The 144,179-nt window shown below is 36.2% G+C and overlaps 2 protein-coding genes across 8 annotated transcripts; both read left to right on the forward strand.

The window, feature by feature from the left end:
- The first annotated feature begins 14,373 nt into the window (after window positions 1-14,373).
- LOC137254645 (protein SCAI) lies at window positions 14,374-93,213 on the forward strand. 7 transcript variants are annotated; one of them, XM_067792485.1, is made up of 11 exons: window positions 14,374-15,111; window positions 18,268-18,778; window positions 76,757-76,900; window positions 76,973-77,155; window positions 80,244-80,474; window positions 82,302-82,424; window positions 85,012-85,155; window positions 85,223-85,536; window positions 89,690-89,944; window positions 90,013-90,216; window positions 92,845-93,213. In XM_067792485.1, exons 3-11 carry the CDS (start codon window positions 76,803-76,805, stop codon window positions 93,087-93,089), a joined length of 1,797 nt encoding a protein of 598 aa, XP_067648586.1. In that variant the 5' UTR covers window positions 14,374-15,111; window positions 18,268-18,778; window positions 76,757-76,802; the 3' UTR covers window positions 93,090-93,213. The 7 variants fall into 7 exon arrangements, with proteins under 7 accessions (XP_067648586.1, XP_067648588.1, XP_067648585.1 ...); XM_067792487.1 differs by lacking the exon at window positions 14,374-15,111 and adding an exon at window positions 15,143-15,180; XM_067792484.1 differs by lacking the exons at window positions 14,374-15,111; window positions 18,268-18,778 and adding an exon at window positions 76,471-76,569.
- A 16,663-nt stretch (window positions 93,214-109,876) lies between these two features.
- Window positions 109,877-113,711, forward strand: loj (logjam). The gene is made up of 4 exons (XM_067789603.1): window positions 109,877-110,197; window positions 110,278-110,541; window positions 112,962-113,129; window positions 113,197-113,711. The coding sequence occupies exons 1-4, from the start codon at window positions 109,982-109,984 to the stop codon at window positions 113,251-113,253; spliced, it is 705 nt and encodes a 234-aa protein (XP_067645704.1). The 5' UTR covers window positions 109,877-109,981; the 3' UTR covers window positions 113,254-113,711.
- The last annotated feature ends 30,468 nt before the right edge of the window (window positions 113,712-144,179 follow it).

Consider the following 144,179-nt stretch of genomic DNA (forward strand, 5'->3'; position numbering starts at 1 on the left):
TAATACGAGCCAAAATAAGTTTGAATAGTTTTTAACAAAAATAATAAACAAAAGTTATTAATAATTATATTTTTTATTACGTGCATATACATCTGCACCTAAACTTTGTATGGACTGCTAAGTGCACATCTTTATCCACACTTATGAAATATGTGTTTACAAAATCAGTACTTCCGAGTTTCATTATGTAGTTTTTATCGACTTTTTAAAATTTTTTATTGATCTATGCGCATTATCGATGAACGTTTATTTTAGTCGCAAATGTAGATGTATATACATGTAAAAAAATATGGCTAATATTTAAGAACTCGAAATGCTGGTACTTTAAGGTGCTGTTAAGTAATGTGGGGGACTAGATATTATCACAGCCTAATTAAAGGCTACAGAATAGTAAGGTTTTAAATGGCGCCTGTCCTCTAATGGAAGCTTCCTTTTTCTGATAATTTTTTATCTTTGATATTGTGACCATGTCTTTTCCTCCCGCTTAAATAGTTATCTGTAGCTACCATTAGCTCAGCTATTATAGTAAGTGATGGCCAAGTATTACTGCGGGGAGTTTACCGTTATATGACACCATATATACAGAGCGTTGCCATGGCAGTCATTTTGTTACCAGATATTCAATACCTGAAAACGTCGAATTTATATTTTTTAAATAACTTTCCACATCGGTAATGTTCCCCTAGATCTTCGGGACATATTTTTCTTATTACCATAGCAAAAAAAAGAAATAAGAATTAGGCTCACCGCAAATTCTGATTGCCTCATTCAACAGCATGCTTCTAGCGTTACGATGGTCTGTATGCGAAAACTTCTTCTTCTCTAGGGAAAGGAATAGTGATGGCATGTTTCTGTTGGAGATATTTTCTTAATTTCATGCCTTATCTGCTGCCACTCATTTCAGTTCGACAATGTTCGACACCTCGAGTTTCACTCAGTTGCTGCAAAAGAACAGATATCAACTTTAAGCTGTTCCAGTGAGCCTTTACTGTTCTGGAAACTCAATTCGGAAGAAAGGTTGAGCCAAGCTCTCAGGCGTCTTTCACTGCTCTGGTGGATCATATAAAAGAGCTGAACTTATAGCCACGGATCGTACGTTGTCTTTATGGGGTGGTAATCAAACCGATTCTTCTTTATGATTCGAAGGTTCGAGGGCTAAAGTCTAGCTAGAATCACAAAGTGCCAGTACCAAAGGGAAGGGATTCATATTCGCCAAGGGGCTGCTCATATACGATCTTCAAAACGTAAAACTGATTGCTCTTTCGCATACATAATGTGACCATAGTTTTGCTACGTACTGCATCCCTGCTCTAGTGAGTTGGGAAGGGTTTTTATGGTTAAAACAACAACAATACCCTTAATTGGATGGCCGTGCAATGGGTAGCGCTGGTCAGCAGATCTGTTCGAACTTCAACGGCTAGGTAAAAAGACAGGCCATAACGCCCACAGCTTAAAGACTTTCATATCCTCGTAAAATTAGAAAGGGAAGCTTTGCAGATTTCTATTCTTCCATTTCTAGCTGCCTCATCACTAAAACGATTAGAATCCTTTACATCTATTCGAATAGCCATTCGGCTATAAAAGCTTTGAACGAACCTCTATTGCGATCGGGGGTGGTCTGGAATTTTGCTACCGATTGAATGGGAATATTTTTAGCTTGGAAGTATTTGTGCTATAACAATTTATAAGGAAACCAACTATCATGCGGATCTCTTGGTTTGCGCGATTTCAACTTAATCAGACATGGTGGACCACTGAGAATTCGAAATTTTTTGCTGGTCCACACTTAACTTAAACAAAGAAATTTGGTATTAAAAAATTAATAAACACCCTAATGTGCATGCAGCTTCGAGTTGATATTAAACATAAGTCAACACTGATTTTATTAGCCAACAATTATAAACAAGTAATGAGTTCCAATACAACAACTGAAAAGTTCAAAAAAGCCAAATAATAATATAAATCTTGTACCAGTATTTGCCATATTAGCTTACGTATGGCGTAGGGAAGTGAGACCAGTTTTTTCATAGCTTAGATAAAAAAATTTGTATCAAAAACCAAAAATTTACGATTTTAATCATTGATTATAGTACATAAACACATAAGACTTAGTCATCCCTATAATGATTGTCGAAAATATTCTGCTAGGCCTTTTTCTAAAAACGACTTTAAGCAGGCAAGTTTAGTCTACTTTTAGTTGTCACGGTAAAAAGGGCATGATATTGTAACGAATTTACTGCAATTCCTCTTATTTGCAACCTTCTACTAACGTTCGAATCACTAAACTGTTGAATAAATAACTACAATATTTAATAATGCAAAATGGCCTTTATTAAAGTCCTTTCAAAAATAACACTGCTACTACTCGACAGATGGAACGCTTAAATCAAACTGATTCTCTCGCCTCTACTGTTGCTGCTTTTATACTGTGTGATTTCCTCGTTGCATCTTCTAGGCGCTTCCAGAATTTAATTAGTTACTGGTATATAATTATATATGTGTAGACATAATGACTGAGATAGTAATGTGCATCACAAGTCACTGCTTAGCATCGGTTTAGAGATGACATTACCCCTTAGTGTGGCTAATATTCGTAACAATATTAAAAAGATTTATTAATAATGTAGATCAGAGCATGGCGGAGCCATACAAGGTTGCCACACGGTGACATACATACAAACACAGATAAAAATTTCATGTACTTTCTTTTTGTAAATTGATGAACAGAAGTGTCAAATCTTCTTAAAAAAGTACCAATCAGCTGATTTTTGGTCGTCACCTGTTCCTGGTTCCGCCATGCTCAGAGAGAGAGTTTTTCAATAGATCAGTAACAAACGAACCACAAAGCTAGAATGGCCACCTCTCGTTTATGCGCATAATAATAATAAATCATTGCGCCAAACGAGCGGTCATCTGATATTTAGCCTGATTACATTGAGCATTACAACCGAAATAAAGCAAAGCTAGACGACTACCGTAGCCAGACATTGACTACTTGATTACTTTGACAAATTTAGAAACATATAAATTATATTCAGAAAATATGTACAAATGAATGATTTTTACTTATGTTATTTGTTAATTACTCCTGTTTTAGTTTAATAGAGAAAATAAAAAGGACGCCACTCTTTGTCAGTTTCCAAAAAATTGAACTAACTAGGTTTAATCTAGCGACAGCGGCGTGGTTTTTAACAGATTTTGATTATCCTCACGCAGTCTATACAATTTGGCAAGGATGGCGTCTCTGCCAAATTTTAATGTAATATCTTTAACGGCTTGTTATACTATTTTCACACAGATGGCTTATTGAATAATAAAGGCAATTTTCTACATTAAGACGCTTATTGAGCTCAATCTTCCCTACAAAATTCGAATCTATTATTATTTCATTAGTAGCTAATCGAATGCCTAATGAAGTCAAAAGCACAATGCAACTCTGTTAGCAGCGTTCCGCTCCCGTTTCCGCTTCTTAGTTTTTGGTGTGTTCAGTTCTTAAAAATGTCATTTGTCAAAGCAAATGTCATTGTCTGCATGGCGGACCGATACAAGGTGGCCGCATCGAACAGCTGATTATAACATTTTTTATTTGATTTGATACATCAACTACCGGCGCAGTACGATTTTGACATTGGTCCATCGAATTTACAAGTACATGGAATTTTTTTTGTTTGTAGGTATGTCACCATGCTCCCACCTTGTATCGTTCCGCCATGATTGTACTTCTGTGTGAAAGCAAAAAATTTTTGATTTCATTAGCAGGTGAAATGAGATCATTAAGTTTCTGTGTGAAAAAAGTATTAAAATTCCAAATTTTCTTCTTCTAAATGTGGGTGGTGCCATAAAACCAATTCACCTACAAAATTTCATTAGAAATAGAAGCTGTCGTGAATGTAATCAGGTCTACTGATTCATTTTCCAATTTTGTGTTATGTAGGTGAGACACAGCCATTCACGAGATAAATCGCGTACATGTGTGAGAATGTCGACCATTGTGAATGAAACTAAGAGTGATATCTTATCTATCAACTGCCTGACAGGATGTTCAATATGGCTACTTTTTAGCGTTTTGACAGGGTGTTCAATATGGCGGCACGTAGGCCTGTCTATCTTCAGCGGGTGATAGAAAGAGATACAGAATGAGAGAGCGATAGTCAATTACAAATCAGATGATCCAATCACTTTGGAATTTTGACGTCTATGCAGAAGATATCACACTTAGTTTCATTCACAATGATGTCGACCACTGATTTAGCATATAAGGGCTGATCACATTCAACACGGCGTCTACAGACCACAACCATAATAAAGTAAAGCTTGACCACAAACGTAGCCAAGCATTGGCTTCTTGATTACTTTGAAAGTGGCAGCCACCAATATAAATTACAGCAAGTAATAACGAAAAATTTAGAAAAAACATTAATTATGTTTAAAAAATGCCCAAAAGAATGATTTTGGCTTTTATTATCTGTTATTTACTTCTATTTTAGTTTTTATTGACAAAATAAAAAGGACGCCACTCACTGTCGCTTCTCAAAAATAGAATTAGGTTTAATCTGGCTACAACAGCTGTCGTGATTGATTGTCGGGCTGCTCTGTCGCGCCGAAAAAAGCGACGCTCATAAGAACATGTGTAAAAATAATATGACAGATGTGGCGGCTACACCGCCGTCGTGAATGTAGTCATCCCTATAGTCGGCACAATTATTGTTTTTCGATAATCATAATAGGGACAGGCAATTTTGATCACATTGTTGTCGCAATGCATGTTAAATTTCTATCGCGATCTGAAACACTGTCCATTGGAACGCGAGATTTGTATATTCAGCATTATGCATTTTGAAAATATTGTAATTAGATTTTATTTTAATAAAGACTGAATGGCACACCAAATGTTAGAATTAAAAATAAGCCAGCTTGAATTAAGTTACGAGCTGTTACTAATTAGAATTTTAAATAAATATATAAAATTTTGTTTTAGCAATGCATTGTGATATATCAAAGCACACAATTAGATATAATGTTTTTAAAATGATTTGCTTTGAATAAATATGTATGTAAATGAGAAAAATATTTAATGCGTAAATAATTGTTAAATCCGAATTTGAGCTTTAAGGGTCTGGCAAAGTTGACATAGTTATAACCATATTTTTACTTATCCATATCAATTGGCATCAGTTATTGGTGCCTTAACCTAAAAATCATGAAATTTTCATAAAAATTAAGAAAACGCAAAAAATTACAAACATTTAACACAAATAATAAATCTCTTAGTCAAAACGTATCCAAAACAATAACTAAAATCTACAAAAAGTTAATAAATTCACTAACTCATATATTTTTAAGTTATGGATATGGCGAAAAACCAAAAACCAATTGGTTGGCTATGATATGGTTATGGCTTTAGCGTTATGGTATGGCACCATTAATCGATTACATTGATTTCCATAAGGTTGGTATGGATATGGATACGTCAACTTTGCCAGTGCTTTTAAATTTTGAGCGTTTTGCTAAACGTGCCGTTTTTACTATGCTCAATGCAAGGGAGGAAAACGCTTAACGCTGAGATTAAAGGGCCTAGCAAACTGACCATATACACATCCATATAAAAAGCTGATCCAACCAACCGAATGGAAATGTGCCACAGCGAAACGCCGTATCCATAACCATACCATAGCTAACCAATTGGTTTTTGATTTTTCGCCATAACCTAAAAATATTTGAGCTGTTGAATTTATTAATCTTCGGGTATTTACTTTTTTGTTTTGAATGTTTAACGTTTTAGTTAGTTATAAATTGTGGAATATGTTTTGTATTTTCTTCTTTTTTATGAGATTATAAAATTTTTTAGGTTAAGGCATCAAAAACCAATACTAATAGATATGATTAACTAAAAATATGGTTATGACTAAGGCATTATGACTATGTCAATTTTACCAGGGTCTTTAGATTGGGCCTATTATGTTTGCAAATTTATACATACCATCGCTTTATGTCAATATACATGTTTTTATTTTATTTTTTATTTATTTAGCTAAATAATCTTTGTAAGCACAAAAAATAGCTACACTATATACTTAGGCCCAGATATGTGTACTCTTTTAAAAGAGTTTTGTAGAAAACACATTAATATAAAATCATATATATGTATGTGAAAAATTTAATATAGTGGTTTTCTATAAAATTGTGGATTAAAACATTAAATTAAAATAATGAATAAAAAAATTGCTTCGTATTCACTTAGAGGGTATGCATTACAAAATAAGATAAAACCGAGCCACAGCTCTCCTCGTATCGACTAATCAGCCTCAATCCGTTTCGCCTTAAGAGTATGAAGAAAGGGGATTCAAGGGGTTGATAAGCGCAATACAAAGCTTTATAGCTTCAAAGCTTCCGCAACTCAATTGTCATTCTCACCTACGCAAGGGGAATCCTGTTGCAAATGAATGTATCATACACATATTTAGCAGGCGACGCTCTGGCTACCCCAAGTCCCTCATGAAACTAGGGGCAGGGAGCGGAATAGCCTAGAAAATTTAATGTGGGCAAAAAAAAAGTTCCCGAGATGGTCGGGCTAGTACTATCGAAACGAGAGCAAAACTGTCCAGCTTTATTTGTCGGGAAAAATCGTGTAAAGGTTAAGTACGTAAGAAAGTACACTGTTACAAAGAATAAGCAAAATTTAAATAAACTTTGTTTGGTTCGATTTAATCGATTAAATCGATTTTTTCTAGAATCGAATCGAAAAATCTAATCGAATCCAGCTCTAATGTATACGCGCCACTACCCAAAAAAAGTAATTGAACAAACCAAATGTGTTACAATCATATATATTATTTGTAAATGCTGTTTTTATGTACGGGCCCCTTTTCGCTCTTATTTGGAATCCAAATCTATAAATAAAGTTTTGGTTGTAAAGATAGGGATTCGGGCTATTAGCGAAATTTGGGCAATTTTGGTCGCAGTGCTTTTGTTTAGCTATATTTTATTAAAATAATTTATTAAAAATAAACGATTGTGAGCACACAAAGAAATCTATTTGTACTGTGGCACTATTGCCAATATTTGCACATTACCGGTAATTGCTCTCATACGCCAGATGGCAGCGCAAGCTGTAAGTTGTAATTGATTGATAGAACAGCTGATTTCTGTTGATATTTGATAAGAGACTTTTAGATTGGTTGCGCAAGATGCACACGGGTACGGCTCGTGTTTATTTAATTAAAAAATATAGCTGTTCTTGAAACGCGACACAGTTGCATTTATAACCTATATTTATAAGGTAGGCACAGTTTCTAAGCTGTGGTCTGATAGATCACAACCTGGAAAAACGCATATTAAACACAAAGCGATGTTTTTTACACAAGAAATGCGACAAACGATATTGTTCTATACTGGAATAGAAACTCCTCATGGAACTTTATAAAGTCATAAAACAGTTTGTCGAAAAATATTGGGGAACCAAAATTTTTTTTAAATATTTTTTAAGATGATCTGTCAGACCACAACGCTAGTCTTAGGGTTAACAAAATTTAGCAAACTGCATCGACTAGTTTGTACTGACATAAGCCGTGCGATGAGAACGCCCCCTGCTGATGCACTTAGTGTCTTTCTTTTTATATTCTAATAGAGAAACAAGCAACACTTACTGCACTAAGACTTCAAAATATTTCTAAACTAAAGATCAGAAACATGACCTCATAGAAAACCACACATGCACTACATTGCAAGGACATGGAAATCAGGGAATCCATATACTGACCCCAGTTCAGAAGTCTTGTTCACGGATGAATCCAAATTTAATGAAGGCAAAACGGAAGCTGGCGCTTGTGAGCCGAACTTCAAGATATCGATACCAGTGGGAGGCTACCCCACTATTTTTCGGACAGAAATCCATGCAATAAAAGTTTTCGGTAGAGAGTGTTAACGGAGAGGCGTATCCTCATTATGTCAGGTTGCCAGGCAGTCTTGCGTGCCTTGCAGTCTAACACAACTACTTCCAAGCTAGCGAATGAATACATTCGAGTCCCAAATGATCTGGGATCTAAAAACAAGATTTTATAAGGTTATCCCGCGCATCAGGGACGAGAAGGTAATGAACAGGTAAACTACATAACCGATCAGGGTGCTAAAGCAGTCCTCTATGGTCCCAAGCCTTTCTGTGAACTCATAAGACCACATAATGGGGAAACCAGAAGTAACTGGGAAACAAAGCAGTTTAGACAACACTGGATTGAATGCCCAGAGCAAAACTAGGCCGAATTATTTATACTTCCGGAAACGGAGTATTAGCCAAACTCACTAATCTAAGTAAAGAGGGTCTGGCTACTAAACGGGACACTGTAGTCTACGATATCACCTATGTGAGGTAAATCCGTCCGATACACATATCTGTCGCTGGAGGATGAAACAACGGTTCAAATTCTCTGCGGATGCTACGCTTTGGCAAGGCAGATACTCTCCCATCTAGATGGCGTGACTCTAAATTGCCGCGTATTTGGAGTTGGATGTCTGAAGAGGTACTCAGATGCATTAAAAGCCTTCACGGTTCACGTTCTCTGCGAATACGTCGCTTTGACAAGGCAAATGCTTACCCTTAATCGCCTAGTGTTTTGGAGCAAAAAGCCTGAAGAGGTACTTAAATGCATTAAAAGCCCTCACATATAACTTCACGCCGTGCTGACCGTTTTATAGTTAAGCTAGTGTAAGTTGCTAGTGTTGAGTTAGCAAATACGTAAGCCTTTCGCTAAGTTCATGCAAACAGCGTATCGTATTTCAGCCCATTGTAGGCTTGCCTTTTCGTAAAAATTTTGTGGAATAAACGCTTAAACAAACTAGAGGAATTATCGCATATAAACATCTTTATTTCTCTTATTTTCCTTCTGATCTCTCCCTCTCTATCTTCATTCATCACATCCTCCATTCCTCTTCCCAAAAGGATATCTGAACTCATATGGACCATCTGGGAAGTAACTATAAGCGTTGCCCAAATTATAAAACGCATATAGAACGCCCACTTGTGGTGCAGCCCTTTAAAGGTTTAAGGCATCCTACAAAATATCAAACGAGTTTATAAAGCCTATACAGAAGCTGAAGAAAACGTAGTTTCTTTTCATTATTCGGAATAAAAATTTGGTTAATAAATTTGGAATCCGAAAATATATCGTGTAACGACTACGACTTTTTGTGCTCTGAGTACAATATATATTCCGCCGCTTTGCCTAATATATATATATATATTTATATATATATTTATATCTCGGTGCGTCCTCAGACTTCGTCACACATAGAATTTATGTGCTGCTTTTGGAATTTTGGAAAAACTTCCTGAAGTTATTTCAACGTGTTCATATTTTTCAGTCTTAATTCAACATAACTCCATTGTATCTGAGTATTGGTAGAAGCTTGTTTGGTTCGTCAAGCATTATTCTGAACGTAATATTAAGCAGCTTCTTTTCTTCAGATCTACAAGTCTGCCCATAGGTATTCCTGCGATCTATTATCGTCACAGTCAGGAAATGCTTCAACGCTCCGTTCATCTTCTTATGGATAACTCTGTGTTTTGCTTATTTTAGGATTTCACGGAACAGAAGTCTCTGTGTAACCTGAGTACCGCTTATCAATCATCTCGTAACAGTAGCGCCTTTTCTTGCTACAAGGCCAACATTACTCCACAAGGCAGCTCAGTGAAGGGAAGGCTCTGTTCAAATCCAGCGCAATTTGCGCGTCAAAGCGCCTAAGCAACTCAGCTACATAGTAGGGCTAACCCCATACACTTATCACTTCCTGTCCTAGAAAAGGCTCAATAATGGAACAGAAACAATAATACCTGTTTGCGGTTGCGCCTATTCCGAGATTTGGTTGATTTTTGGTCTTGAAATCAATACCTACCCGGAACAGCTTGTCAAACGACAAAAAATATACCAAAAAAATCACTCTTGTAGAGAGGTCCTAGGTCTTACGTAGTAACTTTTTTTATTCTTCACACATCGAATACATATTTGAGATGTTTTTAGCTTCATATCAAACAAGGAATGCAAGTAGAATCGTCAGCAGGAACTGGGGGTCTAAAACCAAAATTCGTGACGTAGTTATAAACGGCCATCGCCAGACCTATACTAACATATGGAGCTATAGCATGGTGGCAGGCCATGGACAAAGAGTACAATATTAAAAACAATTGAGTATAGCGCGCAGCTTTTGGAAGGGTAGCAGGTGCACTAAGCTCATGTTCAACTGACGCATCAAATGTGCTCCTAAACCAGCTACCTCTGGGGCTTTACACACGTGAAACTGCAACTTGTTCGCCAGTAAGACTTCGTGAGTCTATCTATTGAAAGTCGAGGCAGTATGCTACTGTAGTATCCTCAGAAGGGTTCCCGGTGTGGCTCTGCCATTAGATTATCATACGTCCACACTAAGTTTTGTTAGGTATCATAAGCCTAAATTCCCCTTGAGCGGGGACTGGATGTGCGACGGGTTCAAAGCAAGAACGCAACTCCATTCTGCACAGATGGTTCACGAAAGGGCTGCGGTATTGGAGTGGGTGTCTTCTGTGAACATCTAAAAGTGTCGATGTCAGTCGGTCTACCCAAATTCGTGGTATAGAGAGGACGTGTACGATGCTGTCGAAGGACTCGGCGAGAGATGCATAATCCACATACATCAATCAAAAGAAACATACATAGCAGATTCAGAGTGTTAATAGTCTCCAACTAGTACTCCTCGGATAACTGCAAGATTATCAAGCAAACCTCGCCGAAGAACGATAGTAGAAGAACAAAAGACCTACTGAATAGGTCAAGGAAAGAAGTCTTTAGAATCATTGCCAAAATAACGTGACACTGGCCGCTTGGCCGAGGGGATGGGGATCCCATTTAACAACATTTGCAGGAGCTGCGGCGAGGAGGGCAGCAAAAAGACAAACGCGCACTACCTCTGTGAATGTCCAGCTCTAGCATGCACTGGGTTGCTAACTATGGGCAGTTATACATATGCTGACGGCACTTAAAGAAGTCGCTAATAGCTCTATAAAAGATATCAGCAGGTTTATTATCCGCACTAAATGGTTCGAACGGAGTACTGACTAGCCATACTAAAACAGCAGCAATTGATTCCAGATGAACTGTCCATCAAAATGGCGCCCCGTGCGCTACTTGAACTTTGATCTTTGGTTTCCGGCCGGCACAGCAACCAAGCAATCAATGCGTTCCCGAGTTATTAAAAAAATCTACTAAAAAAATAAAACCTGGAAATTTTCACAAAATTATATCTTAACATTGGCTTGAAAAATAACAATAAAACCCCATTTAAAAGTACACGAAAGGAGGTTCAAACAACCAAATAAAATTTTTTTTTGCATTTATTCACGGTCTTTAAGACCTAGTTTAAATTAAAAAAGAAAAAGTTCATTACAAATTTAATTATTTACAGTACAAGAATAATTTTATTTTAAACTTATTAATATTCTTGCAGCCTTTTATCTCATTTCGTAATTCATTATACATTTTATAACCTATATATTCTAAAGTCTTTTTAGCGAACTCAGTTCTTACCCTAGGCAGTCTTATATTTTTAGTTTTCTAGTTCTAGTTTCATAGTTGTGAATTTCATCATTAAAATGTATTTTGTTTCTCAGATACTTCGGAAGTTTTCCTAATTTCACATGATGAATAAATTTGAATGTAAAGTAACTTATGGACTGTTTTATACTAAGCCAATTTAACATTTTTAACATTGTACTTCTAGGTGTTCTATTCGAACATTTTAAAATTAATCGCATTGCCTTGTTTTGCTGTATTTGAAGTTTTTTTTTATCTGTGTATCATTTGCTAATAGTATAATTGTAGGACAGTAGATGAAATGTGGTCCAATGATGGATCTGTATACTAATATTTTATGACGTTGGCTAATATATTTACATGTTCGGTACATGAATCCTATTTTCTTTGCAATTTTAACTTCTAAATTACTTATATGTTCTCTAAAGTTCAAGTTCATATCAATCAAGACTCCTAAATACTTCATTTTGTTGACTCTTTGAATTTCACTGTTCCTTATTTTCAAGTTAACATTGCTTGGATAATTGATAAGAGTAGTACTTATGTTTTTCGAAAATATCATAAACCACATTTACTTTCAACTTTCTTAGGCACAGCCATTTGTACAAGGTTTCCAAATACTCTTGCATCTTTCACATAGCACAATCCGTATTTCTTTCACTGATGGTAATCAATGCATCATCCGCAAATAGACGAACTTTGCAATGTTTTAAGCATGATTTAATATCGTTAATGTATATTGTAAACAATATTGGTGCCAGTACTGAGCCTTGCGGTAGGTAAATATTTACATCAACAACCGTTGATATTGAATTTCCAATTATCGTTCTTTGCTTCCTGTTGCTCAAGTAACTTCGGAACCATTCCAACTCTATTCCCCTTATACAAATTTTAAACATGACATTCAACAGAATATCTATCAATTGTTTCGAAAACCCGTTTTTAAGTCTAGGAAGACCGATAACACAACTTATTTGTTACTTACATATATCCTCTTTCCATTCTGCAATTACCATATTCAGTGCTGTTTCACAAGAATTACTTTTCCTAAATCCAGATGGTTCAGGTATAATTATATCAAGTATTTCTAAGTATGCTACTAGTTGATATTTAACAACTGTTTCCATTATTTTTTAATCTGCATGTAACGTATTGATTTAACGTAGCTCCTCCGGCTTCACTATATTTTTAACTTTTTCCACAGGTACTATTGTAGATATTTTCCAGAAATTAGGAACAATGCTGTTGTTTAATGAATCGTTTATAACTTCTTTGTAAAAGTGAGCAGTGTATTTCATGGCATCTTTAAATACACCTTCCGACAAAGGCTTTTTCCCGCCATATTTGTTTTTAAATTTCTTAGTGATATTTATTATATCATCTAATACTATGTATGTGAATTCAAATGCTTCAATATGGTTATTTACGCATATTTCGGCAGCATAAGGAATTATTTCAATACTTTCATTAATTTCGATTATGCTGTTAACACAAATGCTGTTCAGGGCATTGGCTATATCACATTCCTTCTCTATGCATTCATCATTAATTATTATTTTGGTTATGTGTATTTTTATTCCCTTCTCATACACCAATGCGTGCATGGCTTCATTTAAATTTTTTCAGAAAATAAAATTTTCAGTTATTTCAAGCCCCAATACCACCCTGTAACCAGTGTAGCCACACACACATTCCAAGTGTGTACCGTTAAGTACTCACTTCTCCGAAAGCAACTTGCTTCCCAATAAACATTTTTGTCAATTCTCAGTTTGAGATACATTTGAGAATCAGCCCATTTCTCACATTTCAAACATTAGTTCTCAAATGCATTTCAAATAACCGTTGATAGCATTCTCAAGCTAAAAGGCACATTTTTAATATGGAATTTTTCTTTATTTTCAAATTTAGAATTTTTGGATTCTCAACTTTTTCTCAAATGAGAATAAAGCGGAACGATATGGAATCCCACTGGTAAGCAAATTTATTATTTGCCTCACTTCACTATTAACTCGTTTAGATCTATGCATAATGTAGTACAATATCACTTAACATTATTAAAATATATAAATACTTCCTTATTTTTTCACTTTATGTACAATTTCACTCAACAAAATCGCTTGTTTACATTTCCAGCTAAAGTATGCAAATTAGAGATCGACGAATTATCAACGGCACTCTCGACGACACTACGATAGCATTGATGTAAAATAAGCATGTTGTACTATGTTTTATTTTATTTTTGAGTTTCATGAACACTTATTATGTACTTTAAAATTTATACACATTGGCGCAAAAAGTATTCACATTATTATTAACGAAACGGAACGATATGCAAGTATATATCACCCCATTCTCAAGTTGAAGAACAACGTTTGAGAAAAAGTTGAGAGGGTATTTAGCTTCAAATGATTAATAATGCTGAATATCAAACTGAGAATTAATGTTTTCTCAAACATTTGAGAGAAAAAAATGTTCAAGTATGTCTGAAATTATTCCCAACTTGAAGATCGACGTTTGAGAAAAAGTCGAGATAATATTTTATTTCAAAGGATAAATAATGTTGAATATCAAACTGAGAATCAATGTTTTTCTCAAACATTTGAGATTTTTGTTTTCAGTGTTTGTGGGGTTTGTACTCCCAATCAAAGCTAACTAAATTCACTTACAACAACAACACATAATATTAAAATTGTGAGAGAGATTGCAACACGCTACTGAGAACCCACATTCACCGCGCATGCGCACAATTATAGGTCGTGATTGTGAATGTATCGCTGTAAAAATCAATAAACCACCCTTCGTTAAAAATGTAAATCCGAAAAATATTCAATAACGAAACAATACTTAGACGTAAGTGAGCACAATTTTAAATAGGAAAAAATTTCGTAAAATAAAACGCTGGTAAATTAGTTTTAAAATTAATAAAAACTAAATAAAAACCTAGTGTAAACGTGTAGTAATTGAAAGCGATAGAAATTTCATACAAAAGTAATGTAAAAGAAGTGATTGATTGAAAATCATATGCCAAGTATTAAATTACACTTAGGCAGCAGCTAAAAAATATATAGTGACGAGCACATACCCACAAGAAAAAAAGCAAAGAAAAAAAAAAAGCGAAACACCGAACGAAAGAATACCACAGAACCGGCAAATCCGTGCTTATATACATACATACGTACGACGGACGAAGAGAACATATGTCAGAGATCAGAAAAGCGGCAGCAGCGGCACTCGCGCTAAGTTGGGCGTTAGGATGAAATTGTGATATATTATATTTCGGGATGGCGTTTAGGAATATGCTAGATGGAATTTTGGTTCTAGTGGACCCAATAGTGCGCAGAGTTTAACAAATGAAGGCGTATTAAAGACAGCATGACAATTTTAATACTAACTTCCTGTACGCGAAGTTAACGAAGGAACTATCTGGCTTGCAACTCATGCTTACATACATACGTACTTTACACGGGCTTGGAAACACATCAAGCTGCATTTTATTAAGTGACCAAGATTTAAACGGCCTGTCTCCTCAACTCTTAGTGGAGTAGAAAAGCAGGTTAAGAAAATACTTTCGTCAGCAAACGAAAAAAAGTGTGTGGGTGAATGCATATGTTCTAATGTCTATGTATGCATTAGACTGGGTCAGTTACTATACGCAAAAAAAAATGCAAAGGAGCGCCCCTAAATATGCTGCGTATGTTTTATTTTATTGGGGATCTTAAAAGTTACAACAGTTTTACGAATTTTTATTTATTCTTTTATTTATTCCACAAATTTAACAATTAATCAGACTAAATATAATTACGAATTGACTGTACATAAGTATGCAAAGTGAACGAAATTATTAAACAAGTTGTCGGGATGGACTCTGATGCAGAGCAAAGGGAATTATTTATTAATGCTGTCGGAATGGACGTGATTTTGAGCAGCTAATGTATCTTTGTCATACAATAATGAGGGCTGCATTTTCTGGGAGGTTGAAGTGATGTGATGTGTGATTATTGAAGCTGGCTACACGTGTAAAAGGTTGGAAAGGACGTGATTCCAAGCCACTCATTCAAATAATTACGTAGCTAAAGCAGTCAGTAGATATTTCTTTACCACGCGGAGTGAATCACACGTGTCAACATTTTGCAGTGCTTAGTGCAATCAGTACACAGGCAGTAAAGAGATTCGTTTCGAAAATCGATCTTCATGTTCTTATATGAAGTGGATGACAACATCCAGTTGGTCTAATGAGAATATAAAAAAAATTTCACCAATCAGAAGCGGGCTAGGTATTTAAAATCCATCTAATAAGTTTAACTAAAAATTACACATCCACCCTCTTTCTACGACTCTGTAACGTAGGAACTTCAATAAGTTTTAACCAGCGGGAGTAAGGAGGAAGAATCCTTCAGGGATCGCACGGTAAGCAGAAATTGCGTTTGAGCTGATTCTCATTTGCTGCTGATCAGGTTATCGAAGCATATTCAAATATTGTGCTCACAAACGATATATAGAGAGTTTTAGTAATATATGGATCATTGAATTCTTTAGATCATCGTTTGACGAACCCCAAAGTTCCTTTGGCTCTATTCACGCAACTTTCAAGTCGAGTTTTGGGTCAATCGTTAACACTTAGATCTACGAAAGTAATGACTTGCTTAATGGTATTATCATGAACCAATCATTTACTAGTGGGATCGGTAGGATATCCTTGCGAAGCATATGAACTTGCACTTCAGCAGGTTTAGTGACATAAAATTTACGTTACACCATTCAACTGGGTAATTCAGATCAAATTGAAGACCTTATCTATCCACCGTTAAGCGGAGGGGCATGTCAAGTTTGTCATCATTAGCATATATTAGGGGCTTGTAGTACTTGAAAACATTTGGAAGGTAATTAATGAACAGTAGAAACAACTGTGGACCACGGTGGCTGCTTTGACGAGCACCAAAATAGCATCGATAGATTCTGATGGACAATTATTAGATATAACCGTTTGTTTTCTTTCCTCTAAGTATGAAGATATCTAAGAAAGAAACAAAGGCGGGAAGCCCAATCGATCGAGTTTGTACGGAAGAAGTGAAGATGAAACTTTATCAAAAGCTTTACTTAAATCTGTATAAAAGATATCGACGATTTCGCTGTTAGCCCTAAATCTATTCAGTAGTTGAGTAGTGAACTCTAGCAAGTTATTCACGGTAGAAACCATGTTGAAACAAGGTAAATGGTTGAGCTAGTGACTTTGTGGCGATCGATTCAAAGAGCTTGGGAATAGCAATGAGCTTTGTTTTTTCTCGATAATTATAAGCACATAATCTTTCCCATTTTTCCTCTTCTTGGGAAATATCCCGCGCTTTAGGAATGCGTTAAAAAGACATGTAAGAAGTTGACAGAAGTCAGCATACGCTTTCAACAAAATAGATGGAATTTAATCAGGTCCGATGGAATAGGAAACTTTCAGGCTTAGCAGATGTTGGAACTACTGTTGGCGTAATCAGATTTAAAGAAGGTAGCGAGCATATTGAGGATTTCATTTACTTCATTTGAACTTGGATCATAAGACTTCATTACGGTTGGAAAACCCTTTACGAGTTGACGAAGAAATAAAACAACTTTTCTTAATTTTCTTATTTCTCTCAGAAAATATATTAATTTTTTGAGTTTTTCACTTCACTCGGAATTTAACAGTTATTTTTGTATTTTTCTCGGAAAGTAAAAGTTATTTTTTGATTTTTTTACTTTGCTCCGAAGAAAATAGTATCTCTTGATTTTTTTTTATTTTTCGCTAGAAAAAAAGTTCTAAAAATAACATACATTTATATTTTTTTTTTGATGCGAAATATAAAACTCGAGAAACTATATGAAAATGATTCCAGAGCTCAAAAGGGTGTAGGAAGGAATTATACAGGCCTGTTCTGGATTCCGATTCCGATCAATTTTTTCGGAATCGAAATGGATTGGTGTTCTCAATTTCGATTCCGACCAAAAATTATCGGTTTGAAAAGTATTGCCTCTGAGCAGTCGGAATGAAAATTAATTGGCAGATTATACACAAATGTTGCGATATTTGTCTTTCAAATAATTTTTTTTAAATTCTTCATTTTATTTGGAAGAGTTGTGTGTATTTTTTGTTTAAATTTGAGTTAAATTGGCATAATAAATCTTTCTTTAAAAACTTCTATCAAGAAATCTATTAGGCAAACAAATCGATGCTGATCGAAATGAAGTCGACCTGTTCTGAATACCGATCCAGCGCATTTTTACGATTGGCACGCACAATAGCTAGTATTCTTGCGTCTGCGCATCAAAAACCATATCTGCAGGCATTTTTTAATTAAAATAAATTTTTATGATACTTAAACCAAAACACATAAACAAAAACAGCTGATTAAACTGGTTACCGAATCGGAATGAAAACGATTCGAAATCGACTTCGAATCGATTTTTTACAATCGGTATTGAGAACACCAAATAGAAACCGAGTCGAAATCAATGTCGTTTTACTTTTCATTCCGAGTCGGAATTCAGAACCGGCCTGATAGAGTTTCTCAATGCCAAAATAATGGCATATGAACTTGAAATGTGTCATGTAATCAAACGTAAAAGTATTTGAAAGGATAAAAAACCTCCGAGTCCCTCAGCATAACCTTCAAATTAGGGCCCGTCGTTTAAAACTTTTTTTCTGACCCAGTCTAATGTTTATATGTGTATTTGCAATTAGTGATGACCAGTGCGAAAAATAACGCCTAAAATCATACCACCATCATACCAATTTTGTGTGGCGTGAATATGTGTGGTGGTGATAGAGGCGTAAGCACACACACATAAAATTACGCACACACGAGACAAAGAAAATAACAAAGAAGCGCGCGGTACAAAAAAGCAACGTCATGTTGAGTAAAAAATCAAACTCATACATACACATGTATGTATGTTTGTATGTGCGTATATAGATGTGCATAAAACAAAATTTAAGAATTCCAAGAAAATGCATATGCGAAATAATCAACAGACACAGCAAATATAAAAATCACGAAACAACAGTTAGTCAGTGTTAGACGGATTTAGCAGCAGCAGACTAATAAATATTGTGGGTGGCGGCGTGTAACGCGTGTAAAGCTAAAGTTAACGCTGGCAACGACGAATGACAGCGCGTAGGATAGCACGGCGGAAGAGGATAATGGCAAAGAGCAAAAGCAAGAGAACATAATGAGCTGCGGTTTCACAAAAAGGTATAATATACAATTCTTTATATATTTTTTGTATTGGTATATGTGCCTGGTTAGGCATGTGTGTGTGTGCATGTGAAATGCGTATGTGTGACTAGAATTGTGTGCGCATACACGCGCTGGACATAAGGACGCCAGAAGCCATGTGGTGGCATATGTGGTTTAGCGCAGTGATTAAATTAAGTGACTTTGGTCATAAAAGAGAGAAGCGGCAAAGCCAACTAATTGAAATACAAAGGCAATAAAAACTAAAAAGATCTAAAACGTTATAAAAATAAAAACAATTTTAAAAAAATTTCAGAAAACTTAATTGTAAAAAAGAGGAAAAATTTTGAAATGAAAATGTGCTAGAACAGGTAGAAGTTTGAAAAAAATCCGAATAATTTTTTAAAGTTTATAGGAGGACCAGGTGAAAGAAAATTGCAACGACAAATTCAAAAAATACACAAAAGTAAAACGAAAAGTAAGTTAAAAATTAGTGAAAATTTAACAAAAGAGAAGCATAAAAAAGACTTGAGCACCAATCACAAAGTTTTTAAGTTAACTAATGCTCGCCTAAAAGTGGAAGTGATCCCCCAACAGTGGCAACTTTACTAGAAACAAATAGTACCGAACTTTCGGAGAACCGCTTCGTTGTCTTCATATTGGTAAGAACCCATATGGTTTTATATTAGGCTTGTCATTGATAACGAATAGTCATCCTGGACTTATCGCTTTGTAATGGGCTTGTCATCGGCTGTTTTTTGGTTTCTTGTTGGCTTGTCATAGAACGTTTACAAATTTGTCATTGACGTATCATAAAAACCGATGAATTATCGTTACCCAATCGATAACATACCGACAACAAACTGCTTACACTCCGATAAGAAATCTCTTTATGAAATTTATTCAAACAAAATTAAAATAAAATAAATTTATAATTTATTAAATTTTGATGAGCTCGAGGCAGTTTAAAAAATTGAAACACAGTTTAAATGTTTATATTTCTATTTTGTTTGGTCGATATTTCGATCTCATTCTGAGATCATCCTCAGGAACTGTGGACAAAAACAACAATAAGTTAACATGTAAACAATTTTCAAACCCTAAACATAATACCACTTACACAATTGAATATGTTTTACCGACTAACAAGATGTACGAAAAAAGAAAGCGTAGAAGTCAAATAAATATGAAAATATAAACAATTTAAAACACCGTAAGTATAAACAAAAATCTGCAAAAACAACAATACATAGAATGACGAACAAAAAGACATAATCATTTTTAAAATAAAATAAATTTAATCAAACTGAATAAAATAAAATAAAATTAAATTAAAACAAAATACGTTAAATTAAACTAAATTCAATTTTATTTTTTTAGGTTTCTTCTTACTTCTACGTTTATTTTATTATATGTATGTATTATATATTATTTTATTTTTCTTTATTCTATTTTTTTTAATGCACTTTATTTAATTTCATTCTATTTTTTTAATTTTATATTTATCACTTTTTTTATTAATTTATTTTTTAATTTATTGTTTTTATTTTATTTTATTTCATTTCATTTCATTTAATTTCATTTAATTTAATTTTATTTTATTTAATTTGGTTTCATTTCATTTCATTTTTTTTATTTTATTTTATTTTATTTTATTTTATTTTATTTTATCTTATTATATTTTGTTTTATTTTAGTTTACTTTATTTTATTTATTTCATTTTATTTTATTTTATTTTATTTTATTCTATTTTATTTTTTTTAACTCACTTTGTTTTAGTTCATTATATTTTTTTTAATTTTATGTTTAGTAATTTTTTAAATTTTATTTTATTGTATTTTATTTTATTTTACTTTATTTTATTTCATTTTATTTTATTTTGTTTTATTTTATTTATTTTATTTAATTTAATTTCATTTATTTTATTTTATTTTATTTTATTTTATCTTATTATATTTTGTTTTATTTTATTTATTTTATTTTATTTTATTTTATTTTATTTTATTTTATTTTATACTATTTTATTTTATTCTATTTATTCTATTTTATCTCTTTGTTTTATTTCATTATATTTTTTTTTAATTTTATGTTTATTAATTTTTTAATTTTATTTTATTGTATTTTATTTTATTCTACTTTACTTTATTTTATTCCATTTTATTTTAATTTGTTTTGTTTTATTTTATTTTATTTTATTCTTTTTATTCTATTTTATTTTTTTTAACTCACTTTGTTTTATTTCATTATATTTTTTTTAATTTTATGCTTATTAATTTTTTAAATTTTATTTTATTGTATTTTATTTTATTTTACTTTATCTTATTTTATTTTATTTCATTTTATTTTATTTTGTTTTATTTTATTTCATTTTACTTCACTTTATGATCATTTATTTTATTTTATCTAATTAAATTTTTTAATTGTTTAAATTTTATTTTATTAACCTAAGTTTTTTTATTACATTTTGTTTTATTTTGTTTAATTTTTTTAAATTTTATTTGACTTTATTCTGTCCGATTCTATTTAATGCTATTTTTTGTTTGTATATTTTATTTTATTTCGTGTTATTTTAAAATATTTTTAATATAGTTTAATTTAATAAAATATTATATCATTTTTTTATTTTATTCAAAACAAGTTTATTTTATTTTAGTTACCTTAATTTTTTATTTTATTTTAATTCATTTCATTTTATTTTATATCATTTTACCTTATTCTATTTAATGCTATTTTATGTTTTTTCATTTTATTTTACTCTATGTTTTTTTTTTTTATTTTTTGAATTTTATTTTAATAATTTATTATTTTTTTCTTTGTTTTCACTTTATTTCATATATGTAAATCTCACCAAATAATGTACAAATAACAAAAACCTAAAAAGAAACTTATTTCATCTTAAACCTAAGAACCTAACCACGTGCTTTGTTTTTGTATACACTTTTTGTATCAGTAATAAAAATCACGCATTTACTCATGATTACCTTGGCTCGGAAAGACTACGCTTACACTTACATCTTTCGCATATATTCAGGACTCACCCATACAATGAGCAAAGATTTTTCGAAAAATATATGCCACACGGTCTATGAAAAGGTGGCTTATGACTCAAAAAAGAAATTGCGAGAAACAGCTGTTAACATCCGTTTTTTTGCGAGAAACCCCTGTTAACAGTCATAAGCCACCTTTTCATAGACCGGGTCACATATACATATGTATGTAGTTTTTAGTTCTGAAGTTGATATCCATTATTATTCTATATAACTTTTGAGAAATTTTGTAAAACTTACAGTTCTCGAGTTGATCTCCAACGTCATGCTTAAATTATTCTCAAGCCTTGGAGATATTTTGAGAAATGTATAGTTCTCAAATGAATATCCAGCACATTTTTCCAGTTGATATTCTACATTGGATATCGAGTTGAGTTAGAGTGGAAAAAAAATCTTCTCCAAGGGGGCACCACCAAAGCCAACAGCTGTTTATTGTGAGAAATATACAAGTGGTTTATAGCGTTATGCTTTATTTTACATTTATGAAAAATACTGCAGTATTCGAATCTACATATGTATTAAGTTCAAGCATAGTTTAACTGACAAACTGTGTCGAACTTTTACTGAAAATCTCATCCTTAATGTCCGCAAAAATCTGAGCCTGTCATCTCCTAAAATATACAAATAAAAAGAAAAAACTTCTTGGCACCCTAAAAGTAGGCCACAGCATTTATATTTCCGCATGTATAATTATAGGCGCATACAACTAAGTAAGTATGCATGTTTGTAAATAGCACTTGAGTGTGTGCGTGAAAGTGTGAAGCTTATTTGCTCATTATTTATGCTTGCTCATTCGTCTGGTATATATGTATGTATCTAAAAGTAGTAAGTTTTATTTGGCAATCGTCTAGTGAACTATGAAAATTGATATCGTACATACACATATACCTACATGCACACTAGACTGGGTCAGAAAAACAAAGTTGTAAGAAACCGCCCTTAAATTTGAACCTCATGTTGTTTATTATACTCAGTTGAGCAGAGCTCACAGAGTATATTAACTTTGATTGCATAACGGTTGGTTGTACAGGTATAAAGGAATCGAGATATATATAGACTTCCATATATCAAAATCATCAGTATCGAAAAAAAATTCGATTGAGCCATGTCCGTCCGTCCGTCCGTCTGTCCGTTAACACGATAACTTGAGTAAAATTAGAGGTATCTTGATGAAATTTGGCATGTAGGTTCCTGGGCACTCATCTCAGATCGCTGTTTAAAATGAACGATATCGGAAAATAAGCACACCCACTTTTTCGATATCGAAAATTTCGAAAAACCGAAAAAGTGCGATAATTCATTACCAAATACGCATTAAGCGATGAAACTAGGTAGGTGAGTTGAGCTTATGACGCAGAATAGAAAACTAGTAAAATTTTGGACAATGGGCGTGGCACCGCCCACTTTTAAATGAAGGTAATTTAGAAGTTTTGCAAACTGTAATTTGGCAGTCGTTGAAGATATCATGATGAAATTTGGCAGGAACGTTACTCTTATTACTTTATGTCTGCTTAATAAAAATTAGCAAAATCGAAGAACGACCAGGCCAACTTTTTAAAAAAAATTTTTTTTAAATTCAAATTTTAAAAGAAAAGTTAATATCTTTACAGCATATAAGTAAATTATGCCAACATTCAACTCCAGTAATGATATGGTGCAACAAAATGCAAAAATAAAAGAAAATTTCAAAATGGGCGTGGCTGCGCCCTTTTTCATTTAATTTGTCTAGGATGCTTTTAATGCCATAAGTCGAACAAAAATTAACCAATCCTTGTGAAATTTGGTAGAGGCTTAGCTCCGAGGACGATAACTGTTTTCTGTGAAAAAGGGCCAAATTGGTTTGAAGCCACGCCCAGTTTTTATACAAAATCGACCGTCTGTCCTTCCGCTCGGCCGTTAACACGATAACTTGAGCAAAAATCGATATATCTTTACTAAACTCAGTTCACGTACTTATCTGAACTCACTTTGTATTGGTGTAAAAAATGGCCGAAATCCGACTATGACCACGCCCACTTTTTCGATATCGAAAATTACGAAAAATGAAAAAAATGCCAATATTATATACCAAATACAAAAAAAGGAATGAAACATGGTAATTTTATTGGTCTATTGACGCAAAATATAATTTTAGAAAAAAAATTGGTAAAATGGGTGTGACACCTACCATATTAAGTAGAAGAAAATGAAAAAGTTTTGCAGGGCGAAATCAAAAGCCCTTGGAATCTTGGAAGGAATACTGTACGTGGTATTACATATATAAATAAATTAGCGGTACCCGACAGATGATGTTCTGGATCACCCTGGTCCACATTTTGGTAGATATCTCGAAAACGCCTTCACATATACAACTAAGGGCCACTCCCTTTTAAAACCCTCATTAATACCTTTAATTTGATACCCATATCGTACAAACACTTTCTAGAGTCACCCCTGGTCCACGTTTATGGCGATATCTCGAAAAGGCATCCACATATAGAACTAAGGCCCACTCCTTTTTAAGATACTCATTAGCACCTTTCATTTGATACCCATATCGTACAAACAAATTCTAGAGTCACCCCTGGTCCACCTTCATGTCGATATCTCGAAAAGGCGTCCACCTATAGAACTAAGGCCCACGCCTTTTTAAAATACTCATTAACACCTTTCATTTGATACCCATATCGTACACAAAAATTCTAGAGTCACCCCTGGCCCACCTTTATGGCGATATCTCGAAAGGGCATCCACCTATAGATCTAAGGCCCACTCCCTTTTATAATACTCATTAACACCTTTCATTTGATACCCATATCGTACAAACAAATTCTAAAGTCACCCTGGTCTACCTTTATGGATATATCTCGAAAAGGCGTCCACCTATAGAACTAAGACCCACGCCCTTTTAAAATACTCATTAACACCTTTCATTTGATACCCATATCGTACAAACAAATTCTAGAGTAACCCCTGGTCCACCTTTATGGCGATATCTCGAAAAGGCGCCAACCTATAGAACTAAGGCCCACACCCTTTTAAAATACTCATTAGCATCTTTCATTTGATACCCATATTGTACAAACGCATTCTAGAGTCAACCCAGGTCCACTTTTATAACGATATTCCGAAATGCGTCCACCTATAGAACTTAGGCCCACTCCCTTTTAAAATACTCATTAACACCTTTCATTTGATACCCATATAGTACAAACAAATTCTATAGTCACCCTTGGTCCACGTTTATGGCGATATCTCGAAAAGGCGTCCACATATAGAACTAAGGCCCACGCCCTCTTAAAATACTCATTAACACCTTTCATTTGATACTCATATCGTACAAACAAATTCTCGAGTCAGGCCTGGTCCACCTTTATGGCGATATCCCTAAATGGCGTCCATCTATGGATCTATGGCCGACTTCCTCTTAAAATACTCTTTAATACCTTCCATTTGATACACATGTCATAAAAACACATTCCAGGGTTACCCTAGGTTCCTTTTACAACATGGTGATTTCCCTTACTTTGTATGCACAGCTCTCAACTGAGTATGTAATGTTCGGTTACACCCGAACTTAGCCTTCCTTACTTGTTTTTTTTGGGTTTAGAGGATCTCGGAAAAATTCATCTTTATTTCTTGGTTATTTGAAATATGTTTTTAACAAAGCTATCTCTTTGTTTGGATCTTGAGAAGCTCAGTATTTACTTTTGAATGTTCTTTTTACCGCCGGAGTCGATTTCGCATAGTTTCGCTTGCTAAAAGAGTTGTAGCATCTTAAATTATGCTCCTGATTGCAATAAACAATGAAAAAAGTTACTATGTAAAAAAGACTACAGAACGAAGAAAGGAATTAATGATCTTTTCAAGGGCAAAACAATGGTAGGTTAGGTTGAACTGGCCGGTCCATGAGGACCTCACATAGACTGATTGAGTCCGTTGTGTTACCAGAAGTTTGTTTTAACGACAAAACTAAAAAACCCTATCAAAAACCAGGACCTATGTTATAAAATAACTCCGTCCTCTTGGCAAATACTAGAAGCTTTCTCGAACTTAAGCCATTTGCTGCAATGGTATGTCAATTCAAATATTTTTATAAAAAACCTATTTTGGCTGTTTTTCAAAGGATTGATTTTAAAAATATTCTAAAACCGATCAAATGCAGTTTGAAATTTTTTTCGACCCAGTCTAATGTACATACAATATCAAAAGAAGATAAGCCGGTGTGAAAGCAAGAACATTGATTTATCGTCTATAAAAAGAAAGGAAAAAGAAAACAATACTTTGGAAAATACAGCTCCAGTTTGTGCGAAGAAAAAACTTATGATGGCAGCGGATTTGCAAATATTAAAAAATACCGTTAAATATACTAGTTAGTGAAGGGGCAATTTTACTCCGCTAACTTGATTTGACTATAGTAAGCTGTAAAATTAAAAATAAAACGTTGGCTATGTGAGGCCTATCGAATAAGCTACGCCTAATGCTGATATGCTCAGAGAATCGTTCGTTCATGGTTTAGAATTTAAGTCCGAAAAGCTGAGCATAGATGGCGATATGCTCTGATCAGTTTTAACGTTAAATTTGACAGTTGTATATTTATTCCTTCGGGATCGTAGCTCTTAGCTGAAATTTTCAGTGGTCACTGGTCGGAGCATGGGCTATGAATAGTTTGGAAAAGGTGGCGGTACCAAAATCAGATTAACAAACAAAAATGAGATGATTGAGTTCGCGTTGGCTTGCTTTACTACCTATTTAAAAGTTCCGGAAATCCGGCAGGACTTTCCTACGAAGATAGAGCGTGAGACAGTATGACTCTGGCGACTCTCAAATCTGGAGCATAAACTTGGACATCCAACAGCTTGTGGAAAAAAATTCAAGCCGGCGAAAGAGGGTATCTTCTAACGAACTGTAACCTCATTGGAAGTGCTGGTAAGCTATAGTTAGCCCTTAGGTGCCTCTCAAATCCAATAAAGCGCAATAACAAAACATCCATCGCTTTTGAGGATAATGGGTGGACGACGTGCACATAAACATAAACACAAGGCGGCACCCATTACCTTCACCGAAAAAGAGGTTGAAAAAGGTTGGGTAACGCTAAAAACGCCTGCGAAACCAGTTAACGACGGAAAATAATATCACTCTATCTCATATCTCTTGTCGGCGGCAACCAAAACACTCGAAGCTGCCCTGTACGCTCCTTGCGACTTGGCAGACAAAAGCACGGCTTTCGAAAGCCTCATAGCAACGCCAGCAGCTAACGCCATCAACACACCAATAAGTAACGGATTGAACCTAGAACGCCACCATAGAACATTACGCGTAGCGCAAAACACAATCAATCACATCATGATACTGCAAGACTTTGAAGGGTTCACCCTTACGCCTTGTCTCGAAAGGTATACCGATAATTATTTTTGTAGCCGGAAGGCATCGGTCCAGTTCGGGAACATAACATCAAAACCTAGAAGAACTACAATAAGGCGGTGTAAAATTTGTTTAATTTTTACATATCGAAGTTTCTTTTCCCACCCGAAGGAGTCAACATAACTGGGTTAAAGCTCTTACATATCCAGAATTAATATCGACATACATATGTTCTGTACGTAATTTGCTCCCACACGAACCATATTTTCAATCCCAATGTGGAACCAACGCCTCTAAGACCTATGCATTTTTGGCCAACGCTATTTAAACTGCAAGTTTCCCCAACGGAACTCAGAGGATATGGATGACAATTTGTGAGTGATCGCACCTTTTTTGGATGGAGCAAAGCACTGCTACAAGAAGAAGAAAATACAGTATGTCAGTATCATATTTCTAGTGCCAGCTAGCCTTCAATTTCACTAATAGACCCATATAATGTTTGTGACCAAAAACGAAAGCGAAACCTTAAAGTTAATACCAACCTGAACTCAAATTTAGAGCCATACATACATACATGTAGCTGTAGCGATTGACATTCAAACAAAGGTTGCTTTGGCAGTCACTTGTTTTTGTAAGAAGCCAAGTGAAAATCAATGGCACAAAATAATAGGGGATTTGCTTTGTCTAGTAAAACGATGCACGAATTGCACGGCTTGCAAAGTCACAACAACAAAATATATGCAAAAATTATATGTAAACCGTACAATTTATATTATGCATGCTTTGCACACAGAGTGTGTGCGGTTGGTTGTACAAGTATGAAGGAATCGAGATAGATATAGACTTCCATATAACAAAATCATCAGTATCCAAAAAAAATTGGATTGCGCCATGTCCATCCGTCCGTCCGTCCGTCTGTCCGTTAACACGATAACTTGCGTAAATATTGAGATATCTTCACACGAGCTTATCTGGACCCAGAATAGATTGGTATTAAAAATGAGCGAAATCTGATGATACCACGCCCACATTTTATATATATAACATTTTGGAAAACACAAAAAACCTGATCATTTAGTAAATAATACACCTAGAATGTTGAAATTTGATGTGTGGACTGACATTGAGACTCTTGATAAAAATTTGAAAAATTTTTTAAAATGTGCAAGGCACCGCCCACTTCTGATAAAATAAATTTTACAAATATTATTAAACATAAATCAAAAATCGTTAAACCTATTGTAACAAAATTCGGCAGAGATGTTGCCTTTACTATAAGGAATGCTTTGAAGAAAAATTGACGAAATCGGTTAAGGACCACGCCCACATTTATATAAAAGATTTTTAAAAGGGTCGTGGACGAATCAAATACGCTATATCCTATCGAAAAAGAGCTTTGTATCAATGGTATTTCATTTCCCAAGTGGATTTATAACAATAAATAAGAAAAACTTCAAATTAAAAAAATGGGCGGGGCACCACCCCTTTTATGGCTAACCATAACTCGAAGAAAAATTAACGGATCGTAATAAAATTGGGTACACAGATTTTCCTATAGCAGGAAATTTTTCTAGAAAAAATGGACGATATCGGTTAAAGACCACGCCCACTTTTATATAAAAGATTCTTAAAGGGGTCGTAGACGAATCAAATAAGCTATATCTTAGCGAAAAAGAGCTTTGTATCAATAGAATTTTACTTTTTAAATTGGAAGACACTAAAATTTTTGAAAATGGGTGTGGCACCGCCCCTTTTATGACTAAGCAATTTTCTATGTTTCGGGAGCCATAACTAGAAGAAAAATTAATGGGTCGAAATAAAATTGGGCACACAAATTTTCCCTATAGTAGAAAATATTTCTAGTAAAAATGGACGGCATCGGTTAAAGACCACGCCCACTTAGACATAAAACAAGTTTAAAAGGGTCGTAGACTAGAATAATAAGCTATAACTTAGCAAAAAATAGTTTTGAATCAATTATATTCCACTTATCAAGTTTTATTGTAAGAGGAAATGGGGAGACATTTTTTAACACGCTTTTATTAGCTTGGCCTGTATGTAACGGAATCTTTGAGCTTAATTTTCAGCGGTTTCTAGAAGTCTGATTAATTTGAAACTTTGCATGCGTATCAAGGGACCGATGGCAATGCATTAATGTGATGGTGTGATGACATAAGGTCAACGACCATAAGGTCAATTGGCCTTATTACCACTTTGAGTGGCTATAAGTTTGATTGAAACTTTGCGCGCGTAACACGGCTGGATGACAATGTATTAATGTGATGATGTGGTGAGATAAGGTCAACGGCCATAAGGTCAATTGGCCTTATTACCACTTTGAGAGGCCATGAGTTTGATTGAAACTTTGCACACGTATCAAGGCTCGATCACAATGCATTAATGTGATGGTGTGGTGATATAAGGTCAACGGCCATAAGCTCAATTGGCCTTTTTACCAGTTTGAAAGGCCATAAGTTTGATTGAAACTTTGCACACGTATCAAAGCTTGATGACAATGCATTAGTGTGATGGTGTGGTGATATACAACAACGGTTACAACCGAACTTAGACACCTCTACTTGGTTTTAATATAATTTCGTCATATTTCGTTGTTTTGTGCGCCAATATTTTGAAGCTTCTTCTGATGAATGGATATAACTTTGTAATGGCACGCCCTCGTAATTTTGTATCTTTTGTTGTAGGATATAAACAATCCGTGTAATCCGTGCACCTTGCAAGACAAAGCGGGCTCTCCTAATAAGTTGAATTACGCTACATACGTATGTATATATGTATATGAATATGCGACTAAAGCCATTTTTAATCTCCTTATACGAGTGGGAATGATCCCTTTTGTGTGAGCATGTCCTATGGAGAGATCAATTGCAGGTATGTATTTATACCTGAACGGGTAGTGTCGGACAGATAATTTTTCCACTCTGCTTTATACCCTTACGGGTATTGTTCGACACATCCCCTTGTATCGCAACGGCTACAATCGGACAGATCCTTTCCGTTCCCTTACGGGCGCTGTCGGACAAGTCCTCTTTATTAGCATATGTATAGTGTCGGACTTTCGTTTTAACTCTTACACAATATTTTGAATTTTTGTTGCCAACTGGTATGACAGAAAAACAAAAACAAAACAAATAATTAAATAATACGTTTCAATGCCATTACATTTTTTTTACCCATTTCTTTACCGATTTTAATTGTTTCTTAACATTGGCAACATAAATCAATTGACTAGCCCCAACTGTACCCAAAAAAGACTAGAATGGAATCAATTATGCCCCACTGTAGGCAAAAGGGATCAATAGTAGGCAACTTTTTTTAGAGATGCGCCGCATATTTTTTGCAGGGTAGTTTATGGTAATTTTTACTAACAAGTGGTTATATAAGCGTGAAACCTCACACTACTGTAAATTGCATGAGTTGCGTGACTTATTTAATTTCTATTATTGATTTTGAATTAAACCATTATTGGTATCAATGCAAAATATTGGACAATAGTAACGGCTGTGGAACAGACCTTCCTTATATTTACATTTCAATTATTGAACAATTAAAAAAATAGTTTTCAAGAAAAAAGTAAGAAATTGGTTCAATTTACATATTTATTGAAGTACGTTGACCTTTTCATGGTTACGTACAGTGCTGGGCAAATAAAACGCAACAAACTCGATACACAAAAATAATGTGCTGTATTCCTGATATTGTTATATTATTGCAAACTGTTTTAGCGTAGGGTAGAGTCGTGTGCAGAAGTCCACGCAAGTGAGAAAAGTTTCTGGCCGCCATTCACCAGGGAATCGTCGGAGTGATTCTTTTGCATGCGGTTCAAGCAGCTCACTACTGTCGGTCGCTTGCGGCCAAGTATTCTCTGGGTTACCACGAAACATCAGTTTAAAGTGCCAATATCTGAATAGGATTGGTGCAGATGCCCGGCTGGTGGATGTCCTCATGAAAGTAAAAGCCGACATCCCCTCCAGCCAAAAAATGCAATGAAAGAAGCAAGAAGGGAAGAAAATAAAAGTTATGACATCTACTGGAGTGGCCATGCAAATAAGTCCAGCTTTAGCGTCGGATTCGTGGTGGAGACCTTTTCATCTAATACTGACGTTGACCGCTGTGAACGAACGTCCCACCGCTATCCGAATAAAAGCGAAATTACCTAATACATCATTCATCAGCGCCCATGCACCGATAGAGGATAAAGACGATGGGGTGAAAGACGCTTAATACGAATGCTTACAACGCATATACAAGCGCTGCACCTGTATGATATAAAAGTCGTGCTTTGCGAGTTTAACGGCGTGGTGGGAAAAGAAGGTATTTTCAGCCCCGCGATCGGAAAGTGTAGCCTAAACAATTTAACTTATCCTAATGGACCAAGTCTGATCGACTTCACCGGTTTTAGAAATATGGTCATATCTGGCATGAAATTATTGCATAAAAATATACTTCAATCTAAATGGTTGTCCCCCGATCGAAATATACGCAATCAGATCGACCACGCTGAGATAAATGGACGGCGTACCTCCAGAGCTTTAGATTTACCCATGATCCGAGGACCTAAAATCGACGGGGATCACTATCCCGTCACAGCCAAAATATGCGTTGTCCTCTGCGCGGCTAGAAGCAAGAAACAAAAAACATATGAAAAGCTAAGCCGACGGAATGCAGGAGATGTTGCCTACAGGCTATGTTTAAAAGCGGACGAAACTAGAAGATTATGTGAACGCTTCTGTGAGATGAAAATGCAAGAGGGACGCCTTTACAGGAAGATAAAAGCAGAAGCAGGAAGGCGTGAGTGTGAGGAGCTTGAACTGTTAGACGAAAGGCTTTAAGTCCGGGTGGGAAGAAGATTTAATGAGAGAGAATTAAAATATAGCGACTATGCTGGCTAGGCCAAGTTATGCGAAGAAATACGATGCTCCGTCTAAGAAAGTATTTTTTACGGAATAAGACGTATCTGTGAAAGTGCAATTGCAACCTCAAGTTTACATCATATCCTTGGCGAATTAATTTAATGAATGCTAATAATTTCCTATTATTCAAGAGAGCTGGTATTGCACTTTCCATTGCATACTAGGAAAATGCATTCCGCTTTATTAAATAGGAGGTAACTAAGCACTAGTAAATGCTATAATTTAAAAAATTCACTAACCTCCCAAAAAGACCATGCATGTTTATTGTATGCTAAAAGTTTCCACGCAATATTTTCTTAATGATTTTTCTTTACTTATGACCCATGGATCATTCCATGCCAACCCATCCTATCTATGGGTAGATATAGACACGGCACGTTCCGGTAACAAGCCCGCCTATCTCGGAAACGATTTAATATGATCACATTGAATCTTCTAGGCCATCCTGCCCCCCCCCCCCCCCCCCCCCCCCCCCCCCCACTTTCATAAGGAACTTGGTGGTTTAGCTCCTAAGGAAACAAGACTAACAGCGGCTACGTGAGATCGACATTGCTTCGAAGAAGTCATAAATTGCGCTGGCATCCCTTGTAAGGTTTGCGCTACACAATCATTCGAATCAATTGGGTATTTTGGTCACCTTTTATGACAGGCATACTTGCCGCAGGTGTAAGCCCCCTAATCCGCTGGAGGTATGGATTTCGCATCGCCAATCCAGCTGCAATTTTGACATATTTTTGTACCCCTCGAATATGGGTTCCTTGATTTTGTTGAGCTAGCCAATCAGAGCATAGGAAATTTCAAAAGCCTCGTAAAATTTTTTGAATACCGTTTTTTTATATCTCGATGAGAAATTATTGAAAACCCAAAATCTGTGGAATGCCCCACCATGCGAGTTTTAACATATGAAATTGTTTCTTCGTGCACATTTTAAAAATACTTAGGCCCGGTTTTTTAGTCTAAAATTTAACCCAGTTTATCAGTTAAACTAAGCTAACTTATTTTATAGTTAAAAAATCGGCCCACTCCGGGATTAGTGGGGATGATTGCAGAATTGATTGAAGTTTTTTATGAGAAAAAAAAAAAACTGAAAAATTAAAAAAAAAAACTTTAAAATTTTTTTTGTATTTTTTCCGAAAAGTACATTTAAAAACAAATTAAAAAAAAAGATCCCAAACAGTCAATTTTTGAAAAAGTTATAGCATTTTGAAAACAAAAACTGTGTTTTTTTTTAAATTCATAACTTTTTTTAGTTGGATAAAAAAATTTGAAAATATTCTGAAAAACGTCTTTCGTAAGCTAGAAAAAGAAGAAAAACTTTCAGCCAATTCTAAAGGGGTCGGGTTCAAAATTGGTCGAAATGGGATGGAATACCCCATATATATATAAAATTTTTAATTTATAACGCTTCATTACTGCTGTCAACAAGGTGTTCATTTCTCACAATAAACAGCTGTTGGCTTTGGTGGTACCACCTTGGAGAAGATTTTTTGTTCACCCCAACTCGATATATAATCTAAAGTATCAACTGGAGAAATGTGTTGGATATTCATTTGAAAATTGTACATTTCTCAAAATCTCTCAAAGGTTGGAGAATAAATTGAAAATGGCGGTGGAAATCAACTCGACAAATATACAAATTTACAAAATTTCTCAAAGGTTGTATAGTGATTGGAGAGTGATCTTGAATTTCAAGTTCATAACTATAATACTTAAGAATAATTAAGAAATGACAATGGATATCAACTACAGGATTAGATATACATATATATACGATTAGATATATATATATATATATTTGGTAAAGGGAGAATGTTTATACCAGTGCTTAGCGAAATTTGGTATATGAATGGGCAAGCCGAAATAAACTTCAATTGCCAAGTCTGAAGTTCCTTCATATTTACAAACGCAACATCTGGGTTGATTGTGGCGATGTTATCAGAATGCATAAGGTTGTGTTAAACGCATCTATATGAAAAATGTCATTGTGCCGTGGCCTTTAAATATGACTAGATTTTAAGCAAACTTATTTTGAGCTTAGTTTAACCAACTACGGAAATATCGGCCTTTATTGTTACCAAGTACATATGTATATGTAATTTTATATTAATGTAATTGTTGAAAATAAGTTGCTTGTAAGTTAAAGTAAAATGCTTCGTGTGTCGAGGATTGAACATTTAACATCATGCGCCTTAAGGCCCCATTACTGATACTTAGCATAGACTTGACTTGACTTGGCGTAAACTTGGCAACTTAGCCACGATTATACTCCACTTAGCGCATACAATCTGGCATCATAATCATTAAATGTCAATTTGTATGACAAAATATCAAAATGAAATGGAAACAAGGAAATGGCATCTCAAAATGTAAAAGTCACTTAGAACTTTCATAGAAAATCAAAATTCAACAGACTTCTAAAGGGCCCATTACTGATACTTAGCATAGACTTAACTTGACTTGAGAACTGTCACTTACAGTTCTGTTAAATGAACATTGCATGTTACTGATTACTCAAAACTTAGCAACACTTAACTTGACTTAGAAGTCTGTTGAATTTTGATTTTCTATGAAAGTTCTAAGTGACGTTTACATTTTGAGATGTCATTTGTTTGTTGTCATTTCATTTTGATATTTTGTCATACAAATTGACATTTATTGCTTATGATGCCAGATTGTATGCGCTAAGTGGAGTATAATCGTGGCTAAGTTGCCAAGTCAAGTCAAGTCTATGCTAAGTATCAGTAATGAGGCCTTAAGTCAAGTTAAGTGTTGCTAAGTTTTGAGTAATCAGTACTATGCAATGTTCATTTAACACAACTGTAAGTGACAGTTCTCAAGTCAAGTCAAGTCTATGCTAAGTATCAGTAATGAGCCCTGTACCATCAGCATATGGTTAACTTTGGGATAAATTCAAACCATTCGAGCGATTATAATGTAACCCAATTTTCGGTTGTTTTACATCTACATATGTATGCACGCATGTAGAGAACATTTGATTGTGTATTTAAGTATTATTATTTTGGTAAAAAATCTCAAAAGTGAATGACCTGAATCCACATATTATTTTTGGACTTAATTTTAGTTATTTTTAAAGCAATTTATTATGTTATTTTATCGATTATTTAGATATATATTTTTCTTTCGAAGAGATTTTTTAAAAGAGCAGTGAGATGTGAAGAGCTGTGGTCGTTGGCAATTTTTCTAGACAACGATCCAGGCTACCAATTTCCTCAGACAAACACATGAATATAGTATGCACGGTGGGGTGACATAAGTTCAACGGCCATAACCACAGTTGATCTCATAGCCACTTTAAATGGTTACAATGGCCTGTAAAAGTTTTTTTGCTGGTCTCAAACTTATGTATATGCTTATGGTCCTTTCCCCGAAATCGTCAAAAAGCCGAACGGAGATTTTCTAAATAGCAGTGCAGTGAAATTGCGAAAGTATATGACCTTTCAATTGACCTTATGTCCATTTGAAGTGGTTATAAGGTAAATTGATCTTATGGCCATTTACAGTGGTCATTGACCTTATGTCGCCAGACCCAGATTTAAAGATTCTTTTTCAGACTCGGACATCTGGAATCAAAATTAAATTTTTTTGAATCCATTACCGCTTGAGCTTTATATTGCCATCGCTTCTCGGTTCTTTTGGCCAGTTTTCTTCCTGGGCTGGCAAAACATTCCCCTTTTATATTCTTGATCATCTGCAATGTTCTATCCAAGAGTCAGTGAGTGGACATAAACCACATCTGAACAAAGAAAGGAGAGTTAGAAGAAGTAGGAAAATAGTAAAAAAAAAGTAACAGAAGATAGAGGAGAGGAAGAAGAAAAAGCAGAAGAAAAGTGGAAGAAGAAGATAATGATGAAGATGATGATGAAGGGATTCAAGGGGTTACTAAGCGCAATACAAAGTTGTATAGCTGTAGAGGTACCAAGGAAATTGTCAACCTCAACTACCCGGGGCTAATTCTGTTAGAAATACGAATGTATCATTTCGTTAAAAGAAGAAGAAAGACGAGGACGAAGATAAAAACAGTGAGCAGCTAAACCAGGATGATGACAAGAACGAAGCAGGAATATTAAAAATGATACCGATATCACTAACAGTGTTAGCACCTGCCACAATTGGGTATTCAGATATATACATATATACGTACATATGCACAGACTTTATGAGCACAAAGTCAGAGTGTAAGAGTACCTAGAGTTGGGCTCGGTTAGACTTTTCGATAGGTGAAAACGTAAAAACTAGACAGTGCATATGTAAACCAGGCTGGAGGCATCCGATGCGAAAGTGGTGCCAGGCCCTTGAAAAAACAAAGCCTTATTTATGGCCAGGAAGTTACATTCCCGCTTATAGTATCAGTTATGGTTGAAGTAACAGTGGGTTGTGGTTAAAATATATCAGCGGTAAAGCATTACTTTCGTAATACATAAAAATAGCCAAAATGCTGGTTACCCAGTTCACAGTATAGGTTAGGTTGAACTGAATATGTGCATAGTACTATCAATATATGTTTTACGACTAATCGGAAATATCCAATTTAACATCAGACCTCATGTCATAAAATAACTTAGGCAGCTCATTGCTGTTTTGAGATCTAAAAACTCTCTAGTCTGAAGGCATGACAGGATGGCAGAAGGTGCTTAACTGTTTTTTTCTGCAACCTAACGTCAATCTTTAACTCTATTTCCTGCGGTGAATATACCTACTGCCCATGTCCAATAATATTTGTCCGAGGTCTGAATACAAAGCATTCTCGCCTCCATGATTATTAGGAGGATGTGGAGCGAGATATTCGAATAATCTTATAATCCTTGTCGCTTGTGCTGTAATGCTACCAACAGCAAAGCGGCAGTGCGTCTTCGACTTCACCAGACCTTGAAGGGGGCAGGTTTGAACGAAATCCTTTAGCCAAATCAAGGTGGCATAAGGCCCGACGCTTCTTCCTGTTGCGAAAACGAAGACTCATCACAGTGAAGTTTTTTTTTTCAACGAACTGCGTTCATCCTGCTCCCACTATCTCCTGAACCTATACGTAGATCTTGTTCTCGCGGTCAGTCGGGAGAGAAAGGGATTTCTTTCCCTCTCTGTCTTGTTCCCATATCAGCGCAATTTCCCACAAACCTCTCTCTCACCAAGCTCACTAACTTAAAGCTTACCTCGCTATCCAAGTTCTTATAATTTTTCTTGTAGCTATTAAGTGACTCCAAAGATACTAGCCCGAAAACCTTAAGAACGATTTCATATGACCAAAATGAATCTTCTAAGTAGGTTAACATACTCATCTGCTAATATATCACTTTCTTTTTTCTCAGCTGGCAGCGCCATTTTCTCTCTCTCCTAAAATTACCGTGGTTAAAAGTCCTAGCGTTATTCATCTTGGTCGTACGACCACCTGCCCTATAAGGCGAAATTAGCGAACAGTATTATTAATATAGGAAAAATTACCGTACCTTAGAATACCACCGCTTGCGGTAAGGATATCAGAAACTTCCCGAAACGGTCCGGTTAATTGAAGGCACGATTCAAATGCAGCCGAATATACCTCCTGGCTGCAAATCACAAAAAAGCATTATAGGGGAGTGTTTGGTCATCGATTTGTGCATCTAAGTTGTTCAGCCATGTAGTCGGGCTCCTTGGAGCACTGCTCATTTAATTTCCTACAGGCCACTATCACATTCCCAATTCGCCTTAGGACACGGGAGTACATAAATCTAAAAATAGAACTTTTCGCAGCTTAAGAACGACAGTAGTGGGCGTTTATGATTTTTTTTAGGAAAAAGGCTTTTATATAAATAAAAAAAAGTTGCATGTGTATTTGTGTGGTGTATTTGTTCGTTGACTTTATTTTTAATGTTGGTATGGACGTTTGACATGATTACAACAAATAAAACACACTTCCTCACTACCAATGCAAATATGTGGAGAAAACTAATAAAAATCTTAAATGTTTCCTATTTACACTGTAAATCATCCAACTAACCGGGCGACTGAATAAAAATGACAGACGCAGAAAATCAGCTAACACAGTGACGCGTTATAGCCACCAAAAAATTGGATTTTATTATCTTATGAATGATATTGCAAGGAATTTAAGAAATTCCGCTTACTTTGCACCTTCTGCTAACGTTCGTATCGCTGAACTGTCGAATGAATAGCTCTAATATTCAGTATTGCAATATGGTCTTTATTTAGCCTACTTTCGGAGTAGTACAATTACTCTTCAATATCACGTAATTCACAACTAATGCGTGTTTAAATCAAACTGATTAGTCATTCCTCGGCTGCTTTTATACTGTCTGTTGCCTCGCCCGCATACTTCTCCTAAGATCTAGTTGTTTCGAGAACAGTTGGTATCTCATGCTTAGTTACCAGCTATATACAAGTATATTTGCAGTTATGTTTTTCCTATAGCCATATGCGTATGTATATGTGAGTTACTACTTCGACTGATGACTACATCTGTGTGTGTGAGATATTTCTTCGTTGCCTTGTACATAAGTGTTGCTAGCTTTAATGTGTACATCTACATAAGACTGGCTGCTTCATGTTTTTGTTGTTGCGTGATTATTTACTAACAGCCTAGTGATGTCAACGTTCGCCACAATATAAATCTGAATGTTTGGATGTCCGCATGTACCTCCTTATGACTCAATCACGCCAGAACGCCGGAATGGTTTTGAATGGCCCACAGATAGGTAACAGTTCTGTATGATATTTGGATCATTACGGAATCATTTTGGCACTATTTTTGGCAGTTTCAATACCACTTAGGGACTGTTTCAGGATTTTTTGGGATAATTTCCTAGGGTCAAATTTCCGGTGTGTTTGACGAATTGTTTTCGATATCTTCTCTCGCTCCTCAATACATCTACAGCTGTGGCAGTAATCGTGGAATCACCCATCCTAGTAGCGTGACTGCTCACAAGACAGTCTCGAGTGAGAGCTGTTAACAACGTCAATAGCCGCGGCTTATTTAGGGTCAAAGGGCCCTGGCCAGATTATCATATATACAGCTGGCGTCAAAATCCCCGTATCATGAGCGCCGCAAAGTGACAAAGTGAAGTGCGCCCTGAAAATACATACACGCCTATCTCTAAACACAGGCTCAAATTTTACAACATTGCGGCTCAAAGAACACTTCTGCTCTACTCAGTGTGCTACCTTGGGGGAAATCCCCAAAGACAAAAACTGCTCTCATATAGGTAGTTAAAGGGAGTTGAGTGAAGCTTGGTATAAATGTCGCCCGCGTACGCATTCAACTTTCACCTTCATCAATTGTAATAGTTGACTCATATTCGCCAGCCAAACTAGTTTGAGAACCACTTAGGTCAGCAATATTCTTCTGTTTTTAAACAGTTTATGCATGACTTCCACCAGGCATGCAGCGAGGGGTGCTTCATTGCGCAGATGTATGGAAAATGTCTGTGGTCAGGGGCGGTTCGGAAGAGTTACTTGGGAGGGGGGCTGATGTGGTTATGGAGTTTTTTTTCTAATAAAAGCAACAATTCTAGATATTTATTATTGGATTCAGGCTGATCGAATTCGTCAGTGTCCCACGGATATTCCAACTCAGGTCCAGGTCTAGACCATCTACATGGCTCTCACCCTATCGAAAAATGCACACACACAGATCGTTGCGATAGGAGGATGGCGTGCCTATAATGTTTTAGATGTTCACCATATCGCCGCAGCTTACTGAGAGCATTTCGAGCCAACGCCAAGGTGAATATAGGAATTGGGGTTTCTCGTACAGCAAGGAATGCCGAAAAAAGGACGCTGTGTAAAGATTGAATTAGGATCGAATGCAACGGGATGTGTATGTGAATGCTGCCCTAAGTTGAATTAGAAAGCGGGGCATGACGCAGAAAAGGCGTGAGTGTACATAGCTCGAGGTACTAGCCAACAAAATAGCCCCAGTTATCAACAAGTTCGGTAAAAGACGGAATGCTTTAGTCCTGGGGCTCATTCCCATAAAGAACTGTGACCTGTTAACCAATGTCTAGAACGAGCTTACATTATGGTACGAACACGACGAATGCAGCAGTGAAGCACCCAGGGAAAGTACGGATCAGTAGCCTACAATCTCATGAGGCATTACCTGCGGTGATATTCAAATATCGCTAAAAACTGCGCTTACTGTCGCGTAACCAGGCTTCCAATTGATTCAGCCAATTAAGTGCTGCTTCAGACCTGGTAAATCTACCACCTCTTTGGTCAGAATTGGGACGGATCTCTCAGATATGTTCAAAGCTAAACGAGCTTTCAGGCAGGGTGCGCACTAACATAAAAAAAATAAATGTAAGTCGCGATAACCCCCGAAGAGATTTTAGGCCGAGTTTCTATTCCAATTTGCGTCGTGCTCCTTTTGATTTTTCCTACAAAGTGGCCGGACGGGACCTACTTGTTTTATACCGACTCCGAACGGCATCTGCGATACAGATGAGTTTTCACTGAGAGCTTTTCAAAGCAGAAATACACTCGGAGTGCTTGCGAAATACTGCCGAGGGGTGACCCCGCTCAGAAAAATTTTCTTTCAATTGAAAGAACTCGTTTCTAAGATTTTGATGTTGCTTTGCCCGGGCGTGACCCAGGACAGTCGGTATGGTAGGCGGAGCACGCTACCATCACACCACGGCGGCCGGCGCAAACTAAGCTTTGCTTATTTCTCGGCTAATGCGGCAGTTACCCACCGACGTGTACCGTACGTAAGGACGTTTGTCGTACGAAGCACGTTTGACCGAACTCTCAAGCCCGTAGGAATCAATGTGTGCGTCTGTGTACATGTACATAAGATATTTGTGTGTGTATTGTTTACAGATAAGCACTGTTGCCATTGACCATTTTGCATGTATGCTTATGGAAACATCAACTTTTTCCAATTTAATTTTTGATATTGTAAAAGGCCGGAATACATATTAAATAAGTATAAATAGATTAAATATTTATAATCAGCACTTTTACATAATTATTTCGAATTATTTCCAGAATTTTTCAAACTTTAATTAGGCTTTTTTGCATAAAATTGCAAACGGTCAAAAATTAGCGCACAAAAGTTTACTAGGCAACTCTGTCTAGTGAGAGAGCGATCAGCTGACACGTTCTTACGGAAAAAATCAAAATTGTTTTGATTTCTACGTTCCGGGCTACGTACGTACGGGCGTTGCACGTCGGTGAGTTTTCGTTTACATTGCACACTCATAAGATAGGTCGTGTCAGCTGACACGTTTTTTCTACGTACGTTCGTGAGTAACTACCGCATTACTCTTTTTTTGTCGGCTTTATACCTATACATATCCATATATGTACATAGATAAACATATATACACAGACTAAATGCTGAATGCTAGTCAAATAGTAATTATATGTATGTATACTATAGACAACAGACAGACAGAACGTCACGGGTATGTGGAATAGGCGATGAAGGATTGTCGCAACGGTTAATACAACGAAATAAAAATAAAAAGAAGTAACTGGGAAGCAAGTAACAATAATTGCAGCAACAAAAATGGCAACAACTCTTTATATAAATTGCGCGAGAATACAAATGCATATTTAATGCCAATGATATCCTTTACCTTTAGATATTTAGGGATTTTCTGCACTCTGTTCAAGGATTTCATTTATACTTAAAGCCCCGACACATAAGCAGTTTTTCATATAGATGAGTTTAACACAAGGTTATGCATTATGAGTCGATTGCCCATATTTTTATGGAGAACGGTAGAATGAGCGACACTGGCGCCATCTGATATTGAAAAGCAGCCAACTCCCAAATTTTGTTACAAGCAAATCATAAGAAAAAGAATTTGACATTTGTTTTGGCTAAGGGTGTTGGCACACTTTGCAAATGAAATTATTTTTCCCACTGGTTGGTAAATTTTCTAACATTTTTCGCAATTAAAACTGCAATATAACAATCAAATACGACACAAAATATGTTAGGAAGTATTTTTGTTGTAAAGGGAGAATGTTTATACCAGTGCTTCGCGAAATTTTGTATATGAATGGGCAAACGCAACATCTTGGTTCATTGTGGCGATGTTATTGGAATGCATAAGCTTGTGTTAAACGCATGTATATGAAAAATGTCATTATGCAGCGGCCTTTAAACATAAGCGAGTGAAAACTGTACGCAAAGTTTGTGACTGGGTAGAAGTGGCAGTCCTTGTGTCGGTTAACATAGAACGCGTATTGAATAGCGGCAAATACACGACACGAACATTTCCGCGAACATTCCGCAATCTTGTTCGCAGCTTTGGCCACACACCATACGAACTTTTGGCCGAACATTATTTCTCTTTCAGACAGCGATGAATCCGGACAACAATTGTGCTGCAGCAATATTGCTCGCTGTGGCAATTAAGCGTAAAAAAAAAGAGAGAAGATCGCAATCTTTAATAATAATCTTTGCTTTTTACTTGCCACAATAATGGCAAAGATTTATACATTTCAATAAATTCACTCAGAAATTTTTTATTGTCCATTTTACTTTTCCGTCGCACGTCTGTTCCGTTCAGAAATTACTACGATTATGAGCTATTTCGCCATACACGCACGAACAGTTCGCGCAAATGTTTGCCAAAAATTAAAATATTTTGATTTTTGGCGAACATTTGCGCGAACTGGCAAACACCACCATACACGACAGAAAAGGGCGCAGAAACATGACATAACGGGAATGTTCGCGGAAATGTTCGTGTCGTGTATTTGGCGCTTTAGAGTGAAACCGAACATTACATACGCAGCTGTACACTAGAAATGCTGTTGTTGTTTGTTTTGTGTGCTTAATAGTGTTACAAGACTGCGCCATAGTGTACAAGTACAAGTGTGTTGAATTCTTTCTGACAGGCACTCGCTTAAGTGAGCATAACGGGAAAATCTGGGTTACCATTGTTGTTTCGGTTGAAAACGGTCAATTAGTGTTCTGTGAAGAGACGTAAAAGATTGAAACAGGATTTATGTAGTCACAAAAGTGTTGCTCCTGTTCCACAGCATTTTAATTTTATATTTTGGCGAAAAGTGTTCAGTTCAGATTTATTGATTTTCATTAAAAGTTTAATTTATTACGGAGAGTTACTCTTTAAGTGTAAAAAGCAGAGAAAACGTAGAGTTTTTCAAATTATTGTGAAAAACTTTTTAATTTGAATTTGTGTACCCAAGTTCACTATATTTGTGTAACACAAGAATCTTAAGGTCAACTCCTTAACTATGAAAAACTGAAAAATGTACACTTATTGAAAACTTATTTGCACACACAATTTAAACTTTGAATTTAGTTGTGTTTTTATGCACAAAATTTTGAAACTAAAAACAAAATTTTCATTTGTCAGAAAAAATTAAGAAAAAACGGCCTAATGTCCAAAAACCCTATCAAAAGACAAATTGTCTTGTTTGTTTTTAATGAACTATGTTGTATTTTTCTTGTATTTCGTTAGTTTTTTTTTTTAAATATAGTTCACACACTTACACCAGTACTGAAACCTTATTGGCTCCCTCGACAAAAAATATAAGATAAAATACAAGAAAAATATATAGAAAACTAGAAGACCCGGCAGACGTTGTCCTGCCCTAAATTTGGCCTATCTGTATACATTTTAATAAGCTTTTTCCGTTTGACTCTGCCCTCTCCCCCTCTTCACTTTTTCCTAATCCTTTTATTCACCCCTCCCTCCATCTTTTTCGCTTCATCTATCTCCATCTTCGTCTCATTCTATCTCTTTCTCAATCTCCCTCTCTCTTTTCTCTTCTCTCACTTTCTTCCATTCTTCTGCATCCCTTATTGCCTGTCCCAGAGAATGGTATTATTTTATTCCAGTCCCAGTCCCAGTCCCACTCCGAGTCTCAACCCCAGTCATAGTCCTAATACCAGCCCCAGTCCGTCTCTGGATAATATATTACTCTTTACTAAAGCACTCATCAACAGCTTTCATTTGATATCCATATTGTATAAACACTGTCTAGGCATTCACTGGCCCACATTTTGGTCTATATCTCGAGACCCTAGTAACCCAGAGGTATGAAAATTACCCCCTCTACACAACTAAAGACTCTCCTGAATTAAAAAAAATGTCGTACTACCTCTAAATCGCGGTCCCCCTCAGAAACCCCCACCCTCTCGGCGGGCCTGGTGATATGCTATACTTGATATCATTCGCTATAATATTTTTTATTGATAAGCAGGTTGTTTAATTAAACACCAAGCAATTACACGGAAGTATATCCGGACGACCTGAAAATATGAGTACCGCTGCGTATACGTAACATTTTATTATTACGTATAAACAAATAAAAAATTTGCAATAAAATAATATTACGTCTATAAACTGAGATATAACCTATCCTATCTCTCAAGTTAGATCAAACTACACACGTGGTGCAAAACAAATTCAAAATCGGTTCAGTAGTTTAGGAGTCCATCGCGGCCAAAAATTTTGTGACACGTGTTTTTTATATATTAAGATAAAGTAGTGTCTTATAGGAGTTTGATTTGTTTGCACTTACAGCACCATTTTATTTGCAGGAGACTTTCACAGCTACAAAAATTAAGGCGGATTTACACAGACGCTTTGGTTGTGTTGCATTCATTAATTCATCTGTCGGGTGAAGTATCGAAAAATTTACAAAATGCTTTGGTTGCGTGCCTACGCTTTGACAACGCCATACGAAAAACAATGAAACGCCGTACGTTATCTTTGCTTTGAAGCGATCAAAGCGTTTACATAATTTTGCCCTTATACATTTGTGTAAACAGCCTTAGAAGTGAAAGTTTTCCATGTTACACGTGTGGCGCTTTATATTTTGAATCTAATTTAAATAAATTTTGCTTTCCGTATGTTTCCGCATTGTTGCAGGCTAGAAATCTTCTAGTATTCTTATTTCCGCGGAAATATATGCAACTATTTCATCTGTAAATACTACAAAGTTTTATTAAACTATCAAATGCAACTCAGCTTGAAGTACTCTTACGTACCAAAAATGCAACTCTAGACCTGAGATTTGCATCAGGTGAGCGAGGCTGTTTGTAGTTTTGACGTTTATCGCTTAGTTGACACACTTGTCTAGGTACACTATGGGCTGCGCAATAATACATATACACATGGTTCTATTCTGAACTAATTTTTGTTCGAGTTATGGCTCCCGAAACATAAACAACTGCTTAGTCATAAAAAGGGTACCACGCCCATTTTTTAAAATTTGAAGTTCTTCCTATTTATTGTTATAAATCCACTTGGGAAATGAAATACCATTGATATAAAGCTCTTTTTTGCAAAGATATAGCTTATTTTATTTGTCTTTTATATAAAGGTGGGCGTGGTCCTTAACTGATTTCATAAATGTTTCTTCAAAGCGTTCCTTATAGTAAAGGCAACCTCTCTGCCGAATTTTGTTACGATAGGTTTAACGATTTTTGATTTATGATTAATAATATTTGTAAAATTGATTTCATTACAAGCGAGAGGTGCCACGCACATTTTAAAATTTTTTCAGATTTTTATCAAGAGTCGCAATACAGCCACACGTCAACTTTCAACATTCTAGGTGTATTATTTACTAAATAATCAGGTTTTTTGTGTGTTTAAAAAATGTTATATATATAAAAAGTGGGCGTGGTTATCATCCGATTTCGGTCATTTTCAATACCAATCTATTCTGAGTCCAGATAAGCTCGGATAGCAAATTTAGGGAAGATATCTCAATATTTGCTCAAGTTCTCGTGCTAACGGACGGACGGACGGACATGGCTCAATTAAAATTTTTTTCAATACTGATGATTTTGATATATGGAAGTCTATATCTGTGTCGATTCCTTTATACCTGTACAGCCAACCGTTATCCAATCAAAGTTAGTATACCCTGTGTACAAGTACAGCTGGGTATAAATATATACTTATGGGGCACATTCCTTCAGTGAAGCCTAAATCCACACTAGCATATAATGCCAGGCAGGAGGTATGTAGATGTATGTGCTACAATAGGAAGGTGAGGGGAAGGGGGGGGGGGGGGGGGTGTAAAAAGTGAATCGGCTGGTGCTCGCCATTGCTTTTGTTCGATTTATGGAGGTTGTAGCTTTACAAGAGGCAGTGCTGCAGGCGAGCTTATGCGGGAATTTCGGGATCGCTCGGCAGCATTGCTGCAGATCGTCAAGTGATATAGAGACGTGACTATTAATAGTAGTTAAAGAAGGCGCAGGTGCCCTTAGGTACGAACTGCAGTATGCCCTAGGGCATGAAAAACAAGTGGCAACGAACGTTTATAACGAAGCAAGAGTACGAAGAGTATTTGGCGTTAGGCTAGAACATCCACTTCGGTAAAACCGTCTTTTATAATTTTCAATGAAACTTATGTGGGGTTGCCACCTTGGGCTACCACCGTATTTTATTATACTTTATATATTCACTACTATTTTAAAAACATTTTAACCCATTTGGGTACAGTTTGATACATATATTTCGCACTACCTTTAAGATTTTTTTTTATCGCGGCGTTGCCACTGCGGATGTCTTTACAAGGTTACCGCATCTTTGATATTTTTTTAAATTAAATGAGGTTCATATGTTTATATTGATATAAAACCAAAGACATGTTCTGCTATAGTATTATTATATGTGACCATCACCCAGAATAGTCACCTAACCTTATTAAACATGTAATTTATATATCTTTTTTCTCGAAAAATGCTCAAACGATTTGGTTAAAAAATGTACCTGGATAGTGTATTAAACTCTACGACTTCTTATATCGCCGCTGCCACTAAGCATGTCTTTAAAAGTTTGCTACCTAAATTTAAAAATTTTTGTAAATAGGATTGCCACCTTCGCTTGTATGTTAATTCGTTTGTATATTCGCTACTATATCGAAATGTGAATGAAATTTTGTATAAACATCGATATAACTGTACGTTCAAAGCTTTTACACTTTCCTTTTAGCACTTAAGATTCTTCTACAAGGTTGCCATCTGTTAAAATTCTTTTTTTCGAGTTCATGTTCTTGACTGATTGTACTCCGTAAGTATGATTTTAACATTTTGAGGGCAGGAAATGTGCGTTCTGGTGTTGCTGTCGAAATTGGTAGAACGACTAATATGCGCAATATCTTATTTACATGTTCGAAAGCATTTGGATTCACCATCTGAAAAAATAAGATAAATAAGGAATATAGCATACAAATTTTGTAGCTAATCATCAAAATTGTACCCACCTCAAATGCATCAAACACGTTTTTAAAATTCTGACCATCGACTCGCCTTCTCCACATTTTAACTTTCATTGCAAACTCAGTTTTGGAACAATTCACAACACTTTCATAAAATTCATGCAGTTTATTGCATTTTTCAGCGTTTTATTCATTTTTGGGGAACAAAACGCCGACATTTTCGAAAATTGATTGGTATTTCATGTAACAGCTCTTGATATGAGTTATGAATGCAATCTTCGACGCTCTCAGTATCAACGTTGCATCTATTTAATTGATGTTTACTGATGCGTGGTTTCTTGTGTAGCGCAACTCTCTCAAGGGGTTGCCAGCGCATTATGTATATAGCTTATCCAACCCAATTATCGATCTCACCTACTCGTGGCGAATCCTGTTTCATTAACAGCCGAGGCTCTGGCGACACCGAACTCCTGATGGGTCTAGGGGGTGGGAGGGGGCGATATGGCCTACAAGGTTTTATGTGGTCATAACAAATCGTTTCCCGAGATGGTCGGGTTGGTACCTTTATTGTGCTTGTTACCGGAACGTGCCGGATCTGCATCCGGCAAAGGACCATCAACATCGATAACACCCCCCAAGGGCTTCGGGTAGTGTCCTTATCGCCACAACAACAACAGCAACGTTTGAAATTACACGCTAGAAATAGCAACTGAAGCTGAGAACCTTTTGCTGAAGTTTTGTCGTTTTCCTCTTCTGCTATCTCTTCAAAGGGTTCGGATATTGCTGGTTGAAGTTCAATGTAAGTGGATACCGGTTCATGACATTGGCCCATCTTGTTGGGTAGACGCTTTGCAATTTTTTTCTTCGATTTTTTTTTATACCCAGTGTACTTGTACACAGGGTATTATAACTTTGATTGGATAACGGTTGGTTGTACAGGTGTAAAGGAATCGAGATAGATATAGACTTCCATATACCAAAATCATCAGTATCGCAAAAAAATTTGATTGAGCCATGTCCGTCCGTCTGCTCGTTAACACGATAACTTGAGTAAATATTGAAATATCTTCACCAAATTTGGTATACGAGCTTATCTGGACTCCGAATAGATTAGTATTGAAAATGAGCGAAATCGGATGATAACAACGTCCACTTTTTATATATATAACATTTTGGAAAACACAAAAAACCTGATTATTTAGTAAATTATACACCTAGAATGTTGAAATTTGACGTGTGGACTGATATTGAGACTCTTGATAATAATTTGAAAAAATTTTTTAACATCGGCGTGGCACCACCCACTTGTTATAAAATAAATTTTACAAATATTATTAATCATAAATCAAAAACCGTTAAACTTATCGTAAGAAAATGCGGCAGAGAGGTTCCCTTTACAATAGGGAATGCTTTGAAGAAAAATTAACGAAACCGGTTAAGCCCACTTTTATATAAAATATTTTTAAAAGGGCCGTGGACGAATAAAATAAGCTACATCTTTGCAAAAAAGAGCTTTATATCAATGGTATTTCATTTCCCAAGTGGATTTATAACAATAAATATAAAGATCTTCAAATTTTTAAAAATGGGCGTGGCACCGCCCATTTTTTGCCTAAGAAACTTTCTATGCATCGGGAGCCATAACTCGAAGAAAAATTAGTTCAGAATAGAACCATATGTATATGTATTATTGCGGAGCCTTGTAACACTATTAAGCACACAAAACAAACAACAACAGCATTTCAAGTGTACAGCTGGGTATGTAATGTCCGGTTTCACCCGAACTTAGACTTCCTTACTTGTTGTATAATCGACATTTTTTTCTTGAGAATGTTTTGCCTTTTGGCTATCGGTAAACCCCGAAGTAAACCCTTCTGTGCCGTATCTTTGACAATAATCAGATCAATTCTAAATATTCTCGCGGATTTTTTTATTCCCGCGAAAAAATTCCTCCAATTCTGTTCTCCGAGGGAGAAGAATAATTGGGAAATAGGAAATTCGAATTTCCGAAGTCAGCTGTTTTCCCATTTGAAATTTTGCTGTGCATGTTTATTTTTGTTTAAGAAATTGAAAAGTTTAATTATTGCTGCGAGTTTGTTTAAAATTTAGAAATAAAATATGAACAATACACAATATTGCATTTCATATGGAATTAACTAAAATTAGTAATGAATTGGTGCCACAGTAACATCGACAAAGGAGCATAAGAAGAAGGAGACGGCGGGATAACAGAAATCCGTTGGAGTTGTCTTCTTCCATTCAGCAAAGCAATTTTCTGGCGGACAAGTCGAGTTGAATTCGTCTTTCGTCATATGCCAAAATCTATTTAAGCCTTCTTAAAAAATCCTTGCACAATTTCTGGATGGCTGCATCAAATATACCAAGAGCTCTTCCGTTGCTTATGATATACTTTTCGACTTAAAATATACATATTTTAGCACAAATTTGTACAAATAAGTTCTTTCTTAAAAGAACCATTTTTCTTTAATCATTTTGATGCATTCCCTTTAATTTAACAAGTGAAATAACTCCTAAGAAATGGCAGAGAAATCTCCCTCTCACTCACATTCATAATACCTACTTTTCTCCCGTAACCGGTTTCCGCTTTTTCGAACATTGTTCAGAATAGGAGGAAAGGTAGAAGTGAAAAAACTCACAAGGAATTTTTATTTAGAATACGAAGAATGGGAGAAGGGAAAAACACGCACGGAATTTTCGTTTAGAATTGGGCTGAATATTAAAGTTTGAAGATGTGAGACTGAAAAAATCGTACCTGTTATTTTTAAGAAGCACCCTAGTAAACATATATGGACTTGTATTTACAACAACCACTCACATGCCCATATACTGCCAAAACGACCAACCAAATAAATATGTTGTAGATATAAAAGAAACACCAAATGCATAGTTTGCAAAAGTAGAGTATCGACAGTAGCATACACATCAACGCCAACAAAAAAAAAAAAAAATGTTTCATAGTTCCAGGCGCGTTTACAAGTTTGAAGTAGGATATGACGAACGTGTTGATGAGCTGCAAGTGCAAATGTAATTTTCTTCGCATTCGCTTTTCGGCCAGCTGTTCATTCTTCTTTCACTCTGGTCGTTAGGTCACTTTTTTCGTTTTATTGTTTTCGCGGGTGTTTGTTTTTTGCCATTTTTCATGTAGGTTAAGCACTGTGTTTTCCAGTCACATGTACAATAATGATTTGTGTCTGTAGTAGTAAGTGTATCCGTACATAAATACATATATGAGTATTTTTAACGTTGACGGTTTGTCTCATGCGTAGGATTTTTGAATTTTACTCCGTTTTTTTTCTGGATCCTTTGACGATGTTGTTCTTGTTGAGGAAAAGAAGAGTAGGAGAAAAGCGCAAATGGATTTGAAGTGTAGGAGTATGCGTGAAAAACGTGTGGGTTAATGATTGAATGGGAAAATTCAGTTAATAAATAGTTTCATATGAGATTAACGCCATGGTTTCAAGCGTACACCTGTTTTATTGCGGTATAGTAATCGAATTCATTCGTTAATCGAGTTGCAAGAAAACAAAAAAAAAAAAAATCGTGCGAGTTATTCTGGTTCCAAACCAGGATGAAACCAATATAAAATGGCAAATATTATCAAACTTCTTGACGATGTAGCTTGGGAGTTTTCGAAATGATACGCATGAAAATGACTCGCATGAGAGTGCTAAAATAAGTTTGGATTACTTGAAAATCGTGAAAATAGCTTAATATCAGTCAGTATGTTTATTTCCTTTCAGTTTTTCCATTATAATAAAAATTACAATAATTTAATAAAAGAAATTATTGTGAATACGTGTCAAGCTCATTAAATTTACGCATTGAAGAAAAAAGTAATTTTTGATACTTAATTTAATAAGTTGTTCCCCTTTACTCCGCACTGTACTTGATTCAAGACAAATTCTGATATTAAAGAAGTCAAAGTTGGTTTTCGGGTTCATGGCACCTTCGTCTCTAACTTACGAATTTTGTGAACCGAGGATCCTCTGTCTTCTTTTAGCAACATTGCATTTAGAAAGGCTGTAGGTGCAGTGACCGTTATGTTGTTTCATAAGCTCCGGAGCTTACTAGACCATATACATACTTTGCGCTTGGGTGTTTTGAGCCCGAAAGAGCATGTCAAGATCCATGTTAGGATTCTCAAACTGCTTTTGGAGATACATGTTATAGCTTAACATTACTTCGTATTGTTCATAGATTTATACCGATTACATCCTGCCGAAAGATGCTTGTATAGGAAAATAGGAAATGCAAACGTTCGTGTAGTCGCTACACTATAGCGTAATGTGAGAACAAGGAAAGGAAAGGAAAGGAAAGGCAAGACAGAGAAAGTAAAGGAAAAGGAACTGTTCCTTATAGGGTGTTATCGACTTGGACATGAAAGGAAAGGAAAGGGAAAGGGAAAGGAAAGGGATGGAAAGGACAGGAAAAGAAAGGAAAGGAAAAGTAAGGAAAGAGATGGGAATGAAAGGAAAGGAAAGGGAATGAAAGGAAAGAAAGGAAATAAAAGGAAAGGAAAGAAAGGAAAGGAAAATAGAGGAAAGGGAAGGAAAGGAAAGAAAAGAAAAGAAAAGGAAAGGAAAGGAAAGGAAAGGAAAGGAAAAGAAAGGAAAGGAAAGGAAAGGATAGGAAAAGAAAGGAAAGGTAAGGAAAGAGAAGGGAATGAAAAGAAAGGAAACGGAACGAAAGGAAAGAAATAAAAGAAAAGGAAAGGAAAGAAAGGAAAGGAAAGTAGAGGGAAGGAAGGGAGGGGAAAGGAAAGGAAAGGAAACGAAAAGGGAAGGAAGGGAAAGGAAATTAAAGGAACGGAAAGGAAACAAGGGAAAGGAACTGTTCGCTATAGGTGTGACATCGACGAGGTATAGACGAGTTATCGATATTTTACCGAATTGTTATAAATTTACCATCGGTTTATACAGACGGGGTATCGCTTTGTTGCGGAAAATCTATCGTTTTATAATCGAAAAGTTATCGTTTATCTCTCAAAAAATGGTTATCGATATGTTATCGAAAATAAGTCGACTTGTATTCGAGAAGTTATTAATTCATTATCGGAGTGTAAACTGTTTTTAATCAGAGTGCTATCGAAAAGTAATCGATATATCATCAAAGGCTATCGATCTTCAAACGATAATTTGTCGATTTGTAATCGATTTACTATTGAAAAGTTATGGATATTTAATCAAAAATATATCGGAAAATATTCGATATCTTATCGGAATATTTCTTTGCTATTGGCGTTTTATCAATTCGCTTACGACGACTCGTCGATTTGCTATGGAGCAGATACCAATAAAAATGCATGATATATCTGTAACCCGTCGATAACACTGGACCACGAATTTCAACTTTTTCTCTTTACCAGAAACGCCGTTATGAAATTCGTATGTAAAATCACCCCCTGATTTCGAAAATTGAATTCATTTTTGATTCTATGGTACCGTTTTTGAGATATTTGCAATTTACCGTTATTCGAAAAAACCAAAATGATGGCTCCCTTTAATGACGTATATCTCACGAATGGGTGAAGCAATTGCAAAAAGGTTTACAGAATCGGAAAGACGATAAAATTTTCTATGAATACATAATACATTGGTTTTTGCTTAACCAGACAGTTTTGGAGATATTAGCATATCATTTCAGATTTTTGTTTTTTTTATGAAAAAATATGAAAAAAATTACTTTTTGCGAGGGCAACATTCCAAAACCACAACTTTTTATCCAAATATTTTTCTTTGCGTAAAGCTCTGTTTAATTAGAAAAAAGATAACCTATCATCGAATAAAATCGATGCAAAACTACGTAAGTTATAAGCGATCAAATAAAAATACCCAGGTTGCGCAATTTCAATATATGTATACATACATATATTAAAGGTATAAAGTGCAAATGGGATATTATCCGGATAAACGAATAACACCATAACAATGATAACACTTTTTCTTTAAATAAATCAAATAGTACTTTTAATATTCGATTTGTTTTATAGTAGGTAGAGAGGTTGCATTGAAAGGAAGAGTGGTTGGGTTTGAAACCTGCTGTAGGCATGTAGTTATAAACATGTATTTCCGTCACTTATGGGTAAGTTGCAGGTAGTTTTTCAAAATTATAAGACACAAAAAATTTTTAAAGCCTACATCTAAAGCAGGTAGTATTTTCTTTTCCAGGCTTCGTATAAAAAGGAACCTTTCTGTCTAGGTAAGATTTGATTTTTTAAATTTTATTCTTGTTCCGAGTATAAATATGAGTTAATGCGCCTTGAAACTTCATAACATCTGCAAAGCTCGCCGAAGATAGTTCAGTTCATAAGTCAAATTTCAAAACCGTGATTTATTAAAAAAAATAAAATGAGTAAAAGGACGCGAGAATTTGTTTGTAATAGCGATCCAGATATGTACTGTTTCATGTGTGGCCAATATACTATCATAAGGCGACGACGAGTATCCTCAGATCATATGAAAACTTTATACTCCAAGTATTTTGGCATTGAGCCTAAAAATGCTGAAAAACCATGGACACCGAACACTTTGTGTACATCGTGTCGAGTAGAATTGATTCAGTCGGAATCAGGACAACAAATAATATTTGATACACCAATGATATGGAGAGAACCTACTTGCCATTCATTAGAGTGTTATATTTGTCAAACAAGAGTACTTGGCATTGGAAGATCAAGAAGAGTAACCTATGCCAGCGTACCTACAGTGACATTACCAGCACTACATTCAACGGCAGTTGCGAATCCAGTTCCATTGTCAACAGTAATATCTGAATTCGGGGAATCAAGTTGTACTGAATTTCGCATGGGAAACGAGAGAAACGTTCTGTCACAAGCACAACTTAATGATTGGATAAGAGATTTGGAACTATCCAAGGAAAAGGCCGAGATCCACACTTCTCGTATGCAACAATTTAAATTTGTGTCATCCGATGTTAAGGTTATATATTGTAGAACTCGTCACGAAGAATTTTCCAAACACTATACCATGAAAGACAGTATATGCTACTGCAACGACATTCCTGGTTTATTCAAAGAGTTTGGTCAAACATATGATTCAAAAGACTGGCGATTGTTCATAGACAGCAATAAACTGAGTTTGGAGGCTGTATTATTGCATATTGGTAACAAAAAGCCTTCTATCCCGATCGTACATGCAGTAAATACAAAGGAAACCTACGAGGAAACGCAAAAACTACTAAAATTTATCAAATATGAAGAGCATGATTGGAAAATATGTTCGGATCTCAAAGTCGTTGCAATGCTATGCGGTCTACAAAGTGGCTACACCAAGCACTGCTGCTTCCTTTGCAAGTGGGATAGCCGAGCTCGTAAGGACCACTACGTCAGAAAGGATTGGCCGGAAAGAGTCGAGTTTACCGTTGGTGTGGATAACATCAAATACACCCCTCTTGTCAAGAAAGAGAAAATCATCTTTCCACCCTTACACATCAAGCTCGGTCTCATTAAAGACTTGGTTAAGGCTTTGGACAAAGAAGGCGAAGCATTCGACTATATGAAAATAATTTTTCCAGATATTTCTCAAGCCAAGATAAAGGAAGGTATTTTTGTTGGAGCACAAATAAAAAAGTTGATCAACAATATTCAATTCAAAAGACTACTCTCATCAGTTGAGGCAGCAGCGTGGGATTCCTTTGAAAAGGTCGTTGCTTCTTTTCTCGGTAGACACAAAAGCCCTAACTACGAGCAGATAGTGAACGACTTAATCAATAATTATGCGAAAATGGCTTAAAGGCTTATTAAAATTAGTTTCCCAAAATTAATATATTAATAAATAACTTGTTAACCTAACTAATATTTTCTTTCCAGGCGTAAATATGTCCTTAAATATTCCTTTTCTGCACTCACATTTGAGCTTTTTTCCGGCAAATCTTGGCGACGAAAGTGACGAACATGGCGAAAGGTTTCATCAGCAAATGAAATTAATTGAGAATCGATATCAAGGATTCTGGGACGTCGCAATGATGGGTGATTGCTGCTGGTTTCTCATAAGAGAAACCGATCCTAAACTGAATAAGCGTCAAAGTAGAACACATAATTATTTCGACTACATAGTAAAATCAAATTAAGATAAAGATTGTTAGAATATAGTATAAACATAAATAAATTTAAAAAAAAGTTAAAAATATGGGAAATTTCCTTCATAAATTGAACTTTTAACTAAATAGAAACAGAGCATAGCTAGATATTTCACTCTTCTTTATACCATACATACGTTTTGAGGTATACGTTGAAATTGCCCAACCTGGGTATTTTTATTTGATCGCTTATAACTTACGTAATTTTGCATCGATTTTCTTCGATGGTACCTTACTTTTTTTTAATTAGACAGAGCTTTACATAAAGAAAAAACATCTGGAAAAAAAGTTGTGGTTTTGGAATGCTGCCCTCGCAAAGAATAATTTTTTTCATATTTTTTCATAAAAAAACAAAAATCTGAAATTATAAGCTAATATCTCGAAAATTATCTGGTTGAGCAAAAAACAATGTATTATGCATTTATAGCAAATTTGATCGTCTTTCTGACTCTGTAAAGTTTTTTGCAATTGCTTTACCCGTTCGTGAGATATACGTAATTAAAAGGAGCCACCCTTTTGGTTTTTTCGAATAACGGTAAATTGCTAATATCTTAAAAACGGTACCATAGAATCAAAAATGAACTCGATTTTCGAAATCAGGGGGTGGTTTTACATACGAATTTCATAACGGCGTCTCTGGTAAATTTTGGCCGTCGACCAGTGTAATCAGCCGATAAGCTATTACTATTTTATTACCGAACCAAATAAATAATGATTTCTGTATATTCAACTTAAGAACTAACAGAACTAGAATTTTTTAAACCAGGTTAAGTTAAGGGAATGTGTTGAATACATAACTACATAACCTTAAATCATAAGATGATGTACCGACCTAATTTTCATCATAAAAATCAACTATTGTGTAATATACATAAGTACATATTTACGCATCTGCAATAATTATAAAGTGACCCGTATTTCCGTACAGAAATAAACAATTCTCTTTCTCTTTTTGATTGGTTTTTCTTAAGTATTTCCTTTGGAAATAGGATTTAGATCTTGTATATAAACATAAATTCACATAAATATGTGATAATAGTGATCAAAAAATGCTAATTAGAGCGGGTGGATTGTTTCTTATAAATTCGCATGCAGGAAAAATATTCTACGCACCTTTCTGGACAACTTTGTCAAAGAAAATATTTGTGTAAAACCGATTTAAACCACGACATTTTTGAGGAGTGACTTAAAGCACAAGTTTGATTGAGAAACTGAGAAGTAAGTGGACTTTTGTTTAGAAAAGGTGAAATGATATTTTTCATATGAAATGAGATTTCCGATTTATTTGCTTCGGATAGAGAAATATTTTTATTAAATAAGTTGCTGCATGATGATTTCATATGGTCATTACTAAAATTAACTCTTTGTCCATTTGAAGTGGTCATAGAGTCAATTGAAGTTATAGCCGTTGACCTTATGTCACTCCTCCATTTTAGCTACTACACTGCTGCACCAGTTTCTATCAAGCTTTTGATTTCATGCCTGACTTCGGGCGGGGTACAGGTTTCCGTTCCAATTTCAGTCCGGTTTCAGCTTCTTCTCCAGTTTCTGATTCGACTTAGGTTGGGTTTTGGCTTGGTTATCAGCTTCGACTGCGGTATGTGGTTAAGCTCTCAGCTCTCAGTTTCGGTTAAGCTCTCAGCTTCAGATACTGTTTTGGTTTCGGTCCGGTTTTATTTCGAGCTACTGCGACGGTTTCGGTTTGTCCTGCTTCTGAATCGTATCAGGCTTCGTTTACCGTGTTTCTGATTCTATTTCTTACCCTTGCATGGATGTCAAGAGAAAAAGGCATAAACTTCTAATAAAAGCAGCGTATAATTTGGAAACCTTGAAGTCTTAGTTCCATCTAATTAACTTTACGTGAGCAGAACCGTGGCTAGTTACATATTAAATTTGATACTGATTTGAGCCTTGAAAAAAATTTAAATGTAATGGGTTTGACAAAAGTATTATAGATTTTGGATATAAGACAAATAGTAACACTGGCATACAAAATAAACTTGTTAAAAACTGATAAATACCTCAAAGTTATTAGGTTAGGTTGTCGTGCCTTACATTTATTTATTAGTGGATTTTCTAATATTTCGACAGCATATCTACCAAGGATAATTGGGGGAAAAAATTGGGTTTGCAAAATTTGTTACATTAATCTGCCTGCCTTGCTCAGGATTAGGACGCGTCCTTTCCAACCTCCTTAAAAATAGTGTGCCTGAGACTCGTCCGTCTGTTGTTCTAATTTATATGCTTATTGGAATAAATTAAATGTAGAGGTAAGAAATTTTTTTTAGTATAAGCAAGCCGCAGAAAGTTTGCCTGATTTGCTAGCATTTAATCTACATACGTTTGCATATACTTATATATTGTCCTTATTAATACCTTACTATATCTGTGCACTTGCTCGACTGAGCACATTCATTGAGTATTGGCTGGATGTGAGCCAATACTCAATTTGGGTTTCCTCGAAAACGCTGTTTCACGCATTTTATGCGCAAGAGCTTAACGCAGCCAAAAAATCCAACATGCGCCCATAACATAATACACAAACATACCCACATTTATGATGCATAAAAAAAAAAACAATAACAAACAAATACCATGTACTACAATAAAAACCAAAGCAGCAAGTATTTAAAGAATGCTGTTTGGGTCAATTCATAAATAACACACATGTACTTACATATAAATATGTATAATAGTGCTAGCACCTTCCGCTGCAGAGTGTACATATACATACATGTCTACGATATATGCATGTTTATATCATTTGTTGTTTATATTTTGGTAACATTTTATACAAACAAAATTACAATGTAGTAGAAAATGTGCTGCGTATGAACGAGTGCACAGTGTCGCCTTTTGAGGTTTTTCTTTGCAAAAATCATAACTTTTGAACCAATGAAGATATTTAAAAAATTTAAAATGCAAATGAAAACTAATTATTTGTAGTTTTATTGCGTGAAAGCTAAGAATGTCACAGATACAGGGTGCTTCAAAAAAATTCGTCAAATTAGAAAACATTTTGTTTTTAGCAAAAAATAAAAAAAATAAAATGAGATTTGTCTTATAATGACGTATTTAAGCATTAAATAAGATAAACTAATGATTTTGATAAGATAGCGTGGCGCTGCCTACTTATGATAAAAAGTTTTATCTAAGTAGTCACGTTATCAATAACTACCAAAATCGATAGACGTATTTTTTCTTTTAAATGGCAATACTCTTATAAAACTCAAATGTTCGTTTTTGGTGCCACAATAACAAGGTACTTCAAAATTCATCGTAAAATTTTACATGTTTTTTTAAATTTACAAGCCGAGTATGTATTTTATTAATAACTAAAAGTTATTGAAAGTGGTTCCATGAAATTTTATTTGAGCTAAAGATTAAACAGTCAACAAATTTTGGAAAAAGGGAGTGGCACTGCCCATTTATGCTAAAAAGTTTGATCTTAGTAACCGCTTTACCAATTTGTACCAAACTCGATAGACGTATTGATTTCTATAAAAATTTAATACTCGTTTGAAGGCGAAATGCCTAAGCTTTAAACTAAATTTGATAAACTTTAGAGAAATGCAATAACGAAAAGTATATGGGGTATTCCATCCCATTTCGACCAATTTTGAACACGACCCCTTTAGAATTGGCTGAAAGATTTTCTTCTTTTTCTAGCTTACGAAAGATGTTTTTCAAATTTTTTCATCCAACTGAAAAAAAGTTATGAATTTAAAAAAAAACACCGTTTTTGTATTCAAAATGCTATAACTTTTTCAAAAACCGTTTGGGATCATTTTTTTTTTAAATATGTTTTTAAATGTACTTTTCGGAAAAAATACAAAAAAAATTTTAGTTTTTTTTCAATTAAATAACAAAAAAAAAAAAAAATTCTAAGCCCACTCCGGGATTAGTGGAGATGAGTGCAGAATAGACTGAAGTTTTTTATGAGAAAAAAAAAAGTTTTTTGAATTTTTTCCGAAAAGTACATTTAAAAACAAATTAAAAAAAAAAATCCCAAACGGTAAATTTTTGAAAAAGTTATAGCATTTTGAAAACAAAAAGAGTGTTTTTTTTTTAAATTCATAACTTTTTTTTGAGTTGGATGAAAAAATTTGAAAAATTCTGAAAAACGTCTTTCGTAAGCTAGAAAAAGAAGAAAAACTTTCAGCCAATTCTAAAGGGGTCGGGTTCAAAATTGGTCGAAATGGGATGGAATACCCCATATATTTATAAATTACTAAATTAATTCTTTTTTTGAAATAAAAAATTAACTTGTACATAGATATCTTATTTTTCAGTAAAGTAACAAAATTGATTAGTAAATCTCTTTTTCATTGTTGTGATAAGAAGTGAGAAACTTATTTTATCTTAACATAGTCGTCGTCACTGGAACCATTTCTGACCTATACGCATCTGTAAGATCTTTTTGTGTTCTTACATACCTCATAGATGATATGACTGGATCAGAAGAGATAGCTAACATGTTGAAAAGGTCTACATTTTTTTTAACTCGTGATACTTTGCAGGTGTTCATACATCTATATCTTTTGTAGTCCTTGTTTTTAGATTCTTCAGCTTCTTCAGACAATTCTCCTAATGGTAAGCACTGGTACTCTTCCATGTGCTAAAATTTTATGGAACTGGTTCATGGCAGTTTAAAATATTTAAAATTACCCCCAATGTTTTCAGAATATCTCTATCAACTCCTGTTATGCGAACAGTCACTTCATCGTTTTCAAAAAATCTTCTTGAGGAGTTACCATCATTTGCATTTCGGTATCCATACTTTGGACAGTCAACTCTAAGAACAATCTCTTTATAAAATGCATCCTGAATTATTTTTTTTTCTCCTGTTTTGTTTCTCCTTACATGTTGTATCGTCGTCGAAAACTTCTCCTTGTTGTGGTAGTGTATAAGCCAGCTTCAAAGCAAATTCCATACATCTTATCCTAGCATGCAAAGGAGATATTCCATACTCATAATTTAGTTCGTCAGTTATTGAATCATCAAGATTTTCAAGACTCCTCGTATTTAAATAATATCGGGCGGCACAATATAGTTGATGACGGACGTGGACTTTTCCAATATTCTGAAGCTTCACCTTTTAGTCGTAATGGAACAATAGAAGCCATAAACATATCACTATCTGTAATTGTTTCATCATCTACATTTATTCTTTGTTTATATGCGCTTTGTCCTGATGATCCATCACAGCCCCACGTAGTTATCAATGCTAGCTCCTTTGGCAGTGATTTCAACTTTTCTTCAGTAAAACTTTGAAGGAGTCGTGTAGACGTATGATCCATTAGCTCAATTTCAGCTGATAATTCGGTTATTTTGGGACTTAGAGGAACTGCTTCTTTCTTGGCTTGAGTAATTTTTTTGTATCCAGGTAAAATATCGGCATTACGTTGCAATAATGACTTACGCAATATAATATATATTTTCTTCGTTAAACCGATATCTATAAACATCGCCAAAGCTTCTTCGGGAGTGTATTTCCTAGGTAGCGCATTTGGTGGTGTGGGAAAGCTGTTTTTGATCCTCGTCAGTCGCACTGGACTTGCTACCGCAACTGCTTCTGTTATATGAGACTTCACGTTTTCTTCGTCTTTTTTATATTTAATAGCCAGTGCTTCTGAAAGATGAGTCTTGGCCATAGCTTTTGTGGTATCAGACAGCTTCCTTTTCCTTGTGTAGGTAGAACACTCTTCTATGGGTTTTGTTGGTCTCCCTCTAGTTGGATTGGTTGACGTGCTAGGCGTTTCTTCGTCCAAAAAAGTTTTGTCAGCTAGCTACTTTTCATGCTTACTTAGAAATTTTGAATTGTTACGATAGACGTCCTTCCATTTTCTTTCTATTATAATGTATTGTAAAACAATTTTTTCTTCCAGGCCTTCTTTTTCTTTAATGCTTGTTTCACTTGCTAATTCTCTCATAATAGCCTCACGAAGTCCCGTCTTGACTTTGTAGATTTAAACACCGCAAAGAGTCGAGTTTTCTAGATACATATTAGAATTGGCTTCGAGTGTATCTGACTAAATATTAATCTGTGAACTATATTAAAAATAGTATTCACTTTATTTAAGTAAACAGAATACTTAGTTCCTTAATCTCCAAAAGACGAATGACAATGTGCATTGTATGATGGATAGCCTTATATACCTACTCAAATTATTAAAATAAATTTCAGGTATACAATTCGTTACTAAAAAAATGTATGTTGTTAACAAGTTCCAATAACAACAAGTAAGGAAGGTTAAGTTCGGGTGTAACCGAACATTACATACTCAGTTGAGAGCTATGGTGACAACATAAGGGAAAATAACCATGTAGGAAAATGAACCGAGGGAAACCCTGGAATGTGTTTGTATGACATGTGTATCAAATGAAAGGCATTAAAGAGTATTTTATGAGGGAGTGGGCCATAGTTCTATAGGTGGACGCCATTTAGGGATATAGCCATAAAGGTGGATCCGGGTTGACTCTAGAATGCGTTTGTACGATATGGGTATCAAATGAAAGGTGTTAATGAGTATTTTAAAAGGGCGTGGACCTAAGTTCTATAGATGGACGCCTTTTCGAGATATCGCCGTAAAGATGGACCAGGGGTGACTCTAGAATGCGTTTGTACGATGTGGGTATCAAATGAAAGGTGTTAATGAGCATTTTAAAAGGGAGTAATCCTTAGTTCCATAGGTGGACGCCGTTTCGAGATATCGCCATAAAGGGGGACCAGGGGTGACCCTAGAATTTATTTGCACAATATGGGCATCAAACGAAAGGTGTTAATGAGTATTTTAAAAGGGAGTGGGCCTTAGTTCTATAGGTGGACGCCGTTTCGAGATATCGCCATAAAGGTGGGCCAGGGGTGACTCTAGAATTCGTTTGTGCAATATGGGTATCAAACGAAAGGAGTTAATGAGTGTTTTAAGAGGGAGTCGGCCTTAGTTCTATAGGTGGACGCATTTTCGAGGTATCGCAATAAAGGTGGACCAGGGGTGACTCTAGACTTTGTTTGTACGATATGGGTATCAAATGAAAGGTGTTAATGAGTATTTTTAAAAGGGAGTGGGCCTTCGTTTTATAGGTGTTCGCCTTTTCGAGATATCGCCATAAAGGTGGACCAGGGGTGACTTTAGAATTTGTTTGTATGATATGGGTATCAAATGAAAGGTGTTAATGATTATTTTAAAAGGGCGTGGGGCTTAGTTCTATAGGTGGACCCCTTTTCGAGATATCGCCATAAAGGTGGACCAGGGGTGACTCTAGAATTCGTTTGTGCAATATGGGTATCAAACGAAAGGAGTTAATGAGTATTTTAAGAGGGAGTGGGCCTTAGTTCTATAAGTGGACGCCTTTTCGAGATATCGCCATAAAGATGGACCAGGTTTGTACGATATGGGTATCAAATGAAAGGTGTTAATGAGTATTTTAAAAGGGAGTAATCCGTAGTTCCAGAGGTGGACGCCGTTTCGAGATATCGCCATAAAGGTGGGCCAGGGGTGACTCTAGAATTCGTTTGTGCAATATGGGTATCAAACGAAAGGAGTTAATGAGTATTTTAAGAGGGAGTGGGCCTTTCTGGACCAGGGATGACTCTAGACTTTGTTTGTACGATATGGGTATCAAATGAAAGGTGTTAATGAGTATTTTTAAAAGGGAGTGGGTCTTCGTTCTATAGGTGTTCGCCTTTTCGAAATATCGCCATAAAGGTGGACAAGGGGTGACTCTAGAATGAGTTTGTACGATATGGGTATCAAATTAAAGGTATTAATGAGAGTTTTAAAAGGGAGTGGTGGTAGTTGTATATGTGAAGGCGTTTTCCAGATATCGACCAAAATGTGGACCAGGGTGACCCAGAACATCATCTGTTGGATACCGCTAATTTATTTATATATGTAATACCTGCCAAGATTTTAAGGGTATTTTATTTCGCCCTGCAGAACTTTTTCATTTTCTTCTACTTAATATGGTAGGTGTCACAACCATTTTATAAAGTTTTTTCTAAAGTTATATTTCGCGTCAATCAAACAATCCAATTACCTTACCATATTTCATCCCTTTTTTCGTATTTGGTATAGAATTATGGCATTTTTTTCATATTTCGTAATTTTCGATATCGAAAAAGGGGGCGTGGTCATAGTCGGATTTCGTTCATTTTTCATACCAAGATAAAGTGAGTTCAGATAAGTACGTGAACTGAGTTTAGTAAAGATATATCGATTTTTGCTCAAGTTATCGTGTTAACGGCCATGCGGAAGGACAGACGGACGACTGTGTATAAAAACTGGGCGTGACATCAAACCGATTTCGCCCATTTTCACAGAAAACAGTTAACGCCATAAAATCTATGCCCCTACCAAATTTCAAAAGGATTGGTTAATTTTTGTTCGACTTATGGCGTTAAAAGTATCCTAGACAAATTAAATGAAAAAGGGCGGAGCCAAGCCCATTTTTAAATTTTATTTTAATTTTGTATTTTGTTGCACCATATCATTACTGGAGTTGAATCTTGACATAATTTACTGTAAAGATATTAAATTTTTTGTTAAAATTTTACTTTTAAAAAATTTTTTTTTTAAAAGTGAGCGTCGTCCTTCTCCGATTTGGCTAATTTTTATTAAGCGTATATATAGTAATAAGGGTAACGTTCCTGCCAAATTTCATCATGATATCTTCAACTAATGCCAAATTACAGCTTGCAAAACTTTTAAATTACCTTATTTTAAAAGTGGGCGGTGCCACGCCCATTGTCCAAAATTTTACTAATTTTCTATTTTGCGTCATAAGTTCAACTCATCTACCAAGTTTCGTCGCTTTATCTGTCTTTTGTAATGAATTATCGCACTTTTTCTGTTTTTCGAAATTTTCGATATCGAAAAAGTGGGCGTGGTTATAGTCCGATATCGTTCATTTTAAATAGCGATCTGAGATGAGTGCTCAGGAACCTACATACCAAATTTCATCAAGATACCTCAAAATTTACTCAAGTTATCGTGTTAACGGACGGACGGACGGACATGGCTCAATCAAATTTTTTTTCGATCCTGATTATTTTGATATATGGAAGTCTATATCTATCTCGATTCCTTTATATATGTACAACCAACCGTTATCCAATCAAACTTAATATACTCTGTGAGCTCTGCTCAACTGAGTATAAAAACGACCTTACGGCCGTACTGAATTATATATACCTGCTCAGGCGCGTATTTATGCCCAAGGTTGTTTAACTTTATTTGATGTAAAAAGTGAAGTTGCAGCTGGACGCAGATAGACTTTATGAATTTAGGTAACTGAATATTTCACAAATAACTACTGTTAATTTGACGGAGCACATATTTTAACATTCTTTTTTTTTCCATCAAAGTTTTAACAGGGGCATACAAATAGGCATTTCGAAAAACAGGTATATCCGCCAACTTTTAACAAAAAAAAAAACTTTTTTTTGTTTCAATCCTAAATTAAATTATCTTTAATTGCTATACAAGAAAACGACAACCGGCCGCCTTATTTACTCACAAAACCATTTTAAATACAACGAAAAAGAAGAGAAATTTCAAATTTTTCCCAATGTTGAAAATTGGTCAACTCTGAGCGGACCTGGTAAACTATAATTTTCTGTGAAAAAACAGTTGTATATTCTTGATCCCTGGAAAATTGTCTGTTAGAAACATGTATTAGATTTAGCGAACGCTTTCATGTTTTTTTTTGATTTTTGCCATGCTTTAACGGCAGAGGCGCCACTGTGGAGCGCCTGCCTGCGTATGGCAGCCATGGCGTATACATAATTTAAATCTATTGTTTGCATAGATGGGCATATGGGAACGAAGTTTAAGTGGCGCCAAAACATATGCAATCGGATAATTTCTACTTAGGACGAACGACCCATTGCGTAAAATCTTAAATTCTGTTTGCTTTAGGTTAAGTTAGTTTGAACTGGCCCGTCTATGAGGACCTCACATGTAGACTGAATGAGTCCGTAGTGTTACCAGAAGTTAATTTTAAATAAAATAACTCCGTCCTATTGGCAAATACTAGAAGCTTTTTAGGACTTAAGCCACTAGCGGCTTCTACATCTGACAGCTGTATCACTCTTAATAGCTGGAGTCTTAGCCTGGCAAGCGCAGGGCACGAGCACATAACGTGCCCGATCGATTCCTCCTCCAAACCTCACTTTCTATATCAGCTATCACTAACCAAGCCTTATTTAAAGGCATGTGACGCCAGAAGGCAGCGTCCAGTCAGAATACCTGTCATGAGTATACAGTCCTCTCTTTGTAATAATAGAAGCAACTTTGTTGGTCTAAGGTTGTAAGATATACACATAATATTCGACATTTTACAGCGCCGCGCTTGGGTCTACGCCTCTCTCGCTTGGTCGACCATATGCACCTCTCGCCCTCTCTTAATCTCGCCCTATCGTCTGCGGAGCAAGCTTCAAGGCCCTTTTTAGCTAGTTCATCTGTTTGTTCTATTTTGAAATTCTTTTTTTTTAATATCATTTTCTAAAATTTTCAATACTTGAGTAACTTTTTAAAATGTTTCATTTCCTTCAAATTTTCCGTTTTCGTGGAAATAAAAATCCAAAGTACATTATGGCCAACTATGTTTGTATGTATGTGGATGACAATAGCACAGCATTCAAGTACATGCATACCAAAATATGCACAAATATGTATGTATGTGTGTGTAACAAATCTTGGCTTAACCTATTTTAATATTCAGTAAAACTGTTTGTTTGCGCGCTCACATTTTATGTATATGTATGTGTGAGTGAGTATGAAGCAATTTTTTCATTACTTGTTTGGCTACTAATATTTTTCTCGCCTATTTTCCACATCATTTCATAGCGCGCGTGACGCTTTGCGCGCTCTTCAGCCAATACTTTTACTAGAGCACGAGCTTACAATTATGTAAACATGAATAAAAGATATTACGAGGTGCACTATTTATATTTCTGGACCGGAAAAGCTATAACGTCGTTAGCTAAAATCTGAAAATATCACAAATATCACAAAATGCGATACTTTATAATATAATCGAACTCACAAAGTCGTTTTCCTACCAAAGGCGAGGAAGAGGACTTTCAACATTATCTGTAAACAGGCGATAAGGGAGGGTCTTAAGTACATTGAAGTACATCCATTCCTAACCAGACAAGGGAATGCCACAGGGCGGGGTATTTTCACCTCTGCAGTGGCCGACGGTCATCAACCAAATACTCAGGCGGTTCCATGTAGGACACGTCAAACTTACGGCGTACGCAGACGACGTAGAAGTTGCCAAAAGTGGAAAGTAACTTCCAACAAGTAGCTCTTTGATGGATCGGGCGCTTCACGATAAATGTACATACCTGGGCACCTAATGTCGCGCAGAGCACTAAGATGAGGAATATGTATATAGTCTTGGCCTAGGCTATGATTTGTGACCCTGCTGTAAAAAACCTGTCCAAATATCTAGAAAGCATTGTAGACAGTTAGTTGTCGTGGAGGGGTAGTTTAACCGAGCTTAACCTATAATTTCCTCACCGGAATCGAAAAGTTCAGAAAATAACTTGGGGAGATATCTAGTCATCGAGCAAATGCACAAAGATTCAACAAAGAAGACATGTGTAGTACATGCATGGCGTATACGTAACCATTTTTATACCTTTCATGAAAATGAAATGGTATATTAACTTTGTCACGAATCCCGAAATTGTAATTCCTAAAGGAAAAAAGGATAAGCCCAGCAATGAGTATACCGAAATGAGGAGGGTGAAGAGCTGAGTTGATTTAGCCATGTCCGTGTTGTATGCAAACTAGTGAGTATATTTAGGTGTCCGATTAGACATTTGTCGGAACCGGGCGGATCGAACCAGTATAGCATATATCCCCCATACAATCGATTTTTCAAAAAAGCGGATTTTTGTCATATCTTCCTCAATTTATCAGATTGAAGCTTCAAACTTCACCATATCCTTTTGTATATTGCACATATTGTTGTCTGAAAAAATTCATAAGATTGGTCGTATATATAGTTCATCATAATTTCATCATATACTTACTTTTGCGTCATATATTGTTAAGAAAAGTAATTCATTGTCATAGCTATTTCAGGCAGACCACAAAAAACGTGAAACTTTGCATCCACACACAAACTACCTACCTATTTTTATACCCAGCTGTACTTGCACACAGAGTATATTAACTTTGGTTGGATAACGGTTGGTTGTACAGGGGTAAAGGAATCGAAATGGATATAGACTTTCATATATAAAAATCATCAGTATCGGAAAAAAAATTTGATTGAGCCATGTCCGTCGGTCTGTCCGTCTGTCCGTTAACACGATAACTTGAGTAAATATGGAGATATCTTCAGCAAATTTGGTACACGAGCTTACCTAGAGCCAGAATAGATTGGTATTGAAAACGAGCGAAATCGGATGATAACCACGCCCACTTTTTATATATATAACATTTTGGAAAACATAAAAAACCTGATTATTTAGTAAATAATACACCTATAATGTTGAAATTTGATGTGTGGACTGATATTAAGACTCTTGATAAAAATTTGAAATTTTTTTTTAAATGGGCGTGGTACCGGCCACTTGTGATCAAATCAATTTTACAAATATTATTATTAATCATAAATCAAGGAATGCTTTGAAGAAAAATTAACGAAATCGGTTAAGGACCACGCCCACTTTTATATAAAACATTTTTAAAAGGATCGTGGACGAATGAACTAAGCTATATCGTTGCAAAAAGAGCTTTATATCAATGGTTCTTCATTTCCCAAGTAGATTTATAACAATAAATTGGAAAAGCTTCAAATTGAAAAAATGGGCGTGGCACCGCCCTTTTTATGAGTAAGCAAATTTCTATGTTTCGGGAGCCATAACTCGAAGAAAAATTGACGGATCGTAATAAAATTGGGTACACAAATTTTCCGTATAGCAGGAAATATTTCTAGAAAAAATGGACGAGGACAGTTAAAGACCACGCCACTTTTTATATAAAAGATTTTTAAAAGGGTCGTGGACGAAAATAATAAGTTATGTCTTAGCCAAAAAGAGCTTTGTATCAATAGAATTTTACTTTCTAAATTGAATTATAACATTAAATTGGAAAACACTAAAATTTTTGAGAATGGGTGTGGCACCGCCCCTTATAGCAGAAAATATTTCTGGTAAAAATGGCCGGGATCGGATAAAGACCACACGGCAACTTAGATATGAAATAAGCAACTTAGATATGAAATAAGTTTAAAAGGGTGGTAGATTAGAATAATAAGTTATAACTTAACAAAAACTAGTTTTGAATCAATGATATTTCACTTATCAAGTTTTATTGTAAGAGGAAATGGGGAGACATTTTTTTTAAACGGGCGGTGCCACGTGTTATGTAGAAAAGTAATTTATCTGAAATGAAATGTACAATTGAAGCGATTATTTGGTTATTACGAATGGGATAAGATTATTGTTCAGCCCCATTCATGAAAAAAAGTCTTCCCATCAGTCAGAAGACAGCCCCGTGCTTACTTGTTCATAGACACTTCATATCATATTCGTTCAATTTTGAAAATCGAATAATTTTTAAGTTGCGAATCGAATTGTACGATTTTTTTAAGAGCCATATCATTCAGCTCTGTTTGCCTCATTACACATACAGCTGCACCCTGTATTTGGAACATTTTTTAACTCTTCATAGCTACTCTAACATTTTACATTTCCGCTCATGCATAGCAATATTTTGCATCTGTGTGTGTAAGTTTTAGTGTGTGTTGTATAAAAAACAAAATGTAAGTCAATAGCGGCACTGTGGCACAATAACATGACACAAAGGTTTGAGGGCTATAATGAGTACATATGTATGTATGTCGCATGCATAACAAAAATGCACTGAAAAAGATATATACGTACATACTCGTTTATTAAAGCGTTTGGTTTAAAGCAGATGCTAAGAAATGCGTTAAATTTTTGTGGATACAAAATTGTCCCTCCCTTTTTGTTTTGAATGATAGTAAAATAAGAAATAAAATAAAGGCAAGATGTGATATATGTGTAAGGAGTTTAATGCCCGAGTTTCCTTCAAACTTTAACCTTTCCTACAAACTCACGGGACGGTACCTACAAATTTTAGGTAGATTTCGGCAGAAGAGTTTTCGCTTTTCATAGCGGAAATATACACGGAATGCTAGCCAAACTACTGCAAAATAACGATCCCTCACAATTCCTATATATAACTTAAATACCAGTTTTATTGAGCCATGACTCACTAAAAAATCACTTATATTCTGTAGAGCCAGACTTTTGGAATTTGTTTTACTTGGACCGGAGTAGTGAATTTCTTTATCTGCTCACAACCGGTTTTTCGCGCTGAAACACTTCAACTGCGATCCCATCCCCTCTAGACAAGTTTATAGAGCTTAGTTCTTATTTGTCGAAAGAAGAATTTGCTTTTCAGTTGCCTACTTGGTCCAAAAAGCCACTTGTTGACAAGAGCGATCCTTCGCTGAATTTCCTTTGCTATTCATGTTCATTTTTACATAGATGAAGACTACAAATAAACTAATTCCTGAAAGTTGCCATGGCGCGAAAGCGCTCACTCTATATTAATGACAACAAGAACTTGCCCTGCCTTTGTTCACAGTAATACCCACTTTTTTGTCCCTTCATCCAATCAGCATATTATAATAGACAGTGCTATTGCCTTACCAGCTGATAAGATCACATCGTCCTGTGTCATTTGGGTCTTCCCTGTGTGGAAATATTATTTCAGATATAGCCGCATGTTCTCTTTTAAGGGCTGTAAGAAGGTGACGTATTTGTCGTGGTCTAAGAAATAATGCGGGTGGATTCTTTTATAAAGTGAGTCCTCTTGGAGTTATCTATTTAAGAATCTGGTCGATTGTAGTTATAATACATTCGAAGTCGCAATAGGCTCAATGAAATATGTTTAAATCATTTCGTAGACAGTGGGCTTCAGTTTGTCGCACAGTATGCTATATCGGTCGCTATTAAGAAATCATCCAATGTTTCCTACGTAACTTAAGCAAGTTCTTTGATCCGTTATTATATCATACGAAATATTTTCTGCTACCATTGTCGAACATTATTCGTATCATTATCAGCCAACACACAAGTCCCCCAGTCCTATGCCTTTTGGACTCATATTTCATTTTTATCCAGACATCTCTCATATTTTTCACAACAACGCTCACCTTGCAGCATTAGTATGTAGCTTGACCCCGTAGCTAGCTTAGTTCTTTTAGGACATAGTTTCTGGGCTCGCTGGAGCCTTATAGTGGCGACAACGTAGACACGTGGTAAGTATGAAGTGCGATTCACTGCTCGAATACATCGCCATGTTGCTTTTGTTGTTGTTTTAGCAATAAAGAGGCTCCCCGAAGACTGTGAGCAGCGTCATCCTTTGCCGGCTATAGATTCAGTACATTCCGGTTACAAGCACCTTTATGGTAGAAGCCCTAGCAACACGGAAACAATTTAATATGACCACACTGAACTTTATAGGCCATCCCACCACTCACCCCCTAGTTACATGACGAGCTTGGGGTGGCCAGAGCGTCGCCTACTAAAGAAACAGGATTCGTCACGGGTAGGTTCACAATTGGTTTCGATAAGCGATAAATTGCGCTGGCAACCCCTTTAATCATTTGGGTATATTTGTTGCAACTTATGACATGCTTCCTGTCCTGGGTATATTCTAAGCCTCCTAATACACTGGAAGTCCAGACAAAGTTCGGGGTACGCATCAGCTTCTAATGCGTTCACAGCCGTGAATGACAGTACTTGACAGTGATGTTCTTTCCTCACCACAAATTGAACATCTTGGGTCTGAATTGCCCACTATGGTGGACATCTCAAAGCCCTATTATGTTGTTGTTTTGAGCCCTATTATCTTACTGCTTTGCCCTATTTATCGCACTTTTTGCATGATTTGCCTTAAAAAGTTTCAACCAGCTGAAACATTTCAGGTATATCCTCCTATTTGCAGCCCGTTAAACGATTCCTTTGGACGACATAAAAAAGGGAGACCTAGTCCGAATCTTTTCTCTTTTTGTTCATTGTTAGTGATGTTTATGTGTAGGGTACCAGCTCAACGAATAATCTAAGTACGTTACTAAGATTTTACTCGCCTTTTATGATAATCGTATCTTGCGGGTATATTCTAAGCTCCTAGGGCGCAGGGGTAGCTCACCAAAAAGCCATTTAAAAATTGATATGAATTTCCTCCCTTTTTAATGCGTCGTAAATGTGTTCCTAAATACGTAGCTCTGTTGATAGTGTCTGTAGAAATCGTGTGCATCCTATCGGAACTTCTTGAACCTAATTTTAAGTGATTAGCTTCAGGATAGCGAAATTCCATACATCGGACGAATTTCCTAAATGTCGATCCAGAAAGGGTGACTTGGGCCAACGACCATAAAGTCGATTGATCTTATGACCACTTCAAATAGCCATAAAGTCAATTGAAGTTAGGACCATAAGGAATGGTTACAACATCAACAACAACTGAAATGGTTACAATGAAAATGAAATTGACATTATGACCATCTTGCTTTTCTGCAATTTTAATAAAACCGACTGTTTTTCAGAAGTGGCTGTAAGGCAGCTATGTTTTATTGTTTTGGCTATATTTTTGTTCAGTTGAATGAAACGAAATTTTTTTGGGTCTTATGAGCTAAGAACTTATTTAAAAGAAAGTGAGAAAATTTAGAATAGAATAATAGTGCAAGTTTTTCTCCATATTATATAAAGCCAATTGATCTTATGGCCATTTGAAGTGGTCTTAAAGTCAATTGACATTTTTGTCGTTGATCTTATGTCACTTCAATGTCGATACAATCGCCCCTAGTTAAAATTTTTCCCATACAATAAATTTAAAAAACGTGTTTGCCCTTGGGTAGAAGCAAAACTAATTCATTTGACTTCGAAGTCGGCATAAAACATATAGGTCCCAGTGACCTTAATCTGCTTTGATGGCCACATTTGTATTTGCATACGCTGCTGCCTAAATTCCATTTTCACAACATGCCTTCTATAAAAACGGGTGCTAAGCTTCTCCAAAAGTCAAATCAGTCACTACCTCAACCCTTTTGAACGAACCATTTTAAGTGTTTTGGCCTGCCGATTCCCACAGAAGATTGTCATTGGGTAAATATATCTTTTTTTGTTTGTGGTATTTTCGATTTTTCTCAAATTTCTTTTTATACAATACTCTTCTTTTGTGTTGTGTTCCAAGTGCAATCAGATAGTAGTTTATATATGTATGTACAGTGTACACATATATACTAATATTATAGTAAGTACGTACTTATGTAATCGACTCATCACAGCATATACATAATTATTTGCATAGCTCATGTGCATATTGCCCTACTGAGTCAGTCTTGAATATATGTAAATTTTGTATATGTAAATAGGTATGTCGATAAGTACTTAAATATCTACTCTTACCTACATATATCTACAACAGCTGCTGTTGCTGCTACTCATGCTGATGATTTAACTTAGACAAGTGTTTGTTGGTGGCTGTCAAGTTTGGCGTCGATGATGATGATGCATTCAGTCTGTTGCGTTTATTGAATCAAAAGATGATTCAGTTTATTTATTTTTATGCTAATGACAATGCATAGTGTACAGTTTAAAGGTATTAAGGTATAGATTTTTGGAGAATAATGAAATAACCACCTATCTGAACTGGCTGCTCCGTGAGGACCTCATATAGACAGCATGTGCCCATAGTGTTATCAGAAGTTTGCTCAACGACCAAACTGAAAAAGCCCTATCAAAATCCAGGATATATGTTATGTTGGCAAATACTATAACCTTTTAGGACCTAAGCCACTTGCAACTGCTAGATCTGACAACTGTACCACTCCTAAAAGCTGGTGCCTTAGCCTGCTCGATCGTTTTCTCCTCCAACCCGCACTTTCTGTATCTGCTATCACTGGCCAAGCCTTACTTAAAAGCATGTGACGCCAGAAGGCAGTGTCCAGTCAGAATACCTGTAATGAGTCTACTCTCTGTTTTTAATGATACACATGATCTTTGATTCTTGGAAGCCTCGCACTTAGGGAAGCGTCTTTCCCGCTTGGTTGGTCATTTGCAAATCTCGTCTCTCTTACTCTCGCCGTTTTTTCCTTCCCATCTATTCCCATATGCCCTGGGACTCAATACGCATGGATACTTCTCCCTATCCGTATTCTTTCAAGAGACTGCTTACGCTCTAACACACTTTTAGATGTTATGCTATGCGACATTATTACTTTAATTGCTGCTTTGCGCGACTTCCGCCTGAAAAATACTACAGTGATTCGGCAGCTTGTAAGATCTGTTTATTTCCGGATTAGCACGGTATATCGCAGACCCTACTCCTTCCATTACTTTGGAGTCATCGGTGTGCACATGTGTCGCCTCGTCTGCCATTTGTGTACCCAATGCGCCAACCATTCACCTATATTGCGGTTCTGGGTTATTTTCAGTGCTCCCGTAATGCTAGGCATTGATAGCCGGCGTACCCCCTATAATTTTTTGAGGTACGTTCTTTTTAATGTGGCTGGCCACCAAACAAAGACACCATGGTATAGGATAGGCTTTACAATCGCTGTAAATACCCAGTAAGAGAGAGAGGGCGATATATCCCACGTACACGCCAGCATTCGTTTCCATGTATAAAGTGCGGTCTTGACCTTCTTCCCTCTCTCTCTTACGTTGAGCTTCCATGAAAACCTTCCGTATTGAACCTCTTAGTAAGCAAGACCATATTCGTCTTCAACCCGAAATTTCACTTATGATAACTGCAGCATTTTATATGTACTCCGTTAGTTTGACGGTTACCTCATCGAGCCGCACTGCAGCAGTGACGTGCCCCTGTCCATTGATTTTAAGGGCTCATACAAAGCCCCTTGTTAAGTACTCTTCCTGCAATTTAACATGAAGCCGTTCTAGCTTGTTGTGGCTGGACGTACTTGAATATTGTAAAGACTATCCACGAGCGCTCGTTTAGAGACATTATTGAAAGCCCCTCCAATGTCACAGAATACTACTAAGGATCATTGATTTTATTGCAAGGCTTTCTCTATGTTTATAATCACTCTTTGCAGTGCCGTGGCTAGATAATTGCCTTTGGAGTACAAAACACAATATTGGATAAGAGTCTTTCATCCATGTTGGAGTTTATCGCCACATGTATCAACCTCTCAAGGTTTTAAGCTAATGGGTCTGTGGTATTTGGGAAACATGTGACTGATCCTCGCCGCCTTTGGTAGGAAATCGACACATCCATTTCTGCAAGAGTTGGGTACATGTTTCGATCTTATGCACCTGTCGAATATTGTTTTAAGTCATTCACTTCGCTCTACTCGAGATTGTAGATTAAAACTTAGAAGCATTCCTTACCGCCCATTCGATCTTGGTATTAGTCAACAAGCACGGCGCTACCGTGATCGAAGTGTAAGCGCTGTTTACTGGCTCTTCTGGATCATCTACAAATCGGAAATGTACGTCAAGAAGCGCTTCAAGGAACTTTTCACTACTACGAGGACGTTCCCCATTCTCTTTCATTATGAGTCCCTGGACTATATTTCCCCTAGCTAGGGAGATCTTTAAGCCACAATAGAGCTGGATGGTTGGCGCCAGGATGCTCAAATGGCGGACGAGGCGATACATGTGTACACAAATAATTCTTAAGTAGTGGAAGGAGTAAGGTCTGCGGGATACCGTGCTGTTCTGGAAATAAACAAATCCTACAAGCTACCAGATCACTGTAGCGTTTTCCAAGCGCAAGTATTAGCCGTAACCAAAGCAGTAGAAACACTGAAAGAGAATAGCTGAAACTGCAACCGTGTTAACTTTATATCGAGAGCCAAGCATCAATTAAGCATAGAACAGCAGCTAAAAGTGTGTTAGAGTTTAAGCAGTCTCTGGAAAGAATCGGGACAGGGAAAAGCATACACCTATATTGGGTTGCAGGGCACATGAGAATAGAAAAGAATGAAAAAGCAGATGAACTAGTTAAAAAGGGTGCATCTCTTGAAGCTTGCTCCGTAGACGTCCAAATTAGACTGGGCGAGATTAAGCGAAGGCGAGAGGTGCACATGATCGACCAAGCGGGAAAGGCGTGGGTTAAAGCGCGGGACTGTAAAGTGTCGAAGATTATGTGCAGGTCTTACAACCTTAGAATAACAAAGTTGCTTTTATCATTAAAAATAGAGGACTTGAGTCTAAGACGGGTATTTTGACTGGACACTGCCTTCTGGCGTCACATGCCTTTAAATTAGGCTTGGTAAGGATAGCAGATGTAGCTAGTGCGGGTTGGAGGAGGAAACAATCGAGCACGTTTGTGCTCTTGCCCTGCGCTTGTTAGGCCAAAACTCTAACTATTAGGAGTGATACAGCTTTTAGATCTAGAAGGAGCAAGTGGTTTTAGTCCTAGAAAGCTTATAGTATTTGCCAAGAGGATGGAGTTATTTTATAACATTGGTCCAGGTTTTTGATATGGTTTTTCAGTTTGGTCGTTAAAATAAACTTCTGGTAACACTACGGACTCATTCAGTCTATGTGCGGTCCTCATGGACCGGCCAGTTTAACCTAACCTAACCTAGCTAGGACTTTTAACAACCGCCCTGTTACGCTGAATTTTAAATAGGTAAATAATCGAAAGTTTTGATTGGACAACGCCTGTGGGGTCTTTTAGTTATAAATCAAACATATCCAGGAATCGGCGGCTATTTTGTAATATATTTTTAAAAAATTTTAAATTTGTTTCCTTCGGAAACATTAAACTCATACACTGTATTAATGCACCGCATTATATTATACACCCCTCCCTGCCCACCGTTATCGCTCATTTATCTTAACCCTACTTTGCTTTGATGGATTTAATTGGCAATGGCTGTGTTGTTCGAATATTAGACACATTCAAGTGCTTAATCGCTTTTTTCAATGCGATGTGAGTGCCACTCATAGATACCCCCACCTCGCCACTGAAAATAGTGTGGCTGACAAGTTTTCGTAAGTATGCCAGTGATGACGCTAAAGCCACATTTATTTTTTGCATTGGCATTCCATGGATGAGTATTTCATAGTTCAGTAGGCAAATGTAAAAGAGCGCAATGAGTTTTTCATTATGTACCGAAGATATGATGGATGAGGAGTGGACAAGGCAATCAAACAATTTAAAAAAAAAAGCAGGCAAAAAATTTATTTAAAAATAGTTCCTTAAATGTTAAAAAACGTAACTATTTTTGGTTGGTTGGTGTGTGTTGAAATGTGTTTTTAAGATTTTTTTTAATTCAATTTACCGTTATCTTTTTAATTAGTTTATGCTCAACTTCTAACTTGTGTGTTTTTTCGTTTCATTTTCAATTTTCGATTTCAGCTTCTTAGAAATAAAACACACATAACACATTAAAAAGTGAAACGGTATGGTGAAAATGGAATCCACAGAAGAACAGGATCGAAAGTTAGTATTGGAGTTTTGTCATTTGCTCGAGAAATCTAAGCAATTGTTCAATGGCCTCAGGTGCGTAGCAATTGAATTTTCAATATTTTATTATTTGTTTTAAAGAATTATTTTTATGTACTTTTCCCACAGAGACCTGCCGCAATATGGTCACAGACAGTGGCAGGCATATTTTGGTCGCACATTTGATGTGTATACGAAATTATGGAAATTCCAACAACAACATCGCATGGTATTGGATTCAAAATATGGACTGAAACGATGGCAAATCGGCGAAATTGCTAGTAAAATTGGACAGCTTTATTATCATTATTAGTAAGTATATTCGAGACCATACAGTCAAAGTAGTATAGAGTCATCAACAATTGGACTGTCAGACTAACCTGTTCCTACCTGTGCTTAGTGGCTCTCTTTGAGCCACAACTGCGGTAGAAGGTTGCTTCGTTGGAAGCGATACATGTGTATACCGTTGGTTCCAAATTAATAAAAGGATTAAGGTCTGCAGATTCGAAAACAAAGAAGTTCTACAAGCTGAAATATTGCTGTAGTGTTTATCAGGCAGAAGTAGTAGCAGTGACTAGCAGAAGCAGCACTGGAAGTAAATAGCTTAAACTGCAGCAACGCCAATTTTTACACTGGGAGCCAAGCAGCAATTAAGGCTATAATCTCTCATAACAAAACATCAGGATAAGGAGAAATATACATCTTTATTAGGTCCCTGGAATTAGATGGAAATGAAAAAGCGCATAGCCCAAAGGTTGTACCGTAGACGTTTCAATTAGATAGAGCTTAAAAAAAGTGAGGGATGCACATGACTCAATTGGGACGAAAGGCGTGAAACAAAGCGCGGGGCTGAAGAGTGTCGAAGATCATGTGCAGATCTTACAGCCTTAGACTAACAAAGTTTCTCTTACCATTGAAAAGCGGGGACTGTAGGCTAATGATGGATATTCTGACTGGACACTGAATTCTGGCGTCATATGCTTTTAAACTAAGCCTCAACAGTGATAGCAGATGTAGGAAACTCGTGTTACAGGAGGAAACTATCGATATTGTTTTATGCTTGTACCCTGTCCTCGCAAGGCTAAGGCTTCAGCTATTGGAAGTGGCACAGCTATCAGATATAAAAGTGGCAAGTACCATAGGTCCTAGAATGCTTCCAGTATTTGCAAAGAGAACGGAGTTATTTTATAACATAGGTCCTGGTTTCTGATAGAGTTTTTAAAATGGGTCGTTGAGCAAACTTCTGATAATAATATCGACTCATCAAATATATATGAGGTCCTCACGGAACAACCTGTTCAATCAAACCCAAGCCATCGTTACAGTACAGTACGGTACAGTATCGGATATGTTTACAGTTACGGTTACGGTTACCGTTGCAGTTAAGATTAAGATTTAGTACATTCGACTTTAGTTTTGTGTTAAATGAGACAATAAGAAGAAACTGAAAGAACTTTAATCTTCCTTATAAAAAAGAGATCCTAATATATCTAAGGGCCAATTTTAACAGTTATTTTAGAGTCCAAAAATAGTCCCAGGTAATATTTGCTGTCGTCCTTGTGGTCCCCATAACATTCTGCATACACCCAAAGGAATGAAGCTAGTAACATCAACAAACAAGGTTCGTTGTTCTTGAATTAATAGACGTTCAGTAAAATTGATCCCATTATGGTGAATTCAACCAACCTTTTTGTTAAGGAAACAAGTCTTTATAGTTATTTCAACAGAAGAATAACTGTTGGTCCCAAGTTAACAATATTCTGAAAAAATTACAGATTTTCAATTGAAAAAGCTTTTTTCTAAATTTTTGATGGTGCTTTGCCGGGATTTTCGGTGTGGTAGGTGGAGCACACTACCGTCGATTTGGAATCCCCGATTAACTTAATGTAGGATTGGTGCCGATAAAAGAGTATTGAGTACAGCATTAATAAAGAAGCGTTCATGGTCGATATGTTCTAGTCACAGAAAATTTGAGAGACGCTATTCAGAGCTTTAGTTATAAAAGCTTGCCGTTCCAGGCCAGAAAATGCGGCTCTTTGCTAAGGGTCTGGCTAGGCTTTCCATTTTAATACTATGGGTATTCCAAGGAAAGCACAGCAATATCACAGTTTGTCAATGCTTTCTCAGAGTAGCCCAAGCTAGTGCTGTCTGTCTAAATATATCTAGTTTCTACATCTGCCACGAACAGAAAAGTCTGGTTGGGCTCTCGAGGGTTTAGTATTGCTCTATTGTTTCGGGGATTTGTTAGACATACCCAACTAGTATTATTTGACCCCCCACAATGGTAAGGACTTCTTTCGTTAAATAAAGCAGCTGTACTTTCTTCTATAGTTATTTAGCTAGCATTTGGTTAATTTAGGAAGGTTTCTTGTGACTAGTACACCGAACTTTCCACTGGAACAACATCTCAAGCGCTTGTCAGGAATTTTCTACCCACGCTTGCATAAAGAGACAACTAGACAGGCAGCTTCAACACCTAGGCTTAGTTTTCCATCCAGCCAGAATATGGAATAACCGAGTGAAAACCGAACAGGTCCCACGGTTAGTCAAGTAAGTTGGCAAATTTAGGTGTTTCATGCTGGGGCCTGCCCAAGCCAAGCAAACGGGTAATCTTTCTCAGGGTACAACTACAACATTTCAGGTTATGTGTTCCCTTAGATTATTTTCGCGCCGCGGAAGATCGAGTATAAAATAACGGTATCAAGTTTTAAAAGTATCGATACCGTGTAGAAACTGGAATCCCGACTTCTCAGATTAAGGTAAAAAGTTTCAACTATTTCAACAATTGCAGTCGTGCCGTTTGAGGATGATAACTAAGTGTGATATCTTATCTGCCAAATGCCTGACAGGATGTTCAATATGGCTACTTTTTAGCGTTTTGACAGGGTGTTCAATATGGCGTCGCCTATCTTCAGCGGGTGATAGAAAGAGATACAGAATGAGACAGCGATTGTCAAATACAAATCAGGTGATCCAATCACTTTGGGATTTTGACGTCTATGCAGAAGATGTCACACTTAGTTATCATTCACAATGTTAATTAGTATCCATCTACCGGAACAGATGGAGGAAGGGTGGGAGTAAGTGGTGAATATGAAGAATGATACGAAGGTGAAGAAATATTGTGTGGTGTAGTGGAAGATAGAGGGAGTATAGACAGACGCGACTAGGAAAGAGAAATGGAAGTTAAGGTAAAACAGGATAGGAAAGAAAGTGTTAAGAAAGGGAACGCCAATGCAGAAAAATTTTCGCCTGGTATGCTATTTTTTTATGAAACACATCTTATGCATATTAACTTAGAAAACATCAAATAATTATTAAAAACCTTTCATTCTTGCATATTAACTTAGAAAAAATCAAATAATTATTAAAAACCTTTCATTCTTTATCTTACTAACAGCTTAAGAACCAGCGAAACGAACTACCTGAATGAAGCTTATCAGTTTTATGCAGCTATTAGAGGTAGAGCTTATTATTCGCGTGCGATCAAAGAAGATCGGCCAGATTTAATGGTGAAAAAGTTGCGTTATTATGCGCGATTTATTGTTGTTTGTTTGCTGTTGAAGAAAATGAAGCTGGTGCGTGAGTTAGTGACGGAATTGGAGAAACAAATACAGGAATACACAACTACGTAAATATAATAAAAAAAAATGATTTAAAAAAAATGTTTAGTAAACTCAGCTTCTCGCGAAATTCTCGAGCTTCAGAATATTCGTTAAATTCGCGAGCTCAACATTTATTTTCATCGCTGCATAGGCAGCATTATTAATTTGAATGTCGAGAAGCGCCCGAGCCTTATGAGTAATTCGACATTCGTGAATCTCTAGAAAAACCATTATTCGCTAGAAAATTTTTCTCAAAAAAATTTAAGAAGCTGTAAGCTCTAGTAAAGTTTCACGAGTTATATTTCTCATAGTCGTGTGGAGCAGGAAAAAAGCCAGTTGTGATCTGTATATATTGTGCTTTAGATACATGTACACAGGTCTTAGATCCTGTTCTTGGGATCGGCCCACTAGTGAAGGGTTGTGGTTTCACCTCAAATGCGAGGTGGTCGAGGGAATTCGACAATAGAACATACTCAATGAAGCCTTGCAATCTATTCGCCGCATGAAGCATTATCTTACTCTCTTCGAAGTAACGCGGTCCCTTCGTTGGAAAGTTGACAACAAAGTTCGTTCTTGGAGGCTCCGTCGTCAAGTTCTGAACGGCCTCTTTACTTATTCTAAGCTAAGCATACATTTTTCAATCGATTCTCTGCCGAAGTTCAAAGATAAGATTGTCACATCTCTTAATTGTGCGGAGATACCTGATGAATGAATGGTTGATCATTTGTGGATAACAATTGATAATTGAAAGAGTGGGGCATGTGCTCACTCTTAAAATAAATAAATGTAAGGCGCGATAACCTCCGAAGAGATCTAAGGCCGAGATTCTCTTCCAATTTGCGTCGTGCTCCTCTTGATTTTCCCTACAAATTGGCCGGACGGGACCTACATGATTTTATGCCGACTCCGAACGGCATCTCCAAGGCAGATGAGTTTTCACTGAGAGCTTTTCATAGCAGAAATACACCCGGAGCGCTTACCAAACACTGCCGAGGGGCGACCCCGCTTAGAAAAATTTTCTTCTAATTGAAAAACCTTATTTCTAAAATTTTTGATGTTGCTTTGCCCGGGGTTTGAACCCATGGCATCCGGTGTGGTAGGCGGAGCACGCTACCATCACACCACGGTGCTCACTCTTATCTTTGAAATATTTGAAGCTGCATTAGACTATGCTAAGCGGTGGCATCGGATCAAGTATAAATGCGATTAGTACCTGAGACTTTATGTCGTGGACGCAACCGTACATTTGATTCGATGTGATGAAATAGTTGTAATCACATTTCTTAATTGTAACGCAGGTTAAACTAAACTTCGGGAAAGGTTGGTAAACAATCATTAATTGTGGAAATTTATTATGTTCTGATGGTATTTTAAGGATCAGAACATGATGCAGCAAATTATTTATGTTTAGATTTTTGCAACTTACGGTGGAGTTGCCGTGCAACTCGATCCCATTATCCATAAAATGGAAAAAGGTTAAGATAGACCTTGAATCTTACCAAGGTAAGCCCTTCGACACTGAAGTGTTTGGCGGAGAATATGAAGTAGATTCATTGGCCTGCTGATTACGCAATTAGATTCATGTGTTTTACACCGTGAGATTGAGCTTTACATGGCAGGTACTCACGTTGAGCATTTGATATTAAATTTTACATAGAGTTGGTTGATCAGCCAAAATATAAGATTTTTGAAGTGTTGTTGCTTTTCGCGATTTCTGAACTTACAAAAATAATATTTTAAATTAACTAAAATTACTATAAACCATCTATGGCTCATGAAATTTTACTAATAATTAAAAATTTAAATATGCAAAATAATATTAAATTGTTCAATCACTGTTCTTAAATTTACAGTTACGAACCAGAAGATCACTTAGAATGGTCATTAGTTTTAGAAGAGATAAAAGGTTTTATAAAAGCTGAAGCTGCTGTGGCTGTTCTTCATGCGGATTCCAATCCCATCATACTATCACACAGGTGAGAGAAAAAACGCAAACTAATACACGGACGCCGTGAAAAACGCCGTCGCCGTCGCCCGTGCTTTCTGTGGGAGGAAATAGTTTATTTATTAATTTAACCTAACAAAATTAACTTAACTAAAAATAACTAATACAAAAAAAAAAAAAATTTAAAAGAAAACAACTATATGTTGTATTTTTTACAAGTTTATGTTTTGGGAGGTACTCTGGTTATTTATTTATTTCCGGTTATTCGTTTCATATCTTATATATAAAATCACTTTGTTTTAATACTTAATAAGTTAAATTAAAATTGTTATATTATGGTTATTAATAAACAACTTTTAGTTTTAAATTGCTATAATAATTATACAATATACCATATACATAGGTTATTGTGCTTATCACAGAAGACTTGAAACATCCAAAACAATCATATAACAACATCAAAGTCATCAGTGTGCTACACATTATATTCATCAGTTGACACTCTCATCTAAGCATTTAACTAATCAGATTCAATTCATTACTCAACTCAAAACAAATCATTCGTTGGCTTTTGGAATTTTTTTTATTATTGTATTTCTTTGCTTGATTAATTTAAAAAAATAATAATTTTTTTTTCATTGTTATTGTTTTTAAGCTTTTCTCTTTTATTTAATAAATTTTCTTTGCTGATGACATTGCTGTTGTTGTTATAAGTTAACGCCATCCCCACCGTTCAATGCGTCACTTTGCACTTAATCACTTTCACACATATCAAACAAATCACTTGAACAAATTTCACAATCACCGTTTTAAATCACAAAAATCACTATCCAGTAATTCCTTCACTTTTCAGTGATATTTTCATATATGCAAAGTGTAAACACCCCTTATCCACAAACACCACATTCACCATATTCACCACCCACAACAAAGTTCTTTTCAGTGTTGAGAAGTATCGAGTACTTTTAAGAATCGGGTATTTCATACGAAGCTGTTCTAAAATAAATTTAAATACTTAGTCAATTACAAATCAGGAAACTTATTATTGTACGTCAACAGCTGTAATGGATTTTATTGACTTTTAACAAACCGTTTTGTCGTTACTTTAACTGGCGATTTTTTTTTTTCGATTGCGATAAAGATTTGGTAATCACTAACTTAATTTTAACCATTTCATATCTGTCTGCAGCTCATACAGCTCATCATTATACCTAATTCCATACTCGCTGTCGGCATAATGGATAGGATCATAAATCTTCGGTAGAACTTTTCTCTCGAACACTTCAATATCGTTAAAAATACTTTAGAATACTGAAATAGTTATAGTTATCTAATAGTTAACACAGCTATGGCGAATTCGTTAAAAAAGTTACCACTGTGGTGGAGCTAAATTTTTTGATTACATTCGCTATTGCTAAATATAACGATTTCGATATTCAGTAGCCATTTTTTTATCGATATTCGTGGCTTGTGACTATCATTTGTCGGTAAATAATAGACAAAAGTTTAGGGTTATTTTCTTCAAATCAAACGTAGCATAATTGTCATCTTGTTACCTCAGTTAAAACAATCGTTATTGTAAACGAAAAATCGTTAGTTAAAATATCAACAAAACACATAGTTAAAAAAATAGCAATCAAGTGATTTCCGGCGGCAACCTGTTCCTGGTTCCGTCATGTTAGCTACTGAATGGCACAGCCGCTATGATAAGAGAAAAATCTTTCATTCAAATCTTAACACATCGTATTGTTAAAAATCAGTGAGTTTCTCTACTAATGCAATTTTACAATTTAAAAATAATGACCCCCAAATCGTCAGTTATTGTAACCAAAATCCAATATTATCAGCAGCGAAGCTGGGTATTATATAACTTCTAGACTACTGAGTACTATTTCGGTGCTGCGAACTTTGGCTTTAAGTACTTTTTACACACTGTTATTAAGTATTTATTATAGACTGATGACTTTGTAGTAACTGGTCTATATTGGAACAACTTTATGCCAAATTGTGTTTGGAAACAAACTGGTTTTAGCTTTGTGCTATTTTCAGTTACATGTTTCGTTTTGAGGGAACTAAACGAACATAAGGAAACATTGCACTGAAGATGGCACAATGTCGAAACCAGCTTGTGAACGATAGCTCAAGAAGACGAAAGCCATTGTCAAATGTTATGTTATTACCATGTAACGTAACATAAAGACACGAACTATTCGCCTCTGAAGCGAAACGAATATTCGGACGGAAAATCGTTTCAATATTCTTCAGTTATATATCCTGTATACAAATGACTATACGAAGATGTGTACTACTTAGTCAATGAGAGTACTGTATACTTTTTGAGGTATTGACTAAACTTGATTACTAACAATCTATACTTTCAATAATTGAATACTGTTCGCAATTTTTAAAAATTTAAAACTTAGTACTTTTTTGTTATCGATACTGCCCAACTCTACTTATTTCCCCTCTATTATCACACATCCACACCACCACCACTCACACCACCCACTTGCGCACATTCCATTTATAGCATCGCATTTCTCTCAATTCTTCTGTGAAAGCACGGGCCCACACCGCCATCTTTTTAGAATAGCTTGACTTCACCAATTGATATTCAGTGGTTCCGGTTCTAGGTTATCGCCGTTAACGACGCCACCATGTGAACGATCGCCGCATATGACGTTGAGCCTGCAAGAGATATTGATTGTGGGTTCGGCGTGCGAACAGGCGAAGTTCTCCGAGTTAACAATGGACATGTTTAGGTAAAAAAATTCATTCAATTTGAAGTAGATATATTTTTATTGATAATAATCCCTTTTCTTTCATTAGAATGTTACAAACACTCGAACGCGAGCCAACGGAATCAACGCATCCGATGAGCATAACACATGGCATGCATGGGCACGATGCCAGCCCGGCTGCCAGTCGTATACCACCATATGGTGTTCCAGGTTCTAAGGGTTACTTAGAAAATGGCCGTCATTATCGAGACAATCCCCATAAATATTTATTATACAAGCCTTCTATTAGTCAGCTTCTGGTGTTCTTAGCTAGTGGATTTAAAGAATTGCCTCCAGGAGGCGCACTACTCTTATATATGTCAGCTGATGGTTGTTTTTCGACTACAAAGCGTCCAGAAGATTGTAAGTAATTGGCAATGTTTGATGTGCTTATGTCTAGGTTTTAATTTGTCGATAAATTAATTGTATGTGCCATCTTCAGTGCTGTTTTTTGTTCATTAGAACGACTATTTCAAAATACATAAGAAAATGATCTTCCTTTGCCGAATAAGAAATCAGTGCACTGTGGTACTTACAACGTCCGATGCTATACCGCCACTCTTTGAAATAATTTACCCGGTCTTTTACCCGGCATTTTGATTAGGTAGTCTTGTACATAGTTGGATCAGAGCGATTTTGAAATATTTTCCGAATTGTTTACGGATAACATCGGATAGCCTTCGGTATCATTTCGAGACTAGACCGGACCGATCTAGTACCTTTTAAGGAAGATTGGGCAGCAATATGGGAATTGTTTTTCCGGATTCACTTGCACTATTTCGTTACGATTTCCTAGTAATGTCGGAACCATTTTGGAATCGTGCTAGGAATTATTTCCAAACAGTTATGGGATAGTTTCGTGACTATTTCGAGATCACTTTCATAATAATTTCAGGACTATTTTGATATTTTGAAATGCACGAACCACTTCACTGTTTATGTCGTGATTTTAATAGACTGATAAATAAATAAATAAATAAATACTATTCCGGAACCGTTTCGAGTTTGGGAGTGTTTTCGAGATCATTATGGGACTATTTTTGGCCGTTACGGAATAGTTTGGGAATCGCGTCGGGAGCGTTTTGAGGCAGTTTAGAGATTATTCTCGGGATTAATTTTAAGATATTTTCGGGATTGTTTGGGGACAATTTCGGGACTATCTTTCGATTAATTTAGGATTGTTTTTAAATCAGCATTGATTTTCATAATCGCGAGATGTCATCAGAACAGCATTCAATATCAGTCCTTTTTATAATAGAATTAACTAGATAAACTTGCTGTCCTTTAGTTAAAGGCCTTACATGTTTAAACTAGAGACGTAAAAACTTACGGTAGCGATTTGTGGCTTGTATTTCACCCTACTTTTTATACCAATCTTATCAAAAGATTGAAGAACTACGAAAGAAGTGCTTCTGGGATGCCTCAGATCGTTAGGTTAATGTCTTTTTAAAAAGATCGTCTTTGGTGAACTGCAGCCATTTGAGATCTTACAGATAGAACAGGCAAATAAAATAATTAAGTAGTATTTACGCTTTGTCGTGAGTCAATTCAGCTCAAAGACTTGTTTACATCTCGATAACTGTATAAAGTTAGCTGAAGGCTGCCAGCTCTATACTTCTGTACTTATGGGTTATGTCAAAATTATATCAGAAGCAACTGTCTTAGAGCATATGATTTTTAGTTCCAGTTGATTGCTAATTATATTTTTCTCCTGCTCAGATAAGGATACAATTTCTGCCCCTATTACTTATACCATTTAATCATATATATATTATCAATATTAGGGCGGGTCGCTCATTGCTCTGTGAAAATCGTATTCTGTGGATCAAAATAAGAAACTTTTCCGAAGGAACCATACCTCTAAAACGAATTCTGATGTCCCCCCCTTTGGGTCGAACTTTTGGGTAGGGGCAATTTCAATTCTACCTGCTGTGTCTTGTGGTGGCTTAAAAAAAACAACACAAGCAATTTTACGATCTGCAATAGTGTCACAGTGATACCATCATTTTTTAAAACGGTTGAATAAAAAACCCACACAACTATGTTTACGATATGCAAATGCATCACAATGATGCCTTGGTTTTAAAAGGGGTTGTAAAAACGCTAATTTCTAATAATTTTTATACTCAGTTGCGCAGAGCTCACTGAGTATATTAACTTTGATTGGATAACGGTTGGTTGTACAGGTATAAAGGAATCGAGATAGATATAGACTTCCATATATCAAAATCATCAGTATCGAAAAAAAATTCGATTTAGCCATGTCCGTCCGTCCGTCCGTCTGTCCGTTAACACGATAACTTGAGTTAATTTTGAGGTATCTTGATGAAATTTGGTATGTAGGTTCCTGGGCACTCATCTCAGATCGATATTTAAAATGAACGATATCGGACAATAACCACGCCCACTTTTTCGATATCGAAAATTTCGAAAAATCGAAAAAGTGCGATAATTCATTACCAAATATGGATTAGCGATGAAACTTGGTAGGTGAGTTGAACTTGTGACGCAGAATAGAAAAATGGTAAAATTTTGGACAATGGGCGTGGCACCGCCCACTTTTAAAAGAAGGTAATTTAGAAGTTTTGCAAGCTGTTATTTGGCAGTCGTTGAGGATATCATGATGATATTTGGCAGGAACGTTACTCTTGTTACTATATGTCTGCTTACTAAAAATTAGCAAAATCGGAGAACGACCACGCCCACTTTTGAAAAAAAAATTTTTAAATTCAAATTTTAAAAGACAAGTTAATATCTTTACAGTATATAAGTAAATTATGCCAACATTCAACTCCAGTAATGATATGGTGCAACATAATACAAAAATAAAAGAAAATTTCAAAATGGGCGTGGCTCCGCCCTTTTTCATTTAATTTGTCTAGGATACTTTTAATGCCATAAGTCGAACAAAAATTTACCAATCCTTGTGAAATTTGGTAGAGGCTTAGATTCTAGGACGGTAACTGTTTTCTGTGAAAAAGGGCGAAATCGGTTGAAGCCGCGCCCAGTTTTTATACACAGTCGACCGTCTGTCCTTCCGCTCGGCGTTTAACACGATAACTTGAGCAAAAATCGATATATCTTTACTAAACTCAGTTCACGTACTTATCTGAACTCACTTCGTATTGGTGTAAAAAATGGCCGAAATCCGACTATGACCACGCCCAATTTTTCGATATCGAAAATTACGAAAAATGAAAAAAATGCCATAATTATATACCAAATACGAAAAAAGGAATGAAACATGGTAATTGTATTGGTCTCTTGACGCAAAATATAACTTTAGAAAAAAACTTGATAAAATGGGTGTGACACCTACCATATTAAGTAGAAGAAAATGAAAAAGTTTTGCAGGGCGAAATCAAAAGCCCTTGGAATTTTGGAAGGAATACTTTTCGTGGTATTACATATATAAATAAATTAGCGGTACCCGACAGATGAAGTTCTGGATCACCCTGGTCCACATTTTGGTCGATATCTCGAAAACGCCTTCACATATACAACTAAGGGCCACTCCCTTTTAAAACCCTCATTAATACCTTTAATTTGATACCCATATCGTACAAACACATTCTAGAGTCACCCCTGGTCCACGTTTATGGCGATATCTCGAAAAGGCGTCCACATATAGAACTAAGGCCCACTCCTTTTTAAAATACTCATTAACACCTTTCATTTGATACCCATATTGTACAAACGCATTCTAGAGTCAACCCTGGTCCACTTTTATAACGATATTCCGAAAAGGCATCCACCTATAGAACTAAGGCCCACGCCCTCTTAAAATACTCATTAACACCTTTCATTTGATACCCATATAGTACAAACGCATTCTAGAGTCACCCCTGGTCACCTTTATGGCGATATCACGAAACGGCGTCCACCTATGGAAATAAGGATCACTCGCTTTTAAAATACTCATTAACATCTTTCATTTGATACCCATATCGTACAAACAAATTTTAGAGGCAACCCTGATCCACCTTTATGGCGATATCCCTAAATGGCGTCCACCTATAGAAATATGGCCCACTCCCTCTTAAAATACTCTTTAATACCTTTCATTTGATACACATGTCATACAAACACATTCCAGGGTTACCCTCGGTTCATTTTCCTACATGGTTATTTTCCCTTATGTTGCCACCATAGCTCTCAACTGAGTATGTAATGTTCGGTTACACCCGAACTTAACCTTCCTTACTTGTTTTAATTTCTTTTCTATTACTAAGTTAAATTCATTTTTTCATTTACATATGTTCTGACTAAATAAATTTCTAAAGAGAAAAATAAACTCCAAAAAGAAAAAAACATAGGCATTTCAAAGTGGGATTTTTCAAAATTTGTCACTACGACCCAAAGGGGGGGGGGGGGGCATCAGAATTCGTTTTAGAGGTATGGTTCCTTCGGTAAAGTTTCTTATTTTGACCCCTAGAATATGGTTTTCACAGAGCAATGGGCGATTGTTTTGCCTCCCCACAAATCGACTCGGCCTAATCTATATATTTCTTTGCAGATGGTTATGAATTGGGCGGGCTTGCCACGAGCGTCAAACGCGATGGCGTAGAGGGTGGTGGCATTGCATGTCGAGGGAAATCCTACAAGGAAAATCATTGTTTATATCCCGGCGACTTGCATCCCTTCACACGAAGACCATTATTCATTATCATCGATTCAGATAATTCATTCGTCTTTCAACACATCCCACGGTACTTTGGACAACCTTTAGTTATATTGATGTCACCACAAGATGTACCGCCCGCATTCCAAAGTAAGTAATAAATATATTTACTTATGACTAAAGACAAACTCAATTAAATGCAATTTTTTCCATTATAGCCGATGTGCAACATCATGGATCTCTATTTACCTTGTTCCTGCATTCCCCGCTAACGGCATTATGCTATATTTGTAATGTCGGTGATGTGCCCATACATCATTGGGAGCGTTGCCAATCGCATGTAGATCGTTTTATAACAGAGGCTTCAAGGCTTGTGACGCGTTGTCGCATCGATGAAATTGAGCAGGGTATTGGATTTATAGGTATGTACCTATGTGCGTATTTATGGAGTTAACGGATTTAGCTTGGTGCGATAAAATTAGTGGTGTGAAAAAATTCACGGTTTAAACGTGGTATCCACAACGCAAGAAACGAAAAATTCCAGGCAAAAAAAAAAAAAAAAATGCTCAAGAAATGCCCAAGAAAAATGTTGTTTGTGAAGTAATATCCACCTCTCAAGAAAACTCATACGCTTTGGTCTAACTTTTTCTAAAGTTTTTTTTGGCAAAAGTTTATAGGGGAGCCCTGGTTTCGTCAAGAACGACCCAGTAAGAACACAGAGAGTTAAATACCAGATTGTATGTATGAGTTTTTGGAATTTGCAATTCCAGTGTTCCTTTTCTCTTGTGTATCCAACGAGTCCTATTTGTCGCTAGTTCACATATGCCATTAATCCGATCCAACGTTTCAGAACTATTGTGATTTAAAAATAAGTTTCAATCTCGGATCGTAAAACGTAATACGGACCCTGAATTTCGTGCCTTGCAGAGAAGTGACGCTGCTTCATAGAAAGTAGAGAGATAAAGGAATTTTCAAAATAACTGGGGTGCTACTATTTTTCACACAAGAAAAAATATACGAAATCTTCTTCAGATATGGGTACCGAACTTCAGCTTCCAAAAAAAAACTGAAGCTGAGCCTTTGGTTTTAAAATAAATCTTAAAATTTTACTTTTAACTTTTATTTTTCAAATCAAAAAATATTTTCAAACTTTAAAAAATTCTAAAAATTTGAGTTTTATTTTTTACTCAGAAATATATCTTAAAATTTGAACTCAATTTTTTAAAGCATAAAAAATATATTCTAAAATTCTTCTTTTCTGTACTGTGTAAATCGAGATTAAGAGAAGAGGAGAGGTGTACATGATCGACCAATCGAGAAAGGCGTGGTTTCAAGCGCGGGGCTGTAAAGTGTCGAAGATTATGTGTAGATCTTACAACCGTAGACTAACAAAGTTGCTTCTATCATTGAAAAGAGAGGACTGTAGACTCATGACGGGTATTCTGACTGGACACTGCTTTCTGGCGTCAAATGCCTTTAAATTAGGCTTAGTCAGTGACAGCAGATGTAGGAAGTGCGGGTTGGAGAAGGAAACGATCGAGCACATTCCGTGCGCCCTCCGCTTGCCAGGCTATAAGATTCCTGCTATTAGGACTGATACAGCTGTCAGATCTAGAAGCCGCATGTGGCTTAAATCCTAGGAAGCTTCTAGTATTTGCCAAGAGGACGGAGTTATTTTATAACATAGGTCCTGGTTTTTGATAGGGTTTTTCAGTTTGGTCGTTTCAACAAACTTCTGGTAACACTGCGGACCCATTCAATCGATGTGAGGTTCTCATGGAGCGGCCAGTTCAACCTAACCTAACTTAACTGTGCAAATCTTAAGATTTTACTTTTATTTTCTAACACACACTTTAAAAATTTGGCTTAATTTTTAAGTGAAAAACATATCTTAAAATTTAACTTTTATTTTTTAACTCCCAAATAAATCTTAAAGTTTTAATTTTTAATTCAATAATAAATCTAAAAATTTTACTTTTACTTTTTGACTCAAACATAAATTTTGAAATTTTAATTTTTAGTTCAAATGAAACAAAAATTAAGTTTTTAAATTTGACTTTTATTTCTAAACTTAAAGTTAAACTTAAAGTCTTAACTTTTAATGTTTAGGCCGAAAATAGTTTTTAATGTTTGAATTTTTTTTAATAAATTCTAAAGTGCTTTTCAATGTATCTTTTATATGTTAACTCTCAGGATTTTTCAACTCGGTCTTTTTTAACTCAAGAATAAATCTAAAAATTTTATTTTTTAACTCAAAAGAAATATCAAAATTTTTTTAACTCCAGATCCCAGAACAATTGTGAAATTTTTTCTTTTTTAATTTAAAAATAAAAAAATTTTATTTAACCCAAAAGTAAATTTCTTAAGTTTGTATTTTCATTTTCAAGCCAAATACTACATTTGAAACTGTATAATTCATAAAGTTTACTCTCATTAAACCGTATAAATGCCTTATAAAGTGTGGAAATATATAAGTTTATCTAGTGCGTAAATGAACTGTCAAATTTTGTATGAAAAATCATTTACACAATTTGTATAAATTTACGAGCACATTTCATCGTGGAAACGCGGTAAACTCAAAGGAATGCAACCTTGCAGTTAGAACAGCCGTCATTTTCATCAGAAATCTCCAACATCAGTACGTCATTTACAGGAATATTATTGACGTTTAGTTTTGATTTTTCACTTTATCTTGGCCTTTTTTAATTTGATGCGTAATAATCACAATTTTTTTTTTGACAGTAATACAACTGATAGACAATTAAGTTTAACAAGAATATTACTAGGTACGTTCATCTAACAGTGTATGTAAAAGGATATAATTTTACAACCTATAAAATTATATGCTTCAATGAGTCCTTCTGATAACTCAAAAAGAATGATTAAAATTTGGCTCCTATTTTTTTTAAATTTTAATTTCATTTAAGTAAAAAAATGTAGGATGTAATTTTGTGTAGCTCAAAAGTAATAGTTAGGTATTTAGAAATTTTTTCCAACCCAAAAATAGAAATCAGGGTTTGACTTAAATTTACTATCTATTAAAATTTCAGATTCATCATATGTACAATTTTTCGGTGATGATTTTTTGCGTACATTAATATTACGTTTCGTCTTCTGTGATGTTGTACTAAGATTACATCGTGGCTTTCGTGGTAGCCATATGAGACCCCGATGCGAACCACCATTGCCATCCCATGAGTTACTCGAACATCCATCATTGTCGCATATTATATTCCAATTAGCTTCGGCGCTCGATGTGCGCGGTCACTTTTCCGATGGACCCGAATGCGACTGATGATTTTTTAGTATTAGCAGTATGTTTAACTGTAAAAATATTTATTATTATTTAAATTTACTTATAAAACATATTAAACTAGTAATTAGAAATACAATAGCAATAGTAAAAAAAAGAACAAAAAGGCAAAAGGCAAAGAGGAGTAATTGTAATATTATTAGGAATGAATATAAAAAAAATGAAAACAAAAGGAATAATAAATTAATTTATTATGATAGAATTATTGTAATTTTCTATTTTATATGTTTAGATATTTATATTTATCTATTTTTTCAAGCATTGACTAACATTTTTTCAATACGTACATAATTTAAATACATATACAATGGCGAGTGAAAAACTTGCACTCAAATTTAAAATGGCATTGATTGTGAATTATGTACGATTTATATGTTTTTAATGATTTCTTTTATTTAAAAATTTGCAACCTAAAAAAAAAAAAAATAAACGCAAAATTGAAAGCTGCAAAAGCATGAACAAAATTTTCTCTTCGTATCTTTGCCATTTTGAATTTTGGTGCTGTATTTTTTTTACCATAGCTTTTCATACCTAAATAAAAAAAAATATAATAATAATAAATAATTACCGCTTTTGTAATTTAAATTTTTTTCTTTCCTTGCCTTTACTTATGATAAATTGTAGATATATATTTAAATACCTACTTTGATAATTATAATAGCTTAGACATTTTTACAATATATATGTAAATAAAACTAAAAAAAATATAGTGCTGAGCTTCAATTGATGCAAAATATACATAAATAGTCTCCAAGACATTTGCATACTCGTACGTACAATTTGTATAAAAAAACGTTAAGCTAATTAAAGGTCGATTTACATAGAAAAATATTCAAAATACAAAAACATAAGAGATGTATACGTTTTGGCTGTTTTTAAATGACTTACGTTTTCAATATCTCAGTTAATGCTACGCTGACACTTTACTTGGTAATTTTCTGGACGACATCAGTAATGCTGTAAACCCAATGCCGAGCGACGACGATATACGCCGCGTCGGGCGCTGACATTTCGCAGATATTTCATCTACTCAAACACAATGCCGGGCGAAATTTTCTGACGCTTTTTTATTCAGAGTGGCCATTTACAGAAGTAAAGATGAAAACATTTTTACACTTATCCAGACTTCCCGCTTTATGGCTCATAATGCATAGACACCACGGGGCAGTTCAATAGGAAATGCACAATATAAATTAGCATAGCAAAGCAAATGTAATGGTAAAACTTGTGAGAGGACATAGAATGCTCTATCCACACGGCTAGATTGAGAAAGGTCCTATGAAAAGGTAAAGCAGTTCAGGGACTGATAAAGACGAAGAGCGAGAAAGACCACTTAAAACTGAACAGTCTCTTGAGGCGCTCATCGACGCCGGTACACAATACTTACAATGCGATCAGTGAACAAATAGCGCCAGGGTTGGTGTATATTGCCAAAAAAGAACTGGCGGGAAAGACTTTTTCCAAATTTAATTTTCCAGGCTTAGTAGTGTGGTTGTTCCTACCAAAGGTGTGAACGATCAACCTCTTTTACCCCAATGACTACAGCCTCATAAGCTTAAAAACAAACTTTAGACTTTATAAAATATAAACTCCGTTCTTCTCAACATAATCTTGATTTAACAAGGGTATGTCGACCACAGTGAAGTGGTGGAAGCATGCTCCAACCACGCCGGTGCGCCTGAAGAGACTGTTCAGTTTTAATTGGTCATTTCCCGCTCTCCGTCTTTATCAGTCCCTGAACTGCTTCACCTTTGCATAGGACCTTTCTCAATCTAACCGAGTGGATAGAGCATACTATGTCCTCTAACAAGTTTTACATTTGCTTTGCTATGCTAATTTATTTTGTGCATTTCCTATTGAACTGCCCCGTGGTGTCTATGCATTATGAACCATAAAGCGGGAAGTCTGGATAAGTGTAACAATGTTATTAGACTGAAATAACAGCGGGACACTTTGTCCTTATACCTGAATTAATATTGCTGCTGAGGTTTACATTTCAGTACTCTAGAAGTTACCTAATGAAGACTTTGTAGCTCAGAGTGTAGTTTTGTAATCCCGGGATACCAGAATTGTAAAAAGAAGTTTCGGGATTGAGTGCATTAATGTAATACGATGTTTGTTCGTGAGTACTGAAAAAGTTCTTAAATTGGTAAGCAAAACCCAGTAATTGCATCAAGTCATTTAAGCACAGCAATTCAAATCATCGTTTGTATCGCGGCTTATGAGTAATTAGTTCTTAATATATTAGGATGCTCCGCATCACCATTAATATGAAGATTTAGAAGCTGCGCTCGTTGTTTATTTATTTTTCATTCTTCATCATTTATGTGGAGCTTTACGAACCAAAATGGGCCAAAATTTGGATTTACTGTCTGATTTCATCTCTAAAGTGCTACATAATCATAAGAATAGATACAATATGAAAACTTAAGTGTGTCTGATTTGACACGCAATGGCTCACGCACTTTATGCTGTTTACCGGTACACCAAAAAACTTGTATATTGTTACACTGCGGCATTTAATATCAGATATATCACATGGACAAGTCCTAACCTTAGCAGTTATTTCAAAAACGACCTATAAATTTTGACGTAAAATGGTGTTTAGTGAAGTAATTTTGAAAGGGGATTCTTAATCAAACAAATTCGAGATAGGACGTTCTCGGAGTGAACAGCTGTGATAGTTTGATATTCAATTAAGGAGTCGAAATGAAAAAGAAATGCAACTAAAATTTGTGTGAATGGCCATACTTCAAGATTTATTTACATACATACAGTGAACGGTGAAAAAATAGCAACACAATTCGAAATGGCATTATTTACACCTTCTGATAATTGATTGGTTTTTAATAATTTTCGACTGAAAATAGCAATGAAAACTCGGTCCCGATATGATTGAGTGATAGTCCAGAATTAGTTTCGCAAATGTTTTGCAAATTTTACGGAAATAGTCTCGAAAGTATCCCTAAACAGTCCTGAAATTATTCCAAATTGATCCGAAGACGGTAGCGAAATGAGTCCAACATCGTCCCAAAAATATAGCAAAATGATCAGAAAAATAATCCCGAAACGTTCTAAAAATAAATAATTACAGAAAAATTTGGAAGTGGTCTCGAAATAATCCAAAAATAGTTCCAAAATGCTTGCAACATTTACATTGAATTTGTTCATAAATGGGGAAGGCGTGGCATTGCCCACCTTTAAAATCTGTATTAAAACTCGATAATAGCTACATCTATATTTTGAAAGAATGCAATAAAAACGAAATAAAAAATATTTAACAAAAAAGCAATTTTGTATTTTCGTGCTATATTTCTGACCATAGCTGTTGTGTAAGATACGAGTAAATATACATTTATTGCGATAAATCCATATGTATGTTGATAATATGTTAAAATGACATACGTATGTAAATAATATACTCATTTTATAATATATTTTTGCGGCAAAAATTTTATACCATGCAATAAAAATTATAAAAACCAAAAAAAAAAATAAAAATTTTATATAGCTAAAAAACCTAAATTACGATGTAAATCATATGCTAAAGCATACTTATAATAAATTAATTTATAGGTAAAATATATATAAATAATAAATTAATAATAGAATTTGTACTTATGGATTACGATATACAACTCAAACGTTTATATATAGTAAGAGAAGTAGGAAAGGCATAAAACAAATCAATAGCGATAAATAGGTAAATGATGAGCAAATTAATGAATGAGAAAAGCAAAAGTTTATATAAAAAGCATACATATGGATAAATAAAACATAAAAAGAAAGTAGTAAACAACTGTGTATAGAGTATATAAGGGAAGCTCAGGATCTTGTGCAAATAGTCTAGCATCATTGCATTAATGCTTTTGTAAACTATTTTTACAACACACCAACAAAATACATAGCTACACATTTGCTACGTGATTGCAAATACGCAATATCAAAAGACGTAGTGAATAGAAAATCAGCTACTATCAATACAAAAAAATGTGCAAAGAAAAAATTTTAAATGAAAATATATGTCTACGATCCATAGCTTTTATTTGCTATAGCAATGTTTCCAACATCAAGTGCACAAAACTCTGAATTCCCTTACACTATTTGTATTGCAAACATTGAGGCCATTTGCTATAAGGTGCAAATGCTCGGAAGTCAATCAGTGCATATCAAATTATCACTTAAAAGTTTCTCCAACACAAAAGAGATGAAACAGACTTATGTATATGTCAGAGCTAGACAAATTTTCAGTACTGAATATTCAATGCATAAAATGCTATATTAAAAAAATTTCAAAAAGCAATGATACTCTTTCTATAGCATTTTAATGCAGATGCAAAATATTGTCAACCCATATGCACCAAATAGCGAATATCTCTTTTATTAATTAGCGAAGAAAATTGAGGAATCCCACTAAGAAAGTTCGGGAAGTATGCCAAGTATGTATTATAAGAAATTATCTCTGAAGGAATGGAGAATTGTGGGGGGAATTTTAAAAATAAAATATTTACTTTGCATACCTGTTTATTTCACTTAAGCCATCTTTCTATGCTTTAGTTTAGTCCTTCAATTTAAATTTTGTACAATTTGACTGAGGACCAAATGTACAATGCGGTTTGATGATTTTATTAAATAACTTATTTTTAATGCAAATAGATGGAAAATAATGGATATCATCTGCCGATTTTTGTTTCGAAGAAAATGAAAGGCATAGCTGCAGGCAAAAATAAAATATTCATACTGTCGGGGAAAGACAGCTTGCCAGGGTTGCCACCCTCATGAACAAAATATCCATGAAAAAAACTACAACAAAATGTTTAAAGCTCCTTTTATATACATTTTTGTTATAAAATAAATAAAAAATAAAATAGTAAAATATATATATAAATAATTTTTCTCTAATATCAATAAAAAAACAAGTGTGTAAAGCAAGACCATGTCTCGCTAAATAAATACAGATAACATAAAATAAAAATAAAATTAAATAAAACAAAGTAAAATAAATTAAATAATTAATTAAATAAAATAAAATAAAATAAAATAAAATAAAATAAAATAAAATAAGTTAAAATTAAACTAAATTAAATTAAATTAAGTTAAGTTAAAGCAGATAAAATAAAATACAATAAAAAATAAATTAAAATGTAATAAATTCAAGTAAAATAAACCAAATTACAATAAAATAAAACAAAATAATATTAAATTTTAAAAATATTTTTATTTGCCTTCAAATATTATAATTTATTAAATTTTAATGAGCTCGAGGCATATATTTCAATTTATTATATTTCAATTTTATTTGGTCGATATTTCGATCTCATTCTGAGATCATCCTCAGTAACTGTGGACAAAAACAACAATTAGTTAACATGTAAACAATTTTCAAACCCTAAACATAATACCACTTACACAATTGAATATGTTTTACCGACTAACAAGATGTACGAAAAAAGAAAGCGTAGAAGTCAAATAAATATGAAAATATAAACAATTTAAAACACCGTAAGTATAAACAAAAATCTACAAAAATAACAATACATCATCCTATGTATTGTTGTTTTTGTAGATTTTTGTTTATACTTACGGTGTTTTAAATTGTTTATATTTTCATATTTATTTGACTTCTACTCTTTCTTTTTTCGTACATCTTGTTAGTCGGTAAAACATATTCAATTGTGTAAGTGGTATTATGTTTAGGGTTTGAAAATTGTTTACATGTTAACTAATTGTTGTTTTTGTCCACAGTTCCTGAGGATGATCTCAGAATGAGATCGAAATATCGACCAAATAAAATTGAAATATAAAAATTTAAACTGTGTTTCAATTTTTTAAACTGCCTCGAGCTCATTAAAATTTAATAAATAATAAAATAAAATAACATAAAATAAAATAATTGAAATTAAATACAATAAAAAAATAAAATGAAATGAAATAAAATAAATTTAAATAAAATATTAAAATAAAATAAATTAAAATAATATAAAACAAAATAAAATTAAACTAAATAAAATGAAATACAAGAAAATAAAATAAAATAAAACCAAATAATTAATTTATTTTTGTAAACTATATAAAATGAAACAAAATGAAATACAATAAAAAAATAAAATAAAATGTATAAATTCAAGTAAAATAAAACGAATTACAATAAAATGAAATAAAATAAAACAAAATAAAATAAAATAATTAAAATGAAATACAATAAAAAATTAAAATGAAATGAAATAAATTTAAATTAAAATTAAAATAAAACAAAATAAAATAAAATAAAAAAATAAAAAAAATTAAAAAAAAAATAATATGAATGATATATTAAATGACTTGACAATGTACAGAATTCAGAGACAGGACCCAACAGCGAGGCTTCAGAGCAAAAATAATAACATAGTGGATAAAATGTACAGAATGGATGTAATCACAAAAGTCGAGAAAAATTAATTCACCACAACCACGGCACTACCTCCACAGATTTATGGACTTCCACAAACACATAAGCAAGGAACCCCACTCAGGCCGATATGTTCCGCCGTCGCATCTCCAGCACACAACCTGTGCAAATATATAGCGGATATCTTAAAAAACGTCACGGCAAACTCGAGTTATAACATAAAAAATACACTAGTCTTCAAAGGAAAAATAAACAACTCGTATATTTATGATGATGAAAGACTAATATCATCTGACGTAATTTCCCTATTTCCAAATATACCAACCCAACTACCACTTGACATCATAATAACAAAATGGACGATAATAGAAAAGCATACGAAACTACCAAAGAAAATGTTTATAGAAATGTTAAAATATTGCATCGAAGAAAATCGATACTTCAAATTTAATGATAAAATTTACACCCAGCTGAAAGGGTTGCCAATGGGATCACCGACCTCACCAGTGATTGCAGATATCGTGATGGAGGAGTTGTTGGAGAACACAATGAAAAAGTTAGCACGATTACCAAGATTAGTCAAAAAGTACGTGTACGATCTATTCGCCATAATAAATGAAGATGAGGAACAAAACACACTTGACGCATAAAATTCCTTTGACAACCATATAAATTTCACAACGGAACTCGAAGACGACGGAAAATTGCCATATCTTGACTCAATTATTATTCGACGAGGCAACCAATTGAAGTTAAAGTGGTATAAGAAACCCACATCTACAGGACGAATCATTAACTTTCATTCGAAACACCCAAAGACGATGATAATGAATACAGCAATGGGCTGTATACGACGTATGCTAAATATATCAGAGGACGCTTACCACGAAGAGATCAAAGAAGAAGCAAAAGTATTATTAAAAAGTAACGATTTTCCTGAAAATATTACAAATACCCTAATTAAAAGATTTACATCACAAGCTAGTCAACGGGAATAACAAAAACCAGAAATTTTCAAATCATTATCTTATGTACCAAATTTATCAGAGCGCTTAGCAAACTCGAATTGTTATAATCAAGAAAAAGTTAGAATAGCGCACAAGCCAATCAACACATTAAAAAATTTATTCAACAGAACAAAATCTAAGGTACCTCAGGCGGATAGAAGCAATGTGATATATGGAATCGTGCAATAATATATATGTGGGCACAACCAAAGCCAAATTAAAAACTCGACTAGCCCAACATAAATCAGACTTTAAACATTGCCACGAAACAAATCACCAAAAACAGCACTTATGACACACTGTATGACGAAAAACCACTCTCCGAACTTTAACCAAACAACAATACTTCAGGAAGAAAAACAATATAATAAGAGATTGACTTTATAAGTACTTCACATTTTAAACACACCCACTAACATACGAATGAATTACAAAACGGACATTGATAACTGCGTGAGCTACTACAAACATTTGATAAACAAAATGCGGACAGTGACTAACTCCACGTTAAGCAGCGAAGACGTGTAAAACAGTGTATGTAAAGAAATGCTCATGTTTGTTTAATTTTTATGTAAATTGCATTTTTATTTTATGTTTTTGTAATTTATTTATAGTTGAAAGCCCTGAAGACGGTTACCGTGTGTAACCGAAATATATTGGTAAACTGAAGGAGAAACAATTTTTGGTGTTTTAATACTAAAAAAATTGGAACTAAAGCCGGTTAAGCAAATACCATAAAATAAATTAAAATAATAAAAAAAAAATTAACTAAATAAAATGAAATACAATAAAATAAAATAAAATAAAATGAAATAAAATAAAATAAAATAAAATAAAATAAAATAAAATGAAATACAATAAAAAAAAAATGAAACAAAATGAAATAAATTCAAGTAAGATAAAACCAATTAAAATAAAATAAAAAGAATATATAATAAAATATAAAAAAATAAAATAATACAAAAACCCTTATGACGACTCTGGAGAAACTAAAATTAGAAGATAAGCTTCTACCTATTCAAAAGACAGTAATTCTATCAACATCCATTGTTCGTTCGTTTTTAGACATTGATATGTAATTTACAGATTATTATGAATTAACTTATGTATATTTAGTATAAATAGCTTTATATGTCTTGTTGTATACAACCGATGTATAATGTATAGCCCAAAGTAGAGCTCAAGGAAGAAATAAAATAAAATAAATTAATATAAAAGAAAATAAAATCAAATAAAATAAAAGAAAATAAAATAAAGTAAAATGGAATGAAATAAAATGAAATAAAATAAAATAAAATAAAATAAAATAAAATAAAATAAAATAAAATAAAATAAGATAATATAAATAAAATAAAACAAAACAAAATAAAATAAATTTAAATAAAATAAAATGCTTTCACCTTGTGATGTAAGTTCTGTTTTTACAGAAAATTTAACTCGAATATTGTCTTGTCGGGATTTCTGAAAATTGTCAAGAATCTGATACTAGGCACTTTGAGCTGCCCATATTGGTTTACTTATAAAAAACAACTGTCGCTTATTAAGGCCTATTTAATAATTTACAACATGTCCTCAGTCCAATGTAAGCATATTCTATTACATATTTTGCTTAGAGTTTTCTATAATATTTAAACACAAATAGATAATAAATTCATACAAAATATTTTCGTCTATAAATATAATAGTACTGAATTCGGTTTAAAATTTCAGTAATGCGTTTTTAAGCAAACGCACTTTATAAAACGATTGCAAACTAAATATTTATAAAAAATTTTCTTGTAAATATTAGTAGTTATATGAATACGTATAAACGCATTTTTGAGATTCCCAAAAAATTATTAAAACTTAATTAAATATCTTCCTTTCTGGAATAAAAAACAAAAAAACATACAACCGCGCCCATAAGAGTTTCAAACTTTCCACCTGCATTTGTTATAATCATTTTGAAAGAAAATAGAGCTAAAAGGCCACAAAAAATAAATAAGCTATATAGAAAACAAATTGAATAAAAAATATACATATACATACTTATATTAAATTTTATAATAAGCTTAGAACTCAAACAAGACAAGCAAACAGGCGTTGGCGTTCAATGGGTTAAAGTGTGGGGAATGAGTGCTGAAAAATATACAAACATACGTACCACAGATAAATACTATAAAATATGGAAACTTTAGTAAAAAAATATCAAAGTTCAAGACCTGAACATGCAACAAGCTGCAGCCAAACAAGAAAGCATTAATAAAGAAAATCCAAAAACAATACTCTGCATTTAACAAAACTACAAACATACATAGATAAAACAAACATATATATGATATATAAAATCATTGCAAGCATTTACATTTACATACGAGCAACTATTTTCAACAAAAAATAAAAATAAATAAAAAATTTAAACAAAGAAGCAAGAATAAGCCCAATAAATAAAGCTACTAGTTTCTTACAAAATGAACAAATAAACTTTAAAATACAAAAACAATATTTAAATATTGAATATAAAATTTAAGCGCTTTCATCTATTTGTACCCCCAAAAATCTCACATTAATGCATACTGAATATACTGAAAACATGCGTAGTAGAAAATTATGAGGTTCACACCCGAATTTTCCGGCCAGCATGATCCATTTATTCATAAACATAGCCTAATGCATATTTACATACAAACATAGGTGCATTGTAAGTAATGAGGCATACCTAAAAGGCGCTTTAAAAAGCAACAACAGCATTTGACATCACATTCAACGTATGGCATGCAGACTGTGTTGTGAGAAATGAATGCAGCAAACATAATTAGACCGCTATTCGCTCTTCAAAACGGGTCCTCTTTGAAAAAAATATTCGGTAAAATGAATAAATTTTTTTTTTGCTGAGTTCACCTAGTGTTTTTTGAAGTTTTACAGCGTTCTTTGAAGGAAACATTTTGAACCATTTTAACCCAATAAGTTGATTTATTGTAAATCTCGGTATAGGGGCTGTCATATATTTTTATTTAGAGTAATACCTAGAAATAACTTTTTGTTTTAAGATATTACACAATTCGCAAACAATTCGAGTCTCTTACAAACACGTACAAGCTCCGCTCTGTATTGGTTGCCGAAAATGGACCATTCTTTTCTGACCTAAACGTAAATCAATTAAATGGTTTTTAAATCCGACTCGGGTTTTATAAGAAGTTCCATATTCAGAACGTTTCTTAGGCCCATTTTCATCATATCCAGTTTGTCACTTATCTATAAGTTATCTAAGTTCTCGTTTTCTCCAGGCTAACTGCAGCATCGACTGTCAGTTAAGTGCAAAGAAAAAGTGTGAGCAAAAGTCTGTATTGTTGGTTTTCGTGTATTTGCAATAGATCTTTGCTATTTGTTCAACCAAATATTCACAATAATCGATTTAAGCTGGCTGTTTTTTTGGTCACCATGTGTGGGTGAAAACGAAAATGTCAAATGAAGCTTTATCCTCCAAATAAATTCTGTCTTACTTAGAGATGGTGAAAACGGGACTTTGTACATTAGCATGCCATTTTTGAAACAGGGAGGCGTAACTTCTTACATAAAACGAGGCAGGGAGTTTCTCTCTACCGAGATCACAAGCAGCAAGCTTTGTTTTGTTCAAAACAATTGTACAATATTTCTAAAGTAAAATAACAAGTTTGACCGTTGAAGTGCATTCTCAATGCGTAGACGGAGTTCTGTTAAGAGTGCTAGTCTCTGGAAAAAAACAGTAGTAGGTTTGGGAAAAAAGCAACGAAATGTATCCACTTTTCATCCTACAGATAGATAACATTGATTGTTACCACTATGTGATGGCAGCGTGCTCGCTTACGACACCAGGAAAAGCTACATCAATATGTTTAGAACAAACTAATTTCAATTATAAATAATTTTTTTTTAAACAGGGTCGCCCCTGTCGCGCCAGTGGTTCATCTGCTTTTGGATGACGTTCCGAGACAGCATAAAAAGTAGGTCCCTCCACGCCAATTTGAAGGAAAAATTAAAAAGTAGCCTTAGTCTTAATCTTCTTGGATATATATCACACGTTGCATATATTTTATTTAATTCTACCCAAAAATCATGCATTAAAGCAATAAAGTCCAACACAACCTTGGGAATGCGTGCAACAAATAAGAAGTTCATACTCCTTAGATATCGTGCCAGGTGAATCTTTGGTTTAGAAGACGCTATAGAGGGGTGAGTGCTGAACATATGATTTACCAACTTACAAACTCACTTAGTTTAGATATGTGGAATCACTTCCCGTAGAGGCAAAGCTACATGCTAGTTTGAGCCAGTCTGAAATTTGTAAAATTATATACATATTTACGTTCCCGACTAATCTTTCTTTGAGAATGCATAAAAGTCTGAAAAGAGTAAGACCGTATTTACATAGAACTAATGCGGCGATCTTTGCTTTAAAGCTGTGACAGCTTCAGATGTTAACAATATCTCAACTTTTTGCTTCGCCTTACATTCAAAAAACGTTGTGTGGCAAGATATACGTATGTGCATTGAGCATTGAACTCATTTGTCAGGCAAAGCAACGCAACAAAGTATTCTATATAAATCTGGTATAACAGATGGAAGATAATGCTCAGACGTTAGTAAGGCGTAATCTAGAGCTTTGCAAAACCGTACCGCGAAAATAAAAAACAAGTCAAGTTTCTTCAGGAATTTTTTTGGAAAAGGTGATAGAAAATTACCTGGTAAAATTAGAAGAAACTTTAATTTAAGGAAAATGAGGAAGACCCAAAATATAAGTGGTAATGATGCGACCAATGAAGCCTTAAGCTCGTTTTAGGTTACCAAAAAGATCCCCAAGAACGAATAAGAATTGGAAGCTTATTGCCTTCAGTGTCTCAGCCCTCAAAAAATTATCGCTTTCCAAGAATTTTTTTGAAAGCATAAAAAGTTTACGGTACAAGTTTTGAGCTTGGTTTGTGGTTCACTTGTAATTGATGGTTCAACGCCAAACAAGATCGACAGCTCTTACTGATATTTGATTTTTTTTCTACTTTCTAATGTGTTGCAAAATATTGCAGACACATAAGATTGGAAGACCCGAAGACCTGAAATAAACGAAGCAATATCGACCTTAGACATGAAATATAAAAAAATTCTAAAGCCTGACACAAAAAATTTCTAATATCTAAAGAAGTAAGTGTCGAATACTTTGGAATATAGCAATTTTGTGTTCCAAAAAAACTGAATGTTTGTTTTTGTATTTCATTTAAGTCGGTAAATATATTATTTTCAATTGAGTTTCGAAAAATAAATTGTTTTTTTAAATTGATCGAGTAAGCTGCTTTTGTTTCGCGCATCACTGTGCAGGCATACACTCATAGACATCAATCTACTTAATACATAAGTATGTAAGTATGCACAACAGGTATGTAACGTAACATTTCAAATTGCAACATCATTATCATGTTCATAATCATTAACAAAACAATTGTGGAAATGAGGTAAAGAAAAAGCATATTAATAATAAATATAAAAAGCAGGATATGTATTTGAATCGAATACATAACTATGAAGAAAGATATATACAATACATACAAATATAAGCATATAAAGGAGAAAAAATTGTAAACAATAAAAAATAATTATAACTATCGAAACGGAAATGACAAAAGTTAAAATAAAATAGCAAATCAAATGAATAAAAACTCGAAACAGTCAAAATATTATACCATATAAAAAATATAAAAAAAAGATGAAAAAGCGAGAAAAAATAAAACACAGTTCGAAAATAAATTTGGTTCTACTTTAATTTATACAAGGTAATCAAATGCACAATGATCATTTCCACTAAGAGAACTGAGACCATATTTCACCCGCTCTTCTGCTTTTGCTTCCATAGGCGGCGATTCTCTTATCAACGGACCTTAATATACCCGCTGTATGTATGTCTGTCGCAATATATAGCCTCTCCAAACCCAATTGTAAACCTTACCTATTCGTGGCGAATCCCGTTTCATTAACAGCCGGGGCTCTGGCGAACTCCTCATGGATCTAGGGGATGGGAGGGCGGTATGGCCTAGAAGGTCGCATGTGGTAATAACAAATCTGCATCCGGCAAAGGACCATCAACTCGATAACACTCCCCAAAGCCTTCGGGGAGTGTCCTTATCGCTACAACAAAACATTTTATCCCGATACATCAGCTTTTTTTAAGCGAACACGGGCTCCCTACAAGCTGACCACATTAGAATATATGTCATATTATTGTTACGAATATTAGCATCACTAAGCGATACTAGCATCACTAAGTCGATACTAAGCAGCCACTCGTATTTACGTAAACAAATCAATCATAATATACACACATACATACAAGGCAGCAGAGAGATACTCACAAACGCATGCCATCATCAGACGAAGTAGTACTCACATATACACACGCTTATGGCTACAAACTACAAATATACATGTATATGGCTGGTAACCAAGCATGAAGTTCATGAAATTACTAGACCTTAGGAGAAATGGGTGAACGAGGAAGCCGAGAGTATAAAAGCAGCGCATGCTGAGGCATGACTAAGCAGTTTGATTTAAACACGCAGTTAGTTGTGAAGTTAGAGTTATTGTGAAGTACTCTCAAAGCAGTCTAATAAAGACCATTTTGCTTTATTGAATATTGGAGTTATTTATTCAACAGTTTACCGATTCGAACGTTAGCAGAAGGTTTGGAATATGCGGAACTTCACAAATTTCTTTACAATATAAAAGAGTTAAAAAAAATATACCGTGAATATTCTCTATTTTCACCGGGGAGCCTATTTTGGATACCACTGTAGTCATACTGCTTCATGTGTCAGCATGTAGACTCCCTAAGTATTATGGCTCCAATAGCTTTAAGGCGCATGTTAAGATCCAGATGCAGTTGGTTGAGGATAATATTTCACGCGTTCGTTAGAAATGACCTAAGTGCTCCTGTTACTCCTGCACATGCCGCCTGTTGCCTTTTGTTGAGCTTTTTTTAATGTTGTGTCACTTGTCAGGAGCTGGCCACCACACTATCGCTTTGTAAAATAGGAAGGGCCTTATCACTGTTGTGTAAATTCTTAGATCACAGTTTCTGCTAACTATTATCTAGCACAGGAAGCAAACGATGTGCACCTTCTCTGACTTCGTTGACTTTCCAGCTTGGTTTGTTGTCGACGCCAATGAAATTAACCCTTGTGTCATTGAGTGAAGGCAGTCAAAGTTGAGGTATTTGATTCTTCTACTGAAGAATATTGGTTCTTCCATACTTGGATTAACATTGAGGGCACTCGGGGCAGACCCGGTTTGTATCCTGCTAACCGAACTAAACGCCCAAACTGCAATAAAACCGTCATTAGCATATTCTACCACCTTTATTTCATTCTTATCGAGCCCGCATAGTACCTCGATCAATGCTACAACCCTAAGTAGTGGGTAGAGAACCCCGCTCTGGGTTGTTCCTCTCCTCACGTTTCGGGTCGTTGTCAGCGAGCCCATGTCTGCTTCTTCAACATTGATTGCGTCCATTCGAAAGTGTGGTTGTCCTATCCGGCCATTTGGATTGCTTGAACAGTGCTGATTTTAATGTTATTGAATTGAAGGCAGCTGGGTTGAAATGCTTGCAGTGGAGTGATCTTTCTTCATAGCCAATGAGTTCATGGAGGGCACTTTTCTGTTGACATGTCCCAGTTGTTGTTGAAGCGATAAGGACACTCCTCGAAGGTTTTGTTCCATGAGGAAACTGGGGTCGTCAGAGCCTCGGCAACTGAAAAAACAGTATTCGCCACGGGTAGGTGAGGTTAACAATTGGGTTGGAGAAGCTCTAAATTGCGCTGGCAACCCCTTGAAAGGATTGCGCTACACAGCGCCTGGAATCAATTGGGTATTTTACGTGCCTCTTACGACGGGCGTACATGCCGCGGGTATATTTTAAACACCCTAACCCGATGGGGCCCCTCAAATATGCATGCTGCACATTTGAAAGGCCTCGACTTGTTATGGTTGATGTGATGTAGATGTCCAAAGCCGGTAATTCTATACGAAAGCATGATATTGTTAATACATGTCTAAAACTGTTTTTTTGTTGTTGTTGTAGCAGTTTGTCTAAAACTATCGAGAGGGGTATCAGAACACGCGAAGACAACAAATTTACGTCTATCAAAAGATATCAACGCAAAGCGGAAAAAAGATCCGGAGTGCTCCGAAACCGGGAGGTGGGATCCATAGTATTTTTGTGCAAAACACCTTTCTGCATTGGTGGCCTTCGGCCTCGGTTATAAAAAATTACCCTCGGTGGGTCCAACATCGGTTTGGAGACCAAAACTATATCCGCGTAAAACACTTGTGGGTAATTCTTTACTTTAGGGTACAACTGCTAAAACTCGTCCAAAAATATGGGGAGTGGTGTCAAAAGACGCGCTTTGGACCCAGGATCACGAAACCGAAAGCGGTAATAGGAAATTATGTTTCTTTTCGGAGATATTTGAAAACAAAATTGACAATTTTTATGAGGTTGTTGTAATTTTGATGATTTTGGGGTACCCACAAGAAAAACGGTGGGTAAAAGTGTTTTGCGCACATATAGATTTGGTCTCCAAACCGGTGTTGGACCCGAAGGCCGCCAATGTAGAAAGGTGTTCTGCGCAAAAATACTATGGATCCCACCACCAGTTTCGGAGCGCTCCGTGCCATTTTGCGGTTTTTAGGAAATATCTTTTGACAGAAATAAAATTTGGAATTTCCGCTTTCGGATTCCTGGGATCAAAACGCGTCTTTTGACACCTCTCGGTAAAAGTCTAGTTGAGGGGTCGACTGCTAATACGCTATATATAAAAATATCGAGAGAGGTGTCAAAACACGCGTATTAATCTCGAGAACAATAAACCGAAGGCGGAAAAGAAAAATTTTATCTCTGTGTTCACAATTTTTTTGTGGGTACTCCAAAATCATCACAATTACAACAACCACGAGCAAATTTTCAATTTCTCTTGCAAAATATCTCTTAATAGATCCACCTCCGTGTTGGGATTCGCGATCCTGGATCCAAAACGTGTCCCCTCTTCATATTTTTGGACGTCTAGTATGAGTGTCATGCTGTCCTATAGAATTACCCAAAGCCTTTTAAGAATAAAGGCTTATTTGCTTATAGCCTTCGGAATTTTCGCGTGTTCGTCTGCCCTCACAAGGCAGGAACTTTACTTTTATTCAATATACAATAACAATACTGCTGACAGCGAAAGTAGTGACAGAACCCGGTAGCCGGTTCATATAAATAGTCCCAACTAATCCGATCTGGTTACTCTTACACATTCGCTGTCAAAATGCAGCTGTGCTCTGATTTGTTTACAAATGCGATTCAAGGGTTTTTTGTTGTTGTACACCGCATACAGCTGTCAACCGGGCTTTGACTATTCCATTGCTTCGTGCGTATTTGATTGTTTTGATTGGACCACGCGTACACCAAGCAAAGCAACAGCCGCGAAAGCCAAAACAAAATGACGTGGACAACTTTTCTAATCTCGGCATTTTTGCTTATTTGTTTTCTTACATTTACTGCATCAAATAATGGAGAAACACAAGAAATCTATAAGCCATGGTATGAGAATTTGCCGGCGGTAGCAATGGATTATAAAGTCCACATTGATGCTGGAAAAGAGGATTGCTATTTCCAATATGTTCAGCCGGGTGCCACATTTTATGTTTCATTTAGTGTAAGCGGTGCAATGATGTGGTTTTTTTTTTGGTATGGGACATGTGCAATTAATATTTTGCTACGCTTGTTTAATTTTAGGTGGTGCGTGGGGGTGATGGCATGGCTGGATTTGCTGTTCGTAATCCAAAAAATGAAGTTGTGAAACCATATCAATGGCAAGCCACTGCGGATTACACAGATCAAGTATCGCCTGGTGGCTATTACTCTGTGTGTATTGATAACCAATTTTCACGTTTTGCCAGCAAATTAGTGAATATTTATATCACAGTGGTAAAATATGATGCGTGGGACAAATATGCTAAAGAAATTCAAGAGATGCATTTGAATTTGAAAAACTTTACGGTGAGTATAGTAGAATCGGTCATGGGTGGTGTTATGTGAGTGCGAATGGTACAATAAGCAGACCTAGATTATTTAAGTGCTTGGAATATTCTAGGCAATCGTGCCTATTAGGCGGTAAAATCAACAAAAAATACTACTCCAAGATTGTTGCGGAAACCTTCGGAAAATGTTTTAGCGGTTATATCAAGAACAACGGCATTCCAAGATTCACCGAATGTTTCCATTTTTGATTGATGCCAGGCCTTGCCTAGATATGAATCCGAGTGCCTTCATTGCTTAATATCCACTGTCATGAGGCAGTGCTGTGGCGCTTTATAAGGAACTTCTAATCGCAAAGAATATGTATCAAGGCAGGAAAATTGCAACTTCGTCCCACTTAAGGTAAAGTGTTGTTATAACAAACGTTTTGGAGACGAACTTGGTTCTTTCTATCCAGATTATGTTCTCCACCGAAATATGGTGATTGATCGCAACAACAGTTCGAATCAGGGTTACATATATATGCAGTTTTTGTCGGATATGAACCCAGTGCGCCCTTCTTCTAAATTGTATTCTGGTGGCATATGAATACATAGCATGACGATTCTGAGCGTAGTGATTTAACTGGCCTGCAGTCTCTTGTTTCTCTTAACTTCGACGCCTACCTTTAGGAGGAAGGTAGACTCTTCCAATTCTTGTAGTTGTTGTTGTTGTTGTAGCAGTGCTTCGCCCCATCTAATAGATGCGACCGATCACAAATTGTCATCAATATCCTCTAACGGAAGTCCAAGGAAACTTGCTGTTTCAACAGGGGTGGACCATAATGAAAGGGGTCTTAGAGGCGTTGATTCCACATTACAATTAAAGAGATGGTTGGTGTCATGTGGGGACACATTGCAAGCGGGGCATACATTTTGCATGTCGGAGTTGATTCTGGATAGGTAAGAGTTTAGCCTGTTACAGTATCCAGAACGAAGTTGAGCTAGAGTGACTCGCGTTTCCTTGGGGAGTATGCGTTCCTCTTCCGTAAGTTTTGGGTACTGTTCTTTGAGTACTGGATTCACCGGGCAATTCCTTGCATAAAGCTCCGACGTCTGTTTGTGGAGTTCACTGAGGACCTGCTTGTGTTTTTTGCTTCATACGGGTGAGTTCTCAGGTGCCGTATTACCTCAAAATGCTTACGGAGATGACTCCTTAAGCCCCTAGGCGGTGTTGGCTCATCAATCAGATGTCTGTTGGGATGCCCAAGTTTCTGGATATTCAACAGGAACTGCTTGGTTAGCATCTCATTTCTCTCCCTGATGGAAAGTATTCTAGCCTCATTATGTAGATGGTGTTATGGGGACATAAAAAGCCACGCCGTGGCGGTTCTGAGAGAAGTATTTTGGCAGGCCTGTAGCTTCTTCCAGTGAGTAGTTTTTAGGCTTGGCGACCATATAGGGGACGCGTAGCATGCAATCGGCTGGACAATTCCTTTGTATGTAGTAATGAGCGTTTCTTTGACTCTTCGCCAAGTACTGCCAGCAAGGGATTTGAGGATTTTATTGCGGCTCTGGATTTTCGGTACAATTACGGCTGCATGCTCACCAAAATGTAGATCCTGATCAAACGTCACACCCAAGATTTTGGGGTGTAGGACAGTCGGTAGCGTAGTGCCATCGACGTGGATGTTCAAAATGGTCGACATTTGGGACGTCGATGTTGTAAATAAGGTCGCGGAGGGTTTAGTCGGTGACAATGCCAGGTTTCGCGACGCGAAAAAACTGGAGAGATCATGGGGGTATCTGTTTATTCTGTTTAAAGCTCATCGATCTGTAGGCCTGGGCCTGTGGCCATTATTGTGCAGTCATCGGCGTGGGAAACAATAGTAACTCCTTCTGGTGGCGAAGGTAGCTTAGATATGTAGAAATTAAACAAAAGTGGGGATAGGGCACCACCCTGTGGCACCGCTTGTTTAATTCTTCCTTGTTTTGATGTTTCGTTTCTGAATTGCCCGACCACCCAGATAATTTGCGGTCCACCTTATAAGACATGGGGGAAGGGTACACCCTTCCAGGTCTTGCAGTAACGTGCCATGGTTGACCGTTGCAGTCACGTGCTGTGATTGACTGTACCAAAGGCTGTTGATAAGTCTAGACCTACGAGTACTGTTCTGTGGTGGGGTTCATGGCTCAGTCCGTAATTTATTTTAGCGTTGATGGCGTTTAGCTCGGTGGCTAAGTAATTTTAGAAAGCCGTGCTGATTATTGGCAAGTCGCAGGTTAGCGGTGAAATAACGACGCAAAACGTCCAGTGATTTGGGTACTGGCGATAGGAGAGATATGGGACGACATGACTCACCTACGTCAGCTTCGTGATGGCAATAATACGTTTATTGGTTTCATTAGATGTTATACTATTTTTGAATGCTAAAATTTATATATTTTCGTTTTACTTTTTAGGTGACATTGGGCACTGTCGAGCGCAATATTAATGAAATGTTATCCTATCAATCCTATAGCAGAAATCGTGAAGCACGTGATTACGCATTATTAAATGACAATAATAGTTACATACAAACATTCTCCATATGCCAAATCCTTGTCATCTTCGCGGCCTGCTCTGTGCAGGTTCGTAGTAATCATTTCTATATACAATAGTGATGCTTTAGAGTTGACACTAAATTATATCTTACAGGTCTTCTTCGTACGTAAACTCTTCGATGTTAAACTGTCTTCGAAAACACGTATTTAAACTCTTTGTCTTTCTGCCTTAGTTGATATAATCTATATTTGCATTTTTTTGTTTTGATGTGACTCAATGGAACTACATACGACGTCTAACTTATTTATGCCATTCCTACATTCATGCGTTGTGCTCTGTTTGAACTCAACGGCCGTATTCTGTAACTAGATTTGATCTGATGCTGTGATGCCGTTCGGAAATCTGAAATGTTCTTTGAAATCATATTACAGCTTAAGACCGCTGTGTTACCATACGCACACTGTATCTTACATTCAACCATTTTTCATTGAGTTAATATGAGAAACGATATTGACAATTTTTAACATTCTTTCTAACTGTGTATTACTAAGCATATTTTCGATTTTTTTGATATAGAAATAGTTTTCTACAATACCATACGTATAGTTCAATATGTGTGCAGGTGTATATTTTTTGTAGAAAATAATAAATGATTAAAAAGTAAAGAACTCTATAAAATATGTTACGTCCGAGCCAACTACCGTTGAGGACTTAAAGGTGTTCAATTCGGAAACTAAGCTCAAAGTGATTGTTTCTTGCCAAGCTATTTCTGTTCTAATACTTGCTTGATGGCGGCTTTTCTTATCGTGTGTGAGGTTTTTCATGAGAGAAAAAATTCATCCCAATTCTCAGTTTTATCTTAGGTCAAAACTCCTTTTATCGAGCTGAGTAGAGAATCTACCAGCTGTTTGTTTCGTGAGCAGATTTTAAACGTTAAACATTATGTAGTGGCTTTTGTCATAAGGCATGCCAAGGTGACTAAAAAATCCTTCCCGTTGCAGTCGGCCTGGTTGCTCGGAGGCTATCGGAATCATATCCCACAAAAGACTGCGCTCATCCTTAAAACTCCACCACCTTCGGGGGGTATTCTGCGTTACCAACAATGATTCAGGGCCAAATCTAGATTCACAAATCACCACAGTCTAAAAACACATTATTTGGGTGACAATTTAATGGGGACAGCTTATTCCCAAGGTGAATTGATCGGTAACTCGTGTACTAAAGATGGTAAGAGTAGCCGATCAACTGGAACATTTGGCCATCAGCTGAGCGTCGGGTGGCGGTAGCAACGTGGAGTATCGAGCTGCCAACAGCAGAGCGATATGAAAGCGGGCAGCACCGTTGACCTTACCTAACTGGAGAGCGTACCAGTGCCGCCATTGTGCCTCTTCCACCTAGCTAGCTAGCAGGAGAGTAGTTATGCATACCTCGAAGGCATCGACCCCCGCTATCTTACCTGAGAGGACGAAAACAAATCCGTACCTTCTAAATTCAGATCAGTTCAGTGCATACAGGCATACCTACCGCGGGTATATTCTGACCCCCTAACCCACTGGGGTCTGGGCTGTGCATCTTACGCTGCTATATTGTAGTGTAGTTTTACGAGAAGATTTAGTTTAAGTGGCGGTCCTATTATCGGAAAGTGAACACATCGGGAGTGCTGCGTTCTTTAATCAGGAGAAAACTAGTCGGCCAGCTGCAATTTAACAATTCTTCTGCCGTTGTTTAAAAGTAACCTCATGGATGCCGAAGTAGATATGTTGCGGAACCTGGCTTTGATGTTGGTTATGGCAAGAGGCTCGTCCATAGCCGTAAATGACAGTACTTGGCGGGGAAGTTTCTTTTTACACTTTTTACTATGCGCGAACTCCACTTAAGGCGGCGATGCCAAACTTTGCTTACAGGAATAAATGAACCTCGTGGGCTTTGCTGTTTAAAATCAGACTTCCGAAGCATCGAGGCTTAAATCCAGAGGCAGTTGACATCAGAAAAGAAGGGAAATGTTTGCAATAACAATTCAGAAAAAATCCGACAATGTTTCTTTGATAATCGCAAAATGATAATAAAAGCGGCCCCTAAATGACACTGAAATACGTATCATGATCAGAAGCTAGTCTCAAAATGATCTCGATAAGGTCCCGAAATGATTCTCGATTCCTCCCGTAATAAGCTTAAAGCTATCCCGAAGCAGTGCTAAAATAATCCCGTCATCGTTAAAAAAAAATCCAGTAATGATGCCGTAATCATTACAAAACCAACTAAGTGAAATCTTACAGGGATAGTCTTGGAATGATTTCTAAAAAAGGTCCTGAAATGATCCCGAAAACGCCCCAAAATTCTCCCGAAAACAATCCGAAGTCTTCAAGTGATCGCGAAATTTCTCGAAAATGTTCTTGAAACGATGTCGATATGATAGCACTAAACCAATCCTGAAAGCAATTCGGAAATGATCCAGAAACAGCCCAAAAATGTTCCAAAATATTAACTAAAACGGTTCCCAAAACAATACAGAGTCACTTCAGAAATTATCCTTAAAAAAAACTGTTACTGGAATAGTCTCTAATGAACTCCAAAAATAGTCATGACATGATCTGGAGATATAGCGGAAACGAGCTGGAGTACTATGCAATTATTATCCCGGAATAATACTAAATTTATCGCGAAATAGTCTCTAAATGGTTAGGAGATAGTCGCGAATTGACCTCCAAATGGTCAGAAAATAGTCCTGATATGATCACTTGGAAGTATTACCTCCTTTTCCAAAATTTCTTAGATTTGGAGGCCTGTGACACATACGTATTAGAGATATACGCCGCCGATAATCGCCGCCACCGCCGCCGCCGCCGATTAGGGTCGTTTTTCGCACGCCACCGCCGAATGTAAAAATATCGGCGCGGCGGCGGCGGCGTCCGGCGCGTTGCTATATTTTCTACTCGTTTAAAACTGTTTAGGCCATTTATTGTTCATGTCGAAAATTGGTCGGATATGGTCGAAAGTGGTGTCAACTGATGCGCATCACTGCCAGTTATAAGAAACTAATTGCGAAATTTAAATCTTTCTAACTGTTCAAAAGTTAATTAAAAAAAACAGGCGCTTCCGATGTCAGCTTAACACGGACTTTGCATCACCCAATTCACCAAGTTATTAAAACAAAACACTAATAGAAAAGTTATATATCTAATAAATTTATATGCTCCCTTTGCATATTTTTTTTTTCAAAAAATTAATAATGAACAATGAATTAAAATAAAATGACCCAAGGCGAACATGTTTTCAAATTGTCCTCAAGTTGCTAAAAAAAAAGCAAATTCACCAAAAAAGGTGCCGATTTAAAAAAAATTTATATTGCGATTGGCTGAAAGAATAAGCGAAATCAGTGACGCAAAATCCTTTAGTAGGTTCTAGAGGCTTAAACAATCGTTTGAAATGTTTTTTACCTCATACTTAAGTTGAGAATAAATGTACGTATGAGAAGGGTTTGAAAAATCACTTGGGCTTACATTCAAACATCTGTTGTTTATTTGCGAAACTATAAAATAGCGTCTGAATTGTTAATTTTAATTTTAACACTTCATCCTTCAACACCAAAGTCTCCCGGTTTGAGATTTCCTAAAGTTGGCGGCCCTATCCAAAACTAGCCCCTTGGAGTGATTCACATTGATTATAGCCTATTAACCAAGTTTAAATATCACCTACACGTTACGGCTCGTTTTACAAATGTGAATATGTAGGCACATATATTTACCAGGTGAGGCTTTGTCCTTCGCAAGAACACTCAAAGTGGTGAAGCAAAAGCTTTCCCAAGACAGTCGAACTAGGGACCGTGTGTTCTACTACCCTAACGTAGTGGACAGTCGACCTAGTCTGAAAACTGAAGCTACGCGGTCATCCATAATGAGCTCTTATATCATTAGGCCGGAAAACAGCAGTAAACATCATTCAACTTAAAATCGGTCGACTTTCATTCTAAAATATCGTTTTGATTTACCGAAGACTATTGAAATCAATGTTGTGAACACAAACGTCTGCAAACTTTGGTCTACATTTTAAAAATTTTATCCAGGGTCCCTGTAAAATTTTAATAATGTAGATGCGCCGAAGATTATTCGATTTTCACCCATTACGCAACAAGATCTCCTTAGACTGCTTATGATTTCGAGGGCGGCATCTTTGGCCGAATAGTCACTCCCTAACGTTTCAAGGTGTTTCTTTGGTGTAGCTCGGCAGCATAGCGCAACAAAAGCATCCGTTGGAAAGTCTTTGGAGCTACACCTAGAGCTTCTAGGAAAGTGACATCAACGAAGGTATGAGTTCGAAGTCGCAGTCCTATAGCTTCTGTGCTGGTATATGGTGTGAGGGTCAGGAGGCGTGGTAGAGACTGGTGGTCGGGATTGCTACTGTTCGCACATCGGGAGTAGCTCTTAAAAACAGCCGAAACAACTGGAGGCGCCCTGTACCACGAGAGTCATGAGTATTAAAAGACCATTAATAGCAACCGTAAGTCGCCTTTGTGCGTGGCCGCCAAGGAGCCACAAATGATTTAAAGGAATTGTGTTCGCGACGATTATTAGGAGTTAACCCAAGGTGAAACTACGCATTGCACGAGAAATACAGACAAAAGTGTTTTTTTATGTATCTCTATTTCTTTTCAGCCGACGCAGCAGTACCAATTCCAAAGACCGGGGTTAGGTTCGAAGCCTCTCTGGAGTAAGCGAACGAGGGACAATCCCTCAGCAAGGAGCTACTCCTGAAAATTTTTGAATGGTCTGCGAGATCTTGAGGCAAAAACCCCGGGTCTTTCCGAAATGGCCAACACGTTGATTTCCTTAAATACATACAAACTAAGCCTTTCCTAAATATTATTTTTTTAAATAGAAAAATCAAGCTTTTTAAAGTAAGAACACCGGCGTAAGCCGGCGCGCCGCCCACGCCGCCGCCGCCGTTATATAATAGAGCCTACGCCGCCGCCGCCGATAAAGTGATCGGCGTAAACCTTTAATATGTATACTGGTATCATTGACCAGGGTCGTAATATACTCAAAATTATGAGAATTTATCGGTTTTGCGTGAAGGGAAAGATAGGCGGGCTACCACAGCTCCCTTTTGAAAATTTATTCGATCTGGATCTACTTACATACATACATTACATATGACCTATGGGAACTAAAGGATTGTTCAATTTTCAAAAATTTCATATACCTCGATTTATATGAAATTATACTTGATATCTGTGTACCGAAATTCATTCATTCATATCATCCAGGCCTTCTGCCACATTTGAGTCACAAAGGAAAAATAACATTTTTTCAAAAAGTCGTGCTAGCGTAATTCAGTAACAAACGCAAAAATCTGGATATCCACATTTTGATATTATTAAGTAAATATGTATTTTAAATCGAGCTTTACTAGTTGCTGAGTTATGGGATTTTGAGACCAATTCCTTAAAACTTTCCCACTGTACCTAGTTCACTTCGCTTAATTATTACTGCAACAGCAATGCACTAAATAATAATTACACAAAAAATCAAAAAGGTATTGCGTGGAACTCTTGTTCTTATCATCAACGCCATTGCTTGAACTTTCAACCCCCTACTTCGCATCCGCAGCGTGAGAGAATGATGCGACGCACGCAAAGTGCGTAAACTCCGCCCACATAACAACAAAATTGTATGAGTATTGCAGTAGTGTCTGTGTGCGTGTGAGTGACTATGTGTTTTGTTGCTCATACGTTCGTTGGATGGCAAGCTGTTGAGCTTTACATACCAACTACCTACTTACATTTGCTTATCACCTTTGTGAGGCGCATGCGCTCCATCAATATAGCGGAGGAAGGTAAAAAAAAACTCAGGCTTTGGTATGCATGTACATACGTATGTATGTAGTAATTGAGGGCGAATATCCATCGCATCCTTACAAGAATGGAGTATCAACAACTACAACAAATAACAATAGCTTAAAATAAGCGACAACTGTTGTGGTTTCTGGTTGCGATTATCTCGGCTGTGTCGACTGTGCTCCTGACAGAGTTGCAAATACAGCAAACCTCGAGTGAATACAGATGTGATAACCGGAGTTGTGTTGTGGGAGGAGTTGTTGTAAGCTGTAGCGAAAATGTTGGGTTGCATTTAAGTTGGTAGGTGGGGTTGTGAGACTTTGCTTCCTGTGTGTGTGTGGGTGTTTGATTTGGTTACTCCGACGCCATCTTAAAACGAAATTGATGATCTATTACATAAAGCCATTATGTTTACAATATATATATACACACGTACACATGGCAATATTCTCTTTCAGCCAGCCAGCGAGGATTTTGGGGATTTCTTTGCGATTTTCGACGTGCTTAAATCGAGTCTTCGTGATAAATATGTGACTCAATACTACTCTCCATCCAACGCAATAACATATACAGTTTATGCTTAAATGATGTATTTAGATAAGTTCATGGTAAGGTGCTTTTTTCATTTCGCAACTGGGCGGAGATTGATGGATCGAAGACTACCAGACTCTAGTATACAAATATGTTCTAAACCATCTGGCTACCTCCAAACTGGAAAGAAAGACATAGCTTTAGCCTTCCTATTTTTCTTCGTCTTCATTTTTTAGCGGTAAGAAGACTCCCCGAAGATTTTGGGGAGTTTTATAGATGTTGTTGTTCCTTGGCCGGGTATTGATCCTGCATGCTCTGGAAAATAGCATCATGAAGATACAGCCCGACCACCTCGAGAACTATTTGACGAGACCACGTTTAACCTTCCATATCAGCGAAACCCATCCTTCAGTTTGCAACTTAGGGCCGAGTCCTGGGTGTAGTCATTTAACGAGGTATCAATATCGAATCGGACCACAATTTTGTGGCGAAAAAAGTACGCCCAATACGCTGTTGTATTAGCTCGTTGAGATAAATATTCGACCTAATGATGTATCCGAGCAGCATGAGCTGGTTTTGTCGTACAGTAAAGGATTACTCCTGAAAACAAACTGACATGGAAGCTTAGAGTAGTGAACATGGCTAGGAGCCTTCTCTTGTGGAGGATTCTCTTTTATCGAGTTTTGATCTCGTGATCATCAATGGAAACTTCTTTCATAGTCAAAAGAATGGCAACGATTTGCGTTGGCTGTAATAAGTGAGATATTTCGAACATCAATGGACGGCCATAAGGCTTCGAGACCCGCCAAAAAAGTTGGCGAATTATGACCAGTCAGAGCTAGAACAAGTTTTGACTTCATTCCCGGTAGGACTGATTATCGCTCAAATTTCCTGAAGGGGCTGTCCAATTGTGCAATTGAGCACTATCCATAGAAAGTTCTTGCGGAGCGCCCTTATATCCTGGGATGATCCAGCTACATTAGCTCTATGAAGAACAATGAGGTAGAATCATCCGCGCATATTATGTTTCTTGAACGGAGACCCTTCCTCCGTTGGCATAGCATTACCGAGCCAGCAAAGCTTCTGGGCTTTTATTCGTTGACGTCGTTGTGTGGTGGTAGCCCGCTCCGCTTACCTGAGCTAAGGACTGCTTAGCTAAGCTATAGAACTTTCAACCTTACTGGATAATATAGTTTTCTTATATAATACTCTTGTAGAATTTCCCAAAATTCAAAACGTTGGGCCTTGGTAGCATATTTAAAATCTTGGCGTCGAGAATGTCATCAAAGCTTTTCAAGATTCGCGGCGTGTAAGCGCTAACTCGAAGCGACTCGGCAAAACAAAAAAACCAGCTAGCGAACATCATACATAAGCTACTAAACATTTATCCATATTGTGGTATCCATAGCGGAGCAGTAGCCCTAACTCGAATCAGAAGCGACTCGTAAAACATCATGCGTCATATATGACGCGCAGTTGAAATCTCATGCGTCGTATATGACTCGAAGTTGAAATCTGCTGCCTTTGGATGAGTACAAAGTAATAATTTTGAATTACTAATTCTTTATAATTCTGACTGGGCACAGTCAGTGAAAAGGAAAGCGCTTGATATTAATGATTCAGAATAAAATAAAAACAACAAAATCAAATAGTACAAAATATAATCCTGTGCTTTGTGCTTTTAGAGGCGAGCACTGTAAGTATAAGCGCGCTTTAGTTAAATAAGAGGGTATCAAAAAAAAAAAAAAAAAAAAAAAAAACAACAACAAGCAAACGGTAAAACCACCAAAGCGGCCATAATAATGTACATTACTATTATTTTGCGGTTGCAATTCACCGACCACATTTCTGTATGTTGTCCAAAGCCCCGTAGCAGCAGCAGCAGCGCCACCACCACCAAGAGCGTCAGGCAGTGCAAGGAGTCACACAAATCGAAGCGGCAGCTAACGCAGTCGCAGCGACTACCGCAAACATAGATGCAGCGAAAAAAATATTCATTGCAAAAAAAGTTAGAAAGAAATTACAAACCACATATAAAAATCTCGTAAGTAGTAAATATGTATATAAATATTTTTTTGTGTGGGTGTGGAGTGCTATGCCGCGGTGCGCCATGCTCAACACTGACACGACAGTACGAGTTAGAGTAAATAAATAATTTATAATGCATATCAGTCGCATAGCGTCGCATAAATGGACAGTGTGCCAGTTAGACAATTAATAAGTCGGAAGACGAGTTGAAATACCGATAGTTGAAAACAAGTGACAATTGACAATTTTACAAACATGCAAACTTTTAGGCGGGCAGTGTTGTGAATGTTTTTGGAAGAGGCTTTTAGTGAATATAATATGTAGCTAAAGAACAAAAAAATCACTGAAAGCAAGCCGTGCACTAACGCTAGCCAAGTAGCCAAAATGGAAAGTAGGTGGACATTTGTTAACAAATTTGGCCAACAATAGCCATTAAAATTTGTACGCGGCGCGCTCTCATTTACGGAATATGAAGCAACTGTTGAAACCGTCGTAAAGAAAAATAAATAAATTCGTTTAATTTGAAGTGCAATTTGAATGCGCATTTTCGTTAAAGCGATATTAAAAATTCTTTTTTGGCAATTTTGTTCAACAAGACATTTAGTCACATTTGGGATTTTGATTTGCTAAAAAGTGCTCATTTTGATAACAAGTGTAAGGCAGCGAACTGATTATGATGTTATGTTTAAAGAAAGAAATGATGATAAAACGCACAATAAAGTGAGAGTGATTTAATAGAGAAATAAAGGCTTCGAACCTGTGACATTGACACTGTAGTCGACTGGTAAAAAAGTTTTTAAAATATAATATTCATGGCTCAATAATATAGTTGGCTCATCTCATTAGCTGATTTATAATTTTTTTTTTTTTCATTTCACTGGTATAGGCATTGTCAAAAGGAGATGGCAAACGCAAAATGTAACCAACACAATTATTTTCTGCCTTGGTGGCTTGGTGGTCAATGTTTATAAAAACAAGTAAAGGTGTCTAAGTTCGGGTGTAATCGAACATTATATACTCAGCGTACGCTTCAATTGTACATATTATTTCAGATAAATTACTTTTCTACATAACACGTGGCACCGCCCGTTTGAAAAAAATGTCTTTCAATAAAACTTGATAAGTGAAATATCATTGATTCAAAACAATTTTTTGCTAACTTATAGCTTATTATTCTAGTCTACGACCCTTTTAAACTTGTTTTATATCTAAGTTGCCGTGGTCTTTAACCGATCCCGTCCATTTTTACTAGAAATATTTCCTGTTAAAAGGCATACATGTGCACCAAATTTTTCATCGAATTATAGCTCCAGAAACCTTGGGAAATTCATTGTAAGAAAGGGGCAGTGCCACGCCCATTTTTCAAGATTTGAATTTTTCCCCATTTCTTGTTATAATGGCACAAAATGCGATTGGTACAAAACTATTCTTCGCTAAGATTCAGCTTATTATTTTCGTTTACGACCCTTTTAAAAATCTTTTATATAAAATTGGGCGTAGTCTTTAACCGATCTCGTCCATTTTTTTGTATAAATATTTCCTGCTATAGGGAAAATTTGTGTACCCAATTTTATTACGATCCGTTAATTTTTTTCCGAGTTATGGGTCCTGAAACATAGAAAATTGCTTAGTCATAAAAGGGGTGATGCCACACCCATTTTTTTTAAATTTGAAGTTTTTTCTATTTACTGTTATAAATCCACTTGGGAATGACATACCATTGATATAAAGCTCTTTTTTATTTTATTCGTCCCCGACCCTTTTAAAACTCTTTTATATAAAAGTGGGCGTGGTCCTTAATCGATTTCATTAATCCTCAAATCATTCCTTATAGTACAGGCAACCTCTCTGCCGAATTTTGTTACGATAGGTATAACGATTTTTGATTTATGATTAATAATATTTGCAAAATTGGATTTATCACAAGTGGGCGGTGCCACGCCCATTTACAAATTTTTATTTTTTTCAAATTTTTATAAAGAGTCCAATATCAGTCCACGTGTCAAATTTCAACATTCTAGGTGTATTATTAACTAAATAATCAGGTTTTTTGTGTTTTCCAAAATGTTATATATATAAAAAGTGGGCGTGGTTATCATCCGATTTCGCTCATTTTCAATACCAATCTATTCTGGGTCCAGATAAGCTCGTGTACCAAATTTCGATATACATATACTTAAGTTATCGTGTTAACGGATGGACGGACGGACGGACACGGCTCAATCAAATTTTTTTTCGATACCGACGATTTTGATATATGGAAGTCTATATCTATCTCGATTCCTTTATACCTGTACAACCAACCGTTATCCAATCAAAGTTAATATACTCGGTGTGCAAAGCACGCTGAGTATAAAAATAGTTTCACATCACGTTAAGTTATTTTCTTTTAGTTAATGAATCTAATTTAGCGCATTATTTTCCCACAACACACAAGAATTGCTAAGTTTTATGTTTTCTCTCCATTCCATTCGCCTAACACCTCCACGCAGATTTTGACAATCTGAACAAAGGTATGTTGTTGCTGTAGAGATGAGCCAACCATATAGTTGAACCATGTATAATATTTTTAATATCTATTGCACCTTAGATATATTTATTAAAAAATTATAAGGCCAAATATCTATCTACCAATTTGATTGTGGTACGCCACTTAAATTGTCGACAGCGACGGTTTTGCTTTATGTTGCGTATACGCACTGTCCGACGCTGCTAAGCAAAGGCAAGCCAAAAATTCTATAAAAGTGAATTAATTTGCAAACAAAAAAAAAAAAAAAAGGTGCACACAAGCCTAATACCTATATTAGTGAATCAAAACAAAAATATTTAATAATTTCTTAAGATTTATAGAATTACATATAAAACTATAAATAATTTGAAACAGTTTGAAGTGTATTGCCGCTACTATAACTATAATTCGATATAATTCGTAAGCTTGAAAAATGTGCATAAATCAACGTTGAAAAGAAAGACAATTTGTTCTTCGAGTTCTTGAACGATTCTACAATCAAAATTAGGTAAGATTTTGTTCCCAGTGTAATATATAGGCAATTCAAAAGAGTGTCGTATTCATGTAAAATTTCAAGGTTTAAGGCTGGATGCGAGTTTGCCTTAATTTTAGGTACCTAAACTAATATTCCACTGGGTATTTCTAGCACTGCAATAATTTAGGTAAAGGATTGACAAAGCTATGTGAGTTCAATTGAATATCTAAATTGTATTTTATATTAGACAAATAATAAGAAAACTTGAAATTTTTTTCCATTTGCAATATTTATGCAAGCTATAACGGGGTAGGGAGCATTACTATCCACCTTAGGTAAATAATCTCTAGATAGAACACAAGGAAATGTAGTGTCTTCGGGTAATAGAACCACTTTTTTGCCAGCGTATCGAAGATATATGTCCACTATGGTGGTAATGCTCTATAATATGACCAACACTCGGTATAACTCCATAACACAGTATGTCCACATGGGTGGCAATTAAGTATATCTTATGAAGTCAATATTTCCTAGAAATAATTTGGAGACACCGCCAACAGCACCACACTTTATTTAAAACCCAGTCGCGACATCAAAAACAGCAGCAGCCATAGTCCACTGATTAAAGCGGTACATGTGCGCAAGCAAAACAAAAATATAATAAAAAATAATTTTAATATTTTTTTTTCAAATTTGAGATAGGTTGAAACAAGGCGAATTCAGTACCAGGTTTTGTTATACCAACAGCTGATTGTTTCTCCTTCATTATTTTCATACAACGACTTGTACAGCAATATGTCAATTATTCGAAATCAATTAAAATTATCTTGTGACTTGACATTCTTCTGTACGGCGAATTGGTTGAATTCGCTTTGCCATCACCTTGTATGGGCTCGCCTTGCTGCTTTACCGAAAATTTCCAGTGATCTTTGTGCATTCATACAAGTGGCGAATGTTTGAAAGAAAACGTTCACAATAGTAAACAACCTGGAGCACCTGTTAAATCGCTGTTCGATTACTTAAATCATTTTCTCAATAGTATTTTCCTAAAATTTTTGAAGACGACTTGTACATTGCATTATTTACAAATTTTAAAAGTTTGCTTAACCTGCTGCTCATATTTTCTCTATAAGCTACATTTTAAAAAGTAATATAAATTTGTAGTCTTATTTTCTGAAGACAAATTTCAAATAAAAGTTGGTTTGAAACACAAATGGGCAATTCATGGCGCTTCAATTTATTAACCGCGAGCAAAAAAAAAACCTTTCTGGCCATTCTCAACAGCCGTTCTCCCTGTCAACAATTATTTGACAGGTAGGTGACAATGGAGGAATTGAAAGATTTTTCACTTGTGTGAATTCACAATGCCAGTGATTTAGGCTTTTTCTCAATTTAGGTAGCAATTTAGTCAAACTCGCACCTAGTCTAAGTTGTTAACATGGTCTCGAATACAATGCTTGATTAACGCATGGCACATACAATTTATAGGAGACCTCGTGAGTTGCCTAATAATATGACAACTCATTCAAATCCGCACACGCTTCGAAAAGATCGTAAGCCGCGGAAAAACTTACAAACTTATATGAATATGTTTTATGTGGCATCTGCGAGTTTCAGTGAGTTGTCTTAATAGTCTGAGTGCGCCAAGTTCGAAGCAGTTTTCTTACGCATCTAGTGGAAAGCTGCTTATGCGGTTTCTATTTAAAAATAGGCTCATATTTTCAGAAGTGTATCAGAATTTTTCGATGGTTGCTTTTTTTGGTTTACAATTTTTTTTGGTTGACATAAGGCCTAAATAAAAAAAAAAATTTGTTGATAAATTTTCGAATATCGAAGTTATAACATTTTTGGTTTTTCTAAACAAGTTAACCTTTTATCCATAGCTCGTGTTGGCGTCTACTGAATTCGTACATATACTTGTTAAACGCCCCGTTTTCTTTCGTTTCCCTTTTTAATTGTTCTAAAATATATTATTTGTGAAAGTAATCAGTGAAAAAAAAAAATCTAACTTCTCCAAGTCAAATTTAAGCCATATGGAGATAACGTTTCAGTCATCATAAGCGGTAGATGCCTAACAACAATCGACTCTCTGTGGGATTGGGTACTTCTGGATGTACATGCCTGGGCATATATAGTCGGGTTAACCGCCAACGCGGAAAAAACTGCTTTAGTATTATTTACTACAAAATACAACGTCCCTAATTCGACTAAGGCTAAGCTTGGAGGGGTAACCCTACAAGAAAGTATAGGGTCATCTAATATCGGGCAAACGGAATATATGGTCCCGTGCCTGAGCTTTGAGAGAGTTCTGGAGACCACACTTCAGCCGAAGGGTTGGCGCATTGGTGCAATATTGATAGAACAAACAACTCACGTGTATACCGATGGCTCCAAATTAATGGGAGAGTCGGATCTGCTGTTTACTGTATCGATCCAGAAACAAATAGATCCTAAAGGCTGCCAGGTTGCTGTAGCGGCTTTTATGCGCAAATTACAGCCGTGAAGAAAGCAGCAGAAATTCTGTAGTAAGCGTGCTTAAGCTGCAGTCGCCTCAATATATATATTGATAGTCAGGCGGCGATTAAGGCGACCATCTCACACAATACTTCATAAGGAAGTGTTATGGAATGCACAAAAGTTATGGGAAAAACTTCGCTCAGGGCAGACCCTACGTCTATACTGGGTTACCGGTTATAAAGGGATAGAAGATAAAGAAAAGGTCCATGTGTTGGCACAGGAGGGTGCATCACTCGCTGAAACGGCAGTAGACGTCCCAATCCGTTTGGGAATCAAAAGGAGACAGGAGTTGTATACGATCCATCCAGCGGGGAAGGCGTGGGCAAAATTTCTAAGATCATAAGCAAAGCCTATAAGCAGCAGTTAAGCTGGGTTCTAGAAAACTTCAAGTGTTTGCCAAGAGGATAAAGTTATTCTATAACATAAGACCTGGCACCTGATTGGGATTCTTCCGTTTGGCCGTCAAACAAATTCTGGTAACACTATGAACACATTCAGTCTATGCGAGGTCTTTATTGACCGGCCAGTTCAACCTAACCTAAACTTTTATGGATTTAAAAATACTAAACTCGAATAAATTAGTTACCAATTCCAAAGAACTTTTAAATACTATCTGAAAGTTCACAGAATTTACAATATAAAAAGGTGAATACAATTGAATGTTTCAAAACTGAGTAGTGAAAAACGTGCCTGAGAACATAATTTGGTAATTTTTTACCTGTTTTTAATTGTAAAATTAAATCCAAAGAAAATTTTTAGTTTCCAAATCATGTTTCTAATAGATTTTGGGATGCTGAACTTAAATATTGTAACGAATTTTGGAAAATTCCGCTTATTTGCAACCTTTTACTAACGTTCGTATCGCTAAACTGTTGAATAAATAACTCTGATATTCAATAATGCAAAATGGCCTCTATTAAAGTACTTCACAATAACACTGATACTTCACAACCAATAGCTTGCTTAAATAAAACTGATTCCACGATTGCTCGCATACTTCTAGGCGTTTCTAGAATTTACTACTTAGTTACGCGTGTATTTGTGAGTGATACTTGCACAAATGATTGCCTACTTTTGTGAGCATCTCAGATAAGATATGCATGTGTTTGTGCGTTTCTCTCCGCTGCATGTACGTACATATGTGTAGACATAATGATTGATTTGTTTACGTAGATACAAGTGACGGCTTAGAGATGATAGTATCCCTTAGTATTGCTAATATTCGTCACAATATATAAAAAAAAATCTGGAATATTATTATGTAAATCGATTCGAAAGAAATTCCATTCGGATATCAAAAATATTATGTGATTTGACAGCTCTTGAATGGCATTTCCTTTCGAATCGAGTTACAGAATAAGAATTCCAACAAAGTGTATGCCATCGTTTTTGGTTTCGTTCCGAGTTAATTTGCAACAAGCTTTTAGTTTAATTTTAACAATTAAAAAACGGTAAACATTTTTTTTGTATACTTCAATGTTTAGTTATGAATATTTTATCAATATCCGATTTTTCTCATATAGGCAAAAAATTAGCTTTACAAGCCTAATCTTAGCCTTTGCTGAGAAATTTGATTTTTAGACAACTTTTGCCAATTTACCCTAGTTGCACAGCACTTTTTTTGATTTCCTGCCGGTTAGACAGGGTGGGAAGGTCGTCATGAATCCTAAAAAATGGTTGATTGTTCGATTAGTTTTTAATTGCCTTTTGAAATTTTTTCTAGGATTTCCTTTGAAAGTTAGACGCGAAGCTTCGACAGTTTTATATAGGTATAAAGTATTTTCAACAGAGGGATGGCATAAGGTCAACGGGTATAACGTCAATTGATATTATGACCATTTCAAATGAACACAAATTCGAATGGAGTTAAGATCCTGTGAAATGATCGCGTCGTCAAATTTCAATTGTTTACAATGCCAACGATTTTGACATTATGATCATCCTGATTTTCCGAAATGGTCATAAAATTAACTATTTTTTTCTTAAGAAAAAATTTTCGAATATGGCTGTCCGTCACCTATATTTTGGTCCCATGCTAACGAAAAAAATGGATAAAGAACTGTCCAATGAGGTTTTCTCTGAGATAAGAATATTTTTTAATAAAAAGTTGGAATTGATATGGGTCAAAGGTGGATTTCTTTAAAATAAAAATAAATTATTTAAATGAGTGAATTAATGAAAATTTACTGCGATACTTATTTATGTGAGTTCTTTTGAAATAATAAGAACATATTGGACTAAACGATTAGCCCATCCTGCGTAAGTTTTTTTGTTTTTGTGCTGATCTTAAATAGCTGCATGTGGTTATGGCCTTTTCCCCGAAATGTTCATAAGGTCGATCGAAATTTACTATACGGCCACAAAGTCAAATTTAAAGAGGTCATAAATATAATTGACCTTATAACTATTTGAAGTGTTTATGAGGCCAAGTGATTTTATGGCCATTTGAAGTGGTCATAACGTCAATTAACCATTCAACCGTCGACCGTTTGTCACCCCGCCATTTTTTTATATTACTAGGTGCCTTTTTTGGTAATATTCTCCCTCGCCTTTCACAATATAAAAACATATAGGGACTCTTTCGGAAAGAAAGTGCACACTTTAAATGATACCTGTTTTGCAGTAGACCTACTTTTATGGCTCAACAGTTACATTAAAATTCTAAAGATTTCAATTTTCGTATATTTTTTTATTATCTCGACCCGTTCGCCACTAATCCGAGTTTTTTCGTATCGCTTGGTTCCTCAGAACTATGCGTGGTGTTGAAATTTCGTAGTTCAATTAGAAGATTCTTAAAATTCGTTCGCGAAATTCCCCCATTTGTACTATATTTCTAAATATCTCACCCACAGCGCCACCTATCGTTATTGCCATCGAGTTCTCAACCACGTGTCAAGTATTAATCTCTCAGAAATTGCTCGCAAGTTTCCATTCGATCCGTAAGATTTTTCGAAGCCTTTCTAGCGGGCACTTTTCCCTTTTTGCATTGCCACGGTGTCCTCGTCTATGTGCAAGATTCCAATGGAAAGTTACTTAAAAATCCGTCGCAATGTTTCATATGCTCTAAACGGTTTTCCTAAATATCACGATCTCTGCCCCATGTAGAAGAATTTTATATCCTAAATTATACAATCTTATGGGACCCCAAGTTTTGTTAAACATTGCTAGGTGAAACTTGGCAACGGAAAGTCCATTAAAAACCGATATCAAAATTTCATACTCCTCCCATGAATTTTTTAATATCATCGACCCGTGCGCCACCTTCCGATTATTTTTTCTCCTTTTGTTGCATTATCACGGTTTCAAGAATCCACAATTCCTGCTCTATCTAGAGAAAATATGTATTCGAAATATTTATGGTCTCTATTGGGAAATTACTTCAACCTCGAAAGCAAAATTTCGAATAGTTTTTAAGCTATTGCATAGACTTCAACGCGGGCTTGGCGACTAAATCAAAAAAAACCGTAACGGATATTTGTCAAAAAAGATCCGAAAAGGCTCGAAAAGGTTCGAAAAGATTCGAAAACGTTCGTAAAGGTTCGGTGTTAGCAACAGGCCAAATACGTAATATTGGATCTCTATCATAATCAGCGGTGGGCAGGTTACCAAATTGAGAATGTGTTAGTAAACACGAACGCGTAGCGAGCACGAAAGCAAAATCAATTATTTATTTAGTTTGATTTCAATGCTTGAACGGTGAACGTGTATCACACGCACTCTTTGGTACTCTGTTTTAAGCGCGCGTGCGACACTTCTTCACCGAACGACCATCGAAATCAAACTAAAAGAGCTGTCGTTGATTTTCACGAAGTAGCCATTGTGCTATCGCTTATCGTATACTTATATGGTCGCTTACAAGCCAACCTAATAAAACCGCACTGCGTTTTTTTAGCGCACGCAAACAACCGGCGTTTTTTGCCCTAACCCAAATAAGCATGTGTTGCGACAATGTAAAGCATGTGTCCAAACGTCAAATCTAAATGTCACGCAGAACAAAAATTGGAAATCGAGTTAGGTTTTCACGCAGCAAATTCAATTTGAGTTGCTCTCATACAAGTTGTATGTGCATGAGACATTTTTGACAGAAAATGACTTGCGTGCGTATATATTAGGTTGGCTTGTTAGCAGGTGCTAAGCTCGCCCCCACCCCGGATCATAAAGTTAAAGTTAAAGTTAAGTTAAAGTGAATGTTAAAGTTAAAGTGAATGTTAAAGTTAAAGTTAAAAATAAAGTTAAAGTGAAAGTTAAAGTTAAACTTGAAGTTAAAGTTAAGGTTAAAGTTAAAGTTAAAGTTAAAGTTAAAGTTTTTTTTTTTTTTTTATTTTTTTTTTTTTTTTTTTTTGTGTTTCGTGGAAGGAGGAAATGCTTTATGCACTGACCGGGATATTTAAGCCTCACTGCGAGACTCTCCGAGTGTAAGACTCCCTTCTTCCATGAAGGCCTACCCACTAAAACCTAACCTCCCACGGCCCGCGCAAATCCCCGTACCTGGGACCGCGTTTAGCATTACTTCGGGTACGGGTGCGCGCTACGTGAGCTCTATGGCTACTCTCACGCTAATGGGCTAGGCATCCGTCTTCTCGTTTACTGGTAAGTATATGCCTCACATATGTGCTGACCGTATCCCATCTGTCTCTTCGACAGGTCATGTTATTGATGACACTGCCCGGGGATAGGTCGCCAAGTACCTCTTCTACCCTCCTTCGCTGATGGCAGAAGTGCCTGCATTCGAAGAAGGTGTGGCGTACATCGTCTATTTCCCCACAGTACAGACAGCTCGGGCTATCAACCTTACCCATTCTGTGTAGGTATTTGCGGAAGTAACCATGTCCCGTTAGAAACTGGGTCAGGTAAAAGTCTACCTCTCCGTGCGGTCGCTTCAACCATGGATCAAGTTCAGGGATTAGTTCCCTAGTCCACTTTCCTACGATGCTGTTGCTCCACTGATCTTGCCAACGTCGGATCGATTCTTCTCGCGCCTGCATGGCAACAGCAGCTCTACTTGCTTGCGATCCGTTGTCATATATTGTTTTTCTTTCCTCAACGAGAAGATATATCGGTATGGTTCCCGCAACGACCAGGACAGCTTCAGCTGATACCGTGCGGTAAGCCGAAGATATTCGCAGCGCCCCTCTGCGTTGGACCGAGGTGAGGGCGACTCGGTTCTTCCGGTATTTCATTGCGTCCGCCCAGATTTCTGCACCATATAAGAGTATAGAATCCGAGGCTGATGCAAGCAACTTCCTTGTGCATGGCTTTGGGCCACCTGTGTTTGCCATTAATCTACTCAACTGCGCTATTATGCGCGCAGCTCTTTCGCAGGTCCCTCGTATGTGATCCGAGAAGTTGAGTTTGCTGTCTAACCTCACTCCCAGATATTTCGTTGAAGCGAGTGTTTCTATTGGCTGGTCCCCAACCATCATGTTCCTGGTAGTGGGAATACGTCTCTTTGTGAGGATGACGATCTCCGTTTTGGCTGTTGCTAACTGAAGACCGTGCTCAGCCATCCACCTATTTACATTACGCATGACCTGGTTTAATTTTAGCTGTGCCAGCTCGCAGCTTGGTGCTGTTATCACAGCTGCCACGTCGTCTGCAAATGCAACGAGGAAGGTGCTTTCTGGCATGTCTAATCGAAGAAGACTGTCGTAAGTTATATTCCAGAGATCGGGACCTAGTACCGAACCCTGGGCTGCTCCACCTGTTATTTTTACCTTTTTTTGACCGTGAGTACTTTCATATATTAGATACCTCTCTCTTAGGTAGTCCCTTAAAATTTCTAACAAATATTGCGGTACTTTGAAAGTGCTTTCTAGTGCCTCAAGCATGTCCTCCCACCTAGCTGAGTTAAAAGCGTTTTTGACGTCCAGCGTGACCAGCAACACTATAGGTCTTGCTCTGTGGCACGCTGTCTCGGCTTTCTTGACTGCGTCTATAACTTCTGCTATGGCATCTATTGTAGAGTGCCCCCTCCGAAAACCATGCTGTCTGGGCGACAGTCCTCCGGCGTCCTGTAACGCTCTGGTGAGGCGTTGCTTCAGGAGACTCTCCATCAATTTTCCTGCTGTGTCCAACATACATAGGGGACGGTAGGATGATGGAGAGCTGGGATCTCCTTTCCCTTTTGGAATGAGAACCAGTCGTGCTGTCTTCCATATGGTGGGGAAAATTCTTTCTTCGAGACATTTGTTGTACATGTGCAACATAAGTTCTGGGCAGTCGTTTGCAGCTAGTCTAATTGCCTCTGCGGGTATTCCGTCGGGCCCAGATGCTTTCCTAGGTTTCATAGTTCGCACGGCAGTTTTAAGCTCTTCTTCTTGGAATGGTTCCACGTTGCGATCTTCATGGGTAACGTACCCGCCCTCCCTAGGCAGTTGGGTGGGAAACAGTCCATCCACAATGTTCCTTATTTGGTTCTCGTCCATCAGCTGGTTTGGCGGACGGAACTTCTTCATTACTATCTTATATCCCTGCCCCCATGGGTCTCGATCCACTTCCTCGCAAAGCGCTTTCCAGCACTTAAGCTTGCTTTGCTTAATGGCAGCACTAAGAGCTTTCTTCGCTCCTTTGTACGCTTCCGACTTTTCTAGAGCCTCAGGCCTGCCGCGCGCGCGAGTTGCTAGCCTTCGCATCCTGTGGCATATTTTCCGCAGCTCCGCGATTTCGCTATTCCACCAGTATACCTGCTTTTTACCCCTCCACACTCCCCTCCGTGGCATAGAGAGGTTGCAAGCGTGGCGAAGACAGCTCATTGTCTTTTCAACCGTCTCTTCCGTCGGACTGGAGTTGTTGATTATCCGTCGGGCATCCCCCAGTACTGATGCGGAGAACGTGGCAGAGTCGACCTTGGATGCGTCCCATGCTTTTGTTCTGCGTGGCCCGTTCGGAATCTGCCTCTGACCGGGATCGTTTAGGTGGAAAGTGATGTAGTTGTGATCGCTGCCAGTCAGATCCTCTATGACTCTCCATCCAGCAGCGGTCAGCAGCAGGCTTTCTGACACTAGTGTTACATCGGGGATCGAGTACCCAAAGCCTGGCCGTCGGTATGTAGGGGTCGTACCGGTGTTAAGCACGTTCAAACCGAGCCTGGCTGCCATCTCAAGGACTAACCTTCCACGGGTGTTAGTCTGCGGCATTCCCCATTCGACGGCTCTTGCGTTAAAGTCTCCCGCCACAACCAGGTTACTAGTTAAGTCCCTCAGGTCGTCTTCAATAAGTTCAAGCTTCTCCCTGAACGTTTGAATGGGATCATTCGGGGACAAGTAGCAGCTTACTATTGTGGTATTATTCGTAGTTAGGCGGACGTAGCCTTGTCCGGCAACACGGTTCACAATATTGGCGTTTGAATCTGTCATCCAGATTGCGGCGGTGCCGGTGTTGTCTATATGCCAATCATTTCGGGCTCTATAGGGTTCGCTGATGATAACGCTGTTAGCTTTATGGTCTAAGACCAACTGTTGTAGTAGCTCATCAGCAAGTCTGCTCCGGTTTAGGTTGCCTTGGATAAAACTAATCACTATTGAATTGAGACTTTGGCCTTTGCAACAGCGAGTGCCGCTCTGAAAATGCTGCATGCTCCAGATCCAGGGACATGATCGAGCTTCTGTGTATTACACAGGTAACATTTTGGAGCTGCGGTACAGGCCGAAGCTTTGTGGCCGCTTTGCCCACACTTCCAGCAGGCGTTACTCCTGTCTGGACCCTTGCATTCTGCCTTCCGGTGTCCGTAGCCGAGACACCTAAAGCAGCGTTGTACTTCTGCTCGCTGTCTGATTCGGCACTGTATCCATCCGATAGGAATTTTACCTTTCTTTAGTAGGGCGTTGCCAATATTCTCGTCCACTTCGACGACCGCCATTTTCTGTTCTCTTTGGTTTGCTGCGAACACAGAGACACGGAGAGGTCTAGTGATTTCTTCTTTTCCGACCTCCCTCCTTATTGCGTCTTGGATTTCTGTTTCAGTTGTGAGACAGTCCATGCCAAGTACTTCCAACTTCATCCGCTTGGAGAGCTGTTGTGCTTCACCGACCTCTCCTACTGCACTACCTATAGCTGCTCTGAAGGCCGTTCGGTCACTGCAGCGCGCCGTTTCAATCAGTACGTTACCAGATTTGGTTTTTCGTACTGACCGTACCACCGTACCTGTGTCATTAGGGCGGATCTGGCCGCGTATGGCCCCTAGTACTTGGGCATAGCTTTTGCCTTCCACAGGTTTTACCACGAAAGTTGCTGCTTGTCTCCTCTTTCTCGCCCGTTTTTGAGCTTTAGGAGCTTGGACGGGGGTTGCCTGCTTGGCTGGCTGGGCCCGCTGTTTCAGCCTCCGGCGCGCTACATTGGACCAAGACTCACCTTGTGAAAGCGTATTTGTTCTTTCATCTCGTTTCTTTTTGGCTTCCAAGTCCTCCGAGTGGGAATCTGAGCTCGTTCGTGCCCTCTTGCTTTTTCGGCCCGATTCTCTGCTCTCATCTACCTTTTGGGCCCTTAACGATCCCATGCAGCTTAACGCTTCCTCGAGAAGAGCCATACCGGTTTTTATGTCCTTGGACACGGTCTTCTGCTTGAGAGCGGTTTCCTGCATCTCGCGCAGCACTGATACCGCGTACTCCAGCAGTTCGTCTTGGCTCTTCCCTTCGAGGCTTGTGTAGGAGAGTGAGCCTCTTGGCGGAGTCGCACGTTTCTCCTTCCCAACAGCGCGCTGTGCAACGACATTGGGTGAGCTGACCGACGCTTTTTCCCTTGCAGTAGCAGGTGTTGACTGGCTGGGGTTATTGCGCAGCTGTGCTTTCGCTGCCTTTGTCTTTTCCGCCGATTCGGTGCCTTGTGTGGGCATTACCGACAAGGTCGCTTTAGCGGGGGTTGTTAAAACCGGCGATCTCAACACTTTAGTGCTCTTCTTGAACACCGCTTCATCGCCCCTTTCTTTCTCGCTTTCTCTACTTTTATCTTCCTTTGTTGTTTTTATTAAAGTTAAAGTTAAAGTTAAAGTTAAAGTTAAAGTTAAAGTTAAAGTTAAAGTTAAAGCTAAAGTTAAAGTTAAAGTTAAAGTGAATGTTAAAGTTAAAGTTAAAAATAAAGTTAAAGTTAAAGTTAAAGCGAAAGTTAAAGTTAAAGTAAAAGTTAAAGTTAAAGTGAATGTTAAAGTTAAAGTTGAAGTTAAAGTTAAAGTTAAAGTTAAAGTTAAGGTTTAGGTTAAAGTTAAAGTTAAAGTTAAAGTTAAAGTTAAAGTTAAAGTTAAAGTTAAAGTTAAAGTAAACGTAATAGTAAAAGTTAAAGTTAAAGTTAAAGTTAAAGTTAAGTTAAAGTGAATGTTAAAGTTAAAGCGAAAGTTAAAAATAAAGTTAAAGTTAAAGTGAAAGTTGAAGTTAAGGTTAAAGTTAAAGCTAAAGTTAAGGTTAAAGTTAAAGTTAAAGTAAAAGTTAAAGTTAAAGTGAATGTTAAAGTTAAAGTTGAAGTTAAAGTTAAAGTTAAAGTTAAAGTTAAGGTTAAAGTTAAGGTTAAGGTTAAAGTTAAAGTTAAAGTTAAAGTAAACGTAAAAGTAAAAGTTAAAGTTAAAGTTAAAGTTAAGTTAAAGTGAATGTTAAAGTTAAAGCGAAAGTTAAAAATAAAGTTAAAGTTAAAGTGAAAGTTGAAGTTAAGGTTAAAGTTAAAGCTAAAGTTAAGGTTAAAGTTAAAGTTAAAGAAAAGTAAAAGTTAAGGTTAAAGTTGAAGTGAATGTTAAAGTTAAAGTTGAAGTTAAAGTTAAAGTTAAAGCTAAAGTTAAAGTTAAAGTTAATGTTAAAGTTAAAGTTAAAAATAAAGTTAAAGTTAAAGTGAATGTTAAAGTTAAAGTTAAAGTGAAAGTTAAAGTTAAAGATAAAAATAAAGTGAAAGTTAAAGTTAAAGTGAAAGTTAAATATTAACTTCTCATTTATTCAATAAAAGTAAAAAATTAGTTTTCTTATCGGTCACCACGCTTAAAAAGGTTAACTTGAATTAATATCAAAGACAAAACTTGAACTAATATCAAAGACAAAACTTGAATTAATATCAAAGAAAACAAAATGTTGCATAAATATTATAATTGCATAAGTTGATAATATGCAATAGCTTTACCGCGGCAGTCCCCGAGTGCCACACGTCCTTTTTTTTTTAATTTTACGATCCCTGCCTAGCGAAATCTTTTTCTCTTATTATGCATTGTCGTCGTCTTTTGAAATGTGCTGCAAAATTCAAGATTCTAGCTCCACGGAAAGTTAGTAAAAAATCTATTGCAAGACTCCCCAATGCCTTACTGAGATTTGCGGATAAATATCAAACGAACCTCCCTAAGATAACAAAAATAAATGCTAAAAGTAGACGCTTCCTCTCCTGCTTTATATTGTTTGTCGAAACCGCTCTAAATTTAAATGGCACCCTAGTCTAAGCTCTAAAAATGGACTCAGCCGATTAATCAAATAGCCTTGATTTCACAACATACTAAAGCTGACGACGGAGTGGAAGCTAGAAGCGTTGTTATAATATAACGATAGAAAGACATGAAAATGTTTAATGCGTAAAAATCTTTGCTAATAGTATGGGTGAGTTCCGAATGTAAGCGGTGATACGCTATAGTGATGATGATGATAACAACGATGCTTGTGGTCACTGTGCCGTTTGCGAAGAAAACGCAAATCAAGAAAACGCATTAAAGGAAAGAAACAGAAGAGAAAGAAAAGGAAAAAATAGGAGAGGGGAAAAAAAGAGCAGAAGTCCAAACCTGAAATCGAAAATCAAAACCGAACGGCGTGTTATCAATTTGTTATCGAAGTGTTGAATGTCTGATCGATCGATCGAGTTATCGGTTAGTTATCGACGGAATATGGCATGTTATCAACTTTTTATAGACTTCCTATTACTGGCTTACATTACAGTTATTTCGACCCTGCCAAAGATCGCTTTAGATTTTATTTTTGTATTTTTAAATTAAAAATTTTATTCTTCACGAGCTTAGATTCGTGCTCGAGTCGTCAAACTTCTAATTCTGCCATTAGCTATGACTGCATCTGTTTGAATACTGTTTGTGTGCTGCTATCGTTGAAAAAAATTTAATATACTAGTTATCGAATTTTTATCGTATAGTTATTGGTTTTGTTACAAAAAAAAAAATGATAATATCGACTTATTAACGGAGCGTTACCAGCTTGTTTTTGGCATGTTTTCGATTTGTTTCCGAAAAGTTAGCGATTTGTTAACTATTCTCAAAAAGCACGAAATTATTTGTTTCCCGAAAGATTGCCAGACTGCCAGCAACATTTCAAGCCATTAAAATATATGAAAAGAAATATCGGTGACGTGTAATAGTGCCAATGGAACTAACGCTAATTGACATTATTTCGCTTTTGACAATTACATTAATTCCAAATCCAAAAGAGAACTAATGTCAATTGACTCAAGTTCGCTTCACACTGTTTAACGCCGCCTACCCAAAAAGGAACTGTGACAAATAAGACTGTGAATTGCGTTGCGGTTGAGTCAGTCAAATTTACATATTTTTGTTGGCTTTAAAGTCCATAACAAGCGCCGCAGGCCAAAATTTTCAAAAAAATAAAAAAAATCGCGCGATTTATGATTTCAAATTTTGGTTTCATATGATATGTATGATATTAAGATATTTTTCGAATTAATTTCCAAAAACTAAAAAAGCGCACAGGCAAAAATTTGAATTTCTTTTTATTATACGAGATATTTAAGATTATAAGCATTAATTTCGAAAATATTGCAAAAGGTTTTTTTGTTTAACTATGGAAATTAATAATATTGTGGCGAATATTAGAAGTTCTATACATCACTATGCTGTTACTAAGTAAATGCACAACAACAATAATGCAAGCAGCCACACTTATGTACATATAGACACCAAAGCAAGCAGCCAAACATACACATAACCAGCAGCTCTTGAAGAGATTATTTCACATTCATATCACGTTATCATCAGCTAAGAGCAGAAGTTGTTATTCACACATACACATGCATACATATATGCTACATATAAGCTAAATAACCAAGTATGAGATACAACTGTTCTAGAGGGCATGTGAAAAGTCCAGACCTTAGGAGAAATATGCGAACGAGGCAAGAGAGAGTATAAAAGCAGCGAAAGCTGAGGAATGACTCATCAGTTTGAATTTAGCACGCTTTTAGTGATGGAGGCGAGTAATTAATTTGTCAAGTACTATTCCCATAGTGGCCTAAATAAAGCACATTTGGCTATACTGAATATTTGAGTTATTTATTCGACAGTTCAGCGATACGGACGTTAGAAGAAGGTGCATAAGTATCAGGAATTTCCCAAAATTCGTTACAATATGAACAGAAAATTTAAAATTCAAAATCATGCGAATTTTTATTCCAAATTTTCGCTTGCGCCGCTTTTTTTTTAATTTTAAAACTTAATGGTATTAAAACTTTTTAAACCTTATCTAATATATAAAATTCTTCTGTCACGGTTTTAGAGGCTTAACTCCTCCGAAACGGCTGAACCGATTCTCATGAAATTTTGTGAGCATATTGGGTAGGTCTGAGAATCGGCCAGCCTTTTTTTTCGCTACGTGCCTACCCGGATGCCCCTAGAATGTGTTTATACAATATGGATATCAAATGAAAGCTGTTGATGAGTGCTATAGTACAGGATAATTTTCATACAACTGGGAGGCTAGGGTCTCGAGATATAGCCCAAAACGTGGACCCGGGTACCGTAGAATGTCTTTATACAATATGGATATCAAATGAAATCTGCTGATGAGTGCTATAGTAAGGGATAATTTTCATACAACTGGGAGGCTAGGGTCTCGAGATATAGGCCAAAACATGGACCCGGGTACCCCTAGAATGTGTTTATACAATATGGATAACAAATGAAAGCTGTTGATGAGTGATTTAGTACAGGATAACTTTCATACAACTGGGAGGCTAGGGTCTCGAGATATAGGCCAAAACGTGGACCCGGGTACCCCTAGAATGTGTTTATACAATATGGATATCAAATGAAAACTGTTGATGAGTGCTATAGTACAGGATAATTTTCATACAACTGGGAGGCTAGGGTCTCGAGATATAGGCCAAAACGTGGACCCGGGTACCCCTAGAATGTGTTGATACAATATGGATAACAAATGAAAGCTGTTGATGAGTGATTTAGACCAGGACAATTTTCACACAACTGGAAGGCTAGGGTCTCGAGATATACCTAGCCCAAAACGTGGACTCGGGTACCCCTAGAATCTGTTTATACAATATGGATATCAAATGAAATCTGTTGATGAGTGCTATAGTACAGGATAATTTTCATACCCCTGGGTGACTAGGGTCTCGAGATATAGCCCAAAACGTGGAACCGGGTACCCCTAGAATGTGTTTATACATTATGAATATCAAATGAAAGCTGTTGATGAGTGCTATAGTAAAGGATACTTTTCATACAACTGGGAGGCTAGGGTCTCGAGATACAGCCCAAAACGTGGACCCGGGTACCCCTAGAATGTGCTTATACAATATGGATATCAAATGAAAGCTGTTGATGAGTGATTTAGTAGAGGATAATTTTCATACCCCTGGGTGACTAGGGTCTGGAGATATAGGCCAACCGTGGGCCCCTGAACGCCTAGACAATGTTTTTACATTGTGGGTATCAAATTGAAGCTGTTAATGAGTGCTTTAGTACAGGGTAGTTTTCATACCTATTGGTGACTAGGGTCTCGAGATATAGGCCAAAACGTGGATCAGGGTAACACTAGGATGTGTTTTTACAGCTGTTGATGTGTGCTATAATACAGAGTAAGTTTTACACCGCTGGGTGACTAGGGTCTGGAGATATAGGCCAAAACATGGACCCGGATACCCCTAGAATGTGTGTGTATTATGGATATCAAATGAAAGCTGTTGCTGAGAGCTTTAAAGTGCATTGTGATATTCGATTTAGTCGCATCAACCTGGCAAAACTGAAAAATATGCATGGGAAGCCGAAATAAAGACAAGAATTAATAATACCCACATACATATTTACATACGTCCTATTCGATTTGCCTGAAATTTTGTATATACGTTTGCCTATATTAGTATTTACGATGCTTTTTTCCGGGAAGTATACCAGATACGGACTGGGACTGGGATTAGGACTGGGACTGGGACTGAGTCTGAGACTCGGAATGGGACTGGAACAAAATACATACCACCCTCTGGGACTGGCAATAAGAGATGAAGAAGAAGGAGAAAAACTTGAGCGGAGAGAAAAGAGAGAAGGAGACTGAGAAAGAGATAGAATCAGACGAAGATGGAGATGAAGCGAAAAAGACGGAGGGAGGAGTGAATAAAAGGATTAAGAAAAAGTGAAGAGAGGGAGGGCATAGTTTGACGGAAAAAGCTTATTAAAATGTATGCAGATAGGCCAAATTTAGGGCAGAACAACGTCTGCCGGGTCTGCTAGTAGCAAGATACAACTTATATTCTGAATCAAAAAATGTGCGACTTTTATTCCAAAGTTCGGTGGTGGTGTTGTTGTTGTTGTTGTAGCAATGCTTCGCCCCATCCAGTAGGTGTGACCGATCACAAATTGTCATCAATATCCTCTAACGGGAGTTCAAGGAAACTTGCTGTTTCAATAGGGGTGGACCATAATGAGAGGGGTGTTAGAGGCATTGGTTCCACATTACATTTGAAGAGATGGTTGATGTCATGTGGGAACACATTGCAAGCACGGCATACATTTTATTCAACAGGAACTGTTTGGTTAGCATTTCATTTCTCTCCCTGATGGGGAGTATTCTCGCCTCGTTATGTATATGGTGTTCTGGAGACATAAGAAGACAACCCGTGGCGGTTCCGAGGGCAGTACTTTGGTAGGCCTGTAGCTTCTTACAGTGAGTAGTCTTTAGGCTTGGCCACCATATCGGGGACGCGTAGCAAGAAATCGGCTGGGCAATTGCTTTGTAAGTGGGAATGAGCGTTTCTTTATCTTTTCCCCAAATACTGCCAGCAAGAGATTTGAGGATTTTATTGCGGTTCTGGATTTTCGGTACAATAGCGGCTGCATGCTCACCAAAATGTAGATCCTGATCGAACATCACACCCAAGATTTTGGGATGTAAGACAATCGATAGCGTAGTGCCATTGACGTGAATGTTCAATCGGTGGTGGTGTCCTCCGCTGTTGCAAAGAGAATTAATGTCAATGGCGAGAAAAAGTTTTTCTGACGTGAATTCGCTCTTGTAAAGAGAATTAATGTCAATGACGTTGATTCCAACATGATTATGATGCCATTGGCATTATTTCTCTTTCAAAAGCGTGTTATTAATGCTTGTTCCATTACACGCCACCCAAATATCGGTTCGCGCCAAGCACACCTTAAAGCAAGCGCTCTGCTTCAACTTAAAGAGCAAACGACTTTTTCAACTGCAAATCATGCTTCAACTCGCCTTATCAGATTTGCATACAAGTAAAATCTTAATTTGTTTATGCAACCACCCACTTGGTACGAAAGTTTGACACACGACTCCTTTTTATGTGTCATAAACTGAGATTACAAACCATTAACGCTCTTCTATCGCAGCGTTGTTATTAATTAAAAGCAAAGTGTACAGATTTAATAGATGATTGCACTAAGGGTGGGTGGGTGGTGGGAAGGTGTGCCTGTAACGCAAGGAGGTTGGCTGGCACTTTGAAAGCTGAGATGATTGTTGCGAAAAAAAGTGATAATGGAGTAACATATTTTTTGCATTTATCATGCCACAAAGATCGCACACCAACATCCAGCCAAACAGCCTATAAAAGTGCTTCGCATCGTCGTCATCTCGTTACGCAACACGCGCTAAGCCATCCGCCAGCAACTTCCGACGCGAATGACGATACCAACCGAACGACATTAACTACATACTTCGCTATGGCCATTTTACTCCGCTGCATCTTTATTCTCTTCAGTGTTTTTGTTCTTTTTTTTTGTGTTGGCATTGGTTGATGCTACTTTTCACTGTAATGTTTTTTGTTTTTTTGATAGGAATATTGTATAGCTAAAGGATGGAATGGGTGGTATATGTGGGTTGGCAGAGGCGTGTGCAGGCCGTTTATTATAATGTCAAATATTTCATTTTTGCATAAAAAGTTTGTTGTATGGCTGTTTGTTGGTAAATAGAAATTTTTTCCATTGTTAATGTTTGCTTTGTAAAATTCAACACAAACTTGTTATCGATAGGTTTATTGAAAATTATTGTTATCATTTTGAGAGATTGTTGTTGTTGTTGTTGCTTAGGTTCTAACAATGCAGAATGTTGTATTGAATTGTGTGTAGATCATAAAAGGTATCAATTTTTATAATCGCTGAAAATGGATACAAAATGTACACGCCGACATTTAAATACCGTTGATATGTGAAAGTGAAATGCTAATATGTACATATACACATATATGTATGTATGTCATTAGGTGACTTTTGTCTTGCATGTGGTGGCAGCCTCATGTGTCCCAATGTGATCCCTTGCTCACAACAGGCCAACAATCTATGTATGTGTTTGTACATTAAGGACATGGCTATTTAAAATTTTTTATATATAATTGCAAATCACCATACATATACATATAATATTTTTAAATTGACAAAAAAAACTTATTTTATATGTTTAAAGAATTTTGATGTATAAAAGAAATGAATAAATTTTGAATTTAAATTTTATTTTTGAAAAATTTTTGGTGTCAATTTGAATGTCATACCGAAGTGCTTTGGCTTCATATGGAAGTGCTTTTTCTTTGCACTTTTATATGAAATTCAGGCACTTCCACAGGAATCGAATTTATATGTGAGGGCATATGGGAGTGCTATGAAATTTTTTCTATATATTCAAAGTGTGCATTTTTATTATTCTGGCAACCCCGCCGCCGCTAAAAGCTGGAGCTTTGACCTGACGAGCACACTAAGGCGTACACAGAACGTGCCCAACCATTTCTTCCTGCAGCTCGCACTTCCTACACCTGCTGTTACCTATGAGAACTAACTTATAAGCATGCGACGTCAGAAGGTAGTGTCCATTTTGTATATCCATCGTGAGCCTTAAGTCTTCTCTCTTCAGAGATATGAGCCACTTTATGAGTCCAATATATTAAGCTTTGCACATGATCTTAGAAAATTTGCAGCCCCGCGCTTATGGAGTTATAGAGAATGCAGGCGTAAGAGTATCAATACACTGCAGCGTAATGTGAGAAGGTACGTGGCATAGTTGATATGAGCGAAATCACACAGC

The sequence above is a fragment of the Eurosta solidaginis genome, chromosome 5, assembly GCF_040869045.1.
Source record: "Eurosta solidaginis isolate ZX-2024a chromosome 5, ASM4086904v1, whole genome shotgun sequence".
Lineage (NCBI taxonomy): Eukaryota > Metazoa > Arthropoda > Insecta > Diptera > Tephritidae > Eurosta > Eurosta solidaginis.

Excerpts from the sequence above, each read along its gene's own strand:
- LOC137254645 (XM_067792485.1), top strand. The coding sequence starts at position 76,803 with ATGGTGAAAATGGAATCCACAGAAGAACAGGATCGAAAGTTAGTATTG. Across the intron at positions 80,475-82,301 it reads ATACAGGAATACACAACTAC|TTACGAACCAGAAGATCACT; the intron begins GTAAATATAATA and ends TTAAATTTACAG. Across the intron at positions 82,425-85,011 it reads CCCATCATACTATCACACAG|TGGTTCCGGTTCTAGGTTAT; the intron begins GTGAGAGAAAAA and ends ATTGATATTCAG.
- loj (XM_067789603.1), top strand. The coding sequence starts at position 109,982 with ATGACGTGGACAACTTTTCTAATCTCGGCATTTTTGCTTATTTGTTTT. Across the intron at positions 110,198-110,277 it reads CATTTTATGTTTCATTTAGT|GTGGTGCGTGGGGGTGATGG; the intron begins GTAAGCGGTGCA and ends GTTTAATTTTAG. Across the intron at positions 110,542-112,961 it reads TGAATTTGAAAAACTTTACG|GTGACATTGGGCACTGTCGA; the intron begins GTGAGTATAGTA and ends TTTACTTTTTAG.